The sequence below is a fragment of the Oreochromis niloticus genome, linkage group LG23 (assembly GCF_001858045.2).
Source record: "Oreochromis niloticus isolate F11D_XX linkage group LG23, O_niloticus_UMD_NMBU, whole genome shotgun sequence".
NCBI lineage: Eukaryota > Metazoa > Chordata > Actinopteri > Cichliformes > Cichlidae > Oreochromis > Oreochromis niloticus.
The window spans coordinates 20,384,988-20,519,499 of NC_031986.2; the positions used below are offsets into that span (position 1 = coordinate 20,384,988).

General features: G+C 39.9%; 4 protein-coding genes and 1 non-coding gene across 11 annotated transcripts; 1 reads left to right on the plus strand and 4 right to left on the minus strand.

Annotated features, from left to right (window-relative positions):
* Positions 1-1,442: 1,442 nt before the first annotated feature.
* Positions 1,443-26,968, minus strand: bin1b (bridging integrator 1b). 5 transcript variants are annotated; one of them, XM_005452283.4, is made up of 18 exons: positions 26,531-26,967; positions 15,227-15,307; positions 14,705-14,759; positions 14,006-14,100; positions 12,369-12,464; positions 10,552-10,659; positions 9,931-10,023; positions 8,691-8,776; positions 8,523-8,598; positions 8,389-8,444; positions 8,225-8,269; positions 7,510-7,552; positions 6,908-7,057; positions 5,008-5,028; positions 4,461-4,721; positions 4,175-4,228; positions 3,944-4,045; positions 1,443-2,810 (listed from the first exon to the last, which is right to left on the minus strand). In XM_005452283.4, exons 1-18 carry the CDS (start codon positions 26,609-26,611, stop codon positions 2,709-2,711), a joined length of 1,605 nt encoding a protein of 534 aa, XP_005452340.1. In that variant the 5' UTR covers positions 26,612-26,967; the 3' UTR covers positions 1,443-2,708. The 5 variants fall into 5 exon arrangements, with proteins under 5 accessions (XP_005452340.1, XP_025759035.1, XP_005452343.1 ...); XM_025903250.1 differs by lacking the exon at positions 8,225-8,269 and having other exon boundaries at positions 26,531-26,968; XM_005452286.4 differs by lacking the exon at positions 9,931-10,023 and having other exon boundaries at positions 26,531-26,959.
* Positions 26,969-29,156: 2,188 nt separating this feature from the next.
* LOC100703074 (indian hedgehog B protein) lies at positions 29,157-44,775 on the minus strand. The gene is made up of 3 exons (XM_003446562.5): positions 44,445-44,775; positions 38,566-38,827; positions 29,157-30,968 (listed from the first exon to the last, which is right to left on the minus strand). Exons 1-3 carry the CDS (start codon positions 44,742-44,744, stop codon positions 30,271-30,273), a joined length of 1,260 nt encoding a protein of 419 aa, XP_003446610.1. The 5' UTR covers positions 44,745-44,775; the 3' UTR covers positions 29,157-30,270.
* A 3,714-nt stretch (positions 44,776-48,489) lies between these two features.
* Positions 48,490-77,335, minus strand: nhej1 (nonhomologous end-joining factor 1). 3 transcript variants are annotated; one of them, XM_025903244.1, is made up of 9 exons: positions 77,204-77,335; positions 76,208-76,325; positions 75,650-75,860; positions 75,298-75,519; positions 75,077-75,215; positions 72,846-72,904; positions 51,358-51,508; positions 49,163-49,272; positions 48,490-48,875 (listed from the first exon to the last, which is right to left on the minus strand). In XM_025903244.1, exons 3-9 carry the CDS (start codon positions 75,836-75,838, stop codon positions 48,798-48,800), a joined length of 948 nt encoding a protein of 315 aa, XP_025759029.1. In that variant the 5' UTR covers positions 75,839-75,860; positions 76,208-76,325; positions 77,204-77,335; the 3' UTR covers positions 48,490-48,797. The 3 variants fall into 3 exon arrangements, with proteins under 3 accessions (XP_025759029.1, XP_019207773.1, XP_005452337.1); XM_019352228.2 differs by having other exon boundaries at positions 51,358-51,538; XM_005452280.2 differs by having other exon boundaries at positions 51,358-51,538; positions 75,650-75,863.
* Positions 77,336-77,660: 325 nt separating this feature from the next.
* Positions 77,661-77,733, minus strand: trnar-ucg (transfer RNA arginine (anticodon UCG)). The gene has a single exon. It is a non-coding gene; the product is annotated as a tRNA-Arg (tRNA).
* An 11,312-nt stretch (positions 77,734-89,045) lies between these two features.
* On the plus strand, positions 89,046-121,635 carry LOC100702540 (sodium/hydrogen exchanger 2). The gene is given in 9 exon segments (XM_025903260.1): positions 89,046-89,419; positions 93,007-93,218; positions 93,220-93,249; positions 95,514-95,731; positions 95,870-96,051; positions 118,529-118,639; positions 120,853-120,969; positions 121,058-121,150; positions 121,258-121,635. Coding segments are annotated over 9 exon segments (1,512 nt in total). The 5' UTR covers positions 89,046-89,248.
* Positions 121,636-134,512: the final 12,877 nt, after the last annotated feature.

Consider the following 134,512-nt stretch of genomic DNA (forward strand, 5'->3'; position numbering starts at 1 on the left):
TGCACAGCAAAATTGGGTAGCTGGAACACAAAGGTGAAAAAGCAAAGAAAACAATATACAATGAGGAAAATATATGCATATATATATGCATATGTTTTCCTCACTGTATATTGTTTTCTTTGCTTGTATATATATATAAAAAAAACAAAAAAAAACACCCAGCACGCCCCTGCGGGCGGTTTATCCTTCAAGCTCGGGTCCTCTACCAGAGGCCTGGGAACTTGAGGGTCCTGCGCAGTATCTTAGCTGTTCCCAGGACTGCGCTCTTCTGGACAGAGATCTCCGATGTTGTTCCCGGGATCTGCTGGAGCCACTCGCCTAGCTTGGGAGTCACCGCACCTAGTGCTCCGATTACCACGGGGACCACCGTCACCTATCGATCACTACAGCCGTCTTCTTCTGTTTGTCTACCACCACTATGTCTGGTTGGTTAGCCACCACCATTTTGTCCGTCTGCATCTGGAAGTCCCACAGGATCTTAGCTCGGTCCACAGGATCTTAGCTCGGCAGCAGCTGGATAGCGTAGTGGTTAAACTACACGCCTTTGGAGCAGAAGATCGCAAGTTCGATTCCTGCCTGGGGCGTCTGTATCCAGTAAGGGTCCTAAGGCTAGACCCCCTATGCTAAGCGAGCCTACCGCAGACATGAGCGAGACAGATAAATATGAAGGCATGCCGGCTCGGACGTCGCCCGGATCAACAAGGTCCGCGTCAGGTGTTGAGGAACCAGGGCACCCTGATGACAAGTGGGCTACTGGAACAAGAAGGCATCGGTGGGCAAGAGACGAAAACAGGGCGTTGTTGGAATGCTACTACGCAAGTAACCCTGGTGGAAGGGGTTACATGAATAGGATGATAGGATGAGGGACCTATGGATATATATATATATATATATATGCATCCAGGGTTTACAGTTGGGGTAGACCCGCACACGCTTTTCCATGGTGACAGTGTCCATGCAGTGCGTGATGTAACCCAGCACTGCGGTTGAGTGAGTCTCTAGGTCAGCTTAAAGTTTGCATTATTAGCGGTGTGACCTCTTCAGTTTAAGAGGTCAGAATAGTATTTACAAAGAAACACAAAAATATTGTTTCCAGGCAAATGTGTCTGATTAAAACATATCATTTGAGATGCTTGTCTGCGCTTTCTATAGACTTCTACACCTTTCTGCACTCCTTCCTGGCTGAAGTGTAAATATAATTACTTCCATAATTATACACTACGTTACTAAAAATAATTTGCTATTAGTGAGTGAGAAAAGTGGTGGAGGAACATTTCAAATCATTCCTTTAGGAAAAGAAGGACTAAAACTTTTTGAAAACACTTAAGTACACATAAAACTGTATTATTGGAAAATTGTGCATAAGCATAAAAATAATTATTATTTATAAATAATTATTATTTTTGTTAGCAGCCTGTGTTTTTGGTTTCAAAAGGTTAATATGATGACACTGGGGTTTTTGCAGTTTATTTAAAATTTCCACAACAACACACAAAACACAAAGCTCCAAACCAGTGAGTGGCATCAGAGCGGTTTTAAATAAAGTGCTAATAAGCATCACACAACAGGACACACAGTGTTTAATTGGCCTTTAATGATGCTGATTCCGTCCTTCAAATGCTGCATTATTAAATGATCCTTATTTATTCCACAGTGTAAAAATATCTTTTGCACAGATTTCTGAAAGGCTCAGAGTTTTCAAACTTTAAATCTCTCACTTTCAGTTTTCTGTGAACTCCATGGACACAAAGTGTGACATTAAATCCTTATTTATAATTCAAAAAAAAAAGATGAAAGAAAACGTGCTTAAGCAGCAAAAAAGTGAAGTCCAGATAGCACAGACATTCAGAATCAAATTTATATGAAAAAAATATGTGTCATTAAGGGGAAAAAAAACAAAAACAGCCGAGTTTGATAGCAAGGTTCACCGTTTCATTCATCATTGAAGAGAGAAAGAAAATCAAAACAAAACCATGTGGGAATTAGAAAATGTAAGCTTCACGTCATCTCATGTCCTCAAAATGGCCAGTAATATAAATTAAAAGCTACTGTTCCCTTTGAAAATCCTACAAGCTCAAGAAACTGAAACAGATTTTGACAAGGCAAGACAGAAACCCTGCAAATAAACTTTGTGGTGTTCTCCAGGGCTCTATTTGAGGACTCCTGTAACTTTAGAATAATCACAGCCTTGTTTTCACAGAGGGGGCCCCCGCCTGGTGTCACAGTGTTTGCTGTATTACAAACAAAATGAAAATACAAAAAAAAAAAAAAAAAACCACTTCATGCAAGGGAGTATGTTTTAAAAACATACTTTTCCAAAAACAAGAAAACATTTTGACATCCGTACAGTACATCCATTACTTATGTTAACTTACTTAAATATGAGTAACACACCACTTTGTGTTTTGTTTGGATTCACCGAGTGTAGAAGAAATCAATAAATTAAAAATCAAAACAAAAAGAAATTTCAGGACAACATTTCGATTGAGATGCTAGCACATCGTTTAACTGTCACAATAAAGGATAAAGCCTAATTCTTTATCTTTTAACATATATTAATTTTTTTAAATACACACTTTTGCACCCAATCATGTTTTGCTAATACATTTTAGTGTGTAGGTAGATACGTAAAGACGATATGACTTCTGTCTCAGATAAGATATCCGAGGAAATTGTATGAATAGAAGATTTTGCATGTGGCGTAAACCTCAAACCCTCTGTGTGAAGTTCTCAGGGAAAACGCCTTTGGCTGAAATATCTTTCTTCTGAAACCATTGAGACTCCTTCAAGCCCATGAGCCAGCCATCATCCTACAGACACACAGAGTACAATCAAAGATTTAACATAAAAACGTTTTATAGAAACAATTTTTTTCTTCTTACATCATTCAGCTCAAAAATAATCACAGGAAAATATGCTACAAATAAAAAAAACTCAAGAAAGGGATTATACAAAGGGGAACACAAAACAAAAAAATATTTAGCTGAAAAAAAAGAAAAGAAAAGAAAATGCCTCAATATAAATTCAAAGACGAGTCAGATAACCTTTTCCTGTCATGTATAGTGATGGTAAAAAGAAGGTACTACTAGTAAAAAAGCATCCTGGTCTTTAGCATTGTTTAAAATTTGGTAAATACAGCCTCAGGTAAACTACATAAATGACTTGTAAAATTGTTATTATTTATCTAAGAAAAAAAAGTACATCTAAAATTCAACCAATAAGTATGAACATCTCTGTGAACGCAGAAGTTTGGGTAGTTTGCTGCTTTACTCATGAGCATTCAGGAGTGTGTCAACACAATGCCAAAGAGAGAAAGACATCAGCAATGATCACAGAGAAGCAACTGTTGCCGCCCACAGGACCTGGACACCTTACAGTCATCAAGTTGACCATGTTATACTAATGTTAGTATAACATGTTATACACTTTAGTGTTACTCTATAACACTAAAGTGTTATAGAGTAAAAGATGTGCGAGATGCTTTTAAATCATCAAGCTTGAGTAGACGTGGCTAGTCACTTTAAATCAAACTTGAATGTTTTTTTTTTTCCAGAAAATGTTTGATAATGTGTTGCTAAGCTGAGCTTATTGACGCTATGAGCTGCAGTTCAACATGGTGGCATTGGAGTCAATTTCACAAGATGAGGAGCTCAATAGCAGGATGAGCTGAAGCTGTATTTTGCCCATGTGTGCTATATAGTCATCTCAGGCACACCATCTGCTGTTCAAACCTTTTGTTTACGAGGGGTTGCTAACGAAAGAAAGATGACACATGGAGGAAGATCTAAATCAGCTTGTTTCAGACAGAGAGAAACTGATGGGTTCCGGTATAGGATAAAAAAAAGAGTTATTTTGAACTGTGGATCATGCAAAGCTACTCTAGTGTAGTGCAAGAATAAAAACAAGAAGCTGAAATAAGCAGAATGAGTCCACTTAAACTGACCTGTTCATCTGGGTTGTCAAAGGCCAAAACCAACACAACGTCTCCCATCTTCAGTTCCAGCTCATCACCATCAGTAGCAGCATAGTCGTGTACCGCTTTCACCTGGAGAAAACAAAACAAACGTTTCCCATTTACATCTGATTTGCATATGAAGTCTGTAAAACTGAATCTTTTTAGAAGGTGCAGGATGTTACCGTCATGTAATTAAGCATAAAAATTTGGTTCACTTACCTTGTAGAGGAACCCTGGAGGGAGTTCGCCATCTGAGCCATTGGTCACCGCACTCTGGACCAACAATACACAGAAAAATTGAGATATATAATTCAGGAAGTCTTTGAAATGCTCCACTTGGTTAATAATAAAAGGTTAGAAGTATGATAGAGTAAAAAGTAGATCAAAGTGGAAAAAAAGAAGATCAGGAAGATGGCTTTTTAGGGTGCTTTCCCCAGATTTGAGGGATTCTTGACTTTTCAGCATCTAGCTGAGGTCCCACCTGCCCCAATCCATCCAACTCTACCTGTGTGTATTGATCATCACCCCAGCCCCCCTGTTCCACATTGGCACCGTCGTTGTCCCAGTTGGGCTCGGTGTAAGGCTGAGCCACATGGTCTGTGTCGTCAATCCAGCCCTCCTCACCCACCGCCGTCTCTGCCTCATCCCAGCCAGGCTGACTATAACTTTGGGTGTTGCTTTGGCTGTAATCCCATCCACCTTGGGCTTCTTCTTGGTACTGGTCATCGTCATACTGCTGTTCAACCTCCGTGGCAGTCTGTTCTTGCTATAAAGGTCAAGCGTTGTGGAGCATTGTGACAGGTTTGTAAGCATAAAGGTTGGGTAGGTGGATGGATGAGGGTGGCAGAGGAGCATTTGGGTTTAAAGAGAGTAACAAGAGTCACGACCCAGGGTTGTGCAGGGTATTAAAAAGGAAGGAGGTTTTAAAGCATGAAAGGAAGAATTGAAGAGCTTATTTCACAGTCCACAAATACAGAAAAATGTAAGAAAAAAAGTGTAGTTGTGGTTTTCTAAGAGAGCCCTTAATTAAAACATAAAGAACCCATGCTTACCCATGAGTCCCATGATGCCTCCTTGCATGGAGCAGTAAGAATTGAGACAAGCAGTGAGACAGAAGAGTATAAAGAATCTTTTTCATAACGATTCATGTAAGTGCACAATTCATGTGATTTAGTGCCTTTTTAAAAGAATAAACTAAGCCAAACTTCAAAAACCAAACACATTGCATAAACTGTTGATGCACTAATCAATTATTTGCTTGCATTATGAACCTTGAGAGAACCCTATAAGCACCAATCACCATTTTGGGGCTGGTATTGCCATTCAAGGTTGTTGTTTTTTTTCAATCGTCGCTTTTTAACCACTTTTAATCAAAGTCATCCTCAAAGCCTTCTCAGCCTGTTTTTGTTTGATGGGAAAGAGCTAATAAATACTAACTCCAAAACAAAGACAACAAAGGAGAACCAGCTGAATGCATGAGAATGTTTACAGAACAACAAAGACATTTCCAGGATATCCCTCTATTGTCAAAAATCAATGAACATCAGCAGTCAGTCGATCTGCATGCAAAGCGAAGCTGGAAGAACTTAGACATGCAGTGAAGAGGTTACATCTTTCCAAATAAAGCCCAAACACACACCAAGAGACTGCAGTTACTTGCAGTCAGAATTTTATTTTATTTTTTTTACTTCTAAGCTTTTCAGATTTAGCTGTAAGTGGTAATTACAACAGCTGCACTTCTGAACGGTACCCTACATTTTTCTTTTTTACACCATTAATTAATGTATTTATTTTTACATAATCATTTTGAGCCTTTTGCCTTAGATAGTGTTGAGGTTGAAAGTGGAGGCAAAGGGCCTCAGGTTGAGCTCAGGTTTAACTTAAACACAGTCCTTTTACCTGAGCAAAGCACACCCACCTGGGGAGCTGGACAGGTAACGGCCTGAAATACATCCACATCCCAGTCCAGCAGGTTCACCCCTGACCAGGGCTCACACTGCTTCACACACACACACACACACACACACACACACACACACACACACACACACACACACACACACACACACACACACACACACACACACACACACACACATATATATACACACCAAATCCATGTTAGGAAGGTTTAAAAGTGGAGACTGTTTACATTTGCAAGCGTCTGATCATTTAACTGATGCTGAAGTTCTTTTAAACTATTGACTCCTCAAGTCTATGCTGCTGCTGCACCCTAGAGGATCTTAAAGTTACTGCAGGTGGGTGATGAAGGGTACTTTATATGAATGCATTTGTAATTTCAAACTTTGTAATTCATCAGTATTCGTAATTTTAAAGACTGAACCTTTTTTCCTTTTTCATGTACCTCTGATGTTTCCGTCTGTCAGGTCGCTCTAAAGTTAAACCTTATTCCCTAGTTCACTTTACTTCCTATTTTGAAGGTTAGATTCTGGTGGTTTTACCTCAGTCTTTATCAGGCCATTGTTGTATATGCCTTGTTTTCTTCTACTGTTTCTATGTGTTTATACATTTAAACTTTTCCTTCCTTCTTTGTGCAGCGCTCTGTGTTGTTTTTTGTTTTTTTTATTAGATTAGTAAATAAGGTGCCATTTTGACATTGCCATTTTCAGTCTGCATTTGTCTTTCTGCAGGGACACACTTTATTACCAAAGATAACACTAACATTAAGACTAAAATAACAGTGATTTTGAATGAGGTTTGGGATTACAGCTTTCTTCAGGGCTTTACCCCAGGCCTTTTTTTCCCCTCACTCACATACTGTAAAACTTGAGTTTCCTGTCATGATTATAATGGAAACACATATCAGTGTGTTTTACTCAGTAGTTACTTTATCCCCCCATCTTCCCCGACCTAGTCTAACAAGGTCTGTCAAAGTCATACAAGATCTTTTTATAAGTACCCAGAACATAGACATTTTGCGGTCAGCCTGACCTGCAGCGTTGTGGTCGTGGAGTCTGTGTTAGTGTCATGCACTGAGGGCTCATCCTCAAACGGGCTGACATTTTGCTGTTGCTGGTTCGGAGATGGCGTCAGTCTGGGCGGAGGCCGACTGGGAGGAGGGCCAGGAGGCGGAGCAGACCTCTGTACATCCAGGAGGCGTTAAATCAAAATCACACAGCAGCGCACACATGCAAAAGCAGTGAGGGAGACACAGGCATGGTAGTAAACAGAAGTAATGCGTGTGTGTGTGTGTGTGTGTGTGTGTCAATATGATGTTGCTTTAGAGGTTAGGGAATTCATTTTCTCACAAATTTGTTTGTTAGTGTTTGTTAATCATCATCATAAAAATGAAATACTAACTAAAAACTAATTAAAGTGCAAATACATTCAAACAACATTCATCGAGACAAAGATCATTTGAATCACATTTTAAGATGATTTTAAAGAGCCGTTTACAGCAAAACTTCCTCTAATGATTTGTTACATTTAACAAAGAAGGATTTATTTTTTGACATTTTAAGATTTTATAAAACCTTCTAACATTCAGTTTAGGGTGTTTGGGGATTATTTAGTTGTTTATTTTTTCATTTTACCTTTGGTGCTGAGCTGGCCGACTCACTATGGTTGGCTCCCTCACTGAGAGAAGAGAGAAACAGAAAGAGACAAAGAAAGAGACAGGAAAGTGAGGGGGAGAGGAAAAAACGAGGGAGGACCTGAGCAGGAAATTACTATGCACAAATAATAATGCATTAAAATTATTCAAACATACACGCAGTTCTCAGGTCTGTCCACAAGAGGGCAGCAATGAACTTTAAACGAACCGCTGTATCACATGATTTCAAAAGCATGCACATGACAACAGACTTTGGTTATCAGGTATAAAACAACACAAATAGGAAGTATTTAATGTGTTTTAAAAGGTCACAGCTTCTTCATTATTACTAATAGTTTGGCTGAATTTCTTATGTGTGCTTGCAATGTAGAGATGGAGGGATGGCCTCATACAGGTTCCAATCTAGGCTGGTGGAAGCACCTGATAACTCCCGCACAGCTTAGATGAATGCTTTTGTACTATATAGATAATATATGTTATTATTCTATATTTTAGCACCTCTGAGTCAGAGACCATGATAATCAACCAGAAAAGCAGGAGGAGTTTGTGCCCATCTTTTATATACAGTCTGTAGCAAAATCAAGCACATGCATCACTTCAATCTTCAGACATGAAGCAGGTGGTTGCATGAAAAACACTCATGCTCATCATCTTGTTTCCCACCAGGTGACGCCTTAAAGAGCAACAGATTTTACCTCTTTGCACAGTCTCCTGTCTTTGACGCTGCAGTTGCACCTTTTCTGCAGCAGGGGGCATCATGATGGACATTACTCTCCTTTAATTTGCATGTGGTTGATTTTTTTTTTTTTTTAATTATTATTATTATTATTATTATTATAACTATATATTATAAGCTTACTTGATTTGCCTCTGCTCCTCCAGTTTGGTCATGATGTCATTCAGGTTTTGACTGAGCTGTGGAGACGCACAGAGGACGTGTCGATTACAAACTGATCAGCGTTCACGTCAATTTGATGGGTTAGTTTGACTCACTTTGCTCATTTCTTTGTGGAACTTCTCCTGATGACCTGCCAGGCTCTGGAATGTGTTAACATAGACGCCAACACGCCTACACACACAAAAACACACGCACACACATTTTTAAAAATTTGATCTAAGGTGTCAGAAAAGATTTAGATGAAGAAGATGACGGTTTCTGACCTGTCCCAGAGTGCAGGAAGCTCGTCCTGTAACTCCACATTCAGTTCCTCAAAAATTTTCTGAGCTCGGCCCAAATCCTCCTCCGCCTACACACACACACACATATACACACACACACACACACACACACACACACACACACACACACACACACACACACACACACACACACAGAGTTAATAATGGCAAATTTTAATGTCTTTAACACATCTCTAAATAAATAGAGTTGTCCATAAGCACACAAGCATGCAGGCAAACATACAGGGTTTCATACAGGAGCTACTTCGAGGGTTTAGATGACACAAGCAGAATGCAAACACTGCTGACTGGGAATCAAATTAAAATTAAGGGCTGCAGACATGATCAGCAGTGTCATTTTAATGAGTAACCGCAGATCAATGTAGCTTCCAGGTCTGAAAAGTGAAACCACCACGGAACGGTCTTAAACCTGTTTTTGTTCTAGAAAGCAGCAGGGGGGTCACTCCTCTACTTCTCAACAGATTTATGACCTCAGTAAACACTTTCCTGGTGGGTCTGAGGTCTCAGTCGCTAGTCTCAGGTCATACTGAATAAAACACAAAATTAATTTTGTAAATTATGGTCACTATTAGAGTCAGAAAGAAGAAACACCCAGGATATGCCTGTTGGCTAAAGAATTGCTATTTGAACTGACAAGAGCACGCCAATGCACTGTGTGCCCATCTAACTCGAGCTGTATATAAATGCTGGCCAATCGGAAGCATAAAAACTATAACACAACACACAGACTGATGTATAAAAAGAAGATAAACACATACACTTTTGACAAAATCCTTGCTTGTCCAAAAAATCCTCTTCCTGGAGGTTTTTCCATTTACGAATGGACGCAAGGCCAAAACATTTAAAGAAGTGGCATTTCTCTAAAGACCTATGTGGATAGGACCCGAGGTCTCCATCTTTTACGCCATCTACAATACTGTGCTAGTGGGAAGACGAGAAATGCAGCAAGAGTAACAAGTTCTACGACTTTGTTTACTTTTCTCAGAGGCCTCTGCTTGTCTTCTACCCCGGCAGTATCCAACAGATCTGGCAGCATCGATCTGATGCTGGGAGAATCCCAGCTGACTCACTGGCTGACGACTTGTCTGTCACAAGTTGCTGTGAAATAACTCCACGCTTCACAATGCTGATCATGTCAAAGGACCTGGGTTACAGTTTTCAAGGTGAGGAGGGGGTTGTCAGTGATGAACCAGAGTTTCACCTGGTTGTAGGAGAGGTTAGTCTGAGCCACCTGGTGAGCTGATATCAAACCCTGAGCCCAGCTGGGAGCCGCCATCTCCAACAGGGCTGCTGGCTAACCACACACACCATGCAAGAGAGAGAGAGAGAGAGAGAGAGAGAGAGAGAGAGAGAGAGAGAGAGAGAGAGAGAGAGAGAGGGAGAGAGAGAGAGGGAGGAGAAGAAAGCAAACCAGAATTCAAGACAAATGCAAACATGTTAATGAGGATTTAGTTAGCGAGAGGTTCAACGAGGTTAACAAACACTAATTAATTAAACAGTCATTTTGATCCTTTGACTCGAGGTGGTGTAAAGAGGGTTTTTTTTTTAACCCTCTGTGACTGCTGTACTCCTGCAGTATGATGAGGAGCTTTTGCTGATTAGCACATCAGTAAAATATGATGGGGTCAAATGAAATTTTATGTTTTGTTTTACCAGCTGAAATACAAGATTTCTTTTTTGCCTTCAGTAAATATACACACATTGATGATGCCATTACATATAACATAAAAAAGTCAGTCCACCTTCAGCCAAAGACTCTGAACTGTTCCATTAAACATGCTCAAACACACACAAACGTGCACACACTCTCAGTGAAGGTTACCTTGGCGATCTTGGCCTCATCCTTCTTTTTGCCTTTCTGCAAGGAGGTGAAGTGATGGCGGGCGCTGTCAAAGTCCACCAACTTCCTGTCGCGCTTCGCTATACGAGCCTGCAGGAGAACACAGCTTTAAATATGTTTAAAGGGTTTAATGTCATACAATACTGTGCAAAAGTATCAACTCAGCCCTTATTTTATTTATATTTTGTGAGGAAATAGAGACATATTTATTGAAACATGTGCAAACATACATGTAAATACAGCATATAGGGCAAAAACAGAGTTTGTACAGTTTTATAAGTCAACATTTTGTCTGTTCTCTGTCAACATGATCCCACACTGCTTCAATAATGTTGAGGTCCGGGCTCTGTCGAGGCCAATCCATGACTGATAGTGCTCCACTGTGTGTTTTTATTTCCAGGTATGATTTTACTGTATTGGCAGTGTGTTTGGGATCACTATCATGCTGAAAAATGAAGCTGTTGCCAATCAGATGCTTTCCAGATGGTTTTGCATGGTGGATTAAAATCTGATGGTATATTTCTGAGTTCTTAACTCACCAATTTTAACAAGATGTCCAACACCACTGACTGAAATGCAGCTCAAACCATGACAGAGCCTCCACCGTGTTTTACAGATGGCTGTAGACACTCACTGTTGTACCTCTCTGCTGATCTTCTCCAAACATGACATCCTGACAATGATTTGGATTAATCACTCCATCAGATCTGTTTCCACTGATTTTCAGTCCAGTCCAGTTCTTGTGTAATTTTCATACCTCAGCCTTTTTTCCCTGTTTCCCGTCATTAAAAATGGCTTCTTGATAGCCAGGCTTCCACTGAGACCATTTCTGATGAGGCTTCAGTGAACAGTAGATCATCAGCTTAAAGTCTAGATGCATCTCACATGTCCTGAGTCAGATCTTTGCTGGATATTTTTTTTTTTACTGTTTCTTACGGACAGGACAGAGACAGTTTTTAGATCTGAGACTTGTTCTTTTGTCCTCGACTTGTCCAGTTTCTTCAAATTTTTTTAAGGACACACTGCACACCATGCTGAGATATGCCAGGCCTTGAATTAATAGTTCTTTGGGAATCAGCTTGTTGATACAAATATACTATTTATAACACAGTTTGACATTTTTCATAGATTCAACTGAAGAAATGGGAACAAATTATGTGTTTTTGCATCAAGCTGCTAGTAACAAAGTGCCTAAAGATTCCATTTAAATCTGGTTCTTTGCTAAGTTATCTGTTATGTGCAGACACAACACTGGATTGTCCTTTGACTTAGGAGTCTTTTATATGTTTGAAACAGGAAAAAAAACATTCCTCTGAAAGTGATCAGGTACAATGACTTGAATGTAAATGACTGAAAAAACAGCCAATGTCCTAAGAAACACTTTGAAAGATCTTCGGAAAACCTGGAGAAATATTGCTCAAGAGCACTTTAAGGAATTACCACAAAGTCTGGTTCAATGAGCGTAAAAGGTAAAGAAATGAGGGGTGGCTCAAGACTTTGGGAAATACTGTATAAGAATCAGCACAAGATTGTCAACAAACATCAAGTAGTGTTTACATGTGTAAGACATGTCTTAATATAGGAGCAAATTATCAGTTTTTTTAAAGTTTCAAATTAAATCTCAGTGTCTACACACTAAACTGATTTATATTATCCCCTTGCAAGTTCAGCGGGTGTTTGATAATATCTTTCAAACACTGCGTTTTATTCAAACACAGTATGACAAACACCTTTTATTTAGAAAAACCAACATGTGCAGTTGTTTTTGTCCTGTGGTTAATTTTCAGAAACATGCTCACCTTGATGTCAGGAAACTGAGACAGGTAAATATCCATGTTCTGCAGAGATTTGTCCGTGATGCTCTGGTGGTAATCCAACCACAGTGTGTCTGTATCCTGAAACACATAATACAATTACATAAACATCTACTGTTTTCTTCTTTTTTTTTTTTTAACTCACTCTTACATCCTCCACAGCACTTATTCTTCTATTTTTTCTGACATTTTAATTTGTAGATGATTTTTGGGGACCTGCTTTTTTCCTTTTATAGTGGTATAATAGTAACTGTAACTGTAACTGTGGCCTTTTTTAAATTAATATTAAGACAAAGACCAAAATGCCATTGGTAGAGGGCTGCAAACATGCTCATTTCTGCTGTGAAGGGGGAGTCTCTGGGGACTGACTCACTTTGGAGCCAGTCTCTAGAGGCTATCGGAAGTACTGCCGCTCCAAAGGTTGGCACTTAATTTGGTGTCCTCTGTGTCTATTTATTGCATGAAAAGACCATTTTTTAACCTGTAAAGAAGTGTAAAATTGATCTGATTTCCAGAGGTTAACAACCTGTAAACTGCCTTGTATTTGCATTTATGTAGGTCACTGCCCATTTACTTTGAAAGGCTCACCTGGACACATGAGCTCCCAGCTTCCTCGGCTTGTAAAACTAAAGTGAACTGGAAATCCATATCAACTCCCAGCTTTTCCTGAATGTTTCCTGTACTTGCTTCAAATCCTGTTCATTGAACAGCTATAGTTTAGAGTGCCGCTTACAGACAAATCTGCAGTTTTTACACAGTGTTTAGTTGTTGTTGTTGTTTTGCCTGTTAAAATGGTTATTGGCCATTGTTTGGCCATTGTATGCAAATCATCAGTCTTTCTGATGATTTGCATACTATTAAATATCCGCTACCAACCAGAATAAAGTGATCCTAAATGCTTTTAAGACAGCTATTCTGGGTTGTTTCTGGATATGTGGCTACAGTAAAGTCTGTTAAAGAGCCTACGCTAAAACCAAACTAAAAGCCCCTACTTCACCAGTGTGTCCCACAATGATCACCAGAATGAGTTTTAAGCTTTTACTTTCCATCGGTCATATGTTTAAAAATTCAAGAATGCTCACCAGTCTGAGCTTTTTAGTAGAAGTAAAGACATTTTCTCTCTGTTTTGATTCTTAAAACAATCTGTCCTGATGATCCTGATGGGACACACTCAAAGTTTTCTATAGTTTACCTCCAGGTTAATGTCCATCTCCTTCTCTATCAACTCCTTCAGGGTGGAAGGAGAGAGTCATGCAGTTAAGAAAAAGAAATTAAGTATGTTAGCGGGAAAAAAAAGAAAAGAAAAAAGAAGAAAAAGCCATTGAAGAAAGAGTCACACAAGAGAAATACAGTAATGTATGGAGGACCACAGCCACCTTTTAAAAATTATTGAACACATAGATAAACGTAAACACAAGTGTTTTATAGATTTCTTTTTCATATTTGGTGGAATAGCATCTTTATTGTTTATTTGTTTTATTTTGGTGGTTATGGTCCTCCACAGACTGAAGTTTTTATGATATTTTTGTTATAATCAAACAGCTATATCATTTAGCTAATGAACGGATGCTGTTACAGAGAAGAGAGCAGTTCGGGTGAGATGTTTTTATTTCCTGTCTCACCTCAGCCAACGCGTCCATCTCCTCTTTGCCAAACCAGTCCGGTTCGTACATGTCCGCCAGACAGTCCTGCAACCGCCGCGACGCGTCATGCATGGCTGAAACACAAACAGAAAAAACACACATAATTACACACAAGATGACCAGAGAAAAATAATTTACACTCTTGATTGTAATTTTACATTTTGTTTTGTTTCTCATAGTATTGCTTGTCTCTTGTTGTTTTGGTTATCTCTGCGGTAATCTCGTGTTGAGTCTGTTTTTTTGTGTCTTTATTATCACTTTGATCCATATTTTTGGGTCACTTAACATCTCTTTGTAGTAGAAACGTGTACAACTAGTCCACTAGTCAATTAAATACTGTCTCTTTGTGGCTGAGTTGCTGTGGTTCCTACACACTTCCGGTTTGCAGTAACCCCAATCACAGTTGATTGTGGAGTATCTACAAACTGAGTTGTTGTAACGATGACATGCTGTTGCAGCGAGCTCTTTAGAATGACCCATTCTTTCACAAATGTTTGTAAAGACAGACTATATGAAAGCTTCAAGAAACCATAATAAATGTGTCTGTGTGCAGCATGTTTTGGTTACAATTGCCTTAAAAAGTGATATGAACCGACTGGAGAGTTCGGCATCAAACAAACTAGCTGCTTCGCTATGATAAATGTTAAAGCACAGCTTGTAGCCTTTTTACCAACTTACTTTTCACTGCTGCCAGGTACGCTTTCAGGTCCTTCTGCAGTTTGGTGCCTTCTGCCTGAAACAGGCAGCACAGTGAGCAACAACAACGTTTAAAACAAAAAACAAAAATTGAATGGAAATAAAAATGAAAACTACAATTAGTAAATTCAAGCAAAAAAACCCCACTGAAACAAAGTACAATGTGTTCCTTTAATGTTACTTTATTGTGAAGGGTAAATCACACAGGAAGTCGCTGTTGAGGTGCTAGGGATGCTAAAAAACGTATGACCTTTGGTTGAACTTTAGTTTAATATGTTATGTTTCTTCTATGCTGCCTAGCACTAATATTAACTGGAAAATTACAAGAGTTGCAACAACTATTATTAATCTGATTAAAATACTACTAAGCAGATTTATTTATAAATACTAATTAGAGGATAAACTAAAATAAAGCACTATGATAAAATATGTTACGACATTAACAAGTGCAGTTTATGGGCATCAGCAGCATCAGAGGTCCGGAAGTTAAAAATGTCTCCAAACCATCTGCTTGTTGAAGTTGGCCACCATCTCCTCAAAGACAACATCTCGGGTCTCATCTGCTTTGCCAAGCTTCTGCAAGACCTGCAGAGAACACAAGAGGACACGGTGATTGATCTAGTCACACATTTTATTTCTGTGACTATTTTAGATCTATAAGTGGAGGTATGTAGCGGTCTATTTTCAGGCCACTGTCAAAGCCAGTTGACGTCTGTGGTTAACACCAGCTGTGCGTGTCATCTTCAGAGAGGACATCTGAGTTAAAACTTGTTTTTAAATTTCAGCTTGAACTCAGAATTAGGATTAGAGTATTTAGTCCAGAAAGGACTAAAACAGGTTAACACAGCAAACCCATGGAGCCCAAGGACTTAAGGGGACCTGTGTGCCAGTGAATCACTTTAAATTTCATGTTGGAAGCCGTTTACTAAATAGTAGGTTCAACATACCATATACCCATATATTCATTCAGTTGCAGCCTTTGTGGTGTTTAATGGTAAAGAATAAAACAGTTTTCAAACATAGGCTCAATGTGCAAATTTGACAGAAGGTCCACAAGTACAAATAGATGATTTTACCTTTGTTACTGATGCTCATCAGGGAAATACAAAGACATTAAATACTATTGAAAAAAACTTTAGACCCTCACAGTCAATTGTAAAGAGGTCCAAAATATTCTCCAGGAAATATTACACCTGGAACTTGATTGCACAGTACGCAGTGATGTCATGCTCATTACAACCCGCTCCAAGAAGATTAGATATGCACACCATTAGCTACCATGGCAATGTACCCAGGTAAGAAGTGGGTAGTACAGAATTCCCTAATGCACCCTCTGGAAGTTACACACCAAAAAAAAAAACCAAATACACAAACAAATATAAATTGAGCACAAAACAACCTGGAAGAGATGCAAATGCATCACAGTACGATACAAAAAAAATGCAAAGAATGCAAAACTATACATTTACCATAAATAGAAAGAGGCAAAAACACCCACAAACAAACATGAAGAAAAATTAAGCGAAATAGTTCCTGTTTAGATGAAATTTCAAAACAACTAAAAATATGAAAAAATAGACACAGATTCAAAAACTACAGCAAACAGAAACTAACTCACAGGAAAGAGACATAATAACCCAAGAGACATTCAAGCTGAGCACAGACAGAGAAATAAATGGACTAAAAATAAACTGCAAATGACACAAACCAATGAAAAAATAATAAACAACTAAATGTAAATGCAAAGCAGTGACAAAAACAAAACAAACAAAAAGCTGAAATTGAACACAGATAGAAGCAAACTGATGGCAACAAAACAGTGAGAACACATTCATGTTCCAGTCCTTCTATAAGTCATGAACCAGCTGTATCACAATACATCTGAGTGCTGTGTGTGAGACATCTTTAGAAGAGAATTCACTTCAGCTATGGCATTTTTTAAAATTAGGGCAGAGTCAGCATGTGTGAGGTCAAAGGTCAAAGCCTCTGTGGCTTGTGACCCGACAGTTTTTTGAAATGACAACGTTTTTCAATTTTCTTTTCTAATGATTTTTTATTAATTTTAATATTAATAATAATTGAATTTCTGGATTTTTGTGTTTTTCCTTACTGATTTAGTTTTTTGGGGGGGGTTTGTATGTTTTGGGGGGTTTTTTGTTTGACTTTTTCGAAACAGTTTTTGCTATTGGTCAGTTATATTTGCTAGATAGTTTTTAAATGTTTCCCTTACTTTCTGAATTTGTTTCTACAAGTGCTTTTATTTTATAGTTTCTTATTTTGTTTAAAAGTTAATTTAAACAAGAAATGTATCATTTATTTGCTGAATTTCTTAGTAATGAGAAGTATAAGTGACATCTTTCAGGTTCTTTCGGCTTCAGTTTAATTCTTCTGTTGTTAGTTGAAGGTCAGCAGCTAATCTGATCAGATGACTGACTGCAAGCACATGGACGAGCATCCACACCACCTCCACCTCCGCCACCTGCCGCCCTAATCCTGTGATGGATACACAAACCAGCATCAACACTCAGAGGGGACTTCCCCACTAGTCTGTTTATAACTCTCCAAGAATATAATCATCACACATCAGGAAAAACTAGTTCTTCATTTAAAACATGCACGCTGAAGAAAAGCTTAAAAGTCATGGTCCATTCAGGTCAGTGTCCTTAAGTCAGTAGAGAAAAAATCATGTCTCAAACCTGAGTTTTGCTCTGTAATGGTTCGTGACTGTGCTGGTTTATCTATCTTTGCGAGGACCTGGGCAAATCTCCAACTACATCAGGACACTTTGGTCAGTCCTTATAGTGGGACAAATCTCCAAAGACCTGTTTCAGGACTTGGTCTTAGGTTTCAGCTCATAATCACGGGAGCATTATGTCCTCGCAAAGACAGATGTACAAATGTGTGTCATAACTGTCCACTGCATATTGGTGTTGAGTTTCAAACCCCCCAAAATACACCCGGAGCACACACAGAGGGAGTTTGAGGGGTATTAAGAGTGACGAGGAGGAGGTCCAGGGGCAGCTAAATATAGATTCACCCTTCCCTGAGCCCCACCCATGGCAGCAAGGCATGCTGGGAGTCCTGGGAGGGAGGACAGGTGTTCAAGCCAAGCAGGGCAACTTCGAGGTTCGGCAAGTTTGGAATCAAATTACTAATTTTAGAGAGCTAAAATTAGTGGACTTATTATTAGGCATTAATTTGTAAGATAAACTAATTTTGTTTAGTCATTTTTTGTATCTAGATAAATTACATTTAAATACTTCATTAAAAAATCTCACATTCTGATTTTATTTTTATTTTTTTGCAACATTTTAGCAATAGAAAAACATTTTAAAACATTTAGTGTCTCTAAATTTTTTAATATATTTTGAATATCATCTTTTAATTACTGTGATTTATTTATTGTTGATACCATTTTCGTTATTGTTTAAAATTCAATAGAAGGAAGGAAACTATAAATAAATATGAAAAAACTCTTAAAATAATGTTTTATTATTTCTCCATTATTTCTTATAACAACTCTAAATTTCATATTTTAAAAATATGAAAATAAAAATCAGAGTATGTTTGTCTTCAGTCCGATGTAAACATTTTAAATTTACTCTTTAGACCGGAGGGCGAACTGATTAGAATTTCATGACCAAAAGCCAAAGATGAAGACGACCATGACCAAGGCCAAAAGGTAAGGCCTGATTTGCTGATAAGAAGCACAAATGTATAAAAGAATGAAAAATTATATTTTAGATCCTAAAGTTCTGGATATGAGTGCTTGACGGAGGTGCACATGAAGCAATTATTCTAGTTCTTCTTCTTCTTCTTGTTATTATTATTATGAATAACCACATTATTAGGTTATCATTAGGTAACAGTTCTATTAACATTGCATTTTTAAAGCAGTTTCATGGAAATTAAAATGCTTTTCCTCATTCTTCTTGCCAATTGTGTAATCACAGTATTTCGATGTATCTTTTCCTTTTGGTTGTCAGTCGGTTTCCTAACTCCAAATGCAATTTAGAGTCAAATCTTTTCTTTTCAAGCCCAGAGCCTCAAAACCTGAAAACAGCGTTTTCAATCATAGCCCAGATCCTGCAATAAGGCTTTTGAAACCTGAGCCTCAAGCATTCACAAGAAAATGGTGACTGAGGTCTTTAAAGCAACCACGTATAAGCAGACAAAGTTCAGAAAACCAACAAACTTTCAAATCACAGAGTGAGTAGCTGATGTTTTAAATTGAATAAATGCCAGAATAACTGTGATGAATAAAAGTGATGAATAAATCTTTTCTTGGGCTTAAATGAAGTTGGCATGGTAACACTATGGAAAAAACTGGACTAATGATCAGTATTTAGCCCTTTTTTTAAACTAAAGTAGCACTGAACTTTATAGTTCAGCACAGGCAGTTTGACAAAATTACTTAAAGGTGGGAATAACTATCCCTGTAGAGCAGTTTAGGAAGAGATTTGGGATAAAGTGTTCATTCGGTGAGGTGAAGGGAGCTCAGGTGGGGGCGTCGACAAAACAGAGCACTGGTTGGTGTCACAGGTTGCTTCCTCTTTGACTCCAAGTGCCACAACAGGTCTCCAGCTGTTTTCTAAAGAGCACCACCTCCGCTGCCACTACGCTCACACAGATTCATCTGTGGGGAATTTTCCCAGCATGCTATGCATCACAGCTGACTGGATGATATTATATCACTATGACAGCCATGGCGGCACCCAGGAAAGTCTCCAGATTGTTGGGCCAGCTGGTCCGAATCAAATTATTACTGTGCACCCGGCCGGTACCCAAGTCGAACCCAAAGTGCAGCAGTAGAGTGTGTGTGTCTTTAAATTTAAGCTTCTGCTACATTTTAATGCAAGTTAAACATCTAAATATCTGATATCTGCAGGTTTGTCTGCTTATTAAATGATGACATATTGACAAAGGTTTTAAAATCTCAAGGTATACACAACAGCGGCAACACAATAATCCGCAATCCAGAAACCATGTCAGAGACCTGGACATGGTTTTGGGCTTCGACAGGGTAACTTTAGGATTAAACCACAGTTTTCAAGGTTATAAAAGTGGTTCAATCCTTATGCTGCAGATATTTCATGCTGCGGAGCAGATTATGTTCCAGATTAAAGATCAACACATACAAAACCGCCACCTCTGGAGGACAGCTTCACCATTGCTAGAATATCCCTTGAACCTCAGAGTGCAGATAGTAAGGCCGTCTCTTTTCTTATAAGAAATACAGATTCTTTGAAACAACTCTATTGTTTCAAAAGTCAGTCGTCTTACGGTTTAACACAGTTTAACACACACAATGTTGTAGCTGAAAGAATGAAGCTATCATTCTAGGAAGAAGCTAAAAACATGCTGAATTTAACAAAACATATGGTCACAAATATATTCAAATCCTCCAGCACCTGATGATAGAGCTATGATAGTGATGACTTAACCTATATGGTGAGATTTTCTTCATGGCTTCATACTTTATAGCACTTTTCCATTCTTACTGACAGATGTGATAAAGCACATACATATACAACAGAGTCAAATCTGTTTAGGGGGGGCTGGGGTATTTTCTCAGAATTTTCAGTTAGTCCCTCAAAAGTTTGAGATAAAAGTGCAAAATCTTACCTCATCAATGGCAAAAAGTGTTTTTGTTTTGCTTTTTAAGCTTTTAATCTTCCATAGCTTTGTCTGCAGCAGAAAGGACAACTTAATTTTTTATCTGCCCAGAGTTGTTTTTGGAAACTGTGATCTAACCAGATCTAACCAGAAGGTTTTAGGGGCTTAAGACCAGATATTTCCCACCAGAAGTGGTGGAGAACAAAAACAGAGCAAGAACAGAGAGAATAACAGAGAAGTGTTCGATTTATAGTCCTGCTTATAGCACAGCTTGATGTGAATGGTTGTAGTCAAGCTGTGATCAGCACCACATGGTTAATGGCTCGATTAAACAAACTGTAGTAAGCTTTAATCGTATCTAGCATGCTCATAATGCTAATGCAACAGGTGGTATTCTGTCGGTGTATACATTTGAGGTTTATGTATTTTTATAGTACATCAAAAAAAAAACAACAATTTTAAACATAAACATTTAAGTAAAATGCATTTGAAATATATTAAGTCAAGGTTTTATTTATTTATTTTAAATAATTAATAATTAAAGAGAATATGCTTGTTATAAACTGAATATATACCGAATTCCATTAAGTTGTACATATGTAACAATATGAGATGTAAAATTTACATGCAAGCAAATTACTTAAAGTAACTGTTTTGGATATTCATATTTTTTTGAGTGTATAAGAATCAGTCATGCGTCTCCTCTTCCTTTGCTTCAGGTAAAGTTTCAACCTGCAGGAATTTGGTCCGCATGTTTAAAAACAGTCTGATCTCTCTGCTGCGGATGGGAGGACAGACACTGGAGTTTAACAACGTAAAGCGAGCGTGGAGGGCAGCGTGCCAGCAGACAGACAGCTGAAGCCAACCCCTCCCTCCTCCCCTCCTCCCCCTCTGCCAGCCTTCAGCGGGAAGATGATACTCTGACCTTCCTCTTTACTCACAGCACCACAGCTCAAGGACTGAAAGCTCAGGGACAGAAAAAGCTGCCGTCTTTCTGATTTCTTCTGCTGCCTGCGTGAATGCCAAGATGAATTTCCAGAAAACAAACTACGTATTTCCTGTGTTTTAAAATGCAATCCACTAGGTTTTCTTCTTGGACACTGAAATCAGCCAAAGACTTTTTGGTAACCGTGTACCATAAATATTATTAAGAAAGTTGACTGGATTTTCATATGTGCTGGTATTTTAGTTTTTTAGAAAATAAAGTCATAAAAAAATAGTTATTAAACCATTTTAAATAATTTAACAAATACTCTTGATTTGATTAATTTGACTTTGAGGTGTAATTCATTGTCTGCTTGCTTCATTTATTGATAACTCTTTGCCTGATTGATGACGTTAACATAAGTGAAGCCTGATAGGTGAAAGCTCTCTTGAACATGCTGGACTTTATCTCTCTCTCTTTTTTTAAAGAGTACCCTCCACCTAAATAATTCAATTCAATTCAATTCAATTTTATTTATATAGCGCCAAATCACAACAAAAGTCGCCTCAAGGCGCTTTATATTGTACAGTAGATAGCACAATAATAAATACAATAAGCTCTCCCATTCAGACACGGGGAACATAGGACATGGATGCCATTTCATTGAGCAGCGAGCAACAGTGGCAGCAGCTGCTATTTAAAGTCCATTCAAGAGAAATGATCAATCAGGCTCTGGTGGCTCAAACAGCAGAAGGGCAGCACCATTTAAATTTCGCATCCGTATAGCCAGTGTTGCTATGAAAAAGTATGAGAAACATATTTGCTGCATTTTTAATATAATGACATGTAATTTCATTTTAAACTTGTTATATGAGACAAACTTTTTCCCAACATAAGAAGTTATTTTGTTATTCTATTCGTGTTCCGCAGTGGAGGACTCCTACTGACTCCAGCTGCTTGATGTTGGCGTCTACAATACAAAATAACAACAGATTTAATTACACATTCATGTTCCCCTCAGGGCAGCACGGTGGTTAGCACTGTTGCCGCACAGCAAGAAGGTCCTGAGTTCAATTCCACCATCAGGCCGGGGTCTTTCTGTGTGGAGTTTGCATGTTCTCCCCGTGTTTGCGTGGGTTCCCTCCGGGTACTCCGGCTTCCTCCCACCGTCCAAAGACATGCAGCTTGTGGGGATAGGTTAACTGGATAATCGAAATTGTCACTAGGTGTGAATGTGCGAGTGAGTGTGAATGGTTGTCTGTCCCTGTGTGTTAGCCCTGCAACAGACTGGCGACCTGTCCAGGGCGTACCCCGCCTCTCGCCCTATGACAGCTGGGATAGGCTCCAGCGCCCCCCGCGACCCTGAAAAGGATAAGCGAATGGATGGATGTTCCCCTCAGGTTAAACTGATTTGTTTTTTGGATCCCATGATCTTCAGGTGCACACACTCTAGCAAAGCTAAACATATTTCCTTGAGCCTCAAATAGCCATATTTCATCCAAATTTTCAGCTGCTCCTTTATTTCCCGAGCAGTCAAGACAGATCTCGGGTGGCATCCCAAAGCAGAGCAGAACATGCAAGCTATAGGTCCGTGTCATTAAACCACTGCAGAAGAAGAAAGATCTGGACCCATTCTGATCATTTCCAGCTCTTTATCTTTATACCTGGGCTTTGCATGAGTCCCGGTTCGAAATAATCCTTATTCATCTTATTCCACACTCCCTCAGTGCATCCTCTGTCTGAAGCAAGCCATTTGAGCTCCTCCCCCTTTAAGAATGTTTTCTTCTGATTTGTTACTCCTCACCAGAGATGGGCAGTAATGCGTTACTTGTAACGCGTTACTGTAATCTGATTACTTTTTTAAAGTAACTTGACCAACACTGCTCCTCACAAACAGAAGGTTCAAACAGCAGGTGGGTGGGGCTTCTGTGGTTTAGATGACCATGTTATGTGCTCTCTGTTACATCACACGGATCCATAAGCAGAAAATAACTGTGTGAAATGTAGAAATTAGGGTAGTCTGTCATCTGAGCTTTTGGTTTTCAGAGCTACTTATGCATAGACTGATCTCATTATCTGAAACTTTGAGCATGATTAATATAAACATCCACCACTGCAACAGGAGAACATAACAGGACATAAACAAATGCAGATTAGGCTCTTTCCAGATCTGAGTTTTATTTGTATGCCAATTTACCCCCTTTCACTCAGTGCAATATTTACTTATGCAACATTTTAAGATTTTATTTCTATACTTCCACAGCTTTTAAAATCTTTACCTGATGAAAACAATTTATTGCCGTTCTTGCTGCCAAGTGTGGTGCGAAGAGTTATCAGGTATTGGGGGCAATTACTTTTGTACACTGGGGCAGGTAGGTTTGGAAAACATTTTTCCCTTAATAAATGAAGTCAATATTTAAAAACTGCATTTTATAATTGCTCTGGTTATATTTGTCTGATATTAAAATGTTTTGGATGATCTGAAACATTAAAGTGTCACAAATATGGAAACAAAAATGTAGAAAACTGAAAGCTACGGTCTTTCTGGAGAGCTCCTGTTGCTTTTCCAGGACTATAGATTATATTTTTCTCACCAGTGACACAATACTCAGCAGAACATTAAGAAAAGTCAAACCTGACAATAAAAATTTGTGATCTGTGTTGCTCAACTGAATAAACTGTTGTTGGCCTGTGTCCTTATTCTTTATGCTAAGCCAACACAATTCACTACTACCAACGCTGAACAACTTCTTCACCCAATTTCTGGTCCTGATTTTCAAGAACAATTTGTTGTGTTTATATTTTGAGGAAATTTTAACTTTTAGGACTCAAAAACTAAAATGGCTTCAAAAGGTTTGTGGTGGCTAGATTTAAAAGTGGCTGTGGCTGCACGCTTGTGTCATTTTGGGGAGGAAATCTTGAAGACACAGCAACTGAGATTTACAGTATATGTGAAATCTCTACGACTGACTGACTGACTGACTGACAGCACTCCTGGTGTGGCCCTGAGGTGATTAGAGGTTAAGACCTCAGCAGGCTTAAGTAAGAAGAGTGATTAGTGCAGACAATAATAACTCAGAGCTGAACACAGACTGCTGATCAGGTTTCATTTGGTCAATTTTACAACTATTTTCTCACCTCTTTTCTTTCTGTTTTTAATGAAAGACTTTAAAGCCTTTTAAGGTGGCACCTAGATTGCTCCCCAAAAATCAATTACAAGCGCTGTGACACAAAATTGTCACATTGAAATACTGTTAACCTCCTTAAAAGACAGATTTGACATATTTTAGAAACACTTTACAACTTTCTTTATTTAAAATTATTTAATATATTTTAATATTATTAAATGTTAGGCATCTGTCACATTCCATAAATTCCCAGCTGAGGGGTAAATAGATCAAGTGAATAATAAACTGGTTTATATGTGACAAACCCCTCAATCTTTTTTAAGGAATTTTAAAGGATTTTAATCACACAGGGGCATTTCTAATGTAAAATTGGCCTTTAACTTTTTTAAAACCCACTAAAAACATGCTTATATAAAACAATCTATTAGTTCCCCCAAAATTAGGAATTTATCCCAATGGCTCAGATTTTGCCCCATAAAACACTTTAAACTGTGCCTTAGGCATATTTAAAGCACTCTGATTTATTACAGTCTGGTAGCTGGCATGTATGAATATTTTCCTTGATTTAAAATACTTCATACTTCACCTTTCTTCTGTACCTTAAACCCCTTTGAAACTTATCTAAAATGCTTAAATATGAAGCACTTTATTGGATCCATATTGTTTTTAATCTCAAAATGCTCTAATGTCTTTAATTAAGTAACTGGTGGCTTCCAAACTATTGACAGCTTACCCCTTAAGCCCATCTAAACTATAGTTTAAACCATTGAAAGTACTTTTGAGATATTGCAGTTTCGTAATTTATATTTAAATACCACAAACACCTGATGAGAATCACCTCTGGAGTTTATTTTAAACTCTTTTTAAAATCTACAGTCCAGTGGATCCAATTTGATATGTTACAGACTCTTAATATAACTCTGCTGTTTGCCATTAATAGCAAACAGTTGAGTGATAAATATAGTAAGTAAATGATTAGCTGATTGGCATTTACTGTGATGGGTTTTAACTACAAAGAGCACCCTTGTATATTATCTTGGCCCCTTTTTAAACCCATTCATTGGATACACTGGACTTTCACATTAATTAAAGATATTAGAGCACTACAAATCCATGATATATGAAATTTTTACCCCTTAAAACCACCTTAAACTCTACATAGCTTGCCAGTGTTTGCTAATAACCCAGCATTCAAACTTCTCATCCATATATGGTAATTCTGGCCTCCTAAAAACACCATGGAAACAGCTTAAATGCTAACATTCAGGCTTCAAAAGGCTCCAAACAATTGGGTGATGTCAAAGTGGTTACATCCATCTTTTATCTACAGTTTATAGTTTCCACCTAATTAAGAGTTAAAAGCCTTTTAAGAGGTATTTCATGCTACTGGAGATTTTACCTCATATACTGTAAAAACTATTTAAAGCGCTTTGACTGATCGGGTTGAGAAACCAAAAAATACAACTTGAAATTTTTTTAGTAATTCAGGAAACAGGGCAAAAGTAAAGATTCAACCTGGAGGAGGAGCAAAAGAACAAAGAGCAGTCTGGTTCCACCTGTATATACATTTTGTTCCACAGAGTGGTAAAATAATGTCACTGTGCCACATTCAAGCCTAGAAACTGATTGTTTTGCATTTATAATCCGGAAAAGAGCATTTAAAATGATGCACCAAAACAAAAAAGGGGGATTTGGATCATTTTGTCCTTCTGTAACTTGTGGCTAAGTTGCCCTGACATGACTACAAAAGTTTGAGGGGGAGAAATCAAATTTCAGGGGGGGGGGCGGTGCCATCCCAGGCCCTACTTTTAACTCCAGCCTTTCATTTATTAATACTGTGAAATTTAAGATGCTATTAAGAACGTTTAAATCTCTTAATATTTTATGAAATACAGTTACAACTCGGATGCGGTTTGGATGTTTGGTGAATATATTACGACGCTGCAGTCGATTTAAGGGGACAGGCTGATGGAAACTGAAAGTTTTCTTAGAGAAAACCTTTTTTGTAGTCCGTTAACTCTCTCTCGTTTGAAGGCACAAAGTTATGGGATCCATTTTCACGGCAGGACACTGTGTCCCGCTGCCATGCGAGCCTCCTGAGCCTGCTGATCGGCTGAGTGAAAAGTTGACCACTCTTACCTTCTCCTGCGCTCTGGTGAGCCTCTTCTGGACGTTGATGGCCAGTTTCCCGGCGGTGACCCCTTTCCCTATCTCGGCCATGTCGCGCGTGGCGTGGAGGGCTCCCCTTTGGTGTCAGGACCAGCGAAGAAGGAGAAGTGCGGCTTAAGCTGAGCCTCTTGTGGATGCCGACGGTGCGTAAAACCCCTCCGGAGGGACACTTGGCTCACTGTGCGTAACTCTAATCCCGCTGACAGCTTCTTAAAGGTGCAATGCGTAATTTAATCCAATTTGCGTTTAGTAAAACAAAAACAGAAAAACTGAACAGAGTTTGGTGAACAAGGAGGGACAGATTCAGAAATTGTCCTCCTCTCGATTCTTACTGATAATTGATAGACACACTTGGGCTCGATATGGAGAGATATTAAGTTTCCCTCTCAGTCATCCTCTTAAAGGCGCAGCAGGCTGTTATTATTAGCAGACAACTGTTGCATACACCCAACTGGTGTGTTGCCGTCTTTACGCACGGCCCTATTTATGCGCACGGAGCGGGTTTTATGTCAGATGCGAGCGCTAAATCAGTCCCGATGCCCCCCCGGAAGGCCGCACATTCATCAGCGGCAGAAATACACCGACAGACACAAGAGCTGACAAAGCTCACCTGCTTCCTTTGTGAGCAGCCAGCAGGTGTCAGTAAAGGCACGTCCAGGTAAAACCTCCGCACCTGAAGACAGGTGTCTTCAGGTGCGGAGGTCTTGAGTTTTTTTTGTCCTCTTTTTTCTGGGTAATTGTGTGTGTTTGGCAGTGTTATTATAGTGAACTTAAATAAAAATATGAGTTTATGACATCTTTTGAAGAAAGGGGGCACGAATTGTGTCTGAACATAAAATATCTGTAAATGTCTCCACCTGAGACGTTTCATGAAGCATATTTTTATTACTAGGCCAGCACAGATCAGGATGGCAAAGGGCATCATATCAGAGTTTGAAAACCTGTTTACATCCCGGTAATCCAAGAGCTCAGAGTACAGGATAAATGCACAGTATGAAGATTGGAAAACTGAGACCTCAGCATCCATCCATCCATTTTCTTCTGGAGTTTATCCCAGCTGTCAGAAGCCGAGAGGTGGTGTACACCCTGGAAAGGTCACCAATCCATCACAGGGCTGCCACAGTCTATAATTTTATCATTTAGAGTCACCAGTTAACCCAACTCTGTGCATGTCCGAGGAAATAAGACAGATTACCTGGAGAGAACATGCAAACTCCAAACAGAAAAGGACCGGACCTTCATGCTGTGAGGCGATGGTGCTAACCACTGCACCACCGTGCTATTCTGTGAGACCTCGGCAGTCAAATATTATTGGCAATTTATCAGGGACACAAGTTTGATCAGTACCAAAAACACATGGATCACTGATTAAAATCCTGTGCACACTTGCATATTTTTCACATGTTGCTAGAGGAACAGCTATTAGGTCAGCACTCAAGTGAAGGATCTAAATGGATCTTTAGATTTTTGGAGGTATAAACTGATGAGTTTACAGTAAACCTCAGCTCGACCTAAAAGAAAATATGCTTCCAGAGGCAGAAATACATGAATGACAACACAGAGCTCACATTTGCAGTGGCAAAGGACTATTCATGAAACACGTCTCCAGATTAAATTAATCAAAAACGGAATTTCTTAAGGGACCTTGGTCTTCAGTTCACCCCACTGTGATTCCTTGTCCTGGCCAGTCAGTAACGTTCACTTTGGTCTCCTGCAGGTCTTTCTTCACCAGGAGCAGCTTAATTTTTGGTTTGCTGTCATGTTGGAAGACAAAGCGACGGCCCAGACCCAGTTTTGCTGCTGTATGTTGGATATTTTCTTTCAAAATCACCACATCTTCTTCTTTCTTCATGATTCCTGCCACCTTGACAAGATTCTCAGTTCCAGACCAAAACGTATGATGCCTTTTCTATGGCCTGCTTTAACAATGTGCTAACCTTATTTACAATCAATATTGTATGGATGTAATAATGATAATGTCCACAGCATAATACTCCCACCACTGTGCTGGTGCTTCACTACACTTTCTTCAAACATTAGCAGCACCCTAGTTCTGTCTAATCTGACCAAAGAACGAGCTTCCAGTATGTATATTCTTTCTCCAGGTTGTCCTTAGCATACGCAAGTGATGGTGTGTCTTCTGCAGAAGTGAGTCTTTTTTTGGTCTATGCAGGGTTGTTTGATTGTCTTATTTGTAACTACAATTCCTGATTTGGGTAAAACATTCCCTCATGGGTTTTTTTAGACACATCTGTAACTAGTTTTCTTTTCAGAGTCTTTGAAATCCTTTGATTCCTACCTCTGCTAGGCTTTCCTGATGATACTTCTCATTTCAGTTCTTGACACTTGGAAACACTGTGACAACTTTGTTTTTATACCCTGTGTAAATCGGAAGAAAATCCCCAGGTCAGGTCAGTTTTTCAAGGGGGCTAATAACACTGAGCCTGGTAATATATTCTTTTTTGTTTTGTTTTGTTTTTCTGAAACATTTCAGTTTCAGTTCTGTGTCGCTAAATACCCTGCTCACTTGGACCGCAGCTTGTAACCCACTTTAGAATATTGTCACAGGGACAGAAATGAGGCAGCACCACTCGGCTCATTTCCATATAATTTAATTTCAAAAATAAATCTTTTTAATATATCTTTTCCCATAATAATAACTTCATAAACATTATTAGATTTTCTGTAAACAAATAATATCATAAATACATTCTATTATTAATTCTAAAATCTCTGTATTAAAGCAGGAAAGTACATGTGTTGGAGAAAAAAATACATTTTGTCCTTTTACAAAGAGCACAGCCCTCCACCCCAACCCTTTCCCGGGTTCCACTATGAAACAAAATCCCTTAAAATTACACCTTAAATCTCACACTAATCTGCCCAGATTTCATAGTGTAGTAGGAGTAGCTCATCTGAAAACTGGAAAAATCCATTGATTAACAAAAAAGGAGTTTTTCAGGGTTAGAGGTTTGGTTTGGGGTCAGGTGAAAACAGATAAAATTTCAGTAATCAGGCAGTTTCAAGGTTTACACCAGATTAAGGGAAAATTATGGGATAAATTAAGAGATTATCTGAAATTACAGGATGCTAAAACCCCTTTAAAACATTAATAAAACCAAATAACTTTTCTATTTCTAAAACTATGTTTAATGGTTACAAGTCTTTTTAATATACATCTGTATTTTAACAGTATCTTAAAGGGAACCCTTAAAATACCTTACTTTTTTCCCCTCATGGGATTTGTTGTGTTGTTTAAAAATCACATTAAAATTCCCATAATCCACAAAATATCAACAGTTTACCATAAACAGCTTTCAAAGTAGAAACCTCTAAAATTATAATCATTTTCAACCTATAAGTATCTCGACTCACCAACATATAACCAACCAATTTAAGGGAGACTCATGTCAACCTTATCATCGTCTTCATTTTGTAATTAATGGATTTTTAAATTTACATGTTTATAGAGTTAATTAAGGATGTTTTAAGGGATTATTGCTTCATAGTGTTTTACAAATATAAATGTCAAACAACAAAAACATTTGTTTGTGCACTTTTTTAAGTCTGAATGTTTATTTGGTCTCATCTGTGTCACTTCATGTCTTTTTATTCTTCCCATCAGGCCTAAGCAGGAAGCCAAATGTCTCCCATCGCTGCAGGAAGTTCATTAGGGTCCTGTTTGGCTCTTACTTTGCAGTTCAGCTTCCTCACCTGTTGTCCTGAGCCACTCCCAGCGGGTGGAGCCGTCCTGAGTCCAACAACTTCCTCCCCAGCCAGTGTAAAAGCTGTGAGTACCAGTGGATCCCATCACTGTGGCCCCCAGTGGTCCCAGTCCAGCTGTGGATCAGCCTGAGTGGGGCAAAGGCCCAGTGAGCCAGAGAGTGCTGGTCCACCACTGCATAGCAGGATGCCACCACCCCGTCCACCACCACTGTCCCCTGCTGGGTCAGCGGCGCAAACACCCCCTTCATCTCCTTTACTGTCACCCGGCTGATCCGAGACAGACGCCCCTCCCTGTGCTTCTGTCCCCCTTTACCCTCTGACACCAGCACACACTGTCCCGGCTGGGCATCGCTGGCGTACACAGTCCTGAGGGCATCGCGGGCTGGCACCGCCCCTTCTGAGCAGTTCTCTTTAGATACAAATATTAGGTGGGCGGCGGTGAGCGAGAGCTGAGCCCCAGCTTCAGTCTGCAGGGTGTAAAAGAGTTTCCGGGTCTTGGGGTCCCGATCGAGGAATGTCAGGACCTCACTGAACACCAGCTCACCGCTACCATTGCTGCCCGACGAGACGAGGACTCTCTCACCGGGTCGCAGATCACTGACGGGCTTCTGACTTCCACTTTCCAATATGACCAAGGCCTCACCAGGGAAACAACCTCCAGACTTAGCCGCCACTGAGTGGTCTGAAGACAGACAGAGATAAAAGATAGCCATCAGGTATGGACAGTGTTTAAAATGTATTCCACTACAGATTACAGAATACATGCTCAAAAATGTATTTTGTACTGTATTCCGTTACGATACTCAATGAGAGTAACGTATTCTGAATACTTAATTCAGAATATGTTAATATATTATCAAGCTTTTTACAACTACATGAATGTACCATTGCTGTGTGATTTATTACTATTACTCAAGGTTACTCACCATACCAATACCAACTAAATTTTTAAATATTAATATAAAATGAGTAACAGTAGGGTGGACATTAGGTAAGGCTGCACTTTTTGCAGCGATCTCGTATAGAAAGCTATTCCGCAGGTATATAAAATAGGTCCACGGCGCCGAACTGTAGTAAAGGGACCTCTGGCTAATACGTCAGGTTTGTGTCGGACTCGTAACCAAAAACTAGCTTTACTTTGTTGTCTGGGTCAACTTTGCTAGCGAGAGACAGAGAGAGGCGTTGAAAGGCTGCTCCAACGGGACTTATTGTTTCGGAGGAAAACACGAACACAGTGTACAGTCGAGTCTTACTTACAACTGGGCTCGTCAGGCACTGTGTTTGGCTGCAGTGGTTATTATTATAATTACATGCTTCCATCTCCTGTTTCTGGTCCGTGACAACTGGTACTTTTCCACTTTCCTTTTTCTCCCTCCCTCCATTCTCCCTGCAGCACGGACTACACTGCCCATGAGGCTACATTCTTCAGGGCTGTGCCTGTAACACTCTGCCTATTGGATTCATATTAAATAATTTTTTGAACAATAATTTTTCATTATGCGGGCTGCAAGTAGAGGTGACATGGGCCGCGACATCGAGACACAGGCATTAGAGTCTCTTAATGCGTGTTTTGTTTGGGTTTCCACCGGCTCAGAATTACCAAAAATAGAGAGGGCATAGCCTAACATATGAAACAGGAAAAGACCGCTGTGTAATCCCTTTATTTCAACAAAGTAACTGTATTCTGAATACCACCTTTTAAACGGTAACTGTAATGGAATACAGTTACTCATATTTTGTGCCCCCCCCCCAAAAAAAGACATTTCAAGACACTAAGAATCAAACATGTAATTCCTTTTCTTAACTTATATGTTATAATTTTTTTTAATTATATATTTGAAAGAAAAGGTGAAACCTTTTGATATTTTGAAAGAAAGTGAAGATATTTTGTTAATCTGCATTATCAAGATAAAAATCTTTATTTACAACACAAGTTTTTAAAATGCTTTTCCATAATTTCAAATTTTTTTGTAAAAAAAAAACATTTTCTTTTGTGTGTGGGACTATATTTCATTATATCAGAGATAATTTTTGCCTTACCATAACAATATTTTCAATTTTAAAAAAACATCTTATAAAGAATGTTTTTATTTTTATTTATTTTTTTACATTATTTATGCCACTCACAATCCCAAAGTTTGACATAAATGTTAGACTAAAGATGCCAATAAACGTTTGTGATTTTCTGTTAATAAAATATTTGCAAAAAACATCATAATTCAAACCTTACCTCATAGTAATGACTTATGTCTTAATATGTTATGTTATTTTTCAGCTGGTGGCTCCATAGTTAGTGTTTAACACATTTGCTTGGCAAATGAAAAGCAGCTGGTTAAAATCAGAGACATAAATCCCTTCAGGATTTGGTCAGGAAAGGCATTTGGGGTTAAACTGCCAAATTAAACAAGTGGCACTACCCGCTGGGGCGACGCCTTGTGTTATTTTTAGAATTCGTTTGTTATACATTTGAATAACAGCACAAAATTGGCTTTTAGAAGTAACACTTTTAATCTAACGTCTTATAGTTGAGTAAAAATTTATTTAATTTCTAACACTTCAGATCTGTCTCATAGTTTGGACCCATGAGGTCGTTGTTTTTTTTCTTTCCTTGAACCCCCCCCCCAAACAACTAATAACCAAAAATGTTAAGGTACTTTACAATTTGAATTTATAAATTCATAATTGTAACTCACCATCTCACTGTCCTATTTTTAACTATAACTGTTTTGGGTTTTTTTTTAAATTACATTTCTAACTCCTAATCGTGTTCCATGTGCAGTTTTTGGGGGGCAGTAATAAACTTCCATACCAAAGTGCTTGATAACATAATAAATCTGTCCACCTCCCTTTAGCCAAATATTGACTCTTTCCTTTCAGTCGCTGAACATAAAAGAACAATAACCAGCCTGACAAACACAACCTCCTTCATAAATGTGGATGTTGGGTCGTACATGTGTCCCCAGGCCAGATTGTGTTCGTGGCAATGAGTTCAGCCACTTGAAAGTGACCCCTGAGGGCTCAAGTCTATCTGAGGATAAATATTTGGAGAAGGTAGGAAAGCCAAGGCCAAGTGATAAGATAAGTCACCTGAAGGAGGAAGGAGCAGAGCAAGAAAACCAGCCAGAAGGTTAATTATCTGACAGAGTGAGAGCAGCACATGACTCCATGTCAGATGTTTAGAAATATCTTCTGAAACTCTGAAAACACAGACCAGAATGGAGGATTTTTGGGACGTTTCCTTGAACAAATGTTTACTTGTGTAATTCTGCTCATTCACTTCCCAACTACAGGAATGTGATTAGCTTAGCCATTTTTCTTCATTTTAATATAATTTTATTGAATTTACTGAGCTCAATTTTCTTACTTACTTTTATGTTTTGCATGTATGTATGCATATATGTTAAACATTTTTTATTTTGATTCATTTAATATTTTTAGTTTGTATTTTATTTTTACTTTATATGCCTTATTTGTTTTTGTCATATTGTGTTGTATTGTTTTTTTGTTTGGTTGACATTTTCTGCTTGTTTTTTTTATTATATGTTGTATCTATTATTTTGTCTGCTGTAACACAGGAATATCCTGACTTTTGAAATAAAGAAACAATCATTTCTTAGACTAAACTGCTTGGTAACATACTTTTGAAAAAGCAAGTAAAATGAATTTGTAGCTTATTAATAACCCCAAACATCTGAAATAAAGACAAAATGTTGACTTGATAGCTTATTTTTGTTGATCAGTATGTAAGTTTTATTCAGTATTTATTTAATACATTATTTTTACATTTTTTTCACAACCTCTGAATTTTTTTTAACCATTTCTGTCCTAATTATGACTTTAAAATGATACATTTTGATTCTAGTAATTCAAAACGTGAACCTTGTACTCTTTCATGTTTTTCAGACTAAAAACATCACACATGTTGCTCTATCTTGTCTTGTTCTTTATTCAAGAGTAAATTGTGTAATATAGAAAAAAAGTTTGTGGTGGAAGTTTTGGCTAAATATGGAATCAGTGTAACTAAACGTTAAAACAAACTATACCTTTTCTAGTTTCAGTAATCTCATGATATATCTATTCTGAATTTTCTATCATCTGTTGAGCATACCTTATACTGAGAGCAATAACAGAAAGAAAAAGTCCACGTCTTTCACCCAAAATATTACCTTCCTAACTGCTTCATGGTGTGAGCACAGTGGGAGCAGTTCAAGTATGAGGTGAAATGTGCATCAGTAGGAGTTAAAATGCTCCATCAATCCCTCCGTTTCCTCCTTTTCTCACGTCCACCCCCCTTTTTTTCAGTCCAGTCTTTCATCTATAGCGGTCCAGCACTTTGCTGCCCTCTAGTGGTTGTTTCCTCTTGTTGCTGCCCCCCTTTTAATTGCCTTTAAAGGGTTTTGGGGGGCAGGCGTGTTTGTTGGGAAGAGTTCATCTTCCCAGTTTCTTTTCTTTGTCATATTTTGAAGAATTTTGAAGAAAATTAGGAGAAAAAAGAAGAAGAAGAAATCAAAAACATGAAAAAAATACCAACTTGATTGGTTGCCCTTCTGATCAAGTCAAGTTCTGGGCCCTCGCAACCCGATCTGGGAGGGAAGAAGAGAGCAGGAGGAGAAAGAGGAAGGGAAAAGAGGTAAGGTCGGAAAAGGGAGAAAGAAAAGGAAAATCTCAGTTACCACTCAGTGTAAAATGTGTCACTGGGGGTTTAAAGTGGATGCATTTTAACAAGAGGGTGCAACTCTCAGCACATCTGTGTTACTTTTAACTGTAAATTTTCATAACAGACACCCTGAGAACAGTGGCTATGTGGAGAAGTTTGAACCATGATGAGAACGTGCAATCTCTTCTCTGTATATCCTGATGGAGCCAAGTATTACGAGTTGCATTTCCAGCAAAAATACCTAAAAAGTTTTCAAGAAAGTTTGGCAAGCGAACTAAAAAGTTCAGGCAGGTTAATTAGCTGCTTTTCTTCACTGTTTCTTGGTGCAGTGAAGTAAAGCACTGTGAGGTGTCAGTAGTCCATCTATCAGAGATTTGTGGACAGCACTTAACATTGCAGCTCAGTAATAAATGATGAATAGTCTGTCAGGCACTTTATGGTCTCCTGTAGCTTCTAGCTGAAGCCATGAAGATACCTAAGAAGTCCAAGAAAGCCACCCTACAGCTCCTCCCACACACTTGACACATTTAGTCCTTATCTGTCGTTCTTTCATGCAAAAGTCCATAAAGCTGTGGTCGCACCTACTGAATGTGGACAAATGTCAGCAAACACACAAGCTGACCCCGTTCAGTTTAAATCACAATATGTTGGTGAGCTAACGGTACATTAGAGGAATATTAATGTAGTGATGGAGAGAGAGCGGACAGGAGCAAAGGATGAGAGATACTTTTTAAAAGCTAAGTAAGTTACATTGAATTTAAATGTTAAGTTTATATGTATGGTCCTGATTCATTTTAATGTTTTTCCCCAAATGAGACAGTCAAATCTGTATGTGATGTGTTTTTAAAGTCACCTTTTTGGTGAAAAGATGCTGTTAAATTACCTGTGAGACTGTTTTTCATAGATTCAACTAAAGAAATAAGAACAAACTATGTATTTTTGTGACAGGCTGCTAGCAACAAAGTGTCTTAAGATACAATATAAAATTGATTCTTTGCTACATTTTTTGGTAAGTGTAGACACAACACAGGTTCATCCATTGAGTTAGGAACCTTTTTTTTGGCTTCAACAATTCATAGCTCAGTGTTAAGTAGCTTTACAACAAAAAACATTTATCATATACTCTCCAGTTCAAGAACTGGAATGAAAATGAGTGAAAAAGCAGACAATGTGCATAGAAGAACTTTGAAAGACCTTTAGGAAGTCAGGTTTCTGAACTCCTTTGAGTTTTTTAGGTAAGTTATAGTTTTTGTAGTTTTTGTAAGTCTGCTAGGGTTCACTTGTGTCCTTACATTTTGTAATACTTTTCTATTTTTTTTTTTTTGTAATATTACTTATGATTACGAATCTTGTGACAAGGCAGACTCGTCTATGGAGAATGCAATTTTCCAATGCACCAACTTTGCATGCGCCCTTCATGTATGTTGAGTTTCCAGTTCTCTGTGTCCACAGTTTCCAAAACGTAGCATGCAGACGCCTGTTTTTTTTTTTTCCAAACATTGCCATTTATGGAGGTAACTGTGAATTAAGACTGACATTTTATTTGCAGGTGGTTTAATCAAAAAGTTCATCCCTAAAAAATAGAAACCTGGTTTAAATTCACCCATTAACCTCTTCAAGGTTACCTCCTTGTGCACCTCTGGACCACTGCAAATCATTTTGATCATGTTTTGTTTGTAGATAAGATGAAGCAACTATGAATTTTAGTTTTCTTAATTCTTTCCCCTATAAAGACAACATTTGACGACCTCCCATGAACGCTTAATGTCGAGTCTTGACACTTCAAAATATATCAATACAGACCTGGTTTGACGAACATTAGAATATGTTTTCCCAGGTTTTTTTCCAAGGAGATCTCTGCCTTAGCTACAGAGGCAGACCTCCCGCATAATTCCTGTTCTGAAAGCAGGCCTAAAATATAACATAAACTGCTCAGTTCAGAAAATAGAAACTAGCTTTACCCCCAGCAGGCAAGCAGTAAAGAGTTAGGTAACCAGATGTGTGCAGCTGTATTAAGTTCAGATGAGGTGGCTGCTGTGTGAGTAGAGCCAGAAAGCCACAGACAACTTGAAGATGAGTTTTTTGAGGAAGCCTAAGGTGAGTGGTTGTTGTGAGATAAGGTGAAGAAGACACAGAATGTAAGAGATAGTGCCTACTTAAGATGCAATAAAACAGTTAGTGGGCAAAGACAGAAGAGTGAAAGTAAAGCAAAGCAGACATATGAGAAATAAGTCCATTTTCTTTAAAAAATATCTTGACAAAACAATTCTTAGTATTTGCACTTTTACATTTCTCCTCACACAAATACTGAAAAAAAAGAGAAGCATAACACCTCGCTTGGCTTTCATGAAGCATTTGTAGGCTTTAGAAGATTTGCCCCTAAGCGTGAAAGAGTTCTGTTTCAAGCTACAAAATCATTCAGGGGAAGACGGTGGTTTTGTTGACTTTCTGAACAATATTTAACCAAAACCACAAACATTTTCTAACCTTCACCAAGCACTTTGAGTTAATCGTGTCTGTGGCATCACTAGTTGCCATGACTGGAGGCTGAAAAACAAAACCTTCAAACCTCGCAGCCAAGTGTACTCAACATGGTTCCTTTCTGTGAGGTCTAAAAGTGTAAAAATGTGGCTCACTGGGAAATGTCTTAAAAAGATTTAACGTCATTAGGAAATAAAAATGATCCTGTTTTCTTTGAGTGTTTAAACATTTAGATTTCTTTAGTTTATATTTGATTAAAGCACAAAAGACTTCACCGCGCTTCAGAAGTCACTTCCAGTTTATTTTTTTGTTACTTTATTAACAAAACTGCAGTAAAATTACATGCAATTCATCTAGAGGGTGCCTGAAATCTCAGTACATGAATAAATGGCTGAAATAACTACCTGCTTCTAGGTCCCAGGGTGTCAAACTCCATCTGGTCCCAAGTGGGTACGACTACAAAAGTCACTGCCTCTCAATTGTTTATCTTGTATCTCTGTGAGCATGTCTATTTGGGTTCACACTTTAAAAAAAATAAAAGTGTAAAGTTGCAACAAAAGCACTGGCAGCTTGTAATTAATGTAATTAAGTAATTAAAATGTTCTGTTACTGGAGACAACTAAAAAAACAACAACCCCAAACCCAGGAACCTTTCTGTTACGCTAACAATAAAACTAACAATAAAAAATGAACATTTTTGTTATTTAATAGAAAACTGACTACAAAAAATAACTTTTCTGTTAACTAATGGACTCCTAAAAATAAAAAAACATAACTTTTTTGGTATTTAATGGAATACTAACAATAAAAAAACATTTCAATTCCTGTTTTTTAATGGTTCTATGGTTAGTCCAGTGCTTGTTTGCTTTAGTGTCTAACAGGGTATTGGTGATGTTAGTTTGGTGAGTAATAAGAGAGTAAAACTGACACAATACACAACTAAAGGTTAAAAATGTATGCTCTTCTCATTAACAATTTTCACATTTTCCAAAGTCATCCAGTGGTCGAGATTGGACCCTTTGGTGAGCCTGTTCTGGCCCCCAGGCCTCATGTTTGACACCCCTGTTGTAGACACATTAATATTATCCATGTTTCTGGAACACCTTGCTTCTTACTTCTGTGATTTGGCGCACTCGCTCACCTGACTTGACACTGCAGTGGATGTGATATTTGGACTCGTAGTAGACCCAGTCGAATCCGGCCTCCACTGCCAGCCGTGCCAGCATGGCGTACTTGTTCCTGTCCCTGTCCGACGTGGTGATGTCCACCGCCCGGCCCTCATAGTGCAGCGACTCCTCCGAGTGGTGGCCGTCCTCATCCCAGCCCTCGGTGACCCGTAGCCGGACCCCGGGCCAGAGGTTCATCACCGAGATGGCCAGAGAGTTCAGCCTGTCTTTGCAGCGCTGCAACAGAGGTGGCACACAGGACGTTTCTGGATCAATATATTTGCACTTTTTCTGTGAATACGTTTGTTCACTGGGGACTGAAGCCTCATCCTCTGCTGCTGTGCAGCTTTAAAACCAACCAGGAAAACACAGACTCTTCACAAAGACCCCTTCTCTCTGCATCCGTGGACTTCACCAAACCCCCTTTGCCTCACCCCTCTCCCCCTTGTCTGTGGCTCCAGCCTGCTGTCCCAGCTCGGCCCGGTGTTTGCTCTCTGTGGTGAGCTAACGGAGGCGGGAGGCTATGACGGATGGAGGGGGGACTGTGAGGTTACAGGGTGGCTGGGTGGGGGTGACATGTGGTGCCGGCTACAAGAACAAGAGGTCCTCAGCGTCCCTCTAAACCTGGAGTCTGGTCAGGGTGAGCAAACAGGAGGTGAGAGGGCCTATTGAAGGACCCTTCCCCTCCCATTGCACCGGCATACACAAATCTCACCTTCCAGTCTGCCCCGTTTATCTAATCCACACCCGAGCTGCATTGTCAGGGCAGCAGTCACGGCGTCTTGGATAACCTCTCAGACAGGCACTAGTCCTGGTCTCACTGTGAGTAAATGTAACTAACAGCAGTCAAAGACTTAAAGATGGACACAAAAATTAATGAATTTGAGATATTCCTCCCCCAATTTCATTTTTTTTAAACCCCTAATTTTTGCACATTTTTGTTTAGTCTGAAGAGTTGGTGCGTTTGGATACGTGCAGAAGTTTTTTGGTAAAAAGAGCTTTTTCCTGTGTAAATGCTGTGAAAATTGAGATTTTGAAAAACTTCCAGGGTGAAAACTTTCAGAAATTAATGCTTTTACACATGGAGTGAAAGGTGGATGCCTTTATCTTCTTTCTGATGTCAGACTGTGCGCCATGTTACTGTTTGGGGACTTTTGATTGCCTAATATTTCTATTCAGTAAGGGTTAAATCACCACCTGTTGTTTTGGCGTACTACTGACATTGCTTGATGTCGCTTTGTTACATTTTTGCGTGGGTATTGTTTTTTCAAAACAATCATAGAAAAATCTTTCTTAAAAAAAAAAAAAATACATGTGGACACAGCTTTAGTTTCCCACTTCATGACAACTGTACAGTCCATTATTGGTTGTACAGTCCATTATTAGTGGACTGTACAAACAGACCGCCCAAGAAGTCAGTGCTCTCTGTCCATGTGATGCAGCTTGTTAACTTAGTTTGATAACCTAGTAAACCACCTTTTTCACCCAAACATTATCATCTGGTTGCATAAAAGCAAGAACAGCAGAGTCCAAAACGCAAATATTGCATCGTCAAACTACATTACACTGCAGTCGTTGTGTCCATCTTTTATATACAGTCTCCTCTTTATGAAAACTAAAACTAGAAATGAAAAAACCCTTTAGTTTTTATTTATATTTAACCACACTTTTGAAAAAAAAAATAAAACTAACTGAAATGATTTTGTGAACTTGGAAAACAAACTAAAATAAAATTTAAAAAGTACAGAGGAAATGTACTTAGTTTTACCAATTCTTTGATAAAGATTTTATTTAAAAATTACTGATGAGGGAAGGTTAGACATATTTATTGGGACTCTAGATGTCTACAAGACTGAGTCAACTGCTTTCAAAGGTTCTGGTTTATTGTAATAACTGTACTTATTTTCCTGATTCTTGCCTTTAGTATACGTCCTGCTTATAATGATTATTTGAAAGACTCCAACTAAAAACTAAAATGAAACAAAAAAATCTACTCAGGAAGCTAAACTGAAGCTAAATTGAGTCAAAATGAAATGAAGACAAAGATTAATTAGAAAAAAACCCCCCCCTCTAATATTGCTGATCCATAAGTCGAAATTTTAGGTCAGGCTTGGCCAACTCCAGGTTTGTTTGTTTTTTTAAAGACACTTGGGGATGAATCTTAGTTATTCATTGAACTTACTTAAAACTTTTTTTTCAAAACTTACTCATATTGAGTAATGTTTTTTGTTTGTTTGTTTGTTTTCACACACACAAACACACACACACACGCACACACACACACACACACACACGCACACACACACACACGCACACACACACACACACCCGCGCAGGAGAAAAGTTCTCCAAGTTTCTCCAAGGAGGAAACATTTCCTCAGTAGCCAGTACAAAGACTCGTGGGCATGTTTAACTTCAAATCTCTAATTTAGTCGTGGTTGTGGTATTTATTTCAGATATGCTCTGTTCAGTTTTAATGTGGTTTCTAGTGTTTGTGAAGCCAAGAGCAGCGTAGCGGGTTATCTATCACAAACTCTTGTAGTGATTAATGACTCCCAGTCACGTTCAGTTTGTCATTTAAATGTTAATAAAACCAGATTTAATGATATAAAGGATACAGTATCTTCTGGATCTGAAGACTGCCTTAAATCTGCAGTCTTTCTAATGACCACCAGGGGGTGACTGCCTTTGTTGAAAAAAAGAAAAAAGAAAAAAGACTTGACTTGTCTATGAGAAGAGGACCACCAGCTCTCCTGCTCTGTGTAACCTCACTAAACTCTTTCATGAAGAGTTTATGGGCTCGGTCATTAGATTAAGTTCTCAATCAATGCACAATGAAGCTCATTTTTAAAGTTCATAAATTTTGGTTTATATTGAAAGTCAGAAAGAAATCCAAAATTGACTGATAACTTGACAATCAGGAGTCATTCATCAGTGGTTTGGGCGATTATTTCCTCCACTATTGGATTTTAAAGCAATCCTGAAGGACGATGCCTTGAATAACAACATTTTCACCAATTTTAATACAAATAAATACAAGTTGTTGACCAAACTGGAGAATTTTAAGCAAAATTTGCCAACAAAACAACACATTTTTAATCTATTAAAGTAAATTTCATAATAATTTCATTCCCAATGCACTGCACATGCATGAAATCTGATGGAAAAACTGCCCTCCAAGATTACACTCACTCCGATCAAATGAAAGGTTAAGCAGTCATACTCTTTTCTTCTTCTCTGGTTTTGAATGGAAAGAGGTTTTGTTGGTTTTAAGTGGCAGAAATCTTATTAAATGAACTCTGTGTGGCTGGAGGCAGTCTTGTCATTCCCCAGCTGCCCCTGAAAGCGTCTCTCAGTGATGCAGCCTTTCATGAATCTCGGCCCATTAAGGCTCCAAACTGGGATTAAACCCCATAAATGTCTTCTTTTTTTTTTTTTTTTTCCATGTTGGCTGTGATAAGAATAGCTCGTGGCTTGGTGGCCACAGATGCCTTTTCACAGCGTTCAGTGTGGATTTTTTTTAAAAAACGTCTTATGTTTTCTCTCTGCGGTCAGAGCAAGAAGCTGGACTTCATAAATCAGACGATAGATTTTGTTGGTTTTCCTTTCAAGGTGTACAGATCGACGGGGGGTTTCTGTAGGAGCGGTTTTAGCACCAAACCGCTGGCTGCACAAACACTGGGCGCACAGACCGACAACATGCGCTTATGCACAACTCTGCGCTGCAAAAAGTGTCCCTCTGAGTCTGAGAAGGTTCTGTTTAGTCTTGTGGGTCCTGTTTTAGCTGGATGAAAGAGATTTAAAAAAAAAAAAAAAAGAAAAAAAAAAAAACTACTGAAGAAAAGAAGGTTCTAAAATGCAAGCGAGTGTTTCCAAAATCAACTTTTTGAAGAACAGTCTCGCTTTTTTTGGATCAGTTTTTACGCATCAAAGCTCCAAATAATCCACTAAAATGTGCGCAGACTTATCGTGCATGAGTAAAACGGTGTTGCACTTTTGCTTAGCTTAACACATGACGTTTAAAAGGACATTAAAACTGCATTTAAATTGCCACTTTTTGCAGTGTGGCTTCGACCCCTGAACAGTCGCGTCTGTATGCAGCAGCTCAGGAGCGCCCAGGAAAAAGGGAATAAAATCTAAAGAGGCAGGGGAAAAAATCCGTATAATTAAGGCTTCAGCACAAGTGAAGTGGGCTATTTTTGCACAGGAGCGCTGCGAAAACAAACAAAAAAGTAACGCGGAATAGTAAAAGACAAACAGGAGGCTGTCTCCTGTGGCTTAGGGGTCATAAATTGTGTGCAGGTCTGCGCCGTTGACGAGCAGCGCTGCAAAAAATGTCCAGCTTGGAGAAGACCCGTCCCCTTTAAGAGCCTTAATTCATTAATCAAGCTCACACCAAGGAGGCTTTGAGCTTTAGAGCAATTTTCTGGCAAAAGTGACACGAGTAAGAAAAAAAAAACCTCAGCTGGGTCAAGGCAAATATCAACAATATCGATACCAATGATGGTATCGTACGGTATGGATGATACTAGTACAATAGGGTCGATTCTTTGTTTCTACCCTCTACATTCAGTATGCAGCCCACTGATGTTAAATTGTAATTTTCTATAGAGATTTAAAAATATAACTTAAGCTTCAACGTTTCAAAATTCACAAAAACCTGAAAGGTGTGTTTTTGTTGTGTTAACTAATTATTGTTGAAAGTGAAAACAATAATTAGTTAACACAACAAATCACGAAAAGTGATTTCGTGGTCATTAAATTCGCTAATCAATGAAGACTTCCCATACATCATGACACACTGCTCTCACCTACATAAGGTGCCTTTATAGGTTAAAGCTATCGGTATTTGTATCGGCAATACTGGCCCTGTATTATCTTGGTATTGCTCATTCCAGAATTCGCTCGAGTGTCGTGATTTTGTAGATAAAAGTTATAAATCGGGTTCAGTTAAGAAGTCGTCCGCTCATGCAGGTGTTGCACATGTCTGTGCAGCCTCTACTTCTTGCAGCGCGTACAGCGAGGTGACAGCTCCAGCCCGGAGTGCGCGCTTTCATTCCCCACGTGGGTCTGTGGACACAAACGCTCAGGGAGGAAGCCCGCGGTCACAAGAGCCAGATATAAATACTTTATTCCTGGGGAAATAGGGAGTCAAATAAATTCCACGCGAAGCCACATCAGTGACGGTGTCGTAAAGATTTTTGACAGTCCAAAAAGGCGACTGTTAACTCCGACCAGTGGGGCTAAAAACGAAAACGGTAAACATGAGCACACGCTTGACCCCGGGCTCTAACCAAATACGACTTTTGGCTGTTTCTCCACCAAAAAACATGATGTAGAAACAGAGGACATAGTGTTTTAATTAAGAGCAACCGTTCTCCGTACATTTTTAGAAGGGGTTGCCCACATTTTTACGCATGAGCTGCCCACAGTGAACCTCTGATTCCAACCTTACTGTTTAGCCTTCGCAACGCTTTCACTCTACTCGGCTAATCCGTGCTTCGCCCCCCTAAGAAAGGTCTGAGTTAAACTTGTAGCTTTATTTATTTAAAAAAAAAAAAAAAAGGATGATAAAGTGTAATAGAGCTGCTGCTGTGATTTAAATCAGTGCCAACTTGGAGAAAATCTCTTTCAAAGCGCATCTTTTTCATTTAAAATCATTAAAAAAAGGATGAATGTGATAAAATTATTTTGTTGGCAAAGACCGTTTTTCTTCCTGCTGTGAAGAGCTTTGAGTCAACAAGATAACAGCGTCCACGCGTTTAAAGACGGGGCAAAGTGCACAGAGCTCCTGCGCACAAATGAGCCGGACTGTAGTCGGGCTTAAAGGCACTACAGCAGCCGGGAGGGTTACCTGCGTCATCAGGCGGTCTGCACCTGTGTTCTCCTCATCCTTGAAGATGATGTCAGGGTTGTAGTTGGGGGTGAGCTCCTTGAAGCGCTCGGAGTTCCGGGTAATTTTCCCTTCATATCTCCCGCTGGCTCCAAGCGTCTTCTCGCCTACGTTGGGGGTGAACTGCTTGTAGGCGAGAGGGACCAGCTTCCGCGGCGGCCGCCTCTTGCCATTGCCTCTGCCCGGTCCGCACCCCTCGCTGACCGGCGACAGGAGGAACGCGCACCCGGCGAGGCACGTCACCAGCGTCGAGAGCAGCATTCCGCCTGGCGGCCGGCGTGTCACCCCTCCCACCCACCCACCTACGGCGGGAGGCCAATATGTCTCCGCTGTATTTCTGTTGGAGTGTCCTCTCCTTCCACGCGTGGGTTCCCCTTTGTAATCTTAGAGCGGAGACAACAGAGTAGGGCTCATTCCAGAGTCCCCAGAAGTCGCCATTCCCAGCGCGTAAAAGTGGCCAGTGCGCCGCTGGAGCCCCGCTGGAGAGAAGTGAACCTGTCCTCTGCGCCGCTGCTCACGCTCTGCGTGTCCCGAGTGCACGCGGAGTGCAGGGGCATAAATAGGAGAGGTGAGTTTATCTTGGCAGGCAGGTTCAAAGCTGTGCCTTTGCGTCGAAGCTGTGAGAAACGGGCTCTGAGACAGACGCGGAGGCGCGCGGCGCGTAGGCTGTTGGACACGGCGGTCACGGGGTGTCCCCGCAGAGGTTTTTGTCTCTCGGTTTTCCTCTCAATGCGTCGCTGTGGCGCGGGGCGGCTGGCAGAAATGCTGGCAGGAAGCAAGCCTGCTACAGTGCACACGAGGTGCCGCGGGAGGAGGAGAAGGAGACCGCGCCCTGCTGGACCTGCCTCTACTCGGTCCTCTCCTCCCATCGCGGCCGCCTTCATCTGTTTATTGTCGGCTCGGGCCTGAGCCGCGGACACACAAACAGAGAGCCACGAGACCCGCGAGGGCCGGCGCGCGCTTACGCTGTCCTTTGGACCCGCGTTCTCAAGGCGAGACGCATGAGGGCGAGCGCAGGTGCGCGCATGACCCCTCCTTCCTCAGTGCAGGTAACAGCTCTGCTGTGGGCGACGAAGCTGTAAGCACACCAAGCGGGAGCAGGGGGACCTCCACGACACAGAGACCCCGACTTACACTAAAACACACTCGAAGCGAACACATGACTCAGCTACCTTTAAACCAGACCAAGCAAGGCTCAAGTTTGATTCTTGGACCCCCAGCACGGTGACACCAAGTGTGTGATATGTCATGCATCAGTTTTTTAAACTTCTACATCATCAGTGTAATTTTTCCTTCCTCCACAAAGTGCACAATACACTGTAGTCAATAAACTGGAAAAGGAATTTGAATTTTCTGGCAATTGTTTCATAGTTCAGGCTTTTAAGGACTAAAATCTTATAATTCTGCCTCATTATTAAAGGGCCTGAATTCTGAGATCACCTCAAAGTGATGAACACTTAAATTTGGGTTTGATTACCTTGAGTGACTGCCTTTGTCCAGGTTTCAGGCTTTTCTTTTATAAGTGGTATGTTAAGAGGGGGAAAAGTCAGAAATAATAGAAACTAAACAAACCTAAAGGTGACAAATGTTTACATAAATGAGTGCAAAAGCTCAACAGTGACAAGCTGAAGCCATTAAGTGCAGTTTTACCTGCCTTATCACCAAAGAACATGATCTAAACTTTGGCACTGTACTCCAAAAGGTGCTTCTTTCTTGATTCTGACTCATTTCTTTGTTAAATGCCTTGTTGGAGCACTCAGAAGCTACAGTATAACCAGCGACACAGTTCAAAGAGTTGGGCTGAATAGCATCTTTTGTGAATCTTTGCTGAGGAGAAAGGTTCTCTTATAACTCAGAGATTACACACATCATAGATGGTTTCACTGGTACCGAATGTAGCCAACTGGAGACACTGGAACAAAATTACCCTGACATGCTTACCGGCTTCTTTGTCGTTGGGGTTAAAGAGACTACGTTCAGGGAGATCACTTGAGGATAACTGAGCAGCTCATTGGACAGATCCGGTTTCACAAACCACCCAACACCGTTTCAGAGCCCATTGAGCCCTCTGCTGATGTCACACCCTCGATCACCAGGGGTCAAACTGAAGTCTGAGGCTTGCTGAGGGGTCCCAAGATAAACCAGGAAACAGGAGACCTCTCCAACGACCCCCCACCAGATCATGAAACTCATGGAAACTGTCATCTGATGCAACATGTATTGACCAAACATTTAATTTTAGCAACTATAAAAGAAACTTAAGGATTTCAATCCCTTGTGCTGACTGTTTTTAAAGTTTTAAAATCTCACCATAAATGAGTCAATGCCCATAGACTCCTATTTAAAATGTCCAACTTTACAAAACAAACAGATCTACAGCATATTGCAAAAAATAGTTTTGCTCTTTTTCAATGGTAGAGCTTGACGGATCGATCGTATCGATACCAACGCTGGTATTGAATCAGTATCAGATCGATACTAGAATGATAGAGGATAGAAACAAAGTATCAATATGTTCAATATGTAGCCCACTGAATTGTGTTAAATACATTTTTTTAATTAAAAAAAAACATACCATGTGAAACCTTTTTGTGTTCACGGTCTATTATACTTATAGCCTACAGCACATTTAAACAACAGAAGCTGACCCAAAGTGCTTTGGAAACAGGCACATGAACATTCCAGGTCTCTAATAAATCCAGTTTCAAAGTACACGAAAAGCTAAAAACTGTGTTTGTCTGTATTGAATATTTATTAATGTGTTCAGAATCTGCAAATTAATGATGAGTCTTCTCATAAGTCATGACAGACTGCTCTCCTTTATAGGTTAAAAATATCGGTATTGCTATCAGCAATACTGATCCTGTACTTACTTGGTTTTGGATCGATACCAAAATTTGCTCTACTGCAGTGATTTTGTAGATAACAGCCTTTAAATTGGGTTCATTTGAATTAAGGACTGAAATGACCAGTACTGGTATTAGCAATATTGGCCTTGCATTTACTTTATATCTGATCAATAGGAACATTTGCAGTATCAAATAACACTACTGGATAGTTTCTCGAAATATCTATTCCATTTCCTCTTCAAAACGTGATCACTTCTGCCTCAAGAAAACTAACAATGCAGCAACCAAAATGCTAACACTGAAGCTTCCAAATTGAGTCCAAATACCATTCAGGTGATGCCATAGTGGCTACATCCATCTTCTATATACAGTCTGTGGATCAAAAACAGTTTTTCTGCCATGTTAAACTTGTAGAAGCTTATAGAGCAGTAATTCTACTTCCTGGTTGTATTCATTTATTAAACCCTCATTTACATTCAGAAACATCTGTCTGTGTTGTCTGTCGTGAAAGAGTCGTGAATGAGGGACAATTCTGATTGGCTGGTATCTAAAGTTACTCTCAGGTATCTCTGATCAACAAATCTGAACACACAGGTGATCAAAGAGACAAAAACATGATGTGATATGATTGATTTTTGAAAATAAACAACCGAAATGGAATTACACAACCCTCATGTTTCACCACCTTCTTTCTTTTGACCATAAAAGCAGCATTTGTCACTTAAATGAATAACAATAAGCTGCTCTTTCAGTGGAGAAAACCGCACTTTTTCCCAAATGTCTCTCACACAGAAACTCTTTGGAGCCATGCAGGCAAACACTGACTTCTCAAACTAAAACTTCAATAGCATTCCCGACATGCTGCAACACCTTGAGTCAACATCTCACTGAGCTCTGAAAAAGGAGAGCGGCTCCTCTATCGACCGCTGTCTGCTCATTGTGCTCCGACTGTCTGGGTCGCGGAGAAAGCAACTACTTAAGATTGGCGGAAAAATAGAAGGCTGAAGTTTCAGTGAAAAGTTGTTGAAGCTTTTATTTTATAAAATTAAAAACTTAATATTCCTTCAAAAGCTGTTTTTGAGTTTAATCTCTTATTATGTTCAAATTTTTAAAAAAATTCTGTGGTTTACATAACAAATAACAAACATAAACACCCATTAAAAATACATGTATACCTTTAATTGGCAATATGACTTCTTTAAAAACATTTCACACCCAGTTAAAGATACATGAAGGTTAATCGTTGATTAAAACCTAAAAAGAACAAGAAATCACCAACCTACCAGCTATCAGTCATCACTACAACCATCAAAAATTTAATGACACTTTTAGTCTAAAATCTAAACACTTTTAAAAGTAGGTTTGTAAAAATGTCCTTAAGAGTGTAAAAGTTCAATAAGAAGTGTTTTTAAAGGACGGCACTTTTTCTAAATTCGTAATTGTGTGTGCGTCCTACTGCTCGGGATCATTTGAACAGGCCCACTTTCTTCTTCTTTGGTTTGGAGGCTGGTCGCTCTGCAGCGGTGGATGTGACAGGAAGAGACTGAGGAAGACAAAAAACACAAAAGGAGGAATATTTTTCATAGTCTATTTCCAATTTCCTGTTTTTAAAATCACTCAATCTCTTCTTTTTTCTCCCCCAAGGAAGCATTTAAGCAGGAGACGTATTTCACAGTTCATCTGCTGACTTGTAATTTGAATATTGTAGATCCCAGCTGTTGAATTTGGATTTAAAATCTCTTTTAATCTCCATCTTTGTTGCATTTGTTCCCCTACAAATAAGCCTAATTGGTCAAATCTTTAAAAAAAAAAAAGAGTCTTCTGTTGTACCTGCTGCATTTTAGGTCTGTTGACCATCTTGGCTCCACGTGTTTCCAGCTCCCCATTGTTGGTCTGTTTTTCATTCCCGTCAGCTGATTCACTGCTGACAGATCCGCCGGCTGAAGGACGAGGACGAAGATGTTTATTAAACTAAATAATGACTCAGAGAAGCACCAACATGCCACATCTGTCATCAGTAAATCAGGATTAAACTTTAAAAAAAATACTGCTGCTACAACTGATCGGCAATTTCTAGAGATTTCAAAAAAAAAAACAAAAAAAAAAGACCTGCTGCAGTTCCTCTAGTGTCCAATCGTGGCTGTATCCCCACAGACTCCTATCTTAGAATGTCCAACTCTTTATAGCAGATATAAACATGTTTACAGCCTGATGCAAAGAATTTCATAATCTCTAAAGATAGTTTAACCCTTGATAGCAGATGGATCTCATACCTCACACATTTGGATTTCGCTGAGGCTAAAACTTAGCAACGTTTCCTCTTTGATTGACAGCAGCTGGTTTGCTGCCTAAAGGCAGCTAATTGGAGTCACTAAACTGGACCACTGGAGTGTGTTTGTAGTGCTGAAGCTTAAACTGATTGTTTTCATTCCAAAGTCACAGTGCTGTGCAAAAGTCTCGATCCACTACTAATTTCTTTATATTTTCCCTTAAGCAGCCAGACTTGCAATTTGTAATTTTTAAAAGTGCTTTTGACCAGTCGCTCTGCCGGCTTTCTGAAGGTCTTTCAAAGGTTTTCTTAAGACACCGGCCCCTTTTTCACCAATTTTCAGTCGAGTCCTTATAGCTGATGATTTTCAGAGGAATGATTTTGTATCTTTAGCTATTTAACACTGACCTATGAATCATCTTAAGCAACTAAAGTGCACTAAACAGACAACTCAGTGAAGAAAACATTTTAAATTGCATCCTCAGACACTTTGTTACTAGCAGCCTGTGACAAAAACACATAATTTGCTCCCATTTTCATGATGTATCAACTAATCAACACAGATAGCTGATGGGGAGAAAAAACCCCAAAACAAAACAAAAAATGATTTGAAAGGATTTTATTCTTCATTTTCTTTCACTAAAGTTGAAAATGCAAAACCTCTGGATAACTTCTGGGTGACTGTGTCCATCTTTTATATACAGTTTGTTGTTTTTACAAAGGGGAGTTTTTAAAAACAAAAAACAAATGCAGCTGGTTGTTATGACCTGAGCTGACACCCATATACAGGGGTTTAACTTCTGTACCTGGCATATGTATTTATTATATTGAATAACCTTTATCTCCAATATCTATTAGAAACCATGTCTCACTGCTTCACATTTTTATAAACTAACTTCTGTTCAAACTGAAGGCTGTGACAGATGTTTTAGCACATAATAGGAAACTGAAAATGTAAGCTAGTGTTCTGATTTATTTTGCTTCTGTATTTATGAACATTTATTTATATGTATTATATGAACAGTTGTTAGTTGCCCTGTCCTTTACGTTTGCATGTTGTAAACTTCCCCTTTCATTCTTACTGCCATCTTTCTGTTACAAATCACCCCTGACATGCTTTTAAGTATCTGGTTGACCCCAGATACTTAAGCTCATCTACCTTCATTGTAACACCTGTCTGCCTCTCATTCACACACATATCTTGCTTCTACCAACTTTTATTCTTTTTCTCTCCAGTGCATACCTCCACCTATCCAGGCTCTCCATCACTTGCTCCCTACTCTCATTACAGATCACGGTGTCATCTGCAAACATCATAGCCCATGCAGACTCCTGCCTGACCTCATCTTTCAGCTTGTTCATCATTACTGCAAACAGAAGGGGCTCAGTCGATCCGTGATGTAATCCCACCCCCACCTCCAACCCATCAGTCACTCCTATCACACGGCTCACCACTCTCTCTTACAGTCCTCTCTGCCACTTCTGACCTCATGCAGTAGGGCAGTTCTTCTCTTGGATTCAACACATTTATTTACTTTTTACATTTTTGTAATGGACATCAGCCTCAATATGCAAACTGTCATCTGCAAAGTGTGCAGATGTATGCATTCAAAATCAAAAATATACGACCAAAACTATCACAATGCAATTTCTTTGATGAAGATAAAGTGGAAATATTAAATGCTCACATAAACCTGACTAAATCTTCAAATTTGACCATTAAACTTCAGCGCAGTTGTGAAGTTGTAATGTTCACCTGAAGCGTTTAAGACGAGTTCTGGCTCTTTGTTGGCGTGTTCGACCTCCTCAGCAGAGCGCTGCTCCGACAGTTTGCGCTTTCGTGCACTTCCATGAGTGACGATGGCGGTGTATAGCTCCTGAAGATCGCCATCGAAGCCCAGAGCTTCCTGTTGTTCAGAACAGAGCAGAGGAAGAGCCTGAGAAAAGAGAAACAGAACGAGGCAAAACCTGCGTGAAAAACTGGCAAAGATTCAAAGCACTTAAAAGTTTCATATGTCTTATTTCTCCAGTGTTGTCAGCGGTTCCAGAAGTTCCAGATTTTCCTAAATGTGTTATAAACCCTTGAACCTTTCAACAAGGCTTCACACAGACTCTGAAAGGTGTGATAACGGATATATTAAAACAGGAATTAACCTCCATGCATGCAAAAAAGAAAGCAAAAAGGTGCTGCTCTTTTAGATGCAATGTAGTTTTAAAAAGTGCAATATGCACTCAGAGATTAAAAAAGAGGCAGCCATCTACTGTTACTGGTTACGTGGAAAAGGAAAAAGAAGCACAAAGGGGGAACAAGAACAAAACAAACTATAGAAAAAAAAAAGACTAGGGCCATAACTAATGGAAGATTTACCAAAATGGGATGTTTGAACCTTAAAAACTCCCATGCAAGAATCCTGGATGAGCCCCCAAATTTGTCATAATGCAACTCATGAGCCATGACAAATAACGAGAGAGAGACAAAGTGTACCAATTATTAACCAAAAGAAGGTGGACAGATTGAGAGACCTAAATGCTCCAGGTGCTCCCAGCTACACTGATTAAAAGATGGCTAAACGTGGCACAGGATCATCACAGTACAAAGGATGTAAAGGATTACACAGTACGGCGCCCTGGCACTGCCTCCCATTCTACTCACTCAAATTCATTCAAACTTATTCAAACCACAGATAAGCCAGCAGTCTGAGAGGGAAGTGCTCTGTTGGGGTGATATAATACTAGTAAGTCTTTAACATACTAAGATGGGACCTGACGATTCAGTGCTTCAAGCTTTAAATTAAATTCTGGATATAGCAGAAAGCCAGTGAGGACGAACCACTGTTTGAGAAATATGCTCTCTCTAGCTATCCTATTTATCTCTGAGAATATTTTTTAGCAGAGGCTGCTTTCACATGTCAAGTCAAGGTGGGATATCATCTGAAGCCGTCCTCGTCACCCACTTAAGACATGTTGTAAATGCTCTGTTTGTCTTACATGAGGCAGGACACATGATGCCCACTTACTGACATTTAACAGCACTAATCCCAGACGAACGCAGGTCAAAGAGTTTTCACATGCTGACGAGACTTTGAGCTGCTTTACATTATAGAACTACTTCAGTAAATAAGGAGGATCAAGCAAATACACATTGGTGGATTTTAATGTCTCTAGCATACTAAACTGAAGGCCTTTTATTTGTTCAACTCTAGTGCCTGGACCTGGATTTTTGTATGCCATTTTTTTGGTCATAATCTTGCCGTTTTCCTTTTACCTACTTCACTAAACGTTCATTAAAAATCACTCAAGCCGTTTAACTGCTCCAAAGTCCTGTGTCACAGTGTTAAATAAGTGATCCGGACCCCTCCCAACAAACTGTCACAAGTTCTTCATCAACCTCTGCTGCACTTCTCCAGGGTAGTTGTTGGATAATCTTCACAACAGAAAAACAGGCAGACAATCAGCACCAAACTCCAACTAAAACAGCTGGCTACCTTCTTTCTACAGATCTTAATTGTCATCATCATTATTAACATGTCTTCTGCAATGCATGCGTACAGCTCTATTTCGAGTTTCCATCAGGTGTCTGGAAACCTTGTGGTCTTCCATTCTGCAGCACTGGGGTTGAGCCGAAGGTCTGCTTTGGTGGGACAGTTGGGAGGTAATCACTGAAGATGTTCAAACCATTGCACTTACCACTATGCAGCCAGCATGGTGGAGGCTCATGTATTCCCATTCTGAGATCCTGGTTTGACACATAGTTCCATCCCATCAACAGTTTTGTTTCCAGTCTGTGTAACTCCTGAATCTAAATATTTAAATATCTACAGTTTCCGGACCCCAGCTACACAAATGAGGGTTCAAACTCCACAGTGTCCTGTCTAGTATTAATTGATGGAGGACCATAACCAATAAACAGAAACTTTCTTTTTGCTCAGCCTGAGTTCACCTGCAGGCTGAGCTTGGAATATGAGCTGGTTGATTATCATGCAGAGGGTCAGGGTCTCATGAGGTAAGCTGGAGATTTTCAGCAATGTCTCGCATACCTTGGACATCAGATTGTGAATATTACAGCTAAAGCCAAGGTAAAGCCTTCAATTTATGGAGAACCCATCAGTGTTTCTCTGACACAATCTCTTTATCCAATACTAGATTTCCCTATTTCTTTTTCATTCAGATATTCTGCCATTTTACTTAGAGTATGTAGAGACTCTTTGAAATATTCCTCTGATCTAAAGCTAGATATCAGCTATATTCTGAGAAATGTTAGTACTCAATAACTAGCTGGAAAATGCAGAATTATTCTTACTGAGAAACAAATGCAGTTTACAGACCAACCCCTGCTTCAATTTTGGTGCACACCATGCTGAGATATGACAAGTTTTCAGCTAATACCTCCTTGGGAATCACCTTGTTGGTGCAAAAATACCATTTTATGTCTGTCAAATTGTGTTATCTTTGACATTTTTCAGAAATTCAACTAAGGAAAAGGGAACAAATAATGTGTTTTTGTGATAGGGTGCTAAGTAACTGGCGTTGAATACATGCAGCTTTTCTGCATGTATAGCCAGCATTTCAGGTGCCTCACTTGGAATTTTTATTCCAAATAACTAAATTAAAAATCAACTAAACAGCTTTTTATGGATCATAAAGTCTGAAATTCATTAACTGGAAGTGGTTTTATGTGTCAGAGAGATGATTTTATATGGGTTTTTTTATAATTCCTGACTGCTTAAAGTAATACAAAGTGAACATCTGAGTAATTTCTCAGGTATTTTTATATTTCTATTTTGATTTTCCTGTTGCTTGCCACTAGCTTTCACTAATATAAAATAAGATCCCCAAGAAGTTTAAATTTTGTCATTAGTTTTAATTTTCCATTTATTATTTCAGTAAATCTTAAATATGCTTAATATTACTTTTACATGAGTACACTCAGTTTTCCCACCTTAAAATCTTTTAAGCCTACTCAACTACAAACTTAGAAGGGCAAGTCACAGTTACGTGTCTTTATTTTTAGACTGTGATGAGATTCTGCAAATTTCAGGTATTTATTTTCACCCTGCCCCTTCCATTAATTAAAGCCGATAAATCCATGGAAATAAAAGTGACTTGCAGCCCCTGCCTTTGGGGCACATTTGCTTTATGGCCCTGCTGTGTGGAGTCACATGTCTGAGGTGTGATTCAGGGTGTGTCGGGGTTGCGATAAGCCTCTAATCAAAGCTACATTATTGGCCCAGCTGACCGCAGGTAGAGCGGCGAGCAGGAACAACAGAAACACACACACACACACACACACACACACACACACACACACACAAGCTCTGTCTGACAGATAAGGCTTCAGGTAAACTCCTGTGACATTATGTGAACGCATGGCTGGCACATAGAAAAACACTCACCATTCAATAAATCCTTCTTTTTCTCTCAAATGGAGGACAAACTCTCCAAATTAGCTCCTCAAATATTGACTGGGAGAAATTGGTGGTCTCCCCGGTCGCTGTCAGAGCAGAGGGGCTCCTAAACACACTTTGGTCAGGTTTCGAGGTTTCGCATTGATTTATTTTCGTTATTTGTTTGTTTAAATATCGTAAAAATAAATGTACACTCTGGTGAGGCTTATTTCTGCTTTGGGCACAGAGAAACCAATGTGCTGAGGGGAGAGAAAGCAGGAGAAAGCAGACCTTATTCTCTCGCTTTTTTATTCACCTTCTCCCTCCCTCCCTCCCTCCCTCCTCCTCCTCCTCTCCTGCTGCAAACCAACTCACTTCATATTAATTGATGTGAAATGCTGAACTCAATTTGTTGGATCCGGAGGCCCGGAAGCGCTAAGATCAAATGTTAAAACTAGTTTAAATCTCTCCTCTTTGCTCCATGAAAGGTGTCACAAAAAGCAGATTAAGTTTAAATTGAACAATGTGTTAACATAAAGAGGCTTATTTTCAGCCTCCACCACTAAGTGTTAATGGCACACTGTGAGAACTGATGTGTATAAAATGCTAAAATATAGATGCTAAAATCCTTACTTAATATGTTGCTTCACTGCTTCACATACGTTTTACTCAGAAAATGTATGTTGTTACATTTTTTAGTAAAAATTTAACTATATTTACCATTTTTATATACGATTCTTTCAGCTGCCCTTCCTGCCCTTCCTGATGCAACCAGAGATTTGAGTCCTTATCACACCAGTTACTTGTAATATAGAGACTCAGCACATTTTCCTTTTATATAATATTATACATCATTATAGACAGAGACTAACAGTCCTATTTGATTGGTGATAAAGCAATAAATTCCTACTAACTTTACTGAAACATTCAGTACTGATGCTGCTTGTCACTTGAAGTGTTCATTTGGGTTTTATTATAAATTTGTAACTTAAATTTTATTTTATTTATCAAGCAGAAGCCTCCAGCGCTTAAACAAGTAAACTGTCAAAAGCTGCAATTCCTCTAATGGCCACCTGAAGCTGACTCCAAACACTGAATCAATCTCCATAGACTCATGATAAAATGCTCAATTTCACACAAGAAAAAAACATCTTTACAGCCTGCTACAAAAAATGGTTTTGGTCTGACATGTTAAATTAAAATTATAATATTATTAAAATTCTGAGTTATAAACTATGTATGTTGACAATTTCATATCAGATCATTTGTATGTCAAAAAAGAAAATTGGAAAGAAACAAAACAAACAGCAACCTCTATGAAAAAAGAAGAACTACCAAAATCCGCAGTTCCTTTAATATCTACTGGAAGCTCTAATAGTCAGTCCCCATAAACTCCCATATTTTTTCAGGTTTAAATTCTCAGTTTATTAACCTGTTTAGTTGAATTTATTTCTGATGCGTTTAGTTCCCTCAGTGTTCCCTGTCTGTTCCTTCCTCTGCCTCGTCTTTCTTTTTTTTCGATGTCCAATTGTTTCCATTACCTGTTTCTAGTTCCCCTGTTGTTTCCAAACCCGAAAAGTTCTGTTTAAAAATATTCCCTTCTTTCACTTTTCCACCTCCTTTGTTCTCTTTCATGTCCTTTTGTTTATTTTATTGTTTAAAAAAAGCTTCTTTTTTTACCCCTCTTTTGGTCTGTGCCTTTTACCTTATCTTAATGATAACTGATTGCTTTCAGTCAAAGTCAATGCAGTTGCTGTTGTTGTTTTTTTTTATTTATTTTTTTATTGATTTATTTTTGGTGTGCACAAATTGGCTTCCATACTTCTGTATTTGAGGAACGGCATGAATGTGACTCCTGAGGTGTGAACACAGCAACCGCAGGATTGTTATCTTCTGTTGTTGGCAAGAAAAGAAAACAGCAGACGAGGAATAAAAAAGGAGATTACAGCAGGTCAATAACCTCTTGACCATTTTGTAGAGCTAAGCTCGGGAAAGCTCCTCCCTGCTCTTGTGATAGAGCAAAGTCCACCAACAAGGAGAAGGAACGCTCACCTGGAGGCCATGCCTCCTGAGCCCCTCCCCCATGGCTGCCCTGCAGTAAAGCATCATGTGTGGGGAAGGCGATGAGAGGACGGGTGGAAGAGTTGGCAGTGTGCTGGTGTTTCTCTATTATTAGCAGGTAAACAGCTCTGATTTTAAACAAGTCGCGGCTGCTGTTTTTTAAGAGGAGGGGTCTGGTGCCTGAGAGTCTCACACTCACTCTCCCTCATCCTCCCCAACCTCATGTTTACGCTCACCTCATTCCTCTCGACCTCGTTTTCTCTCATCGTGACCTCAACTTCCTGCCCCGAATCCCAGAAATCATATGTTTGAACCCCGAACACTCACACTCACATCCTCTGGAAACAAAAGGCACATTTAAATTGATGAATGAGTCCTGACTAATCAGCAAAAAAAAAAAAAAAAAAAGAAAGAAAGAAAAAGAAAAGAAAATCTAAAAAGCTGCAACTACAATCTCCAGATCTGCACAGAATGACCTCTAAGTCAGGTGATTCACTGGTATTTCTGCTAATTGGGCGTCTAACAAAACAAGTACCAACGAAAGGCCTGTGCACTTCTAAACTCTGTCAGACTCTCCTTTTTCCCCTCTGGCTCCCTTAAAACACTAGTATCAACTGTTGAAATCTGCTTAAAGCCCTACTGTCCACACAAACAATTTACCTAAAGTTTACGTATTTTTCTATTTTTTCAATTTTCCAGGTCTAAATTTGGACCTTCATAGTCATTCTACAGTTTCCCCTCATGTCGATAACAAGGATGCATTTATAGAATCTTTTCCAGTAATAATACAATGTCCTTGTCTTTGTTTACTGACACCAGAGCTAAATTACTAACCTATAATCCTCACTGTGAGGTGTTTATGTTCATAACTTTGTTAAATAAATAAATAATAAACCTGCAGTAATATATATGTACTGAAATTGTATTTATTAGTAAATTAAACCAAGATGTAGATAATTATATTATATTTTTCACCTAATTTATTTGGAGTCGTCTGAATTAGGCTCATTGTGGGAGTCTCAATAGTTTTTCCTCTCAGTTGTGCTCTGAGTGCATCTCCTCACACACAGAGTGGCACAGACAAAGGCCGGAGAAATGAGGACATCGTGTTACCTTTAAGGGCAATAATAACTTCTCAAGTGTTAGGCCCAATATGACGACATAGCGAGAAGTCAACAAGTAAAGCGCCATCTGAGCCTTTCAGCACTCGTGTCGATTGTGAATTTCAGTCAAAACCTTTCACAAACCTCAAAAGCTTCTGACCCTTTGATATTTTGGTTCTCCCACTGTCGATACGTTGAAGTAAACACAGAACAACATAGAAATGAAACAAATAGATGGTAAATGGACTGGTTCTTAGAAAGCGCGTTTCCATTCTGCTTGAGCACTCACAGCACTTTATACTACATGCCTCATTCACCCATTCATACAAGCACTTATAGCTATGCCTTTTCTACCTAAGTGCTTTCTAACTAACATTCACACACATTCACAGTCAGATGAATGCATTGGAGAGCACCTTGGGGCTAGTATCTTGCCCAAAACCTACTGAGAAAAAAAATAAATGCATCGTAGAGCTTTACATAAATCCCAGGGTCCTGTCTGCTCTGACATTATCCATACCTTTGCTTCATTTACCTTTTACCTCTGCATGTCCTCAGTGACCGCTCGCTGTCGTCACGCCTCCCCTTAGGCTGATGTTAAAAGTTAACACAAAGCTGAACACTCACAATGACTTGTCAGTTGGGAAACCCAATGGGATTCCTCATAAGAACTCATGCAAACTTTCAAGATTTTCTTGAAGACGCATGAATGCATGCATATGGCTCCTGAATAAACACGCAGTATTTATGTTGATGGAATTTAATCTCTCTTTTCTGTATATTTTCGGATTTTTACACTCATCGACTGGACTTTTTCTTCCCCTTTAGTTAACAACTTATAAATTATTCACCAGCATGTTCAATAGTTTTAAAGCACACTGAAGTATCTTATCAGATTTTGCCAGATATTTTTTTTTTTATGTTTTCAAGTATAAATATCTGTATGGCTCTCCAAAATCCCCAGAGAGCAACTTTGTTCTCTCCACCATCAGCAGAGTCCAATGATAGGGAGTACACTCACTCGCAGATGCACAAACACAGCTGCAAGCAAATATTAGACCTTTTTCCAAGTCTGCCTGCAAAGCCCATGCATTAAAGTGCACGTCTCGGTAGACGAGTTTGCCGGCTCACGCATATCATACCTCCAATTGTCAGAGGTCGCTTAAAACCCGAGCGGACCCTTGAATTCTCTATTAGTCAAGTTTTGTTTCAGTGTTTTGCAGTGAATTAGTCGAGCTCACACCTGACAAAAGCTGATAAACTGAACCGTAAACTCTTTTTCTTGATGAAAGCTCCTCAATTTAGATCCGTTTCAGGTCCAGCTTGATGCCTCGCATGCTTACTCCACGCTGCTCTAAATGGGCTAATGAATTGCAGGAGTCAGCTGTCGCAAACTGCGCCCGATGTGTTCACATGCCAACAAACTCTACTGCTGCTGCCGATCCTGCCGCCGTGTTTTGTGCCCCTGCTCTCATGTTGCTCGCAGGCTCGTGATGTCTTTGCGGGATGCCGCTCTCGGCCGGTCCAGGCTGGGACATAGCCCAGAGGCCAGCAGCTGAAGAGGGAGGAAGCAGCCAGGCCACAGAGGGCCTAATTACAGACCCAGATCAGGGACAACCCTGTGGAAACTGTGCGCAACTGACAGAAGATGCAGCAGGATCTACTGTACGTACATGGTTTTGTTATGCAGTCTTTTGCTCCTTACGTAAAGAGGACAAACTGCGGCTGCAGATAATGATTATTTTCATTACATGATTAATAATGTAGCCTGTGTCGAAAAATAGCAGCATCACAAGTTCCCAGTGCCCAAGAGATGTTTCCACAAAGCCAAAGGTATTCAGTTTGCAGTGATACAAGCCAGAAACAAGCAGCAATTCCTCACATGTGAGGAGCTAAAGGCGGAGGTATTTTCTTCAGTGGTTGCTAATGGCTATGAGAATTTCAACTTTTCATCAGTCCTTCCATATATGCTACTTTCAAGGTATGTGGGCTAATTTTCTTTAGACCTTTCAAGAACATATATATATTTGAGTTTTAATTTTGTCAGTACTAAACAGTTTCTATTTGAGTCCAATGCCTTCAGCTTGACAGAAATCTGATGCAAAAAAAGTTTTCTCTGTTTGATTGTAGGGCCATTACCTTACAATATGAGGCGCCTTGAGGCAACTGTTGTTATGATTTGGTGTTTTATAAATAGAATTGAAATGAATTGAATTGACGTTCCAGCCATGTATTCCAGCCCTAACCATAACCTTATTCCTAACCTTAACCGGCACTTAAATGACGTGAAATAGTGTTTTCCAAAGTGATTTGAGGAAAATGAACGAACATGTGTGGAGTGATTCCAAACGGTTCTCACATTTCCTCATTTTTCCGATCTCGTTATTTAGGATCGTGTTGGGTGCCTGGAAGCGTAACATGTTCACGATTTGTCACCTAGCATAAAATATTACGCCTCGGGAGTGAGAACATGTTGAATGGAAAGTGCTCGAGTCAAAGGCAGTCAAATTTCTTTTAGGTTAATGAAGATGTTTCACCTCTTATCTGAAAGGCTTCTTGACTTTTAAAAAGCTGGTGGGGAGCGCCAGGCTTATATAAACTCTAGTGGGGTCGTCACCTTTGATGTGGTTCAAGCCACTTCCCAGCCTACCATCTCGTGAGTAAGGTCACAAGTGCTGAGGTGGCAATGGTGGTTAAATCTCCCAAGAAGCCAGTTTTTGTATGTGGGTATTGCTGGGTCTGACATGCACCAGGATGACTTTCTACCACATCAGGGAGGATGATAATGATGATGTTCTGTTCTTCACTGGTTCATGTCTGAAGGTCTTCACTGACTTAATGAAGGTCCAGTTTATGTTTCAAGTGCAACAAATGACTAGACGTGGGACTCAGACACATGACAATACAATACTATCACAATATTTCACTCCTGATACTATGTTACTGGAATTTTTAGCATTCTGCGACATGCTGGGTTTTTACAATAACAGATGTTGTGATTTATCACCTTTCTTCAACTGCAAATTACATCCTCGAAGTTAAACTTTGTCCATATCCGCTTTATCCAATAAGATAACGTTATCTCCCTTCAGTTATTTTTTTTTGATGCAAAAAGAGATTGTCAAGCAGAACAACACGTTCACTAAAAACCTGCCATAAATGTTGCCATAAGACAGAGTCAGTCTCCTATCAGTCTGTTATCAGACCGATATCAAACTGATAACAGTCTGGGAGTAAATCGGGTCAAGCTGGCAATTGCATGCAATCCATTTCTGATAATACAATAATTATCGGGGATCATCAAATCATCAGATATTACATATGTGTTGCTGTCTACATAGACAGAAATTCACATTTAACTATCACATTTGCACTCAGCCGCCTTCCTGTTCTGTAGAAATATAACTAAAATGCAACCAGCTGGCAGCCTGCTGAATGGAGTCTTGTCGAGTTTCTTATTGACAAAAACTCATTCAGACTAAAGACAACATCTTGGCAGTCTCTTTGCATTTGCATTGCATAAATTAGACAGCAACTACTTGCAAGCCTTCAGCAATCTCTCTCAGAGTGATTGCAGTCAATTCAAATCAGACTGCAACTGTTTGCAAAAAGGTTGCTTCCTATCAGGTGAGATGAGCCCTCTTGTTTGTAGTATTCCCAGAATTCATTTAATAAAATATCAATATTTGGTGTCCCTGTATTGATACAATATTACAATGTAGAATATTGTGGTACTATGCTGTATCGATTTTTTCCCCCCCACCTCTAAAGTGTGTAACGCCGATCTACACATCCTGAGAGAATGGTTACTGTCACATTTTCTTGTACAAAAACTTGTGAAGCACCCATAATGTTATTGATAAAATGACTCAGCTGACACAAGTTATTGTCTGTGAAGGTTCTGAGTCATCCAGGTCATCGTAGTCTAAGGAGCTTGGAAAGAAAAGCATCTGGACTCCTTTAAGTGTCTTGAAGACGTTTCACCTCTCATCCGAGAAGCTTCTTCTTCTAAGAGCAACTGGTGGAGGGTCCCAGATTTTTAAGCCCTATTGAGAGTGTCCCTAAGAGGGTCGTGAAAGATAGAGGAGTGAAATTAGCCATCTATGTCCACTGTGAATGACCATCTTTGAAAAGAGGGCAGGGCTTTAAGACACCAACTGTCTGTCATCTATAATCGAGTTTTGATATCCCTTCCCAGATGCCTTAACGCCCACTTACATCATGGGTCATTTGATCTTAGTAAGTCACATGATAGGGTGGGGCAAGGTCTCACAATGCAGTCACCTGAAACTTTGGCTGATAGTGACCCACACTCGTTTTCACACCTTGGCTCGTGTGATTAGGCAGAGGACCCATAGGGGGTCCGCAGCCCTCTTACGGACACTCCCAATAGAGCTTAAAAATCTGTGACTCTCCATGAATTGCTCTTAGAACTGAAGAAGCTCGGATGAGAGGTGAAACGTCTTCAAGAAGCTTTTCTTTTCAAGCTCCTTAGACACAAGTTACTCTATTAAAATAAATAAATGCAACTCTATCCACAGTCCAAAAACAACAAATGAACTAATTATGCAACAAAGACCAGAGAATCAGGAGAAAATGTCCAGTGAACATCTAGCCATTAATGGTTATTTAAAGTCTGCTTCACAAACAGACACTAAGACAGACAGTTTTACATTACGGACGTTGAAATATGTTAATAATTCTTCTATAATTTAGCATCTCATTTTGAAAGTTTTCAGATATTTCAATAATTTAAATACTCTGAGTGTTTGAAATAAGTATTTGAGATGTTTCACATTTCCTAATCATATTTAGTTTGAAACAGAAACATACACGTACCGGTGAATCTGATGACTTCACTGGTGGGAATTCCAGGATATATTATGTTTGGTAAAATTCTTAATTATTTTTTTTTTTTTTACATTTTATTTTTCCAGGTTTGTGGACTATCCATCCACAAAGTTTGTTGCAGAGACACCATTCAAGCAATAACTGGGTTACCAGCAGGGTGAATGCCATTATTGCCTATTCTAGCCCTCCCTATTCCATATGCCATATTGGATGTACATTCTGACTGGCTGACTGTGGTTCCTGACTCTCACTGAGTGAAACAGCTAGTAAAGAATACTAGCAAATATGAGCTAACTACTTGTCGAATGGTAGTAAAACTTTAAAAATGTGACACAAACCAGGAATGGAGACCGTTTCCTCTAAAAGTAAAAGTTGCTCCTTTTGAAACTTGTCGGCTGCAGTGCTGAGGAACAGCTTTTACTTTGAAGGTGAAGCTTCTCCATTTCTGGTCTGCAGCACACTTTTCACATTTTCACTACAGCTCTGAGACCAGCTGGACAGTGTTTGTAGACAAGTCTGCCACTTCCATGCAAACTATGACCGCAGCAATATGCTAGCAACCAAAGCAAGCACAAGGAGGTTTCTGCCAACGGTTTGGAGAATACATGATTTTCCATAGCAACAGGTGGTTGCCATGGGGCCACTGACTGGTCTGTAGGCCTGTGTTTTTGTGGCTTTCGTAGTCATTTTCCCTGTTGCTGCCCTCAACCTCCAATCACAACAGGTCAGGGAATACCAATTTTTGCCTCATGACTGGTAGTTGCCAAATGGTTCCAGACCAGTCTGTAGGCCTGTGTTACTTAACTAAAATTTTGGTGTTAAAATGATAAAAGCATACTGAAATATATTATTCACCCAAAATTCACCCGTAATTTTACTGAAACATAGAAAATTTGTTTTAAAAGAAGTAACAGGCAAGCAGGCAACACTCATTTTTGTATGGAAATGACTAAAAGCTTCAGTAAATGACAGAAAATTTTACAGACAAAAATAATCCGATAAATGCAAACAAAACCATAAAAAAATTATATAAATAAAGACACTATTCGGTCATTTTAGTCGCTACAATAGCTCAGTCACTTGATGAGTAACCAAGCAAAAACATTGGAAACAACTGAATATCGAGTCTTTAGATATCACCAAGAATATCAGGTTGAATACGGTGACCAAGAAGCTAAATATTCTCCATCACTTTGCTGCTAAAGAGTGTAAATGCTGCCTCTTTCCAGCCTCGCCTACTTACCACGTAGGCCCTGAATTCCTCAGGTTCATGACACAAAGTGCCGCACACCGCTGTTTATGAGCACAACGGTCAATGATTTACAGAGGAGAGACTTAAAGAGAGAAAAACCTTTCTCACCTTCCTCAAATCCTTCTTTCTTCCTGCTCCTACAATAACTGTCTTGTTTTCTCAGCCTCACATATGAAATTATAGAGTCCAGCGCGCCTCCACAGCAAAGAGAAAAAAGATACAGATGTTAAAACACACGGTTGCTTCTTCTAGATCTTCAGTTAAGATACATGTTGGATTATTTAGAGTCCTGGTGCTGTATTATAAACTGTTAATCACTCAAGACAGACTTTATCATGTCTTACATTCTTTTTATTGAAAGGCTTTTGTATATAATTTAGAGTACCTCGTGGGTTTTTGACGTTTTCTTCGTCATCCCCCCTTTGTTTTCCAGTTTGATATGCTAACACAAAATTACCCTAAAACTGTGAAACCATTTCCACACCAACATGTTTTTGCAGTCATTTAACTACATTTCCACCTCGCTGATATTTACTTTTAAATGGATATTGGATGTTTTAGTAGTAAAACTCAGGGCTTGTGCTTCAGTGTGGACCGATCCTGACTAATTCCTGACTTAAGGAAGACCATTAAAATTCAGCGACTTGTCACAACACATGTTGTTATGAAGCAAGTTTGGGGGTTTTTCTCGTATGTTTACAACAGTTTTTGATTTAAATTGTGGTTCATTGTACTTGCATCGATTCATTTCTGTTCCCATGGCTTCCAATAACACTCCTGGTCATATTTGTTTTTTTAAAGCTCCCTTATTCTGTTTTATGCTCCTTTTTACCCCAGGTTTTGCCTGCAGACATCACTCAGGGCTAATTCCTCAGCCTCCTTATCTGCATTTTTATCTGAATTTAAAAATATTTAATCCATATTAGAATTTACTGTTGACAGCAATAAACATAAAAAAGTTAAAGTCAGATTAAATGGGAGGACAAGTCCTGTTTTCCAACCATGAAAGCAGTTTTCATTTATGCAGTTTACTTGATTTATGCATTTCAGAAACTGTGCTTAAGCTTAAGGAGCTTTCAGCTTTGTCCTTTAATTTTCCCTCATTTGCAGACAGCAAACTGATCAATATCTGCAGCTTCTCCTCATTCTAAAAGTCATATTCAGCTGCTGAAAGTCGAAGTGTGTATTTTGGAATCGGTCAGGCTCTGTGGTCAGTGGATGCAAAAATTAAGTTTCCTGCCCTGCTCTTAACTTAGAGCCTCTGGTTGAAGCACACAGATATTAGGATTCAACTCCTCCTGTTGTACCAGCCGCACAGGGCTTCACGTGGAGCACGATGTAGCATTTAAGGATCATTTCCTCAGCAATTTGAACACACAACCGAATACAGTGCTTTTACTGGAGATGGAAAGCTGCACTGTAAAGAAGAAAGAAATAGTTTCTGATTCATTGTTTGTAAGCAGTTTCAAGCAAACCCAACTCAAACCTGACCAGGAAAACCTTCAATTTAAGCCAGAAAAGCTGGAAATTTGGAGTAAGGAATGCCAAATTTGGAAGCCGCAACATTTTGGCTCAATTATGTGAGTCTGTGCAGCTCAAGTGAGGTGTTTTGGTCAGAAGTGGCCACTAATTGTCAGTGGAGCTGTGAAGCCGCCGTCTCATGAAACAGGAAGCGGGCATCGTTCCCAAACAGTGACAATTCAGTTTAGAGTCAACAGCTGTGACGCTGCTGCTGGTGCTGCGAGTGCAGTGCCGAAAACTGCAGAGCATGCGTCACAATGACACACACATGCATGTAAAAGATAATAAACAGGGCCTGTGACACACTCACTCTCTCACACACACACACACACACACACACACACACACACACACACACACACACACACACACACCAACATTTGACTCTGAAAAACCAAAAGCATGCGTCACAAAATGCTTTGTGTGACACTCCCCTCTGCCAGGTCATCAGCTGCTGCCATCTGACTCACAATAACTTTGTACTTCCATCGTCGTGTGGACCCCGAGGCACATGAGGTCCCTCATCCTAACCCTCACCTAAAGTTAACTTGAACCCCAAGATATTAGGAACCTTCAAAAAAAAACTTCCCAACTTTATGTCACCCAAAGAAAAAAGAGAAATGAACAAGAAAGAAAAGCTCTCACTCTTAAAAAAGAAATCACTCGTTTTCATTTCACATTAAAATGAATTCATGTCACAAAACATCCTCACTTTAATTTATACAGGAGTCATATAAAGACATTATTTTAATCAAAAAAAGTCCCCACACACAATTCTGTGTAAAAGTTTTAGGCAGGTGAGGAAAAAATGCTGTAAACAAAGAATGTTTTCAGAAATATAAATAATTGTCTATTGGCCCCAAATGTGTTCTGCAGCAGGACAACAACCCCTAAACATACAAACATTAAGAACTAGCTTCAGCGTAAAGAAGAAGAACAAGTACTAGAAGGGATGGTATGGCCCCCACAGAGCCCTGATCTCAACATCATGGAGTGTGTCTGGGATTACATGAAGACACAGAAGGATGTGAGGAAGCCTACATCCACAGACGATCTGTGGTTAGTTCTCCAAGATGTTTGGAACAACCAACCAACCGAGTTTCTTCAAAAACTGTGTGCAAGTGTACCTAGAAGAACTGTTTTGAAGGCAAAGGATGGTTACACCAAATATTGATTTGATTTAGATTTCTCTTTTGTTCATTCACTGCATTTTGTTGATTGATGAAAATAAATGATTAACACTTCCATTCTTGAAAGCATTCTTTGTTTACAGCATTTTTTCCTCACCTAACTAAAACTTTTGCACAGTACAGGTACTGTACCTTCGCAGTACATTATCCATCTTATATCTATCTAATATCCAGACAGACAGACAAACAGACAGACAATATACCAGTGTTACGCATTTAAAATACAAATTATGAGAAACTGTATTCCGTTACAGTTACCGTAACCTTAAATAGCTGATAATTAGAATACAGTTACTTTGTTGAAATAAATGGTTTACATGGCTGTCTTTTCCTGTTTCATATGTTAGGCCAGGGGTGTCCAATTCCAGTCCTCAAGAGCTACTGTCCTGCAGCTTTTAGATGCATCCTTGTTCCGACACACCTGTATCAAATGAATGGCTTGTTACCAGGCCTTTGCCAAACCTGATGGCATGGTGAAGAGGTAATCCAACCATCTGATTTAGCTGTGTTGGAGTACAGATTCACCTAAAAGCTGCAGGACAGTAGCTCTCGAGGACTGGAGTTGGACACCCCTGCGTTAGGCTATCCCCTCTCTACCCCCCTCTCTAATTTTGGTAATTCCACGCATTGCCGGAAACTTAAACAAAACACGAAATAAGAGGCTCTAATGTAAGCGTCCTGTTAATGTTGGTGGTGTCAGTTACACAATGGACCCGGAAGCCAGCACAACGGAGCCAGCAGTGCCCGGGCAGGAATGCATTTCTTACTTGGAAATTTCGACACCACTTCATATTTAAAGAAGAAAGGGATGGGCGAAATCTCACCGTACAATGCCAACTCTGTTTGCCAGCAACCAAGCTGCTCTCAGCGTCAAAAGACTCCAACCTAAAGAAACATCTGGAAGTAAGTTCTTTTTTTTTAAAACTAACACTAACTAAGGCCTACTGCCTTGTTTTAGTTGTGGTAGCTACCTGGGTTATGTGCCACTTCAGTAACTTCGATGTACTACTGCTGTGTGATTTATTACTATTACTGAAGGCTGCATTACAACCTGCTAGCTGCAAATAATCATGCACAGTTCTGAAAGCAGACAGAAAGGAAACCTATTACTGATACAGAAATAGTTTTCTATACGAGATCACTGCAAAAAGTGCAGCCTTACCTAATGTCGACCCTACTGTTACTCATTTTATATTAAGATTTAAAAATCTTTCAGAACTGCACATGATTATTTGCAGCTAGCAGGTTGTAATGCAGCCTTTAGTAATAGTAATAAATCACACAGCAATAGTACATTCATGTAATTCTAAAAAGCATGACAATATATCAAGTAATCCAAAGTATTCAGAATACGTTACTCACATTAAGTAACTTAGTGGAATACGTTACAAACTATATTTTGTGCCCGTAGTGGAAAACATTTTAAAAGTAACCTTGCCAACACTGTATATATAAAATATATAAATTAATGTTACAGATGTTGGAAAAGGTTGTAATTGTACAAAAAAACCCCAACTGATCACTTTTAAATAATAGCCTTAAATTTACCAATACCCAGTACTTTATAAAAAGGGTTTTTCAATTTACAATAGGTCCTCACTTTATAAACAACGGTCCTAAGTTTAAAAAACAAAGCAAAACCAAACATAATTTTATGAAAAAAAGTCCTCACTTTCTAAATAAAATATGGTCCCAGCCTTACGAAAAAGTGTTTACTTGATAAACAAAGTATTTTGCAAAAATCACACCTTACACAAAAAAAGTCCTCAACAAGGAAACCTCTCAATTTTGAAAAAGTTCTAATTTTACAAAAATTATCCCTATTTTTCAAAACTAAAAAAAAAAACCCACAAAAACAACGGCACTTTATAGAAAAGCGTTCTCACTTTACTAAAACATTCACTTTTTAAAAAAGGCTCTTAACCTCATATTAAACAATGGCCAATATTTTACACAAAGAAATGTCCAAAACTCCCTAGTTTTTAAAAACAGGGCTTCTCACTTTACAAAAAGAAAAAGAGAAAAAAAATAAGTGCTAATCTTATAAAACATGTATTTTAAAAAGGGGGGTTTACAAAAAAACATCTACACTTTTAAAAATGGCTCTTGATGTCCTGATGTTACAAAAGAAATAAAAAAATCTTTACACAACAGGTAACAGAGGGCAGCAAAAAATATCCTCACTCTGTAAAACTGGTCCTCACAGATGCAAAGGACAGACACACACCGTCCAAATTTAGGTCCTAAAGGGAAGCTGATGTGATCCTAAAAGGATTTGAACACTTTTTTTTTTCATCCTCTGGCTCCATGACCAGCTTTAGCCTGTGCCCAAGTTAAATCCCAGTGTGTGTGTGTGTGTGTGTGTGTGTGTGTGTGTGTGTGTGTGTGTGTGTGTGTGTGTGTGTGTGTGTGTGTGTCAGTGGGAAGCACAGACTAATTCCACCCATGTAAATGTTGACCTGAGCTGGGTGGGGTGTTTGTGTGGTGACTGAGTGGGGAGGGGCTTTGCATGGAAAGCTGCAGTAGAAAATAAAAGCTGCAGTTCCTGTCATCGTCGTCTCCCTCTCACTGTCCCTCTGCCCTTTACTCCCCTTAATGTGGGAAACCAGAGGCCACAAATGGTACACACACATGTACACGCACACACACACATGTACACGCACACACACACATGTACACGCACACACACATGTACACGCACACACACATGGAAACGGTAAAGGAGAGGGTGATGAGGCGGACGATTTCTGAAGATATTGCTCTGTGCCGCTCTGTGTTGGCACTGTGCATGTAAATAACTGTGTAAATGTCAAAGAAGTTCAAGTTCAAGGAAGAAAAGCTGAAGCTGAAACTGAAGCCGGGTGTTTTTGTTGTTTCGTTGTTTTGGGGTTTTTTTTTTTGTTTTTTTTTTAAACAGCAACAGTGCACAAATACAGACTGTGTGTTGTACCTGCGGCTCTGATCCGTCTGTTACTGTGACATTTTTGGAAACGGGCTCATTCATTATCTGGCAGAGAGCTAGAGAAGATTGCTGACGCCGTGACGTCAGGAGAGTAAAAAAGAAACTAAATATAAGTATGATGGGCTGCCGTGGACGTTCTCATGGTGATAGAGATGCCGACACAAACACAACACAGGGATGGCACATTCATGGACATGCACACGTACAGGTATGCAAAAGCCTGACCCTGATAGATAAATACTACACACACATGCTAAACACACATACACAAATAGCAGTCTATCCATCGCGTGTGTGATTCTCTGCTTGACGCATCGCGGCAACATTTTTCCCAGACACATTTTATTTCAGTTTGGACTTTGGTCTGAGGGCGGCCTGGTCACAGCCCGGTGTAATTTGCCATGAGAGAAGAAGACTTTGATCTACTGCAGCACTTTTCTTCTTCTTCTGTGGTTTCTGACTGTCCACTTCACCCAGCCTGGCTCAACACTGTGATTGCCCGCCCCCCCCCAAAAAAAATCAGAAAATAGAGCTTCCACTGTAACCCTGATGTAACTTTCCATGAGTCATCATCGTACCTGAGTTGGAGCTTTTCCACCGAATGAAACTGTGATTCTTTCCTGGTTTGTCCTTTTACACAAACAGCATCAACAAACAGGCTGCTTCCCTCCCCAAAAACCACCTGATGACACACAAGCAAGCACTGCAGCATCTTCCCCGCACATTCACCTGAGACAGGAAATTTCCCTGAGAGCTATAAAAACCCCACGACGTGCAAGAAGGCATCTTTTAACACCTCTGGAGACAGTGGATCTTATTCACAGATAGACCGCGCGTACGAACCTTCGACCAAATCTGTGACTCATCTGTATTTTCTTACCACAGTTTATTTGAACAAATTTAAAAACTTCCACAGACCATGCATACGCACAAGGGATGAAGGTCCAAAAAATAGAATTAAATAAATAAATACATAGAAGATGTTTAAGTAAAAGGTAAAATGCACAAAATACTGCCTAAAAAGCTGCAAGCGGAAGTTTTAATTCAATATACTTAGACTTTCTTTGGAAGATGTTCTAAAAGGTAACAAAGTGGAGATGTTTGGCCACAACGCACAAGCCCAAACACAGCATATCAGTACTGGGGTGATGATTTGGGAACCTTGCAGTCATTGAGTTGACCATGAATTACTCTGTATACCAAAGTATTTTAGAGTCAAACGTGAGGACATCTGGGTCATGATACAGGACAATGATCTGAACCACAGTGTCAAATCTACAACAAAATGACTGAAAAGAAAAGAATCAAGTGCTGCAATGATCCAGTCAAAGTCTGGACCTCAACCTGACTGAAAAGCTGTGTTGGGACCTTAAGAGAGCTGTGCATGAACTCAAGCAACACTATAAAGAAGAGTAGGCTAAAATCCCTCCACTACAAGCTTCTGAATCATGGTGTACTTACTTAAGATACACCAGCTAACATTAGCTCAGGGGACAAAAAAAAAAAAAAAAAAAGTCTACTTATCGTTAAAGTCATCCAAGGATATCTCCTTGCACACCACAGTCAGCCCATAAAACACTGATAATCCATCTAATGGACACTGATTGGTCTTAAGGATTTACAACAGGACACATGGATTTCGATGGTGCTCGTTTTCAGATGATAAGTAGGCATTAGATACTAAGTTAAGGTGCAACAGAAACTTCTGTGTGCATAAGAAGCAGTTGGTTGTAATGGCCGACAATGCTGCTGCTACTGTAAATTGAATCAGAGGATGCAGTAAAGTGGGTCATGATGCTGCAACATCCTTTTTACCACAACTGAAACCTGTAAAAACCCACATGTGAAACTCTATTCTTTGTAGGTACCTCTGTAAATATGACCAAGTCCACTGCAAACTTTAGTGGTGATCCAATATCAAGTAAACACAGGGCTGATTTTTTTCAAATACCTTTAACCTATAAAGGTAGCTTATGTAGATGAGAACAGCGTGTCATGACTTATGAGATGAATCATCAGTGATTTGCAAATTCTGAACACATTTTAATGTGTCTGTATCAATCAGATCCCAATATATAGATATTTTGATCGACTCTATTTCCCGTGAAAGAAGAAAGACAGACAGACACTTTTTTTTGTTGTTTTTAGGTTGAATAATTGACAAACAATGAAATGGAATAATACATTCATTCAGCTATTTTCGTTTTCGTCTGAGTACTGCTGTTTGTAACACAGAAGACATTTAAATGTCTGAGAGATCCAAAGGTTGAAACATCTGGATCCAAAAAACAGTAACAAAACCATCTGTATGCCACCTAATGGTTCATTCTGTCCCTTAAAATTAAATATTTATTTATTTCCTCTCTTCCTTTTTACCACAAACAGTATGACTAATGTATTTGAAGGTGGACAAATGTCAAGGCAGCAGGGATGTGGGTATCAAAACTCAAGTGGAAACTGTGTGAAACACACACTGAAGTGTTAATGTAATAAAAATATAAAAATAACCAGTCGTATCCGTCCTGAAAAATTCAACAGGTGCATCTGAAACCCCGACCACACACACAGAGTGGAGGTCAGGGGTCAGCAAAGTAAGAGATGAGAAATTCCACACCTGAATACAGTACACACACACACACACACACACACACACACACACACACACACACACACACACACACACACACACACACACACACACACACACACACACGGGAACTTAACCTCACCTCATCCTGATTGGCAGGAAGTGGCACACAACGATTATTGAGCGCGTCACGAGGCTCAAGTTCCAGCGACCGCAGTGGTTTATCACAAGGAAGCTCACCACAGCAGGTTAATGACGAGGAATGGAGCTCAAACTACAGGCTGTGTGTGTGTGTGTGTGTGTGTGTGTGTGTGTGTGTGTGTGACCTCTCACCTTTGCAATGAAGTCTTCTCTGTGGGTTTGCTCCTCAAACACATCTGTCTGCAGCCGTTCTGGGTTCAAAAAGACACATCTGGATTATAATCATGATATCATGACCCTCCACAGTGATCAGACTGAGGGGACAAAAGCATCTAAACAGTTAGCAACCTATGGGGAAGTACCAAAAACTGCAGTTCCGCTAATCTCAACTACAGGATGGCTCCACAAGTGAGTGAGCACCCATAGGCTGTGTCCCAATTCAGGGGCTGCATCCTTTGCAGGATCCGGCCCACGTAGACCACGAAGGCCGGATCCTCCGAAAACCGAGAAGGCTGGAAGTGCGAGGCTGTGAAATGGGACGGTCTAGCCTTCAGATATGCGTCACCAGCTGTCTCGATGGAGTTTAATAAACTCAGCCGTCTGCTCCTTGCTCCATAAAATATAACACGACATTGGAGGAAATTCTCTACCATCTCACACTTCTGTTTAATCAGTTTTCTGTTTGACGTTTATTCAGCTGTGTGAAAACTATAACTTATCTCAGCCAAACCGATTTACTTAGGAACAAATAAAAATAACATACAATAACATTTTGAAGGTATCTAAGTGACTTATGTATCATGTTTAACCTGGGTAGCCAAAGAGCGCACGGGGTTTGAAAACTGCAAAAATACATTTTGTTCTCTATGAACAGTTTTCCAGTTCATGATAGCTGTGCAAAGGTGATTTTGTTTTTTTATAACTCAGATGATTAAATTATATTAAGGTTCAAAGTCGTGGAGGCTGATTGTGATCATCAGCGTTTGTGTTGCCGGCCCCTTTTAGAGTACATTAATGCATTTATCTGACAACAGCCTGGTGTAAGGTACAGACTGAGCTTATCATGGTGAACTAAAGCTAAACTAAATGTAAAACTGAATTTTTTTTAAAACAAAGCATTTAATTTAAAGAAAAACAAAAACTAGACTTCAGAAAACACAAAACTGCACTGCACACTAAATTTAAATATGAATTAATGTGCCTTTGTTTTAAGACCTGTCCATAGCAGATCTTAAAATGAGATAAATACAAGCTCTGGTGGACAACAACACACAAACCACTACACTAACTCATTCTTTATTCAGTAGAAAAAAAACTAACAAAAATGCAGACACAGTGAATAAAAAATGCATCATTTAGTTTAAGACCTAATCGGTCTCTTACATCATTATGGAGGAACCTTACTCAACTCTTATTTACAGCGGCCCCCACCTCAGCACTGGACCATCCTGTTACAGATTTGCTGCTGTGCTGTGGATCATTGTCATGTTAAATGACCCAGTTGGAGCCAAGTTTTAGCTGCCGGACAGACAGCCTAACATCTGACTCCAAAATACTTTGGTATACAGAGGAGATGGTTGAAGCTGCCCAGGTCCTTTGGCTGCAAAACAAGCCCAAATCATGACCCCCTCCTCCACCGTGCCAACAGTACAGTCTGAGATGGAGCTCTTGGGTTTTGTTTTGTTTTTTACACTTTCACTGAGCATTGCACAGTCTGACCTTGGGGGGAATGTTTTCCACTTGTGGATTATCTTTTTCTTGCTGTTCCTTACTGTTCCTGCTATTGCTGAAGTCTTCCCAACTCTGCATCGTGTTAACACACACCTGAACTTCTTCTTTAGAGGTGCTCACACTCGCTAATGCGCAATGAATCAAATGCATTTGATTAGCAGCACCTGGCTGTTACGTATACTTGTTTTGTCTGCAAGCCGGGTTACGCAAACGCGCACCTGTAAAAACCCCAATAGTATGTTGTTAAACTGCGCATACACTGAATGTTGATTGGTTGACAAATGAGCTGGAAAAGGAAGGTGCAAACATTTCTCCATTTGGGAGTTCACCAGGAACTGCAGCGGACACCTTTCATTCTTTTTTAACATTCTGTTTCACTTCAGCTCTTGGGCCAACACAGTACAAGTGAGGCCCACACACTGGCTGCACCCCATAATTTGGACACTGCCCCCATCTGTGTATTTAGTTTGTCCACACACTGTTTCTGTATTTTGCTTAGATGTTGTTAAATTAATTACAGCGCAGCTCGCTAACCAATATGTTTGCTTCAGACTTCAACACACCAGCCCAAAAAGCAGTGGGTAATGTGATGGTGGATTCCCCAGCTTTCACCTGGTGCATATCACAGTCACATTACGACAGACCAGGAAGTGCTGCTGGAAATGCTGCGACCTTACAAACAGCCTCTGTACCTCTGCTGAGCGTGGCTCCATTCTCTCTGTAGTCCTGGATCTCAGCGTCCTTCCTCACCAGCAGACCCCCCAGCTGCTCTACCTGCTTCTGCAGCAGGCGGCTCATCGTCAGCAGGGGGCGCACCAGCTGAATGCACACCTGAAGAAACACACAAAACAGTCAGACAGCCCAGCCGCCACGGTTAGGGTTTAAAAAAGAAATCTGAAAGGCAGGGACGTACCAAAGCTACTGGGGCAGGGGTGCAGTGAAACTCCCAGTAGAAAGGGAGCCCTGCCAGCTCACTCTTCAGCCTCATGTTGATGCTACCGTCCTCCTGTCTCGTCAGCGAGATCTGAACCTCGTTTTCAGTCTGGCTGCCGACTCCCGCCAGGCAGGGCTTAACCACCTCACACAGGTGAGTGAAGAAGGCTTTGACTGGGGCTCGCAAACGCCTGTTAAGCTCCTGATGATGAAGAACAAGAATGTATTCATCAAACACAGGTTTTTGCTCATCTGGCTTTTAAGAACAGTAAGAATAAAGATTTCCTGCTAAGTAAAGGCCTCGCAGGTTATCTGTTCACATTCGTGCATACCTGTGATCTGCTCTGGATGTCTGCTGTGTCCATCCTCTCCTCCCACACACAGTGCATGTCGGTGAGCAGGATATGGTACGCCGTCTCACCGAACCAGCTCTTGGCCAGGAGCTGGCACCCACTGATGCTCACGGGAAGCCAGGGACGCCGGAGGAGGATGTCCTCAGCAGGAGCTCCGCTTCCCTCCATCAGGGAAAACAGGATGAAAGAGCTACTTAAAGGCAGGGTGGAGATGTTGTATTATCATTATTATTTTTATTATTATTATTATCATTAGCATTATTGTTATTATTATTATTATTATTAATATTACTAGTATTCCAACTCTTACAACAGAATGTTGAATGTTGCTTTGATACAATAAAAAGGTTTGCACTAAAAACAGTAATTAAAACAACAAAAAGGCATTTTCTTTCACAATAAAAGCACCTGTTATCACAGGACTCGTAGCCATATTTGAGAGTCAAAGCACGCAGGAGCTGCTGTTTCTGAAAGTGAATGCCAGTGAACACATGGTCTAATTTCCTTTTATATCAAAAATGTTTTCTAATCACTCACCTCTGAGGAATGCGCCCCCAAAAGCCTGGGCTGAGCTCTGCTGAAGCCGCGTTTTATAGACGCAGCGCCGGCCGCATAATCACCCCACTGCAGGAGGTTCAGACCGCAGTGGCAGCTCCTGTTTTCGGGGAAGGAAGTCGAGTGTTTCTCGTCAGTAAGTCATTAGAAACACACGACACAACACAGAGGTTGACTCAGGATCATTTAGAAAACTCAAAAACACCAAATCAGCCACTTTATGACACCAGTTTACACCCAAAGGACGGTGGACGCACATGCCAGCGGTTTTCTCGGTCGTCTCGTCCAAACTCCGTTCAAAAAATTAGGAATTTAAAATCCCACTGCTCCTTATCACATACTGGTACGAGTCATCGTGTTATTTTAGAGCATACACACATGGGTAGCAGCTACTCTTTAACTCGGTAACCATCTAGCCTGTATAATAATTAACATAGCATTTCCAGAGACTTAAAACATGCAACGATCATTGTCAGAATTCAAAGACGAAGCATGAAGAAAAATATAAAAATAAAGACACTGAACACGAGTGTTAAAAAGAAATGTGTGTTGCTAGGTGTATTAATAATATAAAAGGGATTGTAGACGTGGTTTTTCTCACCCTTTTGAGCTTATAACCTAGTAACAAATGACCCGAAAACCAAACTATATTTAAAAATCTAACATTTTTGAGGTTTCAACGTTTCTCATAAAATATAATGAATATTTAGTTTATAACTAACTTCAGTTCACATCGATAGTTCAAATTTTTTAACTCGGCAACAATCTACACGATACTAGAGACAAATTTACTACAAAATGTTTCACTTTTAGCTCTGAATTGCCAGACTTCAAGGTCTGGTACTCAAGGTGTAAGTTAAGCTAATTTTTTGTGTCTCTACAGTTGTAAACGCGCTAAAGTGAAGTTCGGTTATTATTCTAACCCGACAGCTCCTAACACACATAGAGACACTGAGAAAAACGGTACTTTAAACGTACTAAAGCTTGCAACAACACATGCTGCTGCTCCTCAGTCAGTTCCTGTTGACAGTTAAGAATTCCAACACCGACGACAAACAGCGGCGCTTTTAAAAGGTTCCGCCAGTCTTAAAATAAATAAATAAATAAAACAGCCTCTTAAATTTTACTAGTAAAAAATGTTTTATTTCATGCACCCGTTAAACACTTAATGTACTTCATAACAGTGAAATTTAAATGTTTCGTATTAGCTTTTATCAAGTTTTATATTTTTGATTTATTTAATGTGCATATTTTTGAAATTCCTTTTTCTGTAAGAAAAAAAAATCAATGAAACAGTCAGGCTGATTAGACATCAGTCCCGAACTGCGTTCCTCTTTTAAAATCGGCCATTTATGTGTAATGGTAGATTGGCTTCTGGTTCTTCCCTCATTTACCGACACATAAGACCAGAATTTCTCTGTAGCAAACATATAACCAACCACGAAGGGACTCGAACCCTCAATCTTCTGATCCGAAGTCAGACGCCTTATCCATTAGGCCACGTGGTCTTCGATAAGTGCCCTGGACAGTGGCCAGATGCCGTCAGCTGGAAGTCCTGGTGATTCACTATCTGAAATAGTGTCACTTTTCTCTCATTTATCACTCTCTACAACAGTGGTTCTCAAACTTTTCACGAGTACCACCTCATAAAATATATGGCTCTTAAAGTACCACCCTTATGACCGACATTAAAGTACAGTAGTACAGGCCTATTTAACACCACATACAGTTTACACAAGACAATTTTATTTCTTATATGAATGTTATTTATTTTAACTGCCATAAACAGGATGTGACAAGTGCTAATAATAACAACTGTACTGCATTAAAACATTCACAGAAGGTGGGATATCCAGTCTTTAAGTGATGATGTATGAACTCTGCTTCCAGGTCCAAACTACTCTGCTTTTATTAAGGCTGTTGTGTTTTATCATTTTTAATGCTTTGTGTCTTGTTCCATTTAATCTGAACAAGCCCCTTAAAAAAAGGCAGTGATCACTGTCGGCCTCTCTCGGTTTTTATTACCACGATTCATCGGCAGCACGTTTTATAGCTCAGTTTTTAAAACCTTACGACGTAGCTACAGCCCTTGTGCTACAGCTCTTGAGGTTGTGACTCCTGTCTAAATCAGTCGGCGCAGCATGTCCAACAAACAAATGTGATGTGAAACTGTGAATGAAAACAAAACTAAGGCTTTAAAGGATATTTATGTTGGTTTTGCATCTTTCCAGAGTGTGTTTGTGGGTATTTTTTCGTTATTATGTCATTTTATGATTTCTTGGAATCTGTTTTGCATCTTCCTGTCCTCACTTCTTAGTGTTTTAAGATAAAGCCCATGCAGTAGCATCTTCAGCAAATGTATAGAGGAACCAGAAGGATCCAAAGACACTCAAACCCCCAAACTTCCCATCTGAGCTCAGGCCAGCTGAATAATACGACATAAGAATACTTTTCTCGTGCTCTAAAACAGGGGTGCCGAACTCCAGGCCTCGAGGGACAGTGTCCAGCAGGTTTTAGATCTCACCCTGGGTCAACACACCTGAATAAAATGATTAGTTCATTACCAGGCCTCTGGAGAACTTCAAGACATGTTGAAGAGGTCATTTAGCCATTTAAATCAGCTGTGCTGGATCAAGGACACATCTAAAACCTGCAGGACACCGGCCCTTGAGGCCTGGAGCTTGACACCTGTGCTCTAAAAAGTAGTCTCAGTTGATTGGATGTCCAGAATAGATCCACTGTTCTTTGGTCAGTGAATCCTGGAAAACAAAAACTGTTGTTTGACCACTCTTCTTGCAGGTTGGTTAGCTCAGGTGGGTAGAGCATGGTGCTGAAACAGCCAAGGTCATGGGTTCAAGCCCCATACTGGCCACTAAAGTGCTTGAGTGAGCTCAGGTGTGTAGTAGCTGAGTGCACTTGAGCACATTTCTTGTTACCAATTAGGCTTCATTAACAAGAAATAGCAAAAAGAAGTCAGAAATACTCCACATGAGTGCTTTTATATGTAACATTCCTGAAAACAATAACAGCAGTGTCAGGCGACAAGGAATATATATGACTGCTTCCACCTCTATCTGCAGAGCTCATCAGCCGAACTCTACAGCTGGCTTCAGATCAGACGATTCAGGCCACGAGTCAGATAACTAGAATATGGTGCTGATAACACACAAGGTTATGGGTTCAATCGCCATACCCGCTGTTTAAGTGTTCCCTGGGTAACAAACAAGTTTCATAATCCCATTCTTAAAAGAGTCATTTATATAGCTTTTTAATAAATTCTCTTATAGTTAAAAAAAAAAAATGCAGTCCTGTGCAAAAAGCCACCCCTCATTTATCTGTACTTTCATTCACCAGGCTCTCCGTGATGGTGGGTAAGAGATGGGAATGTAAATGTGCATGTAGCTTCACTCGGCTAGCAGAGTGGTCACGTTAAAGTGAGCTACACGTGAAAGTTTTCAGCCATGTGGATTTTTTGTAATACTTTGTCATTTCATTCATTCAGCACAGCTGTCCAGCTCTTTCAAATGCAGATAAAAATAACGTGTTTTTCCCACTGTGGAGCTCACCTTCTTTAACCACAGCACCGGAAATGACTTCAGGTTCCCATTTGTGCCACATGATATACAAACAAACCCCCCCCCAAAAAAACGGACTCTAATGATATTTTATATCTGGATCTGGATCTTGTCAAGTGCCTAAATGCACTGAGCTGCTGCCATGTGATTGGCTGATTATACAGTTGAGTTAACATGCTGATGGTTTTGGTTATTTTGTGTAGAATAACCTTTGCATATTTAACGAAATCGTGCGAAATTTAAATGTCATAATATAAATTTTTTCCCAGTCCAGTTATTTGGACACAGGAGGAACCATAGTGGCACAGCCGCTCAAATGTCACCTTGTACGTACTTTAAGAAGTTTGTAAAACTTCTTAAAGTATGTGCCGTGAAAACAAGTGCAGAGTGCAGGCTTTTGTTATCTGCCCTGTTGAAGCCCATTTTAATATACTTGACCATCATTTTGAGTTATTGTTTGTTTTATTTATGGGGATATAGTACATTTGTTTTATTCATTTCATTGTTCAGTAAAATTCTTTTAAATGTTTAGTCAAAGGTTTATGATTTGTTTCTGATTTGTAAAAGAATAAACTGCAGAGTTTTAAATAGCTCTATATAGCATTATTAGTGAATTGAACTTAAGATCAATTGGTTGATCTTGCAGAGATGTGATGTGATATTTTATATCTTTATAGGGTACTTTTTTATGTTATCAATACACACTATAGTTGTAAGAATCATAGTCACCTCCACCAAAGAGCGGATGTGCTTGTTAGCATGTGCTTCATTCTGTTTGCAAACACAACAGCTGGAAAAGATTTGAATGAACTTTGATCATACTTTGTAGGGCTGCAGAGTGGGTATTGTGGTTTCTGCTCCTCTACCTCTCAGACGTTTAATTGGTCACTTTTGCTATTGAAACTGTGGGAGTGGCTAAAAGAAACTTTAATCATAAACAACATTCTGGTCCACACTCTGTACCAGTCAGTGGCAGTACTGGATGTGTGGGCATACAGTGGGTACGCTGCTCAGATCAAACAGTCTGCCCCACATTTCACAGCAATACTGGGGCCCACAGTGGGCAGTTCACAGTGGGCCATATGAGTCTGCCCAAAGTGCAACCATGTGGTTGCTGGGGAAATGTTGTCTGGCATTAATATCAGCACACAAATGTGAGCCAGGAGCTTCGTGGCATAGGTTTTCATGGCTGAGCAGCTCCTGTGGGTGTGATGTGGATGTTACCCAGTATGTTTGTCCATACACACTCATTAGCCACTGGCATTAGTTTGGACCTGATGTTGTATCCAGAGCTGTCTTAATTCTTTGTGGCACAGATTCAACAAGAAACCAGTTTGAGATGATTTCAGCTCTGTGACAAGGTGTGTTATCCTGCTAGAAGCAGCCATCACTAAATTGGTATCAATTTCTTCTATTGTCCACTTTTGATGAGCCTGTGTGAATTCTAGCCTCAGTTTCTTTTCATGAGCAGTGAAATAGGTGTATCTAATAAAGTGGCCTATGACTGTAGCATAGCTACGATATATATTCACATTATGACATCTATATTTTTATTAAATATGCACAGATTTTCAAATCAGCACAGATTTGACATATTTAACGCGTGTTACGTCTCGTATGATCTCTGACAAGTGTGCCTCTATGAGGAAATAAGACTCTCTAAAGGTGGGCAGTTGTCAGTTTTTTGGTCATTAGAGGAAAACGGAGCATGTTTTTCTAAAATATTAATTTATTTAATAAGACTTAGACAGATAATTGTAATGATAAATTGAAATAAGAGTAAAGTGTATAAAGTCATAACAGCACCCTGTCTGTGTCACTCATACACAATCTTAGTGTCCAGGTTTAGTTGAACCAGGAGAGGGCGACATTGCTCTTCTTATGTATGATTTCCATGTATTTCCTACAATATGAGTCACATGGGACTGCAACATTCCTGAACCCACTCCAAAGATAATAACTTTTTAAACAAAGATGATGTTTGAAAGCTTGAAGTCTGTGTGTGTGCGCGTACGCACGTGCGTTTATATGCTACATGTGAATATGCATTAGCTTGTTGTTGACAAAAGAATAAAACTGAAAACATTTGCTCTGGGCCACCTTTTGCAGAGGAACAATATTGTTTGATTCCATTTTTTCTGAAGTTTTTATTGATTGATTCAGTTAAATAAAATCAGCGTGAGCATTTAGTGCCATTCTACCAAAAGAAACAAATACCACCTCAGGGGAATCTGAAGTCATGTGTAGTGCTGTGGTTAAAGACCTGAGTGCTGCAATTGAAATATGTATAACACTTTCCTCATCTACATTTAAAACAGCTGCAAAAGAACATGTGCACTCAATGAAGATGTCTTTAGGCTACGTTCACAAAGCAGGCGAAAGCGCATCAAATCCGACTTTTTTCAAGGTTAAAGTTTCTTTATTTTTGACCCTATGTGACCCATATCCGATCATGGTATGACAGTTTGAACTGCACAAATATTTTCAAATCCGACCTAGGTCACTTTCGTATGTGGTACTGAATCCGATACATATCTGATGTTTTAGAAAGCGACTGCTGTTTGAATGGGTGACGTCTCCCAGCAAACAGTCAGTATGTCTGTGCAAATACTCAGTGTAACTTATAGAAAAACACTCACATTCAGTTTGTGTTTTCTTTGCAACACTAGAAAGGCTGCAGAGTCGGGACTCAGATCTGCAGCAACACCTTCATTGTTATTATTATTAGGGCCCAAGCACTGACAGTGCGAAGGCCCTATTGTATCTGCTCCATTTCTTCTTCTTATTATTATTATTCAGGCAAAACAAGGGCCTTTTTGAGGGCCTAAACATGCTCAAAAACTCGTGAAATTTTGCACACATGCCAGGTCTGGTGAAAAATTTTGTATTGTAATGGTTTTACATATGAGCACTGGGAAATGGCTCTAGAGCGCCACCTATGCGTTGTTAAATGCAGCCCTACCACCACATCGTTTGAGCTACATGTATGAAATCTGGCACACATGTGTATCATGCCAAGACGAACAAAAAAGTCACTGAGCCCATTGACTCAAACCCAACAGGAAGTCCGCCATTTGGAAGTGAAGGTGACATTTTGGCTCTAATGTTGCCATTTCCATGCCTCGAACTTTTTCTAACTCCTCCTTGGGATTTGGTCATATAAGCTTAATCTTTGGTCAGTGTCAACTACACACCTGGGCCATGTTAAATTGTGGAGCTTTTGAGTTTTCGGGATACGGTGAGGCCGTGGCGCCATGGCGAATTTCGATGATCCGCCATGAAAATCTTATTGCCTCTCATTCCCTCATACATTGTCCGACCTGGACCAAAGAGCATACATATGATAAGGCTCCACCCCTGAACAAATTTCAACTACCATATTTGACATCAGGGAGAGCGCCACTTACTGGCAACAGGAAATGTCATGTTTTACACTTTGGGGTACAGTATAGTGATGGGTGACATCTGAAACCTCAAATTTCTCAAGGACAGCCTTAAGGAGTTGGTCTTGGGTTATAATGAAAACTGTGACTTTTCGCGAAAGGGTGTGACCCCAGCAGCATGGCGAACATTGATATCTCGCCATGAAGAAACAAATTAGTGTAACTCAATGAAAAGAAAACACTGCAAAAACAATGCTCAGACATGCAGAGTAAGCTCAATGACATGCTGAGAAAAAACACAGAACTTGAGGAACTTTCCAACAACTTGAAGTGCAAAAACACTGAGGTGCAGATGTTAAAGCAGCAACTAGAGAAAACAAACAAAGACCTGCAGTGTACACTTCAACAAATCGAGAGAAGTCAGCAGCTAGAAGACACGCACAACAAATTAGAACAGTGTTATACAGAGATGCACAAGGCACAGCTAATGCAGGAGGCAAAATGTAACGAACTGAAAGAAAGGCTGGAAGAAAAACAAGCCAAATTAGAAGAAGTGGAGTAAACATGCAGGAAACTTGAGAAGGAAAATACACAAATGATCGATGAGTTAAGAACCCTCATCTTAGAGAAAAAAGTGCTTGTGGAAAAGCTCCTGGAAAAGAAGAAAAAACGCTTCCGTTTCTTCTGGAGGAGGGACACTCCTGCTTTTTCTACGTTTTCTGCTGCTGATGTCACCTCGTCTTCCTCCACCTCTGTTACATCGTAATTTTCACCTCTCCAATCCTGTCCCCTCCCTTTCCCACCTGACACCTCTCCCGCCCCTATTTCCCTTTAACCCCTAACACCTGTCCCATCTCCCTCCCCTCTCTCTCTCTTTCACCCTCACCCCCCAACCAGTCCCGACAGTTGACTGCCCCCTCTAGAGCCTGGTTCTGTCATAGGTTTCTTCCTTTAAAGGGAGTTTTTCCTATCCACTGTCGCACCTAGTGCTTGCTCAGAGGGGATTGTTGGGGTTTTCTGTCCTCTATCTCTTTCCTCTTTTCTATCCCTTTAATTTACCCTCTTCTTAAACCACTCCCCCCCCCTACTATTTCCTCAATAATTTAATAATAAACACAATTGGCTGCATTTTAAATGTGTCTGAACAATGTCTTCATTCAAGAATGAATTGTCTTTGTCATGGACTCGTGTATTGTGTGTTTTCCTCGGGTTGGTGATTCTCACGGTCAGAACCTTCAGTCAGCAGCAATAACTTCAATTCATTGACATTTGCAAGCATTCCTTTATACACAGCATTTCAGTCAGGTTGAGGTCTGGACTTCCATGCTGTAGATTTGCTGCTGTGCTTGGGGTCATGATCCTGTTGCATGGCCTAATTTAGGAGAAGCTTTAGCTGTCGGACAGATGGCCTCACATTTGACTCTAGAAAACTCTGGCATACAGAGGATTTTGTCGACTGCAAGGTGCCTATCTCTTGTGGCTGCAGAACAAGCTTAAATCAAAAAATTATCCACTGCCACTGCTATGAATCCTGGGATAGGGTGGGCCACGAGGGATACACCCGAATCATCGTTCAAATCCAGGTAAAAGGAGGATGCATTTGTGGGTCACATTTGGAGCAGCCTTTGTCGCCTGGCTGTCACGTAATCGGCTGTTAAAGGCAGCCTCCAAATCACAAAACAACCACAATGGACCAAAGTGCCTTACAGAAGATTAAATAGATAAAAACAAATAGAAAGAAAAACCACAGAAAAGGAGAAGGATAAATGAAAAAAACATATAAATTACACATATTTAACAAACATGATTTCTTAGTTTGGAACATTTCTCAGTCACCTTGCAATCATGGGTTCTCAGTCACCTCGGGCACTTCCATTACAGAAGTACTAATTTTACCCTCCTGAAAATGTAGCTATAATTCAGGAAGGTAAAAAAAAATGGGAACAGTGATTTAATCTATTTGGATTTATCTTTTTAAGTTAAATATTTCTGTGCTTTCATCATCTTACAATCCGGTGATTGCAGCCATTCCCCAAATCTCTGTGAATGGTAACCATGTCCTTTGATCAATGGTCATTGATCAATGATCATTCAAATTTGCATTGTAATGGTCAAGGAACTGACCTACCAACCCATTGTTCATTCAGTGATGCTAGTTTGAGTCATTGTGCAAATGTACTGTTTATAAGGTTGGGGTAACATGCAGTCAGCTGAGACTGAAGAAGTCACTTGGAAGAGTGATGAAACGTTTCTCCCACTGAAAACATTACGTCCAGCTGAACAGAATCAACATTTTGGGATTCCCTTACCTGGTTGATTAAGCATGCATAAAGATATTTCTGTTCTAAAACTTTTGTACATACAAAATAATATGACAGGACTTGAAGAAAAGTAACACATTTACTCTCATTTAGGGCGACTGAGGCTGGATCAGATGAGTTTTCCACCTACCTTATGTCCTCATAACTGGTGGTAATGGACAGCATGTTGCCTTCAATTCAATTCAATTCAATTCAATTCAATTTTATTTATATAGCGCCAAATCACAACAAAAGTCGCCTCAAGGCGACTGGGGTCGCCTTGAGCACTGGGGTCTTTTGTTTGATAGTTCCACAGTGCTGTGATGAAGTACCATACCCCTCTGCTCTTTCCATTACAGGGAATGTCTAGAAAGCACAAACCTTTAATAATCACAGCTGAGATCATAAAGTGTAGTTATCCTTCCTTCCTTTCCTTCTGCCTTCCTCCCTTTCCTTCTTCCTTCCTTTTAAGCACTTAAGGGTTGCTGGAGAGGGGGTTGAAGACTATCCCAGCTGCCATAATGTAAAACTCAGGGTACACACTTGACAGTTCACCGCTCAGAATCACATTCCCAATAGATGATTGTAATTCCCCAAAGAATCGACAATTAACCTAAAAAAGCGAGTTGTTGGACTGTGAGAGGGAGCCGGAGCACCCTCAGAGAACACAACATGCAAACAGCAGCCAGCACATTTACATGCACAACCTTCTTGCATTGTGTATTGTTTTTTTTTTTTTTACGTTATAATTTAAAACAAATCCCTTAATTAAATTAGTGAGTTTAAGTAATGTATGAAATATTACTGCTATCTAAGTCCCAGATTTCAGTTTATCGGACATTAGCTACATTTAATAAGAAGATATGAGATCCAAATATATGCCAATGTCAACACATGTTCATGTTGATTAGGTTTACTGAACAAATTTGAATCATCACAACAACCAAAATGTTAGCAACACATTATAAAGTTTATTATTATCACTATGGTAACCATGTTTATGTTTGTTACCGTGTACCCCAGCAGGTCACGGTGGGAACCAGGGGTCTATGTTGGAGACAGAGTATGCACAGCAAAAAGACCAGTGTTAAATTAACTCCCACTGAGTCATTTTCAACACTTTTTCAGGGTTTATATAGCTTTACACTCTTTAGAGTTAAATCAACGTTTTTGAAATGGTTATAATATTTAACACCAGGCCAGAGTTCATGTTTTAACTCCCAAAACCGAGTAACACTTAATAAGTGACTGAATAAGTGACTCTGCTGAGATACCATTTTTAACCTTCTGGTTAGTGTTGGCTTCACTCCCTATAGTGTCAGGCTTTCTACACTGAAAAGTGTTAAAATTAAATTCTGAGACAGAATTACATTCCAAAAAATAAATATTCCCCAAAAGGACATTTATTGTGTCTTCAAAAAAATGTGAATGATGGTATGTACACTGTCTCATCTGAAACATTGTATGACCTTTGCATATCAAAAGGTTTATAAAACTTTAGATCTGACATTTTCACTATGCATCTCTCCTCAGCATGTACGACTCTGAATGCACATAGATGGTTATCAAAACACTCTGTAAACAACTTGCTTCCCATGAAAAATGTCATCTTCAACCAAAAGTAAGTCACTTATTTGGCAAAAGACAGACATGTCTTCTTCCACTGCACTGCAAATAACAGGTCCAGCTTTATATTCACTTGGGACAAATTAAACACAAAATGTGCCTTGAAAAGTTCATGAAATGCCCCGAGTGAGTGGCTCGCCTGGCATGGAGAGATGCTTATCCATGGTGATGTAGAAGGTGTCAGTCTTGCTCTTCTTTTGCCTGACAGCGAGGAGGTATGGTTGCCGACCTTGTTGATTGCAGAGATGCTCTTCCAGACGCCAGCATGACTGGGGTTGACATAAGGAAACTAATAATTATTCACAGAAATGATGTCCAAATACAGAAATAAATAAATAAATGTAGAGGAGATTACTCAAAGACTTTCATATTATCGACATTTCATGATATAATTACCTTGTGAAATAGTACAAGTCTCTGACTTGCATCACTTGCGCTGATTTTTGGAGACCTTTGTCCTACTGGTGGTGGTGGAAGGACATGTGACAACAACAACAACAGTGATGCTATTTCTTGTTCAAAGGCTGAAGATGAAAAATTAATACAATTTCATCAAATGTACTGATCTGTTTTACAATGAAAACAGGGGAAAGTTAAGAGACTTATGAGTCTTCCATCTATTGTTGAAAGTTATCAAAAAGTAGATCAATCTTTAGAGATACTGAAGAACAAAAAAAATCTATAGGATTATTAGTTCAGGATCATCATACAAACAAATGGACAATGCTTTGTTTGACTTTATATTACATTTTAATATCAAAACTAGAAAAACTGGACATTTGGCCTGAAGAATGTATTCCATTTCTGAAGCAACCTGGAGGATGTGTCATCATCGATCAGGAGAGTGAAGTCTTGCTCCACCTTTAAGAAAGAAAATTATATCTGAAACAACTGCTAGCTCCAAATTCCAAACATTTAAAAAGATGAATTCTAACTTAACATTCCTTTTGTATCGAGGAATCTTGGAAAAGTGGATAGGATACAAATGCTTCTGCTTGGGTCATTAACAAGCCTTTAAATGGTGCTGAATGGTCTCTCTCATCTTCTGGAAAATCACAGAGTTGTCTGTAGTATCGTTAAGCAAAGACACGACCTCCTTGCAAGCATCACCATCAAGCTGGTGTATAACATTCACAGTCCTTTGGAAATTTGGGCCACCTGAAGAACTGTCTTTCAACCTATTAGGTGGTGTTAGAGAGCCACAACGAATCTTTCTTTGGACAGTTTTCAGATACTGAAAACCTGTTTAGCAGATACTGCAGCAGTATTGTTAATTCTTCATCTCTTGCATGGGACCTCATCTAAGATTATAGTTGAGGCACGGGAGGTGAAGCTTCAGTTGGAGTCAGACAACTCAGAAGCAGAAGTCAGGTCAGAAAACACTAAGTATTGTTCCTCCATGAGGCTCCAACCGATGAAGAAAAATGCCCGCACCGGGGTGACTGGGACGGCTGGGCTTAACTTGAGTTCAAAATTAACTCTATACACAGTTAAAGTTATTAAATTAACTCATGACAGAGTTAAAAATTTTAACCAGCCTCTCTGCAGAGTTATAGTATTTAGAATTTTCACTTTTAAGAGTTAAATCAACACTGATGGAATACATTTTGTCAAATAACTCCAACATTGAGTACAATTTAAATCAGAAAGTGTTTAAATCACACTTTGAGGGTTAAAATCAACTCTGAGACACTTATATGGGCAGAAATCTGTGCCATCAGAAACTGAATTTGAATAAGTTAAATTTGAATTTGAATTGCTCAGATTCAAATTCAAATTTATTTGAATAATAAATTTATTTGAATTTGAATAAGTTAAATTTGAATTTGAATTGCTCAGATTCAAATTCAAATTTAACTTATTCAAATTCAGTTTCTGATGGCACAGATTTCTGCCCATACAGGGATTGTAAAAAGAACAAAAAACAATTGAGCAATGGCATTCAGCTCTTCAAATACTCCTTAAATTTCATGTCTGATAATGGCAGGGCGGCTGTGACTCCTAGATAACTGTGTTGGTATGGTTAAAAGCACTGTATGAATGTGTGTGTGTTATTCTGTGAATAACAACTGTAGTAAGAAAGTGCCTTGAGACCTCAAACTGAGTAGAAAAGCGCTACCCAAGTACCAGTGAAGTATCATGAGTCTGCCTTTGTTTTGTGTTTCTCTGCAGGACAACTTGCTGTTTGCCTCGATCATCTCGGCTGTGGACCCCGTGGCTGCTCTCAATGTGTTTGAAGACACTGGAGTCAACGAGCAGATTTACATAGTCATATTTGGAGAGGGCCTCTTCAATGATGCCGTCACTGTGGTAAGTACCGGGAGTGTTCAGTCACACATTACTGCTGAGCTGCTGAGATATTAGCTTCAAAATCAGCTGATATTGCATATCTGTCAAACAGGTGATATTGCATTTAAGCGATCCAGTGCCATGGATTTTCAGATTACTTCTCAGGCAGTTTATAAGCCATTATTTGTGATCGTATTAGAGAAACGTCTAGTTTCCCCTTCAAAAGACAATCAGACTCAAATCTGAACACACAGAGGCATCATTAGATTCAGCGTCACTTAAATTCACAGAGATCTAGATCTCAGAGGTCTGTTTGAAAGAGAAATACATAAACATGAATAGAAATTGCTCCAGAGTTTTCTCATTTGCATCCAGTGTCAAAGTAGTTCAGTGATAATTCTCTGCACATCAGTGATATCTGTACTTACAACTTTACTTTGCATCATGAGTTTTATTTGATTTTATTTGGAGTTGTAGGATGTGATCTGGCAGAAGACATCCTACAACATCCCACAGCTAATATCTGATCTTTTTGTGTGCAATAACAGTTTTATTTGTATAGCTCATTTCATTACATACAAACTCAATGTGCTTAATGCAGAAGATTAAAAAAGGAGCATTGAGATCAAGAACTAAGACTGAAACTCTCTGTGAGTCCCTGTTAATCTTCAGGTCATTGATGATTTTAGTAAGAGCTTTTTCTGTGCTGTGATTGGATGTGAATTGATTGGTTCTTATCAGAAATTTATCGAAATGAAAGGTATCCATTCAGTTGTTTGTAAACTATTTTTTTAAATATTTTGCTGAGGAATGAAAGATTAGAAACAGATCTATAGTAATAATAATAATAATTATTATTATTATTATTATTATTATCATCATTATTATTATTATTAATGACTAAGCAATCACCTCTAGTATTATAACCTTTACTCCGGAAGAAAGTAAAAACCAAATTAACAAACATTTAGTTGTGGAAAGAAATTTAGTCGATTATGCAGGGATCAAGTAGTTTAACAGTATTAGACCAATTATTGTCTGATTATCTGGCTAATTTGATTTCATTGCTGTAGCAGTGAAGTATGTTTTTTTAGCTTTCAAGATTAATCGGCATTTTATTTTTTTCTGTATTTCCTTTCAGCTCACTACCAGCAGTTGCTTTTTTTGTCATCTTGACCTTTACAATGTTTCTCTGGGTTGCTTTAAGTGGACCACATGCATACAATTATTTATCATATAGCTTCTGACAGGAGCTATATGATAAATAATTTAAGAAATTGTGTCGGAGAAATCGTCCAGAATTTTATAGTAACAGCAGTGGTAATGTGTACTTAAATAAACAGCTATGCTAATTATGCTCAGTCCAGCTCTAAAGAAACTGATCACTTAAAGGTTTCTACTACCATACTGGTATCATGTAATACATGTCTGAGAGTGTTTCCTGCCTTGCGTAATAACATATACTGAATCCCTTGGACCCCACACCCAGTTTCCTTTCTGTCTAGTTTGGCTAGTTTCCAATTGTTAAATGGGAGTGTCAACAGTGACAAAGCCGCCTCTACTTTGGATGAGTTTCACTTGAGATGGAAGTTTCACTCTGCACTTGCTTCCACGGGGTGGAAAAGAGGACAGAGGAGTGTGTCTGAAACATGTTCGTATTGTCAGCGCACAACCTTCACCTTGACTCAACTGTGAAGTTTGAAAAGGCAGCAGAGTTTTCAGAGGGTTTGAGTAGTTAAATCTGTTTGGCAACAACAGTGTGAAAGGTTCAGTTTACTTTCTGCGTTGGTATCTTTGTGTTACTTAAGAATGGCAGTCAGCAATCACAGATGGATACACTATGTATAACCTTGTAGATCAGTCCTTTACTTTCTGACCTCCGACTTAATCTGAATTGCTGCGTAACCCCATTTAACTCAAGTGCATAATACTGATTATGGTGGCCGCTGTAGGACAAACATGTTTTAGTCAGCCAAGAGAGATCAAAAACATTACACTTAGACTGCACCCCATAACACGTTTCTGCTACCGTTTGGACAAAATCTGGATCCTCACCGAGGCTTTTCCCTTTGTGTGGAAGACTGTCAGTCGACAGTTTACCTCAGCTGTCAATGGCGGGTGAGAAGTGTCCACCTTTAGTTACTCTAAAAGAGGTTGTAAAACTTTGTGAAAGGAGGCTAATAGAGGTCATTGACTCAGAGAAGCTTTCTTCTGTTCAATGATGACAATACTGAGGTGAGTTGTTAAGGATATCCTAAACTTTTCTGTTAATAAGACTGCTGTTCTTTTTGCTGTTAGCCTCTGTTAGTCTTTTTTAGCTGCTGTTGGCGGTGTTAGACTCTGTTAGTTAACAGCTAACTTTCTCTGAAGTGGCTCTCACATTGCTGGACTACGACGCTTAGTGAATAAACTCTCATAATGAGAGAATGTAATGAACCTGCTATCAGAGGGAAAATGTGATTTTTAGGTAGGGCACTCAAGCCTAACATTAGCTGGCATAATGTTAACTTATAACCAGCAGTTGTTGTTTAGCTGGTTTGTTGTGAGCGGTCAGGAAACGGGAGGGTCACATGTCTAATCTGCTGACAGTAAGTAATTGTGATGATATAAGGAATAAATGAGCATGTTTATGCATGTTTCTGTGTGCTAGAGCCCTGACTTCAGTTCATGAGATAATGCTTGAGGTTTGGAGGAAGAGGATGACATTTTATTAAGATTCCAGTGGTACTGGCCTTTTTTTTTTTCACATTTTCGTCTCTTAGATTACTTCTCTGACAATAAAAGGCTTGATCCTTTGTATCTTGAGTCAGAAGGTGTAGGCATGAATTTTAATGCACCTTCATGGCACAAGCCTATGACTTCTCCTCCACCTTTGGCATACTAGGTGTGTGGCTGGTTTTACATGCGTAAAACAAAATTTAATTGGAAGGGAGATGTCTTTTCCGGCCGGCCACAGTATTCAGATATAGTGGGGAAACTGCAAACCTGCTTCTATGTATTCTTAATGCATTAAATATATGTTTATGAGTATGCATCAGTTTGTTGGAAGATGTAATTACACACTTTTCTATGTATATTTATGAGTATAATATCCTTTTTTAAAATTAAATAACCTCAAAACATTGTGAAAGTCAAAATATGGGATTTTATTCTAATACAAATGCAATCAAATTATTTTATAGACATTTGGTTTTTCAACTTCTCTTTCAAATGTGCAGATTTTTTGCTTTTACTTTGAAATAAATATAAATAACAATTTCAAATATTTACAAAAGTGTTTTCTGATTTTTGTTTACTTACCTTTTTACATTCTTTTTGCATACGTTTGCCTGAAATAAAATAGCTTCAAAGGTAAGCCGAGTTTATCTATTAGCGTTTGCTCTCTGCAGCAGAACCATGGATGCCGTGGCAGCTGTCACTGGATTACTTCGATACTCAAGCTCATTTAAAAATATCAAGATTATTGGGAAAGTTCTGCCATTTCAAGGGTGTCACCATTTATTACGTTTTAAATGCAGGATTTTTACTTGTAATAGAATATTTGTACTTTAACAAAGTATCTGAATAACTCAGATGTTTTCCTGATTTTATGTGTTTTTCCACTCCAGGTTCTTTACAGCATGTTTGCCTTTCTAGCAGACATGCCAAACATTGATTCTGTTGATGTGTTTCTTGGAGTTGCCCGGTTCTTCGTGGTGGGGATGGGCGGCGTCTTTTCTGGCCTTCTGTTTGGATTTGTGGCTGCATTCGTCACACGTTTCACCCACAATGTCCGTGAGATCGAGCCCCTCTTTGTCTTCATGTTCAGCTACCTTTCGTACTGAACTGTTTGCCTTATCCAGCATCATGGCGTAAGTGCAGTCCAGACACGACAATGTTCACAGCTGAGAGCAGAATGTAAATAAACCTGCACCCAACATTTAAAGTGGGAAAGTGTCACCACAGTGTGAAAAATCATCATGCGACATATATAAGTATTGTTAGTAAAATAAAAATACCTGTAATTGATGATGAGTTTGCTGTTCAAGTACTTTCCGGCTCCATATTTTAATTTTAGACTCTACTAGAGGAGCTTTGCATGATTAACAGTTCAAAATAATCCTTATTTATTTGATGCTCAGCCTTAGTGGAGCCACTCAGCTATTTCAGCTCCTCTTCCTTTAAGACAACTTTCTTCTTATTGGCTGCCCTCTCAAATGGAAGGTTTAAACATCAAGTGGGCGGGGCTTCTGTGTTCAAAAACAGAGCTTTATGCCACAGATGACCATGTTATGGATGTCTGTTTAAAAAAAAAGAATCACACAGAGCCAAAAATAGAAATGTTTGAGTGCAGTGATCTCATTTGTTGTATTAAATTAAACAGTTTGAGATGATGGAGATGATCAGAAGATGGTGCACTCTGGTCATGAAGAGATGGACATGGTCAGTAAATATACTCAGGTAGGCTGTGGTGTTTAAACGATGTTTAGTTGGTACTAAGGGGCCCAAAGTGTGCCAAGAAAATTTTCCCACACCAGTACACCACCAGTGGGCTGAACAGTCGATATAAAGCAGGATGGATCCGTGCTTTCATGTTGTTTACACCAAATTCGGACCCCACCATCTGAATATCACAGCAGAAATTGAAACTCATCAGACCAGGCAACATTTTTTCATTCCTGTATTGTCTAATTTGGCAAACTGTACCGTCAGTTTCCTCTTGTGGGTGATGGGAGTGGCACCCAGTGTGGTCTTACGATGCTGTATCCCATCTGCCACAACCATGCTACATATAGAGTCACTTAAATCACCTTTCTTCCTCATTCTGATGCTTGGTGTGATCCTTAGCAGGTCGTCTTGACCATGCCTGCATGTCTGAAATAACTGAGTTGAACATCAAACACGTAATAAAGTGGCGACAAGTGTATATATGGTGTGCAGTAAGAAGTAACTCAATGGAAAATACTTGTTTACCACGATTTTTATCACAAGTGGAGGAGATCACTGGGAAGGATAATGTAGGAAATTTAGATGAATAAAAAACAATGACTTGCTGTATTTCAGTGTTTTCTATAGGGCTTAAATTCACTACCAGAGAACGTAGAGTTTTCCTTTCACCAACTGCTTTGCTGCAGTATAGGAGCACACGCACACACACACACACACACACACACACACACACACACACACACACACACACAGCCTCAGCTTTTTCCTGCACCAACATATAACAGCTGGGCTGCGTCATTCCTAAGCTTTGTGCAACTTGTAGGAACTCGCTACTCCACGTAATTTTCCACACTGTCGGTGTGGCACAGACTCGCCACAATGCAACATGTGTGCATCATGTGATCATGTGACAATGTGATTCACTCTCATGAAGGTGTAACAATGGTGGAAAAAAAGGGAAAAAATGCACAGCGTGAGAAAGCAAAAAGGAAGCAAGTTTCATAGTAACTGTTGGCAGATACCAGAATATTATTTTGTATATCATATGATGACATCTAGGGGAAGGTTTAGTTTTAGAACAGCATGTGATCAAACTGGACATCCTGAAACACATGCAGTACTTTTACCCCTGTACACAGCAGTGGCCACAGGCTGGGTGTCTTAAATCCAGCAAACAGGGATTTAAAGCATAAAAACATTATAGACTCTCTGTTGTAAAAGTATCATTTTAAAATGCACTTAAAATTGGCATTTTTTAAACAATTAAATATAATAAACACAAACGTGAATTTAAAGCTTTGATAATACTTTGATATGACTGTTTCTTAATAATCAGGTAAACAAATGCTATAGCACCCCCGTGTGGCCAAAAAAACCAATGTAAGGTTCAAAAGTTTATTATAAACAAAAAGAAATATATAATATAAATATTCCCTCTCTTTTTGGTAATGTTTCATAACACTTCAGTTTGTTGTGTTAAAACCTCTAAAGTTTAAATCTTTATTTCTGTTATTTTTGCACATTTTCCCTTGATTTTCTTTCAGTTTTAATACATTGAGTCAGAATCTGATTGGTGGCCTCTGAGATATTATGCTGTGTGGACAGAGCTGTGAAAAATAACCTTTCACATCTTTTTTGGAGTTACAAAAACATTTTCTTTTGTTTGTTTTTATTGTCCTCCACGCAGCATTGTTGTATGTGCTATAACCACGAAGTACTACGTGGAGGAGAATGTATCCCAGACGTCCTGCACCACCATTCGCTACGTTGTCAAGATGCTGTCCACCGTCTCTGAAACCCTCATCTTCTTCTTTCTCGGCGTGGTTATAGTCACAACCGAGCACGAGTGGAGCTGGGCCTACATCCTGCTTACGCTGCTGTTCGCCTTCGTCTGGAGAGGCATCGGTGAGAGTTTCAGTCTGTGCGACTCGAGGAAGCGTTGCTTTTAACATTCCTGCTAACTGCTCTTTGCTTCTGTCTTCACCTGTTTTACAATTTCATTTCCTTGGGGAAATACTTATTAAAGTATTCTGATTCCTGCAGGCATATTGCTTCTGACTCAGATTGTCAACCCGTTACGTACAATCCAGTTTGGCCTGGCCTACGGAGGCCTGCGAGGGGCCATCTGCTTCGCTCTGTCCTTCACGCTACCGGACACCTTCAACAGAAGGAAGCTATTTGTCACAGCTTCGATCGCCATTATTATATTCACCGTCTTCATTCAGGTGGGCCAAAAACTCAGCTTCACCATGTTTTTCATCATATTATTAGAAATGCAGCCTTACAGAGTACAGAAGACCTAAAATGTCAAAATTAAACTAAGTCAAACTAAGAAATACAATGCAATAGAACATTAAAGACTTACACATGTATTTTGTTTAATTAAATTAATTAATTAATTAACTATATTTAATTTCCCTTTGTTAAATTAGATATTTTATTGTTGTGGGGTTTTTTTGTTTTTTTAATTTTGACACAAGCAGAAATTCCTTATGACCAAGTTAGCGCAGTGCTTTCTGCGTGGGACTGGCAGCTCTCTGCTGTCCTCTGCTGGACAATACGACTATGGCAACAACCTCATACAGTCACGAGAAAAACAAAGTTTCACTTCTCAGGTTCTAAAAACCCCAAGAGCTCCATCTCAGACTCTACAGGACTCAGTTAGCATGTTAGATGTTAAAGTTCATGACAGTACAATTAGAAAAAGACTGAACAAGTGTAGCTTGTTTGGAAGGATTGACATGAGAAGACCTCTTCTTTCAAGTTTCAAGTTTTTATTGTCATATACAGATAAACAGTGTAGCAACATTTACCCGTAATGAAATTCTTTGGCTCGTGTTCCTCAGCTTTACATGAACATATAGAAAGTGTACAGGTATATTAAAGAAAGAAAATAGCAATAATAATAATAACAAAATACTAAAGTATTAAATATTAAGAGAATTTAAAACGATCATTGATATTTACAGTTGTGCAGAACTTTGCAGTGAGGATTTAAAATGGTTCAAAGTGACAGTGTGTAGAGTCCAGTAGTTGTAGTGAGTGTGTAATGGTGTGTGCAGAATGTCAACAGTTCAAAAGCCTGATGGCTTGTCTCTAAAATGAAACAAAGTGGTCATGTTTGGCCGTAATGCACAGCAACCACAATTGGAGAAAGCCAAAGTTATACCAGCTCGGTGCATATCAGCGCGGTGGTGGCCAGGTCATGACTTGGGTACAAATCAAAAGCAACAGAGTGGCTGATAAAGAAAGCAACAAGGTGTTACAATGGTCCAGTCAAAGTCCAGACCTGTGTCAAAGTAACTGAGGATAAAACAGAAAAACATGAAGGAGATTTTCCTGGCCTGGCTTTTTATGGCAGATAACCGCCTTAAAAATATGCTGCAGTAGAACAAAAACTGAAGAAACCCATGAATCAACATATAAACATTATCTGATGCTGCTGAAGTGAAGCAGAGCAAAGTTTCAGAAGTTTTATTAGAGATACAGCTAAGCATTTTGCAATTTGGCATAATTTTAAAAAGTTTAAATTTCTTTGCTATTAAACAGCAGAAATGAGGCTTTCTTGTCGGAGGTCATTTTTGGGAAAAAAGAAAAAAAAAGTGGCCGACAGCGGTGTACATGACTTGTGCGTAATAAGCAAACGAATAATGCAGAAAACAGAGAATTGAGACGGGAAAGCTCTTGAAGTACACTGAGAGAGAGAGAAAGAGCTGTGCAGGAAGTGTGATTTTTATTGTGGTGGAAGCAAAACAGCAAAAGTAAGGAATTCATGACGATGTTTATCAAATGTGAAGCGTCCTTTTGATCTTCTTTTGGTGCTGGTTCAATGAGTTTTTGTTAGAGAGAGACAAAACCTGCAGCATCAGAATCAGTGAGCTGTCGGCTTTCAGCCCCGATGGCATGTCTGCGTACGGGCCGTCGGGTGAGAAAGCCGACATCTCACTGATTCTGATGCGTCGGGTCCGCGCTCTGTGTTTACGTCTTTGTGCGGAATCCGTTTACCTGCTCTCATTTGCTGTTTTAGCGGTTTGGTGGTTGTTGAAATAGTTTTGTGAGCTTTAACCTGAGATTCTGGCGTTTCTGGCAAAATACATTTATATTTAAAAGTCGATTCAGGATTTAATGAATCGATATCACTTTATTCAAGCTACTAACCTCTCTATCCGCCTGTACTTTCAAACATACACACGTAGGACTACAGAATATCTGGAGAATCAGAGAGGTCCCACCCCTGACTATTTCTGATTGGTTTAGACCACAATATGGGCATAATGTGTGTCTGTGAGCCTTTCAGAGTTGCGGAGACTTTTTGTTTTCTTTGTACCTGAACAGCTGGTCGCACCGCTGCGACCTAGGATGTTTTTTTAGCCTCACCATTGAGAAATTAGGTCGCATATGCAACCAAATAGGTCGCACTCTAGAGCCCTGATATTGACAGGCAGACAAAGACAAGACGACAAAAGAAGTCAGACTGTTATTGATTTCTGAGAGTTTGTCCTGCCAGTTTACATGAACATGAAAGTTGGGACTCTGTATAAAATGTAAATTAAAAAACAATGCAGTGATTTGTATTCCTCATAAACCCAGATTTTATTATGTGGTGGAAAACATATTAAATGTTTAAACTGAGACATTTTAATGTTTCATGAAAATAAATGTTAGGAAACACTGAAGTTGGTGGCAGCAACAAATCTCAAAAAAAAGTTGTGACAAGGAAGTGACATTAAAGAGAAACAGTTAGTGGCACATTGTGCAGCCATTTAGGTTAGTTGGACCAAAGCTTATTCAAAGTTCAGTAAGGCAACATAGAAAACTGTTCTGTGGTCATCCATCCATTCGCTTCCACTTATCCTTTTCAGGGTCGCGGGGGGCACTGGAGCCTATCCCAGCTGTCATAGGGCGAGAGGCGGGGTACGCCCTGGACAGGTCGCCAGTCTGTCGCAGGGCTAACACACAGGGACGGACAACCATTCGCACTCACATTCACTCGCACATTTACACTGTAGAATTATAGGAATTATTTTAGGGTTACTGTTCATAACCATCATCTTTATCATTGCATTAATTATCCTTTCATCCTAGCATTTATTGAAGTTGTTGGCATTATGTTATAATTTGTATTACAGGGGTTATCATAATCTAATATTAACATGTTTATTACAGGTGCAGTTACAACCACTTAAATCGTTGAGTTAAATCTATAATCTTAAAAGCTTATAGGCTGAGTATATTGTTACAGTAAAATAGTAGCTGAGTAAAGGCCTGAATGTATTCAGCTTCTTGTTGCATTTGAGTTTGCTTAGTTACAGGTGACGGAAGGATGTCCAGTCCATGGTGACCTCAAAGGCCTTAGGTCATCACCATATTCGGAAGAGTATGCCACAAGGAGGAACCTCTATGTTGCATTTAATTCTTAAAATACATGAATGTTCTGTACATGCAAATTATGTGCTTGTAAACGCAAGAAGGGGCGTTACAATACCCTGATGTTATAAAAGCAATCTAGAGTGTATTTTGGGCAGAGATGTACAACTGTTTTGCAGTTTGCACCTCTCCACGCTGCGTGTATTCATTAAAATCAATTGTTTGATTGACCTCTTCTGGACCATCATTGTTTTACTCTCGTCCTCAATTTCGAACCCGTAACATTTGGTGCATTGGCCGAGGGTTGAGGGAGAAAACTTGGAGGTTGAGACTGAGAGGGTCCAAGGTGCTCAAACAGGCAGACACGAGTCAGTGGTCGAAGTGAGTGGACATAAGCCGGCTTATTCAAAGGTAAGGCACTACCTGTTGAATTATTTCCAAACAGTGCTGAATTGGTTCTGACAAAATTGAAAGTCTACTCACTGAAAATTACTGGTAAAGGTCTGTTTTGATTTTGGTGAAAATCTCATGAGAATTGAAGTTGAAGTAATGATAATGTAAGGTTAAGTGACAGTACTGATTAAAGGAAATGCAGTTGGACTGCTACGAGGATTTAAATGCAGTTGGACTGCTAAGGAAAGAGAATTTAAAGTAGTTGGACTACTGAATTTAGGATTATAGGTAATTTGGAAACTGTGTATGGTAATACAGTCATAATTGAATATAAAGCTGGGCTTGGACATCAATAAAGTTGGTTTGGTGGTTTCATAGGATGTCTTTAAAATACAAGTAAATTTCTGTAGAACGGAACTGTGGGATGTTCTAGGAAGTGCATTGTCGGAAGGTGACGCTTCCAATTTGTCGGTGACGATCGACATCTTCCTCTGGGAGGGATAGTTCACTTGGCAAGTGTGGAGAACAACGACGCTCCTAAATAGCTACTGATTGGATCAGTTTACCGTTTGGAACGGTTTATGCACTTTTTTGGGTAGTAAAGGTTGGACCTTGGGCGTTGGACGCTTTTAAATTGACTTAGGAACTTTAGCAATTAGACCAGACACAGGTTGGACCTGATACTGGGTCATTGATTATCAAAAACTTGGAGTTTGTCCCTTGGAGGGTTAATTCAAATTTTGTCTAAATTATGTAGGTTGTGCAATTTAAGGCCTTGTAAATATTATTTAATTTATCAGACGTCTCTGTGTTATAATTTTTATGTTTGTATATAGGCTCTGTCTGCCACGGGCACTGCAGCAGGCTGGTTATTTTGAGAGTGTGTCTGTGTCTATGTAAATGAGATGCCTGTGACTTATTTAGAGTGACATTTCCTGTTTACTAATGAGTGGCTAATGACTGACTGCAGAGCCAGGGTTAAGGACGACTTCAATCTGTGTTTTAAGGGAAGAAATGCAGTTTATGTTTATTATATTTGTGTGACTGTTGTTGATTATGATAAGTATTTCATGATAACTGTAGAATATGAGTATGGGGTTTGCTTGACACGTGTCTGTACTAGGTAAAACTGTGTAAGACTGATAGGAAGTTTATAGAGACTGCTACACATGGCTGATGCATGTATTTAAGACGCTGGTTTTGTTTATTACAAGACTGTAAGTAAAGTTTTATTTCTTGCCATGACTGTATGAATTTTTGCTGGGTTTTGAGATAGGATACATAAACTGTTGATACTTAAGACCGTTATCTGGGTTCTAAGAACTGAAATTGAATTTGAGATAATTTAATTAAAAAAGATGTCTGTAAGCGATGTGTGTTTTGGGGTGTCGAAGTAAGATGTTTTAGGATTTTTAGATGGGTTTTGTTTCAGTTTGAGATAATATATACAGTTACATTTTCTGTGTGTGTGTTGTTGAGTGACAACATGCGCAGTTTAAATTGGGCGCTGTTCCTTCCTCTTTTAGTTTCAAAACACAAAGGCTGTTAGATTAAAAATTACTTTGTGAGGAACGGTTTGACTTTTGACTAGGGAAATAATATGCTTACTTTTGGGTCTATGAAGATATTTGACCTTCAGTGATGTTATGAGAGGTTTCAGTTTTCTTTTTCTTTTTTCTTTTGACTTGCTCTTTCTGATCATGGAAGGCATGTCCAAGATACTCGTATGAAAGCGTATTTCGAGTGATTTTAATTGTGTGAATGCTGTCAGTATTTGATTTGAGTGACTGTGTGATTTGTCTGAGTAAGTGAAAAGGGGGAGTTAGAAAGAAAAGGAGTTAGATTAGTTTGAAGAACAGGAAATATGGCTCTGTGTACCGGGGCTGCAGCGACAGGAAATAGTGAACAGGAACTTTGCATGCCCATATATGGGAACTGAGTGTGTACAGAAAGAACACAGAGAGACAGACGAGGCCCATGGAGCAAATGAAGCCTTTAAGAAAAATGAATATATTACTAATTGTAGGCTTTAGTGTGTCAATACAGGTGGACTCTCTCAACATTGCAACCTTGAGTTCAGCAGCAGAAAAGTAGATTAAAAGAATTGGGAGAATAAGCCAGTTTTTGGCTCGAAATTGTGCGGCTGGATCTCTCACTTTGTCCCTGAAGCGGAGAAGAAGTTCAAAGGACAGTCAATCGCCTGATGAAGACCGATAGAACATCGTGGACTTGAATACAGCAGGCAAACGACAGTGCCACTGATCCATTAACACTGATGACGACTGACGACCAGCAGCAGCATGTAAGAGTACTGCAACATGTACTGTGAAAATACAGGCTGGGCAGTTGAACAGTGGGATAAAGAATTGTGGAAGAGCACTGGACATTGAGTGATATTTTGCCACGCTGGGACTTAATCTGAAAGAAAGACTGTAAAGAAACAGAGAAGAAGACAACAGCTGAGTTGAGACTGTGTTTGCTGGAGCTTTGAAGCCCGAACAGGACATTGTGCAGAGAGGACCAGTGAGAGATGAAGCTGGACGAGTTGGACTGCGAGAATATAGGATATAATTGGATTGAAAGTTGAAAGCCTGAACTCATGACTGTTTAGGGATGTCCACCACAGCATAACAAAGAGGTAAACACTAGAAAAGGTGAGAATAATGAAAGAAATAATTGTCATTACCTTAAGGAATAGAAAACACACATACAAATTGTTACATGTGAGATTATTTTTGAAATGAATTAGAAGTGAGATAGTTTGAATCTAAAGCTCAGTGGTGAAATGCATAAATTAAATATGAATATATAGGATGCAATGAAGAAGCAGTTTACACTCAATTAACATAAAATGCAAGGAAGAACACGCTTACATGCATGGCATAATTGGTGTTTCTGATCAGAGATAGAGAAATGGGTTATTTAGGCACTTGTGATAATAATGAAAATGTCTTAGTTTTGTTATTTTCAGGAGTAAAGCAGAACCGGACAAATTCTCCACAGCAGCAGTCGGAAGAAAATTATAGGTTAACATCAATGGATATGTTAAGGCAAGTTTCTGGTTGAATTGTTCACAGAATGATGTGTCCAGGAACCTGAAAAGTAAGCCCTAACTCCTGGCTGAAGACCAGGAGTGCTTTTATTTAAGGTGGGAGATCAAAAGTTTGGGCTAGTAATTCGGGGAAAGAAAAAACTGACTGCTTAACTGGAGAATTGGGAAGGAGTCTGGGAGACTGCGAAGCCATAGATGCAAAATACCACACACAAACAGAAAATGCATTAACCCTACAAAGACAAGCTCATGAAGCTTGTCTAATCAAAGCTTGATGCATAGAGATATTGATTGAAAACCCGGCTAAGAACACAAGCGTATGCAATGAAGATCAGCTTGCTGGTTGTATGAGTGAGAGAATGGTGTGAATGTTTAATAAAATAAATGGAAATTAACAGAAGAAAAGTGATTAAAGCAGTTTTATAAGAGTGAGTTAGGAGTGCTTTTGCACTGATTGATAAAAGTAAGTGATTAGTATAGAAAGAAAATGAAAATAATTCAATAAGGTGTTAAGGTTTCAACATGCATTTCTGTTGAAGGTGCAGATTTGGACAAGAAATTTATAATTTAGTGTTGACACATTGTTATAACGTGTTTATATTTTAGGCTGAATCTAAGTATGGTGAAGTGTCTAAGGGGACATGGTTGTGTGTAAAACGGTGCAGTTTGGACAAGGTTTTCAGTGCGTTGAATGGGTGAAATTTAAGATGGTTTAAGATTTTTTGGGGCTGTTGTTTTTCATTTTAATAGAGGGAGTTTTGATAAACATGGACATGTCTAAAAGGGCCCATAGTTTTTATAACAGTGCACTTAGAAAAAACCTGTCAGGTGATTTTGTTTTGTACTTTGATGAGCTAACAATCAGCTCTCTTTTTCTCATTTTTGCTCTAAGCAGGCCTGGAAGAGAGTGAACTGACGGCGCGGACAAATTACCAAGTAAGGATTGCAGCGAGTCAATCCAGTCAAAAGTATAGAGAACTATTTTCCTAAAAAGGAAAAACGAAATAAAACAAATGATTGAGCTCATTTTGCTGATGTGGAGCATCTGATGACGTGCGCAGAAGGCTGCAGTATCAGCAAAAAATATCATGTGTGAATGCATGTGAGTGAATGCGAGTGATCGGACCAAGAGGGGAAATAAATAAAAGGTTGACAAACAGGAGGAGTGGAAGACTTAATTCTGGGGATGTTGATGTTTGTTTTGAGAAAATTATTTACTGGGGTTGGATTATGTTATTACATTATAGAATGCCAAATGCTAAAAGGGAAACATTGTTTGAGGTAACTCAAGTTACCATTAACTGAGGTAACACATGATTAATAACTGTTCTGTTTAAGTTTATTTTGTGTTATAACACAGGTTGGATCATAAGTGGGGAAATTGAGTATGAAATGTGAAGTTCTGGTTAACACACAGGCTTTTGTTTCTAGGACGTTCCAAGGATGCAGGCGGTGGATGGAGCCAAGAAAAGATTTGACATGATGATTAATTTGATTTCATTCCTTAAAAACAGGTTTGAAGGTCCGGAGCATGTAGACTTAATATGATATGACTAACCTTTTCTTTTAATGCCCTAACCTGAGTGAAGGATTTTGAGTTTGTAACACATGAGATGTGTCACAAAAAGGGGGGAGTTACAGGATTTAAGGTTTAATTTGAAAGGGGTTTTAGGATTACTTGATGATGTTTAGGTTTTTTGATAATTTAGGTATGGTAAAACTGAGGCAGAAAGTGTTATTTTCAGGTTATTTTTGATTTCTAGAATAAGAGGTTATAATTTAGGCGTACACATACAGATATGTCAAAGGAAAATTGTATATATGTTATTAGCTACATGAAATGTGTCTACGTGACTTTTACCTAATAACTTATGTGATGATAAAGTTGTTTACCGACTAGCAGCTTGCTCTCTTCTTGAACATACAGACTTAGAAAAGAGGAACTTCAGCTCTGAGTTCTGAGAATAACTCTGGTATTTTTGTAAGTAGACAGGAAACACGTCGAGACCGCCGTATAGGGCAAATGTGTTAGAGCTTGTAATTAAATGTGGGCTTGAAAAGAGGAAGCAAATTTGGTACAGGACGTGCTTGAGATGATCAGATGAGAGAAGGGGAAGGTCAGGAATAGTTTAAACTAAGATTGAGAAATTAAATTGGGTGAAAGGGGGGTGTAGCAAGTAGATTCAGGGCAGCTCACAGCCTGGCGTAAACGCAAGGTGCCGTCACACAGCTTAAGTTATTTGTTTGATTTATTTTATGACAAAATAATAAGGAAACATTGAAAACATACAACCCGTTGAGGAGACAGATAGGGTTGGGGAATTGAAAGGGTTGGTTTGCTTAGCATAATGCACTACAAAGTATACAAAGTTTATATAACATGATGCAAACACACGAATCAGAGACACGTAATGAGAAAACTGATTAGAATGTTCCTTACAACTACATGTTTATTGTATGCAATGATATTAACTATGGCTGTGTTGTTTATTGTCTATATTTTGCAGGGCACTCCGAACCACTTGTCTGAACACGGAGGCCAGTCCAGCCCAGCACTTCCTGAGACTGTAGTTGCTAAAACAGGATCGGTAAAAAAGACAAAAGCGCGAGGGGTCAGGTAAAGGTGATGAGTGTCTCAGCAGGAATAAGGGCATAGGGTTGAATTATGGTAAAGGGTCTACCAGCTCATTTCATTACAACCTGCTGAGACTCTCTAACCAAACCAGGGACGCCATGATGGGGTTCGCAGAACAATTAGGTCCGAGTTCACTGACGGGAGAGAAAAATCGAATTATCTAAAACCATGCATGAGCACTCAGGTATCGAAAATCTGCTGGCGTCCTGGATGACATCTGTGTTTGGACAATGGAAAGGTGTGGCTAAGTAAACTTGGCAAGTGTCAGTGATGTTTTATGATTGCATTAAGAACATGTTTTACAGCATTGTTTACCAGTAATATTGTTTACAGGGTTCATATTGCATTGAATAGGTTTGTCATCACATTCATTCTATTCACAGGTTTAGTTCATTTTATACACATTGCATAACTGTGCTAGTTTAGAGTTGATGTTCTATCCAAGAGGGTTTTAAGCTTCACTGGTAAGAGTGTCCAGGTGATACATGTTGAGGGAAGATGAGAACATAGCAGGTTAATTGCATGCATGCTTACAATACACATAAATCTAGTAGCAGGCCTGAGCGAAGGCCCAAGTGTCTTCTACTTCTTATTTGAGACCTGCGCCAATTCAGTTTACTTAGTGATTGATGACGAGGGTCCATTCCACTAGATTTCCACTAGAGAGGGACCCAGGAAAGGAGCAGAGACCACTTAAGCATGAAGTGTTTTCAAGTGGGAGCTGGCGTTTTATTACTGGACCACCTAGAGGACATGAGGTTGTCTGATTTGCTGAGTCAGGGGGCGGCTAGAGAGGGTCAGAGCGAAGGTAGTGGACCTGGGAATAGTGTAGTGACGTCTCTGGAAGAGACGTCAAGAGAGGGAATTGTAGAATTATAGGAATTATTTTAGGGTTACTGTTCATAACCATCATCTTTATCATTGCATTAATTATCCTTTCATCCTAGCATTTATTGAAGTTGTTGGCATTATGTTATAATTTGTATTACAGGGGTTATCATAATCTAATATTAACATGTTTATTACAGGTGCAGTTACAACCACTTAAATCGTTGAGTTAAATCTATAATCTTAAAAGCTTATAGGCTGAGTATATTGTTACAGTAAAATAGTAGCTGAGTAAAGGCCTGAATGTATTCAGCTTCTTGTTGCATTTGAGTTTGCTTAGTTACAGGTGACGGAAGGATGTCCAGTCCATGGTGACCTCAAAGGCCTTAGGTCATCACCATATTCGGAAGAGTATGCCACAAGGAGGAACCTCTATGTTGCATTTAATTCTTAAAATACATGAATGTTCTGTACATGCAAATTATGTGCTTGTAAACGCAAGAAGGGGCGTTACAATACCCTGATGTTATAAAAGCAATCTAGAGTGTATTTTGGGCAGAGATGTACAACTGTTTTGCAGTTTGCACCTCTCCACGCTGCGTGTATTCATTAAAATCAATTGTTTGATTGACCTCTTCTGGACCATCATTGTTTTACTCTCGTCCTCAATTTCGAACCCGTAACAACACCTAGTGGCAATTTGGATTATCCAATTAACCTATCCCCACAAGCTGCATGTCTTTGGACGGTGGGAGGAAGCCGGAGTACCCGGAGAGAACCCACGCAAACACGGGGAGAACATGCAATCTCCACACAGAAAGACCCCAGCCTGATGGTGGAATTGAACTCAGGACCTTCTTGCTGTGCGGCAACAGTGCTAACCACCGTGCCACCGTGCTGCCCTGTTCAAATTTTTGATCCATATGTTCTGTGGTCATATGGATCAAAAATTTGTAATCCTAAAACATGGAGGCCACATCCTTTGGACTCGAGAGGAGAGTGAACATCCACCTTGTTATCAGCTGGATGCCTCCATCTCTGATAGTATGTGGGGGGGGGGGGGGGGGGCATCTGTGCTGAAATGTATATACAGGGTTTAGAACAACATATGCTCCCATTCAGGTGACATCTTTTTCAGGGAAGGCCTTGCATATTTCATCAGGACGATACTAAACAGCATACTGCATCTTTTACAGCAGCATCATAGTAGAAAAGTCCGGATCGTATCTACTTCCGGCGCCCCGTGTGCGGCAGCCTGTTACAGCAGCTCTGCTCATTCTGAGTTTCTTTCTTTCTTATCTTTTTCTTCTCGTAATTTTTTATAACTAACGTATTAGTAATTAGATTCTGCAACCATGTTCTACCGTTTTGTGCTAGTTCTGGTCGTTTTTCTTAGTTTTTTTCTACTTTTTTCACCCGTGTCTGGGGACCCAGAGCAGGGATCCTTTGTTTACAGTAAGGATCAGCTGTTAGCGCTACGTCCCGCAGCGGTACTGCCGGCGGACAGACCCGACATTCCCAGCGAGCTGAGGAGGAAAAGACGGGGGTGTCGTGCTGGGAAGGAGCGCCGTCGCCCGAGAAGGAGACGTTATCGACCATCTCTTCCTTCTGTAATTATTGGAAATGTAAGATCTTTGCCCAATAAGATGGATGAGCTCACGTCGCTAACCTGGTCACAGAGGGAGTACCGGTGTTCTGACAAAACGTCCTACTTTGGCAAAACGTCCTACCTGTAGGAAAATTTTACGGTGTCCTCTGACAAAACGTCCTACTTTGGCAAACCGTCCTACCAGTAGGATAATTTTACGCTGCCTTATGACAAACTGCCCTACTTTGGCAAAATGTCCTACTGTACGTAATTTATGCACATTTCTGCTGCCACACAATAATTCCAGTACAAATTTAAGTAGGTATGACGGTTTGCCACTTAACTTTGCCCATCAGAGTATGTTTGTAGCTGATATTCATAAAGCCAGTACGGTTTGACACTTCTTTTTACCCATTAAAGTGTGCTTGTAGGTCACATTCACAAAGGTAGCATGGTTTGGCACGTAATTCTTCCCGTCAGAATTATGCTTCTTGCTCTTATTAACAAAGGTAGCATGTTTTGGCACGTAATTCTTCCCGTCAGAGTATGCTTCTACTTTATAATAACAGCGGTAGCATGTTTTGGCACGTAATTCTTCCCGTCAGAGTATGCTTCTAGTTTATAATAACAAAGGTAGCATGTTTTGGCACGTAATTCTTCCCGTCAGAGTATGCTTCTAGTTTATAATAACAACGGTAGCATGTTTTGGCACGTAATTCTTCCCGTCAGAGTATGCTTCTAGTTTATAATAACAAAGGTAGCATGTTTTGGCACGTAATTCTTCCCGTCAGAGTATGCTTCTAGTTTATAATAACAACGGTAGCATGTTTTGGCACGTAATTCTTCCCGTCAGAGTATGCTTCTAGTTTATAATAACAGCGGTAGCATGTTTTGGCACGTAATTCTTCCCGTCAGAGTATGCTTCTACTTTATAATAACAGCGGTAGCATGTTTTGGCACGTAATTCTTCCCGTCAGAGTATGCTTCTAGTTTATAATAACAACGGTAGCATGTTTTGGCACGTAATTCTTCCCGTCAGAGTATGCTTCTACTTTATAATAACAGCGGTAGCATGTTTTGGCACGTAATTCTTCCCGTCAGAGTATGCTTCTAGTTTATAATAACAACGGTAGCATGTTTTGGCACGTAATTCTTCCCGTCAGAGTATGCTTCTACTTTATAATAACAAAGGTAGCATGTTTTGGCACGTAATTCTTCCCGTCAGAGTATGCTTCTACTTTATAATAACAACGGTAGCATGTTTTGGCACGTAATTCTTCCCGTCAGAGTATGCTTCTACTTTATAATAACAGCGGTAGCATGTTTTGGCACGTAATTCTTCCCGTCAGAGTATGCTTCTACTTTATAATAACAAAGGTAGCATGTTTTGGCACTTGTTTGTAGAAGCAGTCTGCATGCCAAGGTGCTTAAGTTATACAGCTGTCACCATTGAAGTGATTGGAACACTTGACTATATAAACTTTGACAATGAACTCACTCCATTATAGTTACAGTATATATTTACTGAATATATTTACAGATATATATATGTATATTTGATATTTACAGATCCAACAGAACACAGGGAGAAAGAAGTGGAAAAGAAACAGTATTCATAACAAATTATGCACATTTGTCGCACAAGTACTTGACCAGGCTGCTCTTTGTACTTTACTGTGACTGACAGCATATATTTACAGATATATACAGATATATGTATTTGATATTTACAGATCCAACAGAACACAGGGAGAAAGAAGTGGAAAAGAAACAGTATTCATAACAAATTATGCACATTTTTTTTTACACAAGTACTTGACCAGGCTGCTCTTTGTACTTTACTGTGACTGACAGCATATATTTACAGATATATACAGATATATGTATTTGATATTTACAGATCCAACAGAACACAGGGAGAAAGAAGTGGAAAAGAAACAGTATTCATAACAATTATGCACATTTGTCGCACAAGTACTTGACCAGGCTGCTCTCATATTGAGCACATCCAAAATGTGCCCATCTGAGACAAAAGTCACACTGCACCTGAAGAGGGAGAAGGGGGGGGGGGGGGGGGGGGGGGTGTGTGTAAGTGTGTTAACCAACATTACGAATTTCATGAGAAAATAATTACTACAGTGGCTTGCAAAAGTATTCGGCCCCCTTGAACTTTTCCACATTTTGTCAGATTGCATTCACAAACATGAATCAATTTTATTGGAATTCCACGTGAAAGAACAACGTCTCTACCTGGTAGAGGCATACCCTAAAGGTCTGGCAGCTGTAATTGCAGATAAAGGTGGTTCTACAAAGTATTGACTCAGGGGGCTGAATAATTACGCACACCCCACTTTTCAGTTATTCATTTGTAAAAATTGTTTGGAATCATGTACGACTGTCGTTCCACTCCTCACGTATACACCACTTTGTATTGGTCTTTCACGTGGAATTACAATTAAAATTGATTCGTGTTTGTGGCTGTAATATGACAAAATGTGGAAAAGTTCAAGGGGGCCGAATAATGTTGCAAGCAACTGTATATTGCATTTGTGGTTTATTTGTTTTACCATTTCAATCATACTGGACTCAGGATCGGCTTCCAGCATGGAACAAACCACACAGTAGTCATCAGCATTACCTAGAAACACACCGGCGTTCAACATAACAGTTTTTAAACAAAACTGAAAGTGCTATTCCAATACAAAAGCACATGACTCAACTTACTTTGATGTTCTAGCAGTTCGCAAGCAATTTCTGTGCGTTGCAGCCCAATGGCTTCTGGAGTGGACAGCACCCTAGTAACCTCTCCACTCATAAGGTAGTGTTCGGCAAACTGTAAAATATGTTACAGTAATTGCAATTGATTAACTTAATTCTAGTTAAATACAATAAATACAATTAAATACAATGGCTTATTAAATACCTTCAACACTAAAACTCCACAACTGCTGGAGTCCATCTGCTTGTTGTGTGGCAGAGACTCCATTTTCCACACTAGGTTGTCAAACCTATTTTAGGTTTGACAACCTAAAATAAAAATGGTATTTAGTAGAATATGTGTAGTACACTAACTTAAGTAAACATAATCAGTTGTAAGCATTTTCAACATAAGAATATGCTGCTAAAAAGAACAATGTACCACAAGGATCCAGTGTGCACCGAAGTTCAGTGGGCACAACCAAATGTCCTCAGCCGGAAACAACATCTGTGGAATATTTTTAAGTTTATAAAGGTTTAGATTCATTTACATAACATGCACTATATGACCTATATAACATCTACATTACCTTGGTGACACATTTAAACTTCCCAGAAAACAGAGAGGTTGCAACAACGCAAGACAACTGATACACGGGTTCCTGAAAAATGCAAGAGGTTTTTTTAAAAGATTACATAATTGTATAAAATGCTTTTGTGAAATAACTGGCATACGTTCTTACTTGCCTTTTGTTTCCTAATGAGGCAGTGCAGGTATCCATCAATGACCTGTTTGGATTAAAAGAAGATTATTTTTACAGACCACCACTAGGACCAAAAATGATTACTTCACTTACCTCATCAGAAAGCCACCCACTGTCCTCCAGTGTGCGAAAAGAAGAGTCATACAATTTGTATGGCCCAACGACTGCCTCCACACGCCCGGTGTCTTTTGCAGCCCAAAGCCACTTCACTAAAAAACAAAATATGATAAGTTTCTTTAGTAATAACAGTTGCCATTTGAAAATCACGGTCAATGGCCAACGGGCCACAAACAGACAAGGGCCAACGGGCCAACAAAATAACCATGCCAGAGGGGAGAAATTAGCCAAAATTGGACCAACAGGTCAAAATTAGCAAGAGGGGAGAAAAAAAAAATTCTATCCATTCGACTAGCCAAACTGGCAACAATTGACCAACCGGTCAGAATGAGATTTTTAGCTATGCCACCTTTTTCTTACGTGCTGGGTTTCTGGGGGGTCACTGGTACAAGCTCTTCTGGTGCTTGGACTGATTTTACCTGAGCTATTTTTGGTGCAAACTGTATGACAGAGGGTCTGTTATTTTGCAGCGCTTCAGGATGATGCTGAGGACTGCAAGGCTGCATCTCAGAAGATGGGCTACTCTCAACAGGTTCAGTTGGAGTTGAGACTTGGACAGGGTGGCTTGTTCTATAAGGTTTAATGTGGTCAATACTGTATAGACTTTTTAAAGTATTTCCCTCAGCGTTTTTCGGTCCAACACATTTTCCACTGATGTCATCAATTGTGTAGGGACCTGAAAAATCCGGTTCAAGTCTTCCTCCTTTTCGCCCACGTTTCCTCATATTTAGAAGCAGAATTTGATCCCCTACATTGTACACAACATTTTTGTACTTTTTCAGGACCTGCTTGGCGTATGCAACCTTTTGCTTGTCTTGTGACTTCGCAATGTTTTCTTGCGCAGTTTCTTTAACTGCATGTTGTGCTTCACTTTCAGACTGTACATAGTCACTGTACCTTTTGTCGTCTGGCAGAATGATGTTGGAAATCTAAAATTTTGTAGATATTAGCAATTAAAACAAGATGATATCATATTCATAAAGACATTACTGGGTTTTTTACTTAAATGGTTTCAATTCTTAGTTCTAACATAGAAAGAATTTGACAAACACTCACCGGCACTTGAGCAGGCACTTCTGATGGAAATACTGCCTCTCTTCCATACATCAGAAAAAAAGGTGAGTATTTTGTTGTGGTGTGTACTTTTGACCGCAGTGAAAACAGGGTGGGATCTAGATACAGATCCCAGTTATTCTGCTGGTCATTCACCAGTTTTCGGAGGGCTCTAAATGCAGGCATCGAAATATGTAAAGACAGTAATGAAAGTTTAATTAGAAGTAAAGAAATTAATAAATTATTAAGTAACAATTAAGTTTGAATAACATAAGTAATGTTATTAAAAACTGATAGATAAAAATTATGCATACCTTTTTATGTTGTCATTGGTCTTTTCATCTCATTGGCTACCTCAGATGCAGATTTCGTTTTTAATGGGAAAGCTTCAACCCATTTTGAAAAGTAGTCAGTTGCAGTAAGTATATACTGGAAGCCGCTTGACGTTTTAGGAAGAGGTCCAGTAAGATCTATACCAATAAGTTCCCACACTTCAGACACCTATCAAGGACAAATTAATAATTTGAATAACAATTTGTATAATGTACACATTAACATCGATGGTTAAAATTAGTTGGCAAACACTCCTGCCTTCATGAATATGAGCTAGAAGCATAGTTTGATGGGTAAAAGGGGCATAATATTTACCTGAATACACTGCAACGGTTGCACAGCAGTCAGTGGTTTCCCAACTTTTTGACACTGGTCACATTCCAGAATCTTTAAGGTAAAAATATTTATGGAGTTCACGTAAATGTTCAACATTCTCATTTATAAAAAACAAAAAAAACAAACCATCATTAATGATATATTCTCTAACGAACAAACAATTTAGCAGCAAAACTTTGTGTGTGTCTTCAAATCTCTGCCAGGCCTACAGGTTATTACTGTAATATCACTAATTAATCATATTTATTTATATTTTGCAAGCGTACAGTTTCTCTTTTAACTGATATAAAAAAAAAATTCTTATTTTAAACGGCATTTAACAACAATGCAAACAGTTAATACATACCCATGTTTTAATGTCAACTGTCATACCAAACCAGTAAAATCTGGAACACACTGCATTTAGCGTTTTGTGTGTGCCAGTGTGTCCTCCAATTGGAGATGAATGAAACTCATGAAATAGCTTCCTGGCATCATCCATGGTTTTTACTACTCTTCTGGTTCCAACAAAGAGTTCTCCATCTGCAGTAGAACAATATATATTTATAAATTAATTTAACCACATATATGAGTTGTTAGTATTAACAATAAATTACTGACCCTTTTGTTGGAATTTTGAGGCATATCTTCTGAGGTTTTGCCTCTGAGCCTTGTCATATCCTGAAGGGTTGGAGCCCGCAGAAATAAACGCGTAAATCTCTTCCCACTTCTTCTCCATATCTACGAATGTAAGTAAACATTTTCTTCTGAGCTTCAATACGTGCAGTTAACAATGCAAATAATTTAACTTATTAAATAACGACATTACCGAAACAGCCTTAAAACACCGAAGCTGCGGATTCAGAAGTGTTGTGCAAATACAACGTGTCCAGTAACTTGACAGCAGACTTCACCGAAGCTGCAAATTCGACAGTTTTGTGCAGAAAGCAGATAGCGACTTTACTTTAATATTGACAAACAATCACAAAGGCTTAAAAAACTCAAGTATCAACGTCAATAAAAAGTACTAATACTTACTGCTTACCTATTTTCCTGCAAATATGACAACGGGGTAGCATTAAATCACAGCCGGATGCGCTTTGCTTCACTTTATGTGTTGTGCGCATGCGCGCACATGCTCAGGAACAACGGGTAGGACGGTTTGCGGGGTAGGAGAAATTCCCAGAACACCGGCAATGTAGCATCATGATGCTAACGGAGTCGTGGCTAACACCGCTAACTCCGGACACAAGCGTGACACTACCGGGATTCCAGCTGCTGCGAGCGGACAGGACGAGAGAGAGCGGTAAGAGGAAAGGAGGGGGACTGGCAGTGTTTGTGAATGACAGATGGTGTAACCCTGGGCACATCACTGTGAAAGAACAACTCTGCAGCAGAGACATTGAGCTGTTAGCCGTTAGCATGCGTCCGTACTACCTGCCCCGGGAATTCTCGCATGTTATCGCGATAACAGCGTATGTCCCCCCCTCGGCCAACGCGGATGCAGCCTGTGACTCTCTCCACTCTGTGGTCAGCAGACTGCAAACACAATCTCCGAGAGCCCTCCTCATAATATCAGGGGACTTCAATCATGCCTCACTGGACTCCACACTGCCCACCTTCACCCAGTATGTGACCTGCCCAACCAGAGACAATAAAACACTGGACTTACTGTATGCCAATGCAGAAGAGGCATACAGTTCATCACCTCTCCCTCCCCTGGGCAGATCTGATCATAACCTGGTGCACCTTGTCCCTGTGTATGAGCCCTTAGTGCGCAGGGAGCCACCAGCCACCCGCACAGTGCAGAGATGGTCGGAGGAGAGCGAGGAGGCGCTTAAGGATTGTTTTGAGTCGACTGTGTGGGAGGTGATCTGTGACGACCACGGAGAGGACATCGACAGCCTTACTACATGCATTACTGACTATATTAATTTCTGTGTGGATAACACCGTACCTACCAGGACTGTACGGTGTTTCTCCAACAACAAACCCTGGATTACCCCAGAAATTAAAGCTGTCCTCAAGCAGAAGAGGAGGGCCTTCAAATCCAAAGACAAAGAGGAGTTGAAAAGGGTGCAGAGAGAGCTGAGGGGACTGATAAGGAATGGGAAGGACAGCTACAGGCAGAAGATGGAGAACCAGCTTCAGCAAAATAACGTTGGTGAAGTCTGGAGAGGCCTCAGAACCATCTCAGGCCACAAACATCAGAACTCTCTGCCTGGGAGGGATGTGAGGTGGGCAAATGAACTGAATCATTTCTTCAACAGATTTGATTCAGCCATGAGGCAGTCTCCAACATCGGCTGCAGACTCACCCACCCCCACTGCTGCTGTTCCACCTCTGACACCTCAGACACTTCACACCTCCTCTATTCACCCTGCTCACCCCTCCCCACCCCCAACAACAGCATCCAATACACACTCAACACAAGGCTCCAGCTTGTCTCTCTCAACCACCCAGGTTAGGAGGGAACTGAGGAGGATTAAAGCCAAGAAGGCAGCGGGTCCAGATCACATCAGCTCGAGGGTCATCAGGTCCTGCGCGGACCAACTGTGTGGGGTGATGGAGCACCTCTTCAACCTGAGCCTGAGGCTGGGACGAGTCCCACAGCTCTGGAAAACCTCCTGTGTTGTACCAGTGCCAAAGACTTCACGCCCCAAGGACCTCAACAGCTACAGGCCGGTGGCTCTGACATCCCACCTGATGAAGACCCTGGAGCGGTTGGTCCTGGCTCAGCTTCGGCGCCTTGTGAGCTCATCACTGGACCCACTTCAGTTTGCCTACCAGCCTGGCATTGGAGCGGATGATGCCATCATTCACCTCCTACATCGTTCCCTCGCTCACCTGGAGACCGCTGGGAGCACTGTGAGAATCATGTTCTTTGATTTCTCCAGTGCCTTCAACACCATTCTTCCCTCGGTTCTGAAGGACAAGCTGGAGAACTCAGGAGTGGACCATCACCTCACTACCTGGATTTTGGACTACCTCACCGACCGACCACAGTATGTGAGGACTCAGGGCTGTGTGTCGGACAGGGTCGTCTGCAGTACGGGGGCCCCACAGGGAACGGTTCTGGCTCCGTTCCTCTTCACCATCTATACTGCAGACTTCTCCCACAACTCCACCCAGTGCTTCCTGCAGAAGTTCTCTGATGACTCTGCAATAGTCGGCCTCATCACTGATGGGGACGACAAGGAGTACAGAGGACTGACTCAAGACTTTGTGGACTGGTGCCAGCTGAACTACCTCCAGATCAATGCCAGTAAAACCAAGGAGCTGGTGGTAGACTTCCGCAGGCACAAACATCCTCCACTGCAACCACTGAACATCCAAGGTATGGACATCGAGGCTGTGGACAGCTACAGGTACCTTGGTGTTCATCTGAACAGCAAACTGGACTGGACTCATAATTCAGACGCCCTCTACAGGAAAGGGCAGAGCAGGCTGTACCTGCTGCGGAGACTCAGGTCGTTTGGAGTGAAGGGCCCACTCCTGAAGACCTATGACTCTGTGGTGGCCTCAGCCATCTTCTATGGTGTGGTCTGCTGGGGCGGCAGCATCTCTGCTGGGGACAGGAAGAGACTGAACAGGCTGATCTGAAGGGCCAGCTCTGTTCTAGGATGCCCTCTGGACCCAGTGGAGGTGGTGAGTGACAGGAGAATGGCGGCTAAGCTGTCATCCCTGTTGGACAACATCTCCCACCCCATGCAAGAGACTCTGACAGCACTGAGCAGCTCCTTCAGTGGGAGACTGCGGCACCCACGGTGTGGGACGAAGAGATTTCGCAGGTCTTTCCTCCCCACTGCTGTAAGACTCCACAATAAAGACTTTTGCAGCGGATCAAACACACACATCCACACATGTGCAATAACACTAATGTGCAATAATCTTTTCTGGCATCGTTGTATTTTTACTCAGTTGTATATAGCATTTGTATTCTATCTTTATCTTATTGTATATTTTATTCTATTTTATTCTACTGTATATAGTATTTTATTTTATTCTATTCTGTACAGTTGTATACTGTATTTATTCTTATTTTATTTTATTCTAATTTTTGCTTCATAACTTTTGCACTGTCCACTTCCTGCTGTGACAAAACAAATTTCCCACGTGTGGGACTAATAAAGGTTATCTTATCTTATCTTATCCCAGATGTTCATGGACTGTTGTTGAAAGAAGAGGGACTGCTACACAGTGGGAAAAATGACCCTGTCCCAACTTCTTTGAGACACCTCTAAAAATGAGCTAATGGTTTTCTTTAAACACTTGATTCTGTGTATTATGTTTGTATTTACATTTTAGACATGTTGTATCTTTTTTGCATTGGACTTTCACTTAATGGACTTGGAGAGAGTGCACGGCTACGTCAGTTGTCCTGTTCAATTCATATATTTTATGGAGGCATAGACCAGGGTGGAAGCCTTCCTGTTGTGTAGGCTGAGGATCACATCTTTGCTCTTTGCAGATGATCTGGTCATTCTGGTTTCACTGGGCGGTGAGCTCCATTTCCACGGTCGTTTGTTTAGGTGAGAATATGATCTGACCTCGTGCTAAACATCTTCCAGCAGCTTTCTGGGATGTGCAGGAGCACCACCAAATTCTCCGTGTTGTAGACTAGAACACCGCACCTTCCTGTATTTGCTTCTGTTGGTCCCGCCTCCAGACATTTCTGTCCAATAAGCAGACTGAACGCTCTCATTAGGTTTGTGGTGATGCATGCGGGTTCACTGAGAGTTCCTCTGTGTGCAGAAAAAAACAAATCCCATGGGGAATAACGTGCAAATGTTCAGATCTGATTTACTGGCCAGTCTGTGTTCCTGCAGGAAACTATGACCCGAACCTCCAGTAGCTGCTGAAAAAAGATCCAAAGATGTCCAAACTCTCACTTACAGAGAGGTTGAGGAAGTCAGTCATTCAGGAGGGACTCAGAGTAGAGCCAGTTGAGGTGGATCAGATGTCTAACTAGGATGCTTCCTGGGAGGCATTGCAGGCGTGCGGTGCTATGAGGAGATCCCACGGACAGGCCTAGGAGATCATGTGTCAGTATCCTCTTAGAAAAGATGGAAAACATCTGGGCATCTCACCCAAGCTAAGAGTGAAAGTGGTTTTAAAGTAATGAGTGGAACAGAGTTCTCAAATCTAATTAAAACATGTTCAATATTTACTGTTTGCCTGCTGTTAACTAACAGAAACACCAACAGTATTCCCACAGAAACCTTTAATAGCATTGACTTTCCCAGCATGACAGATACAATTTTTAATGTCAGAGACTTTCAGCCTACCTATGCGTGCACACTGTATATTATTCTACACAATAATAACTGATAAACTAGCAGGCATGACTTTGAAACCGTATCTGCTCACTAGCATCGAAGATGAGTGCATCAGCTAAATGTTTAGAGTAAATCTAATTTGGCTGCAGCTGATGAAGCTGTTTTCCATCAGATGGAGAGCGGCGTCCTACTCTCTGCCCCGTCTCAATGCCGGCAACGATAACAAAAACGTTGTGTTTCATATCTGTCATTCACGGCTCACTGCGCTTGCCTCCCACTAGCGACGAGATGAAGGAGACGTCTCGACCCAAGAAAAAGTTCCTGACTGCCGACGTGAGGAAAATGCACGACCTCCTGCCAAAGAACATGTACAAGATTTAAGCTGTTCTCTGGTCAGTTAGTCACACTCTCATGCCGTTCAGCTTAAACTAAGATAAAGGCTGCTTTAATTCCTTTTCATTATATCTACTACCATCATGGTTTCTCTTCATTTTAGCCTGGTTTAGAAACCCTAAGGCCTTAAAATGATGATTTGAAATGATGCTAAACTGACAGAGTTTTAAATCTTTAGAGAACAGGGTGAAACACAACTTTAACTACCAGTTTTTTTAAGGTCAAATGAAGTTTGTTCAACTCAAGTTTGAAAAACTGAAGAAGCTTCTCGGATGAGAGGTGAAACGTCTTCAAGCAACTTAAAGAAGTCCAAACACTTTTCTTTCCAAGCTCCTTAGACGTTTTCAGGAATAGTTCTCCAGGCTTCTTGAAGGACATTCAAAGCTCTTCTCTGGATGTTTCTGCCTTTTGTTCTGTTCTTTATCAAGATGACTCACTGTTGCATCTCTCTCTTGACCTCCTTCTATCTTTCAAATGTGGATTCATCACTCCATCAGACACTGTTTCAATGATTTTTAGTCCAGTTCTTGTGTAATTTTCATACCTCAGCCTTTTCTCCCCGTTTCCCTTCATTAATAATGGCTTCTTGACAACCATCCTTCCGGTAACACATGTTCCAGCCGTGTATTCCAGCCCTAACCCGAACCCTAATCATAGCCTTATCCCTAACCTTAACCACAACCTTAATCATGTTAGATAGTGTTTTCCAAAGCGATTCATGATGAGAAAGTAAAATAAATGTACATGTGTAGATTCAGTCCAAACGGTTCTCATGTTTCCTCCTGTTTCTGAACGTGTAACATAGGAATGTTTGGGTGGCCGAAAGTGTAACAAAGCGAAACAGTGTAATATGTTACGCTTTGGGAGTGAGAACGAGTTGGATCAGCTGGAGGTCCAGGTGGATCTCTCAGGTCCTGTGTCAGGTCGTTGCTGGTTTTTTTTCCTGTTTCTTAAAGAAACAACTTTCAGATACTGTTCACCTGCTGACAGATTTAAAGCCTGACGTTTCTTCTTTTGTCCTCCACTTATCCAGTTTCCTTAAATTTTTTAAGGACATACTGCACACCAAACTGAGATAAGTTTTCAGTTAATACCACTTTGGGAATCACACAAAACTATCATGGAATGGCTGTGTGCAGCAGGCAGGATAGGACCCAAAAGCAGACTCACAGGCAGGACTTAAACTCAAAGAACACAGCTTTATTTGCCGATGAAAAAAAGCAATGCAAAACTAAACTGGAAACCTAACAATCTGAGCACATGGGGAAAATGGGGAGACTCACACAACCAGGAGGGAGAACTCAACGCTGGACAGAAGAGAACAAAGGGCTTAAATACACAGGGAATGACGAGGGAATATTACGAGGGAAACACATGGGAAACAAAGCTGGGGCAAATTACACACAATGAGACAGAGGACGCAAAGCTAAACATAACACATGAGAAGAGGTACTTTCAAAGTAAGAGAAGCAAAGCAAAACACATAGACAGGAGACTAACAAATTAAAACAGGAAGTGACGGGAACACGCACAGAGGTGCGGACAGACATGGAGACATGACTGATTGGGGAAACGTGGATAAACATGGCACGAGGAGGAAAGAAGACACAAGAATTCACACAACCTTTATAAACACAGACACACAGAGAGAGACACCGAGGGCAAAGACACAAGGGGAAAATATTAAATAATCAAGGAAATAATCAGGGAATATAAGAAACTCACAACAGAATAACTAAAGACTACTAATGAACCAGAACATAACCCACCACACAAAATACAACAAGAATACAAGAAAACACAAAATGCTGGGCCAAAAGGACCCAGAACCATGACACAAAACTACTTTATGCCTTGAATTAGGAGCCTTTTTATGCTTGAATTATTCATAGTTCAGTGTTAAATTGGGTTAAACAAAAAAATAATAATTCCTCTGAAAATGTTCAGGTACAAAGACTGGATTGAAAATGAGTGAAAAAGCAGCCAATGTCCAATGAAAAACTTTCAAAGACCTTCAGAAGGCTGGAGAAGTATTGCTCAAGAGCACTTAAAAAATTAGAAGAAACTTCTAATTTTCTTCTGCTTGGAAGAAAAATATAGAGAAATGAGGGCCGGTTCAAGAATAATCAAATGGGAAATGTATTTTATTTTATTCCTTTGCTTTCTCACGGTGAATGCTGATGTTCGATCTCTCTCTCCCTGCGTCTTCCAGACAATGGCTTACACCAACAAATACACTCTACCCTACCACAGCGAAACCAGGGAGATTCTGATCCGCCGCCATGCAAGCATCAGGCGCAGCCTTCGTGCCGAAAGTTTCCATGAACTGGTGGGTTTTGCTTTTTAAAGAACTTCCTACATAACTCGCTACCTTTTTTCACCTGACATGACCTCCACTCTTCCGCCTCATCTTTTAGTCAGGGCACAATGTGTCTAAATCTCAGAAGTACTTCTCGCTCCAACCTGGAGCAAGTCTGGAGTCGGTTTTGAACTCAGACGACGAAGTCGCAGTGAGTTTATGCAGATATGGTTGTCTTCTATAAATAAAGTTCACTGAAGTTCACTAAAGCACTGACCAGCTTGTTTTGTATTAGCTGGCGGCGAGGCTCATTTCCAGTCCGGTGCATTTCTCCACTCCTCCTCCTGCTCTCTAGTCACTGCGAAGAAGCTGAACACCATTAAAGAGCTGGGGAGTCCAGGGGAGTCGCCGGCTGTCTCTGCCAACTCACTCGCAGAATACCCCAGCGTCACCATTTTGGATGAGAGAGCCAGCCGCAGAGCCAAGAAAGCTCCGGTTCCTGTGCCCAGGAGACGTAGCTCAAAACCAGAAGAAGAAGAGAACGTCGACTCTGAACATCTGGGAAGAGGAAGAGGAGGCGAGGAACCCGTGCGTCCTCCTCCACTGTCACCTCCTGGGTGCCTGAGAGTAGAGAGCAGGGAGAAAATGAGGCAGGAAACCCACTGTAACTACTTACTCAAAGTAACTAGTTACTAGGGAAAGTAACTTTGGTTTTACTCAGAATTCTCTTGTTAATGTGTTGCTTCCGTAACTGGATACCCAGCCAGACTGCCAGTCTTCTAGCTTGCTTACTTGCCACAAGTGCACTGTGCCACCTACCAATAGAAAGGAAAAAATAATGTGCACATTTCCACGAGAGAAATTCCACGCCTGGACCGTCGTTGACCGCCGCCATGATTCTAGCCTGCTTTTTACATCCAACACAAAAACTGCAGTCGTGGTGCTTTCGATTGTACTCAGAACTTGGAAATTCTGCCTTCTGAATAGGAAGATGTAGGTAACACCAGACTGCAGATGAGCTGCATACAGAGCTGGACTGGGACAAAAAAATTGTCCCGGGCATTTTGACTAGAGACCGGCCCACCATTATAGGAAAAATCATAAAGCCTTTGAATGAAAATAAACACTGTTGTGACAGTGATGTACACTGTTCTGATGGTATATATGTATCAATCTATCAATTGTTTGTTGTAAGACTCAGATAATTATTTTTTTAAAAGCGAGACATTTTAAATGAGAATAATAAAGAAAACTATTTCCTTGTCCCCCCCTTTCCCTGTTAATGCCCTACATGGACCCCTGGCAAAACTTTGCTAGACCCGCCCCTGCACAGTTACCAGCTGTCAGCTACGTAGAAAAGGATCCTGGTGTTATTTGTCTCTCAGAAACAGTTCATAACTTCCCTTCAACTCATTCATGTCACCTAAAAGGTAAACCTGTTTCTCCATCACCTGTTCAGCTCTGATGATTCAGTAAGGACATCTCCTGGTTTCATCTGCATGTTTCCCTCTCACCAGATAACCAAACCGATATCATGACCAGCAGCTTTACAGCTGTGGCTACAACAAACATCAGCTGATACTAGAAATTAATATTAAATAAATTCTAACAACAGCTGATCAAGCTTAAACGTGCTGCTGTTGTTTAACGCGACATCCGCTGGTTTCCTCTTTCTGGCGCAAAGTGGGCGATAAATAAACAAGAGAGAAAAGCCGATCAGCTGATCATTGATCAGTTTCGTGATTGAAGTAGAAACGGGAGGGGGAGAGAATGAGAGAAGAAGAGGCAGCTGTGCAGCTTCAGCTTTGTGTCTTTTTCATTGTAGCTGAAGTCCGGGACAAACTGTGTTCCTTTTCACCTCAGTACGAAACGCGTAATATTTTCTCTGAATACGAGACGATTCTGTTTTTTACTGGATGGTTGGCAACTCTAATAATTAACCTTATGAACCCAGATAGACTGCAGGTCATAACTTCTTACCTGAAGTTCAGTTCACCTGACACGCGGACCGGCGGCCGCTTCGGGTCTCTCCTCTTGCCTCCCTTTTCCTTCATCCACCTGCTGGCTTCCACCACTTGCTAATGTTATTGAATCTGTGGAAGCTCCGCGATATCCACCACACGAAGTAACGAGTAACGAGCCTATCTAAATCCCAGTAACGAGTAACGCGTTCCTGATTTTGGCATAATAACTAGTTACTGTGCTCGTTACCACAATAATAACGTAGTTACTGTAACGCGTTACTTAATAACGCGTTAGTCCCAACACTGTATATAAGTGAATTTATATTGTCAGTGCCTTCCTGATTTCTTAGAGGTTTTTGTTGCTTAAATATTTCAGATCATCAGACACAATATTAGACAAAGATAACCTGAGTAAGTACAGATGCCTCAGCTTTTGTCTCGTCAGCCCATTGAATGCTTTCCAAAAGTCTTGGGGATCATCAAGATGTTTTTGGTAAATGTGAGACGAGCTTTTGTGATCTGTTTGCTCAGCAGTGATTTCCTCCTTAAACTCCTTAAACCAGTCTCTTTCTTATCGTTGAATCATGAACTCTGACCTTAACTGAGGCAAGTGAAGCCTGCAGTTCTTTAGATGTTGTTCTGGTTCTTTTGTGACCTCCTGGATGAATCGTTGCTGCACTCTTGGAGTAATTTTTATAGGCTGGACACTCCTGGGAAGGTTCCAACCCTTTAATATAATCTATAGCAGTCTTTCTCAAAGTGTGGTACGCGTACTACTAGTGGTACGTGGGCTCTCTCTGGTGGTACGCAGGAAATCTCCAATTTCTTTTAAGATTAAATAATATACCATTGTGGAGGTATGCAAAGACGACACGAGAGTTCCCGAGGCTCTTCTGGGAGCTGGAGTCAAGCAGAAAACGTGTCCCTGAGCTTGAGTCGTCTATGAACAGTAGCCTTTCCTTATCGCCAGCGGTCGCGGCCGCTACACAGCGGTGGCGGTCTCGTTTCCCTGGGCCTTAAAACTGCAAAGGCGGCAAGCTGCTGTCACGCTGATGGTAAAAACACTGTCCTTTTCCACCGTGCTGCGATCCCAGCCACCATCGTGTTGGTGGCTGTTGGAGTTGGTGGTGGCGCAGGAGATGCCATCGGTGAGTCGGGAACTATCGCCTGGATGCCGAAGCTCCTGGTAGCCAGATGAATGCGATCCGCTTCTTCTGCAAGTGAGTGGTAATCCTTCGCAGCCAGCAGTGGGGAGTTGGCAAGGCCAGCTCGCCCCGGCAACTGTTGGAGGAAGACGTGAGTGAAGAGGAATCCGCCATCATCCATTCCTAGCTAGGACAGCATGCTCTCCATGAGCTCGAGTGCAGTACCATCACCCAGGCCTGAGAGAGAGAGAACTTTCTTGGCCGCTCTGCATCGGAGAAGGAGTAGCGCCGCAGCAGCAGCGCCTTGAGAGCGATGTATTTCCCTTGGGTGGGGGGATTCCGGAGGGGGATCATCACATGGCGGGTGGACAGCGGATCTAGCAAGGCCACCACATGATGGTATTTTGTGTCATCAGCTGAAACGCCATGAAGAGCAAACTGAGTTTCGACGTGTATGAACCATGAAGGTGGGTCGTGAAGCCAAAAATTTGGCAGCTACACCCCCACAGCAAAAATTAAAACGTACAGCTCTGCTATCACTTCCAACGTAAATGAAGACAGAAAACTAAACAGCAGTGGCGTTTGTAGGGTTACTGAAGTTGGGCTAGCTGATATATAATGATGTGCTACATGGTGGCTAGCTACACAGCTATGGTTAGCATAATATAAGCTGGTGAAGCTGGAGGATGAACGCTAACTTTTTTTCCACTCAACGAGGGTTCCCGATGGTTAGGAACAAATGTAACTGCATGGCAGGATGCTGTTAACGGACCAAACTTCAGTCAGGAGAACAACTGCAATATAAGGTTAGTCATTAATATACTGCTGCATGGGCTGGGCTGTAGTTACATTGTAAGGTTTTAAAAACTGAGCTGTAAAATGAATAGTGATGATAAAAACCAAGAGGGGCCGACAGTGATCACTGACTTTTTTTAGGGGCTTGTTCAGATTAAATAGAACAAAATATAAAGCATTAAAGCATGTTAAAAAACACAACAGCCTTAATAAATGCAGAATAGTTTGGACCCGGAAGCAGGTTTCATCACTTAAAGATTGGATATCCCACCTGCTGTGAATGTTTTAATGCAGTAACAGCTGTTATTATTATCACTTGTCACATCCTGTTTATGAAAGTTAAAATAAATAACATTCATATAAGAAATAAAATTGTCTCGTGTAAACTGTATGTGGTGTTAAATAGGCCTATACTACTGTTGTTACGGCTGACTAGGTGAGCCGTGTGGAAGTGAAGAGAGGAATGACCCACGAGCAGGCACTGAGAGGGAGCTTTATTCACAGGTGAGAGCAAACAGAAAATGTAGCAGGCATGAAACAGAACCTAAAGACGACCTACACTGGGAAAACTAACAAAACAGACCTGAAACCTGGAATCTGAGACACAGGGAGACTAGGGAAAACGACACAGGGAGGAAATGCAGGGAGACAACACAGACAGACCAGCAACGAGCAACAGGAAACACAGGGTTTAAATACACAGGGAATAGGAGACAGGAGGGAAACACAGCTGGGAGAAATCAGGGCTAACGAGACTAGGGAAGCAAAAGACACATTCACATAAGACATGGACCTTCAAAGTAAAAGAGGAAATACACGACAGAGAGATCCAGGCTTGACACTGAACTTAACAGACAGACTCTCAAGCAGACACTATGATATCATGGACAGACAGAGGGAACACAGAGAAGTGGGACCAGGGCACACACAGAACAGAAATCTAACAAATGGCAAATCTTAACGAAAGACATAACCAGAATAAACAAGAAAATATCATCCACAGTATTTCTGAGTTTGCGCCATTACCCCTGATTCATAGCGGAAGACGGTTTTTTACTTCCGCCTGCGCTGTTGTTGACAGATGCGGGGCTACATCTTCACTGTTGATAAGGATTCTCTCACTGCAGTTTCTTTTACCTGGTGTAAATGGCAACACATCGAAGGTGGATACACAGTAAAGATGTTTTAAAAAGCAGCAAGGACAGTTCAGTTGCAGTGCCTCACCCGTCACTTCTCACGGAGTGGGTAGATGACATGAAACTATGGCCCAATGTTAGCTACATCGACATTATTAATTACCTTGTATTTTCCGAAGGCGTTGATGGTGAGGAATTGCGTAATTACATTAGCACCAACGCATATAATTACCTGCACAGCAACAAAATTGATAAAGTACTGCTCAACAAACAAGGCGACTTTATTTTTCTTAAAGCAGCTGTAGAGCCGAGCTAGAGCGGTAATCAAGCTAAACACTTAGCATGGGTAATGCTAAGAGAAAGTGCAGTAGTGGAGACAGTCGGCTGTCTGCTGTATCGCCGGATTAGGGAAATTGTGTAGTAATGCGGCTGCTATTCTGTAGCATCTGTATATCACTTATCTGGATATCACAATGTTTAAATCACTGAAACAGAAACACTGGACTGACCAAAGGCTGTGATTGGGGAGTCACGCTACTCCCATCTAGCCAAGTATTACTGTTTACATGTGAAAGCCACTCGTTAATTTTGTGTGGGCTGTATGGTGTACAATCACATGAAGATAAAATAATATTAAAAAAAAATAAAAGACGGCACATTAAGGGCAAATTGGCACTTGTGGCCCTCCATACAGGGAGGTAGCACAGTTGTCTGTAGCGGGCCATGCCACCATTGCTGGTGAGCCCTGTGAGCTAAAGACCCAAATATACTGAAGGTGGGCTTGCACATTGGGGACCTCTAGTGGCTGCTCTGTGTATTTGCATAAACATGCATATACAGTAGCAAGAAACAGCCTCATGACAGACTCTGCCACACACTGAGCAGAGCCTGTCATGAAAGTTAGTGCTAAAGTTTTGGTAAGTGAAATTCTTCATTCATTTTTTCATTAGTTTGCATTAATGGTGAGCGATAAACCCATGCAGTTTAAAAATGCAGTTTAAAGATGCAGCATGCTAACCAAGCTTGCTGCTGCTACCCTGCACATTCTGAGCCACATATGGTCACTTCTGGCTCTAAGAAGCATGAAACAAAAGGTGAATGTGACTATAATGATGATCAGTAAACACTTCTACATGTGTGTAATAAATACTAATTTAACTAATTGAATGGTTGTTATCTATGTAAATAAACAGAGGAGTAGCACAGAAAAAAATATTAGTACAAATTTTGGTTATAAATCTTTGTTCAAATAAACAGATGGCACCATGGTCTGTATTTTTTTTCTTTGTTTTTTACAAAAAAGACTGTGTTGGCTTAAATAGCAGCAAGTTGTGCATGAAGTTTAAGCCAAGAGCTCACTGAAGTTGGGCTTAATTTGCAGAATAATATATAGAAAAACTGTGAGTGAATAAAAATCTTGGACCATTTGCTTGATCTGCCTTCAAATAACAGAAGCAACACATCTGCCAAGCTTCGGATTTCCCCACATGCAGGAGTCATGTGGTAAGAGACACGATCAGTTTAGAGACAGTCTGAAGGATCATTTTCTTTTCAAAGTGCAAAAAAAGGCCTGAGGTAGCGTATTAGGGATGTCTGCTCTTACTGACATCATCAAGAGCTGCGAGTAGAAAAAACTGTTGAAATAAGAGCTTTAGGCTCACTTCTTTAACTTCTGTTGGCCTTGTTATTTGAATCTTTAGATATTTTTTAAATGGAGATAAACTGCTGGTAAACGTATATATCTAACTGAAAATAAGGAAAAGCATAATAGATCCACTTTATATGACTTAACCACTGCGAGAGTAATATTGGACTGTTGTACTGTATCATTTAAACAGTGCATTTGAAACCAGACACAGGACCCATAGGTACTATTAAACTCAGGAAGAGGAGATAGAGCACTAAACGCTCTCCCTTGTTCGCATTAATGTCCTCTTTTATTAGTCCACTTATCCCTCTGATGGCTTTCTACACTGCACCCATATAACCTTTCAGAGTTTACATCTTCATATTTACCAAGCACAGGATGCAAGCACTTTATGTTTTTGTCTCTACCATGCCCTGTACTTTACAGGTGTGAAAATTAAATCTGATTCAACTTGAGTGGAAACAAACCTGGCGGGAACAAGCACAGCACAGCGGGGAATCCACAGTCCCATTAAAACGGCATTTTGGAAATAACTTGCTGTCTAACTGATCTGCTGACACACAGAAAATGCACAAAAATGGGTTGTTTGTGAAGAAACTGAAGATTTGAAACTGTTTGCAGTGAAGAAATTCTGCTTTAAGAACCAAGATCCAAGCATCTGAGGCTTTCCTTGATTTGGTATCAATGATGATCGCGTGCAGCTGTTTTCTTTAATATCGCTGCAGAGAAGAGAAAGTGTGATTTGAAGAAAATATGAGACAAAAAAATATCCCTAACAACAAAAAAACCCCACAAAAATAATCACACAGAGATGCAAACAGTCACAGGAAGAAGAAGGAGCTGGGATTCTGACTTTTTTCCAAATTCCCACTCTAACCTCAGAATTAGGAGGTTGTATTCAGAATTATCATAATATCAAAATTCTATGGAAAAAAAACAGACTTCTGAGATTAAAGACAGAAATATGAAAAAAAAAAAATCAAAGTCCTAATGTTTTTTCTCAGGCTTCTGACTTTGATCTTAGAATTCCAAAAGAACCCAATTAATTTTTTTCATTGGGTTTTTTTTGTCACTTTTTTTGTAACTTTTTTTTGTCAAGTGACAACAAATAACTGCAAACTGTCATAAGTGATACAAAAACCTGTTTAAAAAAGATAAAATCACCCCCCAAAATGTAATGCAGTAAAATAACATAAAATAAAATAAAATGAAATAAAGTCAAAAATCAAAATGGAGTTAAAATCAAAAGGAGCTAAGAAGACCCTGCAGTATTTTCTTTAATTAAAATATTGCACAGTATTTTAACTGGAGAACAAGCCTGCACTCACTACAGAGATTTTGATGCATAATGCTGCTTTCAGCCAGGAAAGGTGGGAGGTAAACCTACAATGTTACAAATGTCTTGGCATTTCTTCGGAAATCGTGCACTTTAGGCAACAAAGTGCTGAAGTAATTTTTCATGCAATGGCTAACTCTAAATCAGGCGTTTGTCTTGATTAGCCTCGCCTCCTGCGCCGCTGCTCTAATTAAAGATGTTCCACTGCGATTAGTAACATTTCATTATTTACTGAAAATCAGCACAGTATGAATTTAACTATATTCTTAATTGGAGGAAAATAAAACAAACTAATGATAGATGCACAAATTGGGAATTGTGTGGTTGGTGAGAACTGAAAGTAGGAAGAAATAATGAAGATAAATGTACCAATTAGAACTGCAGGGGAGCAATGTTAGGATTAAATACAGATTAATTTGGTTTATGTATGTGTTCTCCAAAGTCTGCTGCTTGTTTACAGGCTTCTTAAACTTCTTTCAAGAGCTTATTAGTTAAATATCCACGTACTTAGCTATAATTGGCTGAGACAAGGACTGCAGGTAAACTATAAAGACATCTCAGATGTTTAAAATAGCAATGTTTTCTTATTCTGTGGCATCAAATTCTGCTGCTAACAGAAATAGTGCCAGCCCAAGACAGTAATGATTGCTTGGCCGGAATGCAGTTTACTTAGGGACACATTCGACACTGACTGACAGCACTGACTCAGCTGAGCCTGATACGAGGTTAAAGAGTTTATGCTCACTGCTGTTGTCCTTGTGGACGTCATGAATGCTGGCAACCAGTTTGGTGTCGCTTGGTGTTGCGCAAGCGTGGGAGCAGGTCGCTCTACATGTATTTCATACATACATGAGCTCGGAGATCTCCAGATGGCATAGAGGAAGATGGGACTGCTTGAAAAGATGAAACCCTCTGCAGACTGTTTTTAAAAAAAATAATAGATAGATAGATAGATAGATAGATAGATAGATAGATAGATAGATAGATAGATAGATAGATAGATAGATAGATAGATAGATAGATAGATAGATAGAACGGTGCTGCAACCATTGTGTTGAGATGCTCTTCTGTGTACCTTGGTTGTAACAAGTGTCTATTTGACACTTAAATCAGTCTGACCATTCTGTGTGGTTGTGTGGGGAAATCTTAGCAGATCAGCAGTTTCTGAAACACTCAGGCCAACACTCATGCCACGTTCAAGGGCACTTAAATATTCCTCGTTCTGATGCTCAGCTTTAACCTCAGCAGGCCGTCTTGATCAAGCCCACATGCCTAAACCCATGGAGTTGCTATCATTGATTAGAGCTTTGTGTTAGTGACCTCTAAGTGTGTGTATATGAATATAAATGACACTGACCTTTTTCTCCATTACTAATTCTTTTTTTTTTTTTATCTTTGTAAGTAAAAAAATATATTTGAGATTAATTGCTTGATAAAAAAAAAAAAGCAAAACTGAAAAGCTAAAGTTTGTGAAGTATGGGCTCCTGGATATTTGAATTTCTTTTCAACCTTTGACATTATCTGCAAAGTGAATTGAAATCCAATACAAGCAGGCCAGTGAGTGTTTATAGAGATAAAAGCTTCATGTGCTCAGTGAGGGCGATTGTACCGACAATAAATATGATTAGTCTCATGGAAACTAGCCAGCTCATCAACTATGAATCAGCATAATACATTTTTAATGGAGGCAACAGTTTACTGTAACGAATAATAACAAATCTGGGAAGAGAGGCCGAGGGTTTAACATGCTCTTTGTATGGATAGTGGGAGGCAGTGTCATGGCAACATTCATTAATCTTTCACATCCTGTCAGGAAGTGATTTATGATCTGCACATGAGACCTCTTACACAACCCGATGTGTAAAATAAATGATTGATGTCAACAACACTAAAGCAAGGGCCTCTAATCACTGCAGTCGTAGCACTTATTGGATATTTCCATGTAGCCATGGTGGCTGAGAGCTCCAGTAAATTTATCCAGATTAAACTTCATGAACCTGCATCTTCATACTTGTACCATTGGACCACTAATTAACAAAAGAACTGCAGGAAATTAGTGCTTAAGAAGATAAATGTTTGATATTTAAGATGCTAACTGAAGCCTGTAGAGTCTGAGATGTAGCTCTTATGCTTTTTTACAGTCCTTCGTTATTGGCACAAGTGAACAAAGTTGATGACAGTATGAACAGAAAAAGACTGAACGAGTGTGGCTTTTTTGGGAGCATTACGAGGAGAAAGCCTTTTCACTAAAAAGAGCACAGCAGAACAGCTTAGATTTGCAAAGCTGAACCTGAACAAACCACAAGACTTCTGGAACAATATCCTTTGGACAGATGAGACCAAAGTGGACATGTCTGGTCAAACACAGCACGTCAGCACAAACAGCGCATACCAGCTGTCAGCAGGGTGGTGGAGGCGTGATGATTTCGGTTTGTTTTACAGCCACAGGACCTGGATACCATCAATCATGAACTCCTCTATATACCAAAGTATCCTAGAGTCAAATATGAGGACAGACAGATAAAGCTTTGCCTTAACAGGACAACTATTCCAACTACAGCATCAAATCTGGTGCCAGCTGAACTACCTCCAGATCAATGCCAGTAAAACCAAGGAGCTGGCGGTAGACTTCCGCAGGCACAAGCATCCTCCACTGCAACCACTGAACATCCAAGGTATGGACATCGAGGCTGTGGACAGCTACAGGTACCTTGGTGTTCATCTGAACAACAAACTGGACTGGACTCATAACTCAGACGCCCTCTACAGGAAAGGGCAGAGCAGGCTGTACCTGCTGCGGAGACTCAGGTCGTTTGGAGTGGAGGGCCCACTCCTGAAGACCTTCTATGACTCTGTGGTGGCCTCAGCCATCTTCTATGGTGTGGTCTGCTGGGGCGGCAGCATCTCTGCTGGGGACAGGAAGAGACTGAACAGGCTGATCTGAAGGGCCAGCTCTGTTCTAGGATGCCCTCTGGACCCAGTGGAGGTGGTGACCCAGGAGAATGGTGGCTAAGCTTTCATCCCTGTTGGACAACATCTCCCACCCCATGCAAGAGACTCTGACAGCACTGAGCAGCTCCTTCAGTGGGAGACTGCGGCACCCACGGTGTGGGACAGAGAGATTTCGTAGGTCTTTCCTCCCCACTGCTGTCAGACTCTACAATAAAGACTTTTGCAGCTGATCAAACACACAAACCCACACATGTGCAATAAGACTGCTATATGTGCAATTCTTCTTCTGACGAAGTTGTATTTTTGTATTTTCCTACTCAGTTGTATATAGTATTTGTATTTCCATTTTATTCTATTGTATATATTATTCTATTCTATTTTATTCTATTGTATATGGTATTTTATTTTATTTTATTGTATTTTATTGCTTTCCAGTGTTTTCTAATTTCTGCTACATAACTTTGCACTTTGCTGTAAAAAAACAAATTTCCCACCTGCGGGACTAATAAAGGTCATCTTATCTTATCTTATCTTATCTTATCTTATCTTAAATCAAAGTGTTGTAATGGTCTAGTCAAAGTCCAGACCTCAACCTGATTGAAATGCTGTGGTGAGACCTTAAGAGAGCTGTGCATGAACCTCAATGAACTGAAACAATGCTGCAAAATAGAATGGGTCTAAATTCCTCTCCAATGACCGAGTGACTGATAAAGTCATAAAGAAAACGATTACTTCAAGTTGTTCCTGCTGAAAGTAGTTCTACAAGTTAGTGAACAATGAAGGCACTTAGTTTTTAACAGGACTGCAGAGTCCTAACCAAAGCTTCTTTTACACAGGACTGCTGATGCTGGTGGCAGCTGGTGACAGAGAAAAATGGGGATGTCTGTTGGAATTAAAATGACAGTTTCTGGAAAGTTCCCAAGAGATGGATGACTGATAGACGTCAGGGAACAAGCAAGCAGGACTGAGGTAGTATTTATATCCTGTTAATTATTCAACTTGGCGGAAATGCAGTAAAAATATTGTATTGTACTGTGTTACATTTTTTTCTTTAGTGGACATTTCGGACGACTTTTTAACTTAAGTATGTTTTTAATGGCTCTGTTTATGTTTATAATCTCCTACATTGTTTCTTTTATCTGTGACAAATGTTGGTTACGTGTTTTAATGCTATTAATTATGGTTTTCAATCATTTTTGTGCAAAAAGGATTTGTTGCTCAGTGGGTCTTCTAGTAACTGAAAGTGTCCTTAGGCATAATAACAGAATGCCAAATTGCTCCTAAGCGTGGTGTGATACACATATGTGATAGTTAGAAAGTGCTTAAAGGCATAGAATAAAGCACTGTTTGAATATATGGATATGGTTTCTAGTTAGCAGTGGTTTGAGTGCTCAGTTACAAAAGAAGAGTGCCATGTAAGTATCACTCCAGCTCTGCCTGAAAGCTTTTACGGCAGTAAATCTTGCTACTTGAGCTCTGTTAGGCATGAGTGACTTCTAAACATCAGAAAGTACAATAAAAATTAAAGTGTTCAAATACATTAATATATTTTTACACTTCCCATTATCTTTGTCACAACAAAGAAAGAAAATGGACAAATTCATGGTAGGAGACATTTTTATGGTTAAAAACAACCCAAAACCAGCTGAGGTCATAAAAGTCCTAACTCAAGATGACTCTTCTTGTGGCAGGGTCACTTGGCGTGGAAAAGATTCGCCATGAGCTCCTAAAGCCTGGATGTTGTAGGGCTGTTCTGGTTTACATGCCTCTCCAATGTTGCGTGGAGACCTGGGGTGGTGCTTCCAGATTGGCATACTGGGGTGGTGATTTGCCTTTGTTAACCTTGCATTCTGGAGGAAAAATGTGGTTTTCATCCTGGTTGTGGAATACTGGACCAGCTCTTTATCCTCTTGAGGATACTCGACTGTGGGTGGAAGTTTGCGTGTGAAGTATACAAGTGTTTGATGATCTGGAGACAGCATTCAACTGCATCCCTCAGGACAGCCTGTGGGAGGTGCTTTGGGAGGATGAGGTGTCTGGGTCACTGCTACTGCTACGAGCCATTCGATTCCGGTATGACTGCAGTGAGAGCTTGGTCCACATAGTGTTTGAGTTCACCAGGCCTGCCTTTTGTCACCAATTCTGCTCATAATTTCAAGGACAGAATTTCTAGGCAAAGCCAAGTAGAGAAAGGTTTTCACTTTGGTGGCCTCAGAATTTCGTCTCTGTTTTTTGCAGACGACACGGTTCTGTTGGCTTCATCAGGTGGTGGCCTCCAGCTCACGCTGGAACAATTCTGAGCCAAGTGTGACAAGGCCAGTATGTGGTCCTCAGCTGGAAAAGGGCGGAGTGCCCAGGTATGTAGTATCTGAGGGTCTTGTTCACAAGTGAGGGGAGCAGAGAACAAATTGGACCCAATTTTTGCAGTAATAACCAAAAGAATGAGATTGCTTATTTGGTAGGGACTCAAAGTAGAGACGGTAGTTCTCCATATCGAAAGGAGCAAGGTGAGGTGGTTCAGGCTTGTCCTAATGTAAGGAGACAGAGAGTTAGACCCAGGACATGCTGGAGAGATTCAGAGAGACTCAGTGTTCCCC

Bases quoted from the DNA above. Each gene is read 5' to 3' on its own strand.
- bin1b (XM_005452283.4), bottom strand. From the start codon at position 26,611: ATGGCCGAGATAGGGAAAGGGGTCACCGCCGGGAAACTGGCCATCAAC. The intron at 10,024-10,551 runs GTAACCTTCACT...GTGTGTGGTTAG, and splicing joins ATGAGGCCAAGATCGCCAAG to CCAGCAGCCCTGTTGGAGAT. The intron at 8,599-8,690 runs GTCAGAAACCGT...TTGTGTGTGTAG, and splicing joins CTTCCTGCACTCTGGGACAG to GCGTGTTGGCGTCTATGTTA.
- LOC100703074 (XM_003446562.5), bottom strand. From the start codon at position 44,744: ATGCTGCTCTCGACGCTGGTGACGTGCCTCGCCGGGTGCGCGTTCCTC. The intron at 38,828-44,444 runs GTAACCCTCCCG...CCTCTGTTGCAG, and splicing joins CAGACCGCCTGATGACGCAG to CGCTGCAAAGACAGGCTGAA. The intron at 30,969-38,565 runs GTGAGCGAGTGC...GTCTGTCTTCAG, and splicing joins CCACTGCAGTGTCAAGTCAG to ACCACTCAGTGGCGGCTAAG.
- nhej1 (XM_019352228.2), bottom strand. From the start codon at position 75,838: ATGGAGGGAAGCGGAGCTCCTGCTGAGGACATCCTCCTCCGGCGTCCC. The intron at 75,216-75,297 runs GTACGTCCCTGC...GTGTTTCTTCAG, and splicing joins CCCCTGCCCCAGTAGCTTTG to GTGTGCATTCAGCTGGTGCG. The intron at 49,273-51,357 runs GTGAACATTACA...CTCGTCCTTCAG, and splicing joins ACTCGTCTTAAACGCTTCAG to CCGGCGGATCTGTCAGCAGT.